Source organism: Panthera tigris, chromosome X (assembly GCF_018350195.1).
Source record: "Panthera tigris isolate Pti1 chromosome X, P.tigris_Pti1_mat1.1, whole genome shotgun sequence".
NCBI lineage: Eukaryota > Metazoa > Chordata > Mammalia > Carnivora > Felidae > Panthera > Panthera tigris.
In genome coordinates this window covers 97,710,073-97,850,647 of record NC_056677.1, presented here as the reverse complement: position 1 = coordinate 97,850,647, position 140,575 = coordinate 97,710,073, and the positions used below count along the sequence as shown (strand labels likewise).

The 140,575-nt window shown below is 47.5% G+C and overlaps 5 protein-coding genes, 1 long non-coding RNA gene and 1 other non-coding gene across 8 annotated transcripts; 5 read left to right on the top strand and 2 right to left on the bottom strand.

Moving 5' to 3' along the window:
* Window positions 1-2,411: 2,411 nt before the first annotated feature.
* NDUFA1 (NADH:ubiquinone oxidoreductase subunit A1) lies at window positions 2,412-6,306 on the bottom strand. The gene is made up of 3 exons (XM_042974990.1): window positions 6,086-6,306; window positions 5,033-5,122; window positions 2,412-2,544 (listed from the first exon to the last, which is right to left on the bottom strand). The coding sequence occupies exons 1-3, from the start codon at window positions 6,185-6,187 to the stop codon at window positions 2,524-2,526; spliced, it is 213 nt and encodes a 70-aa protein (XP_042830924.1). The 5' UTR covers window positions 6,188-6,306; the 3' UTR covers window positions 2,412-2,523.
* An 86-nt stretch (window positions 6,307-6,392) lies between these two features.
* Window positions 6,393-7,584, top strand: RNF113A (ring finger protein 113A). Its single transcript, XM_007091727.2, has one exon. It carries the CDS (start codon window positions 6,501-6,503, stop codon window positions 7,530-7,532), a length of 1,032 nt encoding a protein of 343 aa, XP_007091789.2. The 5' UTR covers window positions 6,393-6,500; the 3' UTR covers window positions 7,533-7,584.
* Window positions 7,585-20,281: 12,697 nt separating this feature from the next.
* On the top strand, window positions 20,282-36,133 carry UPF3B (UPF3B regulator of nonsense mediated mRNA decay). Of its 2 annotated transcripts, XM_007091728.3 has the most exons (11): window positions 20,282-20,637; window positions 21,586-21,692; window positions 21,858-21,964; window positions 25,624-25,722; window positions 27,464-27,574; window positions 28,580-28,623; window positions 29,119-29,301; window positions 29,706-29,744; window positions 31,621-31,781; window positions 32,119-32,431; window positions 35,102-36,133. In XM_007091728.3, the coding sequence occupies exons 1-11, from the start codon at window positions 20,482-20,484 to the stop codon at window positions 35,249-35,251; spliced, it is 1,470 nt and encodes a 489-aa protein (XP_007091790.2). In that variant the 5' UTR covers window positions 20,282-20,481; the 3' UTR covers window positions 35,252-36,133. The 2 variants fall into 2 exon arrangements, with proteins under 2 accessions (XP_007091790.2, XP_007091791.2); XM_007091729.3 differs by lacking the exon at window positions 29,706-29,744 and having other exon boundaries at window positions 20,285-20,637.
* Window positions 36,134-52,725: 16,592 nt separating this feature from the next.
* RPL39 (ribosomal protein L39) lies at window positions 52,726-56,510 on the top strand. Its single transcript, XM_042974151.1, has 3 exons — window positions 52,726-52,834; window positions 54,805-54,908; window positions 56,279-56,510. The coding sequence occupies exons 1-3, from the start codon at window positions 52,832-52,834 to the stop codon at window positions 56,325-56,327; spliced, it is 156 nt and encodes a 51-aa protein (XP_042830085.1). The 5' UTR covers window positions 52,726-52,831; the 3' UTR covers window positions 56,328-56,510.
* Window positions 55,748-55,879, top strand: LOC122235612. Its single transcript, XR_006213653.1, has one exon. It is a non-coding gene; the product is annotated as a small nucleolar RNA SNORA69 (small nucleolar RNA).
* Window positions 56,511-68,395: 11,885 nt separating the features above from the next.
* Window positions 68,396-84,758, top strand: LOC122235434. Its single transcript, XR_006213512.1, has 2 exons — window positions 68,396-68,555; window positions 84,519-84,758. It is a non-coding gene; the product is annotated as an uncharacterized LOC122235434 (long non-coding RNA).
* A 30-nt stretch (window positions 84,759-84,788) lies between these two features.
* SOWAHD (sosondowah ankyrin repeat domain family member D) lies at window positions 84,789-86,438 on the bottom strand. Its single transcript, XM_042974893.1, has one exon. The coding sequence runs from the start codon at window positions 86,372-86,374 to the stop codon at window positions 85,400-85,402; it is 975 nt and encodes a 324-aa protein (XP_042830827.1). The 5' UTR covers window positions 86,375-86,438; the 3' UTR covers window positions 84,789-85,399.
* Between the last annotated feature and the right edge of the window lie 54,137 nt (window positions 86,439-140,575).

Genomic DNA, 140,575 nt, shown 5'->3' with positions numbered 1-140,575 from the left:
GCGTTTACAGACGCGAACCCCCGAGAACAGATGAAAGCACGCTGGGTTGGGAGTGAGAACACCAGGAGTCTGCTCCCACTCGCGCCCCAGCTAAGTGATTGCTTCCCGCCCCTGAGCCTCTGTTTCCTCCTCTGAGGAACGGGAGTTTGGACGAAATGTCTAAGGGTCCTTAGAAATTGGGTTGCTGGGGCGCCTGGGTGGCTGTCGGCTAAGCGTCCTGAGCCGCGCATCCGGCTCTGCGCTGACAGCGCAAAGCCTGCTTGGGGTTCTCTCTCTGCCCCTCCCCTGCCCGCGCCTGCGCAGAGCTCTGTCTCAAAAAAAAAAAAAAGAAAAAGGAATTGGACTGCTGATTCTAGAAGGTTTTCTCATAAATGTTCCACTTAAAAATGCTTCCCAAAGGGCAGGATCATCCTCTTCCTCCCCTTCTGAACGTGTAGGACCTTTAACCTTTTTCAAAGTCTTTTCCTATCGACTGTTATTTGACCCTAGAAATAGCTACAGCAGCCTGGCAGACGTAATTTCAAGCAAGAACCATTCTTCCAAACAAGTGACGTAAAGGTAAACTGTGTGTCAGCTGTTACGCGCTTACCGACGTGTGTTTGTACGTATGCGCACACAGAGAGACCCTCCAGGGTGGTGTGTCGATGGGGAGGGGCTGGGCAGGGCGTTGGAACAAGTCTTTTCACTGAATACCTTATATTGTTAGATGTTTGAGCTGTGTGACTACAGTATTTAAAAAATTAAAGATAGTGAATAAAACCAAATGAATGGCGTCATTTCCCGAGCATCATTTCAACCTGAAGAGCAGGTGGCTATGGACCAGGGGTGGGAGAGGGGTCAGTGCCCTGACCACCTGTCAGAGCTGCTGGAAGAAAACACTTCTGGCTAATTGCACCTGCAAAGAATCGAGGGAGACGCAGGCTACCAAACGACTGTCATCTTCTAACTTCGGTGTTTTCACCTGGTTCACTCCCTGGCCGCAGACTATAATGATGAAGCGAAATTTCATTGGCAGGTGCCAGAAAAGAGGGAGGTGAAGGATTCAGACCCTCGTGCTGAACCTGACCGACTGATTTCTACCTGTCATTTTGTGGCCCTCCACTGAACATCAGCCCCGAATCCATCTAAGCAGATACCCTTAGTGGATGATCCCCACCTTGAGGCACAATAGACAGAACAGACCTAAAAATCCAGAGACTTAGCGATGGGTTTAGTAATGCTGTCAAGGCCTTCTACATCCCCATCCTTACTCCCTGCCTCTTCCGTCCCAGAGACGGTTTTCATGACAGTCAACAAAGTGAGGCCTGTGTGGTGCTAAATGCGGACTAGAGGTTGCATGAAGTGTGTCATCGGGGCCGTGGCTTTCCTTGAACAGTTTCTCATCCCCGGGCAGCACAACAGAGAATAACGCTCGAAGCATGAACGCCGCCACCTGCTTCCTCCGTAAGCCCTGCCCGGCGGCAGGGGTTCAATGGAAAGTGCACAGTGCGACAGCGGGACAGGTCACGTCAGACGTTAAGATGGAGAAGAGAACAGGTCCTGTGGCCGCCTTGGGGGTTGATCTACACACACATCTACACACACGGGGCAGCACCATGTCTCTAGGGGTTACAGCTTTTCAGATTATCTGCTTACCTTTAGTGCTGAACGTGCCAGTGTTTATTTCAAGCAGTCAGTGTACTCATTTTAATAGAATGACGAGTCTTGCCGCTGCTCCCCACTAAGACAACAATCGGCACTTGAGTGAATCCTATGTGTCAGATGCAGAGTGCATGGAAGTTCAGGGTGCAAGCTCAGCTTTAAAGACATCCTACCTGGGGGCGCCTGGCCGGCTCTGTAGGAAGAGCGTGCGACCCTTGATCTCAGGGTTCTGAGTTCAAGCCCCATGTCGGGTGTAGAGATCACTAAACACTTTAAACTTCATATAAAAGCATGCTACCTGGAACTTAACACAATAGGAATCACCCAGAAAAGGAACTAGAAAGGAACTATATTTTACTAGCAACCGCTGAAGGAATGAGGTCTTTGTTAATGTATTCCTATCTACTCCAATAGTAACAACTACCGTTTACGACACATTAGGCACTGACAGGTGCTTGGTGTACATTACATCTATCATTTTAAGCCTCAGCTGCCTTCTACTTTTTTAAGAGGAAAAGTCTTCTTTTTTTTTAAGTTTATTTTGAGAGAGAGAGAGACAGAGCGAGCAGAGGAGGGACAGAGAAAGAGAGAATCCCAAGCAGGCTCTGTGCTGTCAGCGCAGAGCCTGACGTGGGACTCAATCTCATGAACTGTGAGATCACGGACTGAGCCACCCAACGCCCCTAGTTTTTTTTAAAGTGATAAAGCTACACTGGGTAGATTGCTTCAGATTGTTTAGTACTATTAAAAAAAAAAGTAGAGAAAGCCTGTGATTTTGCTTTTTTGTTTTTATTATGTACTACATTGATAGACTGCATAACCTTCTAGAAAGGGCAGATGAGCATAACTGAGTTAATCTTCATCGGTCAGGAAAAGGCTTCTTTAATCAATATTTTCCAAACCCTGAAAAACAGTATAAAAAGGAAAATGTGAGAATTCTGTTCCCACGAAAGATGTGCATGTACTGGCATACATCAGAGATCTTGAAGGTTTGGTTCCGGACCACGTCAGTAAAGTCAGTCAAATAAATTTTTTGGTTGCCCGGTGCATATAAAAATTATGTTCACACTATACTGTAGTCTCTTAACTGTGCAATAGCATTAGGTCTAAAAACACAGTGTACAAACCTTAATTTTAAAGTACTTTAGTGCTAAAAAATGTTTTCTTAAAAATAAAAAGTACTTTAGTGCTAAAAAATGCAACCATCACCTGACTTTTCAGTGAGTCGTAAGCACTGACCACAGATCACTGTAACAAATATATTCATAATAAGTTTGAAATATTTCAAAAATTACCAACATGTGATACAGAGACACGAACTGAGCAGATGCTGTTGGAAAAATGGCGCTGACGGACTTGCTCGATGCAGGACCGCCCAACCCTTCAATTTGTAAAAAAGCACAGTACTGTATCGATAAGTGCAATAAAATGAGGTATGCCTGTACCCTTACTTCCAGTGTCCCCAAATGGCATTTTATTAAAGAAAGTACTTGCACATCCCTTATTTCTCTAACTGCAACAATAAAGTGAACTGAATTTTATAATCACTAAAGTAAAAAGAGCAAGCTATAAGGATGTCTAGTTTTCATTTTCTGACAGCAGCAAACATATCACTTTATATGAAAAGACCCCCCCCCCCCAAAGAACTAAAGTCAAGCAACTATTTACCATCTGGATCCTTCAGAGAGTCAGAGGACAGTAAGGTAAAACCATTAAAAAAAATAATAATAACAGCCAACGTGAGGAAAATACTGTCAACCTCATTCTACTTTTTTACACATGGACAAATGGAGACTGCTTAAAAGTCTCTTGCTTAAGTCAGTAAGAAAGTGGCAGAGCCAGAATTCAAGGTCAGGGACCCCCCACCTCCAGAACTCTTGCTCTGTAAGCAAGACACTGTTTATTCAGAAGACCCACTCTTTCTTACTTAGCTCACAACCAAAAACCTCAGAAACCATAGAGTAAAAGATTAATCAGCGATGACATTTCTTCCAAGTGTTAAAATAACACAGTCCAGGTATTTTGTTTACTATTGCGGGAAGAATCACCTTGCGAGAAATTAAAACTGCATGGCCCAGGGAGCCACCCTGTAGAAATTCTAATTAGGAATCTTCATTTTATCTCCCACGCCAACTGATCGTGATGGTTATTGGTCCGTGCTTTGAGAAATACCGCTTTAGTTGAGTAGAGATCGATCGTCACGTTCATTACATTAGATTCTCAAACAGCACTATACTGACAGGCTAGCTTGAGTCCTTAGAGTGTTATTTATAGTCACCGACCCTGTTTTCTCATCTATAAAATGAAACTCATATTAACCTAGGTTGACGGTGAAGAATAAACGAGCCAGGAGAGAATATTAAAAAGTAACTACAATTTTTTAAAAGAATAATGGGAGATGAACTCCTACAAGATGTAGGAATATACTATTAGGTTTATCAGATTAAAATGCTATTGCTTGGCCATTTTGTATCTACAAAAAACTGCAATTCCATAGGATTCAATCAAATTTAAAATTAGAGTAATTCTTTAACCTATGGCATTGGGGGCAGGAACTGGCAAACTAATGGAGTACGGAAAAGTGTATTTGTGAAACAGGACCATGTGTATATGGAAATTTAGTTTATTAGAATGGTATTTCAAATTAAAAAATGGACTGTTCAGGGCACCTGGGTGGCTCAGTCAGTTAAGCGTTTGACTTCAGCTCAGGTCATGATCTCACAGGTTTGTGAGTTCGAGCCCAGTATCTGGCTCTGTGCTGACAGCTCAGAGCCTGGAGCCTGTTTTGGATTCTGTGTCTCCCTCTCTCTCTCTGCCCCTCCCCTGCTCATGCTCTATCTCTCTGTCTCTCAAAAATAAATGTTAAAAAAAAAAAACGGACTGTTCTACAAATGGACAATTGTGACAACTGGCTATCCCTTGGAAAAAAGTACAGTTAAAATCTGATTTCACATTATACCCCCAAATGACCTGTAGATGGGTCAAAGCACTAAATGTAAATATATATACATATATTTTTTTTTTTTGGAGGAATTTTTAAAATATATAAATAATCTTGGGTAGGAGAATCATTTGTGAGCCAAAATCCAGAAAGACAAAATATGATAAACTGAACACCAAAATTAAAACCTATGTGATGAAAGACATCATAAAACGAAGAAGCCAGACTTGGGAAAAGATCTACCACATATGCAACAGACAAAAGATTAATAGTCATTACATGTAAATAACATATATGTGTAGGTGTGTGTATAAAAAGAACAAGCAAAGGGCACAGGCAGACAATCCACAGAATAAAAAACACAAAGGAAATTAGCACTGTAAGACATTTGGCAAAACATTACTAGAACCCATCTCAACGGACACATGGCTAGCATCAGAGCTATCTTACCTTTGACACATAGTGACGATTAACTCCAGAGATGCGCCTGTCTCTTTGCATCAAACTCCATTGATACCGATAATAGGCAACCCTTTTTTCCTACAATTAAAAGAAAGTATTATTGCACAATGTTTATGAAAATGAATGACCCAAGAGAGGGCTATCGGAACTTATAAGTGACATTCTAGAAAAGGAATCATCACTGAAACAAAAACCAAATCGATATTAAGACCGGATCCTAAATAAAATCGGATCATTAAACTTCATAATTAAGATGGTAACCATGAGTTCTTACCCTTTATATTTTAACCAGCATCTGGTTTTTTTCCCCTTTCCTCCTTCCCCTCGCCCCGCCCCCACCCCCTGTTTTTTGTTTTTTTTTTTTTTTAAAGACACCTGACTACTCGTTTCCTTTTGGGACCCTAATGAGAGGAAACAACAGCGGCAGATCACACGTGAAGAAAAGTCACAAAGCCAGAAAGCAAACACACTTATACCCTGCACTCTAGAAATAACGTGAACGAGTAGAAGGAGAAGAAAATTACAACTCTGATGTGAAAAGCAGGATCTTGCGGTAAATACCTAGAGGCTTGGGGGGGAGAGGTGGGGGATAAAAAAATGTCAGGGGAAAAACCTAACTACGGGTAGGGAGGTAAAAAACCGTGAAGCTACCAGGATGTGGATGCGAGAAACTAAAAAAAGCCAAAAAACAAAAAACCATCCAGCAAGAAAGATCAGAGATCCGAGGAAGTGGAGGCAAGAACTAGACTGACGCCCAGGAGTTCGGACCTACCTTCTAATCTACCTTTCCAGCCCCCCCGAACCCACCCTGCCCTCTAGCCCACTCTTCGCACGACAACTAGCTGCTTCTTGCTAGAGGAGGATGTGGTTTCCGTCGGGTTTCGTTCCGCAAGCCTCCGCTTGCAGGCGACACTAAGAAAGGGGAGGGCCGCCCCTGGTGTTCCCCAGCCCAGAGAGGCTCCGCGCCCCAACGGCCTCCCGCCGCCCGTTTCGTAACGCCAGTCCGCGGAGTCAGCCGTCGCGCCGGAGAGGCCGCCTTACCTTGCCCCCGTTACAGAACCTGTGGATGTGCGCAGTGGCTATGCCGGGGATGACCAAGCACACGGCCATGACGCCGAGGCCGGGCAGAATCTCGAACCACATCGCGCCGCGGCTGCCAGGACCGAGCCCCTCCTTCCCGGCCCCCGAAAGGTGACCCGGCCTCGGACCCTTCCCGGTAGGCTCCGCGGCAAGCTGCGAGCGGGGCGGGGCCGCACACGCCTCCGGAGGAAACGACGGAGGCCGACGGGGCTCAGGGGTGGCGCGCGCTCGCCCCGTCGCCCCCTAGCGCTCCCGCAGTCGGCTTTGGGCCGCCCGGTTGGCTCCGACTGGCGGCCGGGCGCGCGACGTACGATGACGTGAAGAGGCCCCGCGCCGCCGAGCACGCCATAGCCGTTCCGGAGCTCGGGACTCTAAAATGGCAGAGCACCTTTCGCCGGGAAAGACCACGGACCAGGTGTGCACCTTCCTCTTCAAAAAGCCCGGTGCACGAAAAGGGGCTGCGGGCCGCAGAAAGCGCCCGGTCTGCGACAAGGAGTCCGGAGACAGCAGCGGCAGCAGCGACGAAGGCAACACAGTGGTTCGCCCGGAAAAGAAGCGGGCGATCCACAACCCGATGATACAGAAGACTCGTGGCAGTGGTAAACAGAAGGAGGCTTACGGCGACTTGAGCAGCGAGGAGGAGGCGACCGAGCCCGAGAGCCTTGGCGTGGTGTACAAGTCCACCCGCTCGGCCAAGCCCGTGGGACCAGAGGATATGGGCGCGACTGCGGTCTACGAGCTAGACACAGAGAAGGAGCGTGACGCGCAAGCCATCTTTGAGCGCAGCCAGAAGATCCAGGAGGAGCTGAGGGGCAAGGAAGATGACAAGATCTATCGGGGGATCAATAATTATCAGAAATACATGAAGCCCAAGGATACGTCTATGGGCAATGCTTCCTCCGGGATGGTGAGGAAGGGCCCCATCCGAGCTCCCGAGCATCTACGCGCCACCGTGCGCTGGGATTACCAGCCCGACATTTGCAAAGACTACAAGGAGACTGGCTTTTGCGGCTTCGGAGACAGCTGCAAGTTCCTCCATGACCGTTCAGATTACAAGCATGGGTGGCAGATCGAACGTGAGCTTGATGAGGGTCGCTATGGCGTCTATGAGGATGAAAACTATGAAGTGGGAAGCGATGATGAGGAAATACCATTCAAGTGTTTCATCTGTCGCCAGACCTTCCAGAATCCAGTTGTCACCAAGTGCAGGCATTATTTCTGTGAGAGCTGTGCGCTGCAGCATTTCCGCACCACCCCTCGCTGCTATGTCTGTGACCAGCAGACCAATGGCGTCTTCAATCCAGCGAAAGAATTGATTGCTAAGTTGGAGAAGCACCGAGCTGCGGAAGTGGGTGGTGCTTCCGATTTCCCAGAAGACCCCGATGAGAGTCCAAACCCCATCACTTAGTTTTCCTATTATTCTCATACCTCAAAATAAATACTTTTGTTGTTTTGGAAAGCGTAATGCGCCGTGTCCTTCCTTTCTAGGGAAAGTGAGTGGAAGAGGCGGGTGGTGAAGTAGGTTCCTGGATGGATGGCTTGTAAAAGCCTCGAGGTAGGTACAATCTGGATTTTTGCCTGGTATAAATGCTGCCTGGGTGTAACATAACTTTTCAGAACCCTTTGGCATGAATTCCGGGGAGGGGAGAAGTTGGAAAGAAGAGCGAGAAGTTGCTAGAACTAATCAAAGCTGTGATGAAAGCAAGAACTGAACCTACCGTGTCACGTTTCTGTATCACTTAATAGTTTACAAAAGTACCTTCCGTGCATTATCTCTGTTGGGAGCCTGTACTGCTTCAAAACCTGCCCCAGTCAAGGTGTGTGTTCGGGGGGTGGGGGGTGAGTGGGAGGATCGGGTGGGCGAGCTGCTAGCTAGCAGCAGGGTGCGTGTCTGGGAAATGGTCCTTGCTCTCTTTAAAGCACCATAGGTGACCCTGCTTCCACGAACGATTGAAATGGCCTATGCTGCGCTGTCCAGTATGGTAGCCGCTAGCTTCATGTGGCAGCTGAGGACCTGAAGTGTGGCAAGTTAGCCACTATACTGGACACTGCAGCGCTAGACCCAACTTGTAAACCAAGTTCGCAGGGCAGAAACCCAGCATTTTATAATCCATTGTCTGAAACCGTGTCCTCACAGACTGTAACGGAGCCGATCACGGTCATCTACGTACCTGTCTTCCCAACCAGTCTGTGAGTCTTCAGGGACAAGCCCAGTGCTTGGCATGTAATAAACAATAAACCCAGAGACGCTTGAAAAGGGATACTGGGGCCAAAGCCTTGAATCCAGGCCAAGGAGCTTTGACCACATTCTGTAGGTAATGAGACAGCAGAGGTTTGGGGAAGGGAACACAATCAGACTTTTTTTTTTCCCCAATGTTTATTTTTGAGAGGGAGAGAGAGAGCAAGTAGGGGAGGGGCAGAGAGAGAGGGAGACACGGAACCCAGAGCAGGCTCCGGGCTCCGAGCTGCCAGCACAGAGCCCCGATGTGGGGCTTGAACTCATGAACTGCGAGATCACGACCTGAGCCAAAGTCGGAACCTTAACCAGCTGAGCCACCCAGGTGCCCCCAGGCTTTTTGTTTTTCTTTTAATGTTACTGGGGCCACAGGCTGTTGGATAGATTGCAGGAAGATGGAAGACACGAGGCAGGGAGGCCACTTAGACCAAATGATGAATACATTTTTACTGATTAGTATTTGTGCTGATCCCAGGAAAGAGATGCAATAATTAATTGTGGGTTAGAGTTTTTAAATTCACATTCATTAATCCATTTAAATATATTCTTTGAGGGGCGCCTGGGTGGCTCAGCCAGCTGAGCGTCCAACTTCAGCTCAGGTCATGATCTCATGGTCCATGAGTTCGAGCCCCTCGTCAGGCTCTGTGCTGACAGCTCAGAGCCTGGAGCCTGCTTCAGATTCTGTGTCTCCCTCTCTCTCTGCCCCTCCCCTGCTCATGCTCTGTCTCAAAAATAAATAAAAACATTAAAATGTTTTAATAAAATAAAAAATAAAAAAATAAATATATTCTTTGAGCGGCAACTGTGTGTCAGGCACTATGTTTGGCCTAGGGGATATTAGCAAACAAGATAGACACAGCCCCTGTCTTCACGGAGCTGGACATCAAACAGTGGCAGGTGTGATAAGCAGGAGGGAAAAAGTGCACTGGGTCGATCTCTCAGGATTAACCCAATCCCAGCCTCGGAGTTCAGAAGCATCGTTTTACTTTCTACAAAGTGATACATTCTATAAGAGAATGGATAAAGTCCAGTGGGGATACGTCATAACCTATTGGAAAAGGGTTTAAGAAAGGATGGCCAGAGGAAACAGCACTCAAGGGATGAGACAAAGAAGCAGCCAAACAGGAAACAGGACGCTGTGGGGACACAGATGGAGAAATAGAAGGAAACACTGTCGGGGTGCCTGGGTGGCTCAGTCGTTTGGGCATCTGGCTTCAGCTCAGGTCATGATCTCAGGGCCCATGGGTTCGAGCCCTGTGCTGACAGCTCAGAGCCTGGAGACTGCTTTAGATTCTCTGTGTCACTCTCTCTCTGCCCCTCCCCCGCTCAAGCTCTGTCTCGGTCTCTCTCAAAAATAAAAAAACATTTAAAAAAAAAACTAAAAAAAAAAAGCGAACACTGTCATGGAAGGCAAAGGAAGAGAGTGAAGTGTCGTGAAAGATACATGGTGATGAGGAGCAAAAGAATTATAAAAATGTTTCTTTCTTTTTTCTTTTTTTTTTTTTTTTTTTTTACCCTTCCTGAGAATTGATATTCAGGAAGTTAAGCTGATGGAAAGGGTCCAGGAGAAAAAGATGAAAGAGAAAGAATGCTGCCGAAGACTAAGCTCTAGAACTGACCAGGGATGAGATTGAAGGCACAGATCAAGTTAGTCTGAAACGGGAACCCTCTCGCACTGTTGCTGGGAATGCAAACCGGTGCAGCCACTCTGGAAAACAGAGTGGAGGGTCCTCAAAAAATTAAAAATAGATCTACCCTATGACCCAGCAATAGCACTGCTAGGAATTTACCCAAGGGATACAGGAGTGCTGACGCAGAGGGGCACGTGTACCCCAATGTTCATAGCAGCACTTTCAACAATAGCCGAATTATGGAAAGAGCCTAAATGTCCATCAACTGATGAATGGATAAAGAAATTGTGGTTTATATACACAATGGAGTACTATGTGGCAATGAGAAAGAATGAAATACGGCCTTTTGTAGCAATGTGGATGGAACTGGAGAGTGTGATGCTAAGTGAAATAAGCCATACAGAGAAAGACAGATACCATATGTTTTCACTCTTACGTGGATCCTGAGAAACTTAACAGAAGACCATGGGGGAGGGGAAGGGGAAAAAAAGGGAGGGAGCCAAACCATAAGAGACTCTTAAAAACTGAGAACAATCTGAGGGTTGATGGGGGGTGGGAGGGAGAGAAGGGTGGGTGATGGGCATGGAGGAGGGCACCTGTTGGGATGAGCACTGCGTGTTGCATGGAAACCAAGTTGACAAATTATATTAAAAAAAAAAAAGTCTTTTTTTTAATGTTTATTTATTTATTTTGAGAGAGAGGAAGACAGAGCATGTGAGTGGAGGACAGGCAGAGAGAGAGAGAGAGAGACTCCAAGCAGGCTTACCGCTGTCAGCACAGAGCCTGAAGCAACGTGGGGCTCCATCCTGCCAACCGTTGAGATTGTGACCCGAGCAGAAATCAAGAGTTAGACGCTCAACTGACTGAGTCACCCAGGCTCCCTAAGAAGTTGGTCTTAAAGTGCTGAGAGAAAGAATAGGAGAAAGACATTTGTCTACTACTCCACATATTGTTTAATACCTGCCTCTGAATCTTAAGAATATACAAGATACATGCAAATGAGCATTAATCTTAGGATCCACAACATCCAGCATTTTCTTAAAAGGGACCATAACCACAAAAGCACACGCATCAATAGTGTACTCAAAATATCTTTCATATTTACCAGTTTATGATTACATTTTAAAAGTCAGAACTAGTTTTTATCACCTTTAATTAAATGGTGCAACTTCATTTCATAGGTGGAAATTAAACATTTGTTCTTTCAAATATTTTTATTTATTTTTAATTTTCATTTTCATTTTTTTTAAATTTACATCCAAATTAGTCAGCATATAGTGCAACAATGATTTCAGGAGTAGATTCCTTAGTGCCCCTGACCCATTTAGCCCATCCCCCCCCCACACCCCCTCCAGCAACCCTCAGTTTGTTCTCCATATTTAAGAGTCTCTTCTGTTTTGTCCCCCTCCCTGTTTTTATATTATTTTTGTTTCCCTTCCCTTATATTCATCTTTTTTGTCTCTTAAAGTCCTCATATGAGTGAAGTCATATGGTTGTTGTCTTTCTCTGACTAATTTCACTTCGCATAATACCCTCCAGTTCCATCTACGTAGTTGCAAATGGCAAGGTTTCATTCTTTCTGATTGCTGAGTAATGCTCCATTGCATATTACATACCACATCTTCTTTATCCATTTATCCATCGATGGTCATTTGGGCTCTTTCCATACTTGGCTATTGTCGATAGCGCTGCTATAAACATGGGGGTGCATGCGCCCCTTCGAAACAGCACCCCTGTATCCCGTGGATAAATGCCTTGTAGTGCAATTGCTGGGTCGTAGGGTAGTTCTAGTTTTAGTTTTTTGAGGACCCTCCATACTGTTTTCCAGAGTGGCTGCACCAGTTTGCATTCCCACCAGCAATGCAACAGCATCCCTCTTTCTCCGCATCCTCGCCAACACCTGTTGTTGCCTGAGTTGCTAATGTTAGCCATTCTGACAGGGGTGAGATGGTATCGCATTGTGGTTTTGATTTATATTTCCCTGATTCTGAGTAATGCGGAGCATGTTTCCATGTGTCAGTTGGCCATCTGGATGTCTTCTTTGGAGAAGTGTCTATTCATGTCTTTTGCTCATTTCTTCACAGGATTCTTTGTATTTCTGGTGTTGAGTTGGATAAATTCTTTATAGATTTTGGATACTAACCCTTTATCTGATATGTTGTTTGCAAATATCTTCTCCCATTAGGTCGGTTGCCTTTTAGTTTTGCTGATCGTGCTTATTTTTTTTAACTTTTATTTATTTTTGAGGGAGAGACAGTGTGCACAGAGGGAGACAGAGAATCTGAAACAGGCTCCATGCTATCAGCACAGAGCCCGACGCGGGGCTCGAACCCACGAACTGTGAGATCATGACCAGAGCCAAAGTAGGACACTCAATCGACTGAGCCACCCAGGTGCCCCACAAATAGTTTTTTAAAGTATGTAGGGGGGGGAGGGGAAAGCAAGCATGTGAGCAGAGATAAGATTGCTCTAAAGAAGCTAACCTAGTCTGAGAGGTCAGAGGAGGCTGCCCTAGGAAATGACCCTCAAACTGAGACCTAAAAGGGGAGCGGGAAAGAGTATCCCAGGCAGAGGGATAAGTACACACTGAAGACCTGAAGTGAGCGACTGGCTTGGGCTAAGAATACAAAGCAGTCCAGCACGGCTGCAGGAAAGAGGTAATCAGGGGCCAAAGAGCAGACACCTTGCGAGGCACGTTAAGGACTCTGGACTTTATCTGAATGGCAAAGGGATGCCATCAAAGGGTTTTAAAAAAGAAAGTGAAGGGGCACCTGGGTGGCTCAGTCAGCTGAGTGTCCGACTCTTGATTTCGGCTCAGGTCAGGATCTAGCTCATGGTCGTGGGATCCAGCCTCCATGTCTGGCTCCGAGCTGAGCATGGAACCTGCTTGGGATTCTCTCTCCCTCTCTCTCTGCGCGTCCCCCACTTGTATGCATGTGCACGTGCTCTCTCAAAATAAATAAACATAAAAAAAAGAAAGTGAGATGATCAGATTTGAATTTTTTTGAGAGAGAGAGAGCATGAATGTGAGCAGGACAAAGTGAGAGAGATTTTTTTTTAACGTTTATTTTTGAGAGAGAAAGAGTGGAAATGGGGGAGAGCAGAGAGAAAGGGTGACAGAGGATCCCAAGCAGGTTCTGTGCTGACAGCAGAGAGCCTGATGTGGGGCTCGAACTCACGAACCGAACCGTGAGATCATTACCTGAGCTGAAGGCTTAACCAACTGAGCCACCCAGGCACCCCCCGATTTGAATTTTTAAAAAGAGAATTCTGCAGTGTGGAGAATGGATTCAAGGAACCAGACAGGAGACACGGAGACCACTTAGGAGGCTGGAGCACTAGTCCAGGTGACACGATGGTGGACTGGACTAGACTGGAGGCTGTGGACATGCATTTAATAAGTAGTTTTTGAGCATCCACTATATGCCAGGCATTGATTTAAGCAATAGAGACACAGCCATAACAAAAGTGCACAAGTCGGGGATGCGCCTCTTGATCTTGGGTTATGAGTTCGAGCCCCACGTTGTGTGTAGAGAATACTTTGAAAAAAAAAAAAAGTGGTGCTCAGTCGGTTAAGCGTCTGACTCTTGATCTCGGCTCAGGTCATGATCTCACAGTTTATGAGATCGAGCCCCGTGTCCAGCTCTGCACTGGCAGTGCGGAGCCTGCTTGGGATTCTATTTCTCCCTCTCTCTGCCCGCCCCCCCGCCACTGACTCTCTCTCAAAATAAATAAACTTTAAAAAAACTAAAAAAAAGAAAGATGCACATACAGAAAAGCACATAAAACACAACTTTGCAGAACAAGTAATTACATAGGAACACCCACATAACCACGACCCTGGTCAAGGAATACAAAACTGAGAACACTCAAGGAGCCTCGGTGCACCCTCTTCAGATCACACCCCTCCACCCATAGAGGTTACACAAAGGTAACCCCCTGTGCTGACTTTTACGGTAATCGGTCCTTTGCTTTTTTCCGTCGACCCAGCCTTCCTGTTTAGCTATTTCTCTCTCCTTCCCTCTCGCCAAACCAAGAAAAACCGCACACTCAATGTCCTTCCTTTCTCATCTCCCATTTATTCTTTCTTTGTAACAGCTTTGGTGAGATACAGCTCATATCTCAGTACGAATATATTCATAGTCACCATTTAAAAGCATATGCTCCAGGGGCACCTGGGTGGCTCAGTCGGTTAAGCAGCCGACTTCGGCTCAGGTCACGATCTCGCGGTCCGTGAGTTCGAGCCCCGCGTCGGGCTCTGTGCTGACCGCTCAGAGCCTGGAGCCCGTTTCAGATTCTGTGTCTCCCTCTCTCTGACCCTCCCCCGTTCATGCTCTGTCTCTCTCTGTCTCAAAAATAAATAAACGTTTAAAAAAAAATTTAAAAGTATATACTCCAGTGGCTTTTAGCATATTCACAAGGTTGCGCAACCATCCCCACTAATTCAAGAACACTTTTGTAACATACAGAATTGTTGGATCACTATATTGTACACCTGAAACTAATTGAACACTGTACATTAATTCTACTAGAATTTTTTTAGGGGAACATTTTCAACACCCCAAATAGAAACCCATAAACACCAGCGGTCGCTCTCCGCCATTCCCCCTCGTGCCCCACACCTCACTGGCAACCACTCAACTTTCTGTCTCTATACATTACCCCTTTCTGGACATTTCGTATCCATGGAATCATATAATATGTGGTATTGTGTTACTGCCTGCTTTCACTAAGCATGTTTTCAAAGTTGATCCATGCTGTAACACATATCAGTACTTTTCTCAATATGGCTGAATACTACTCCATTGTGTGGACATACTACATTTTGTGTATTCATTCATCAGTTGATGGGCACTTGGGCTCTTTCCACATTTTGGCTATTACGAATAATGGTGCCATGAACATTCATTTTTGTGTGGACACAGGTTTCCATTTCTCTGGAGGAGATACCTAGGAGTGGAAATGCTAAGTCATGTGGTAATTTTGTTTAAGCTTTTTTTTAATTGAAGTGAAATTCACATAAAATTAACCAGTTTACAGTGAACAATCCAGGAGCACCTGGGTGGCTCAGTCGGTTAAGTGTCCGACTTCGGCTCAGGTCATGATCTCGTGGTTTGTGAGTTCAAGCCCCATGTCGGGCTCTGTGCTGACAGCTAGGAGTCTGGAGCCTGCTTTGGATTCTGTGTCTCCCTCTCTCTCTGCCCCTCCCCCGCTTGCTCTCTCTCTCTCTCTCTCTCTCTCTCTCTTTCTCAAAAAACATTAACATTTTTTTTAACTTAATCTGAAATAATTAAGATAGGGGGCGCCTGGATGACTCCGTCAATTAAGCATCCGACTCTTGATTTTGACTCAGGTCATGATCTCACAGTTTGTGGGTTCGAGCCCGACATCTAGCTCTGCACTGGTGATGAACTTTTGGGGTGATTGGGGGGTTTGTGGGGTCTGGATCCAACGGCCAAGAAAGAATTCCTGAAGACGTCTTTGGTGTAAAAAGGTGATTTTGTTAAAGCACGGGGACAGGACCCATGGGCAGGCAGAGAGGCACTGTAAGTGTGTGTGTGTGGGGGGGGTGTTACTGGTTTATGGAGTGGGGGGAGAGGGAGTTTGCAAAGAGATTTTCACATGCTAAAGATTTACTGGAGGCCTAGCTATCGTCAAGCTAAAGTTGTCTTTCCCTCCAGCAAAGCACTCAACGTTAAGACATTTGGGAGTTCCTGGACTTCAGGCTATGATGGGACTGCCTTTTTCTGGTAAATTGGTGGAGGCTCTTATCAGTTTAACCATTTGTTTTTGTCCTTTCCTGTTTGGGGGTAGCCTGGAGTGTCCAAGGAATATCACACATGTCCCACCTGGGGGTGGGGGTGGGGGTGCTGTTAGCCTGCACTTTGTCCTCCGCTCGCCCCACGCTCCCTCGCGCCCTGAAACAAAAACATACACCTGAAAACTAAAAATACAACCCTAAATAGCCAATGAGTTCATGAGAAAATCTTCATGGAAATCATGAAAAAGTTAAACCTCAATGACAATAAAATACGTGTAAAAACATGTGACATGCGTCTAAAATGGAATCACGAAAACAGTGCATAGTGTTGAATGCGTTTTTTTTTTAAATATGCCAAATTAATGCATAAAGAGTTCCATTTTTATTTTATTGATTGATTGATTTTTAAGTAGGCTCCATGCCCAACGTGGGGCTTGAACTCACGACCCTGAGATCAAGAGTCACATGTTCTACAGGCTGAGCCAGCCCAGTGTCCCACGAGTTCCATTTATGAAGCTAAAAAAGGAGGAGGACAAACCTAAAAGGACAGTGGGAAAAAGTAATAGAGAAGAGCAGGAGTTAAAAAAAAAAAAAAAGCCCAACACAGATCTCACTGGACTAAAATTGAAGTACAGGCGGGACTGAGTTCCTTACTGGAGGCTCTAGGAGAGAATCTAGTTGTTTTTTTTTTTTTTTGTCATTTTCAGAGTTTTCTTTTAAGTTTATTTATTTTGAGAGAGAGTGAGAGTAAGCGGGGGAGGGGGAGAGAGAGAGGGAGAGAGAGAATCCCAAGCAGGCTCCCTGCCCCGACGCAGGGCTCAATCTCACAAACGGTGAGGTCATGACCTGAGCCAAGATCAAGAGTCAGATGCCTAACCGACTGAGCCACCCAGGTGCCCCATTTTCAGGGTGTTGAAGCTGCTGGGGGCTCATGGCCCCTTCCTCCATCTTCAGAGCCAGCAACATAGCATCTCTCTCTGACTCTGCTTCATCTACCTCTTTTTCACTCTCTCTTCTGCCTCCCCCTTCCACTTCGAAGACCCCTGTGATTATACTGGCCTGAATACTCCAAAATACTCTTCCTATGTTAATGTCAGGTAATTATCCGCCTTAATTCCCTTTGCCATAGAATTTGTGTTAAAAAACAAAAAAAATCAAGAGTCACACGCTCCACCAACTGAGCCAGCCAGGTGCCCCATACAATTATCTATTATCATTTTAGTGTGATTTCAGAATGTTGTGGAAATGAAAACATGTTTATTCTGCCATGTTTCCGACCTGTTCTATGTGGCTTTAATTTTAAATTGAATCCGGGGCGCCTGGGTGGTTCGGTCGGTTAAGCGTCCGACTTCGGCTCAGGTCATGATCTCACAGTCCGTGAGTTCGAGCCCCGCGTCGGGCTCTGTGCTGGCAGCTCAGAGCCTGGAGCCTGTTTCAGATTCTGTGTCTCCCTCTCTCTCTCTGCCCCTCCCCTGTTCATGCTCTGTCTCTCTCTGTCTCAAAAATAAATAAACGTTAAAAAAAATTTTTTTTAATTGAATCCATAGCTATATCTTTTTTTTCAATATTATTTATGTATACCTTTCATCATTTTAAATAGGTCAGTCTTCATAGAGGTATGCCTATTACATTAATTTCTTCCTAAGAACCAGCATTTGGTTTTATTGATCATTTCCAGTTTTTGTGTGTGTTTTTATTAAGTTTGTTTTGAGAGACAGAGAGAGAGAGAGAGAGCATGTGCGCACATGCAAGTAAGGGAGTGGCAAAGAGAGAGGGAGAGAATCCCAAGCAGGCTCTACACTGTCAGCACAATGCCCGATGCAGAGCTCAAACTCACCAACTGTGAGATCATGACCTGAGCCAAAATCAAGAGTCGCACACTTAACCGACTGAGCCACTCAGGTGCCCTGATATCCATGTTGGACTTTTAATTTACAGAACTGTAAGCCAATAAATGTGTGTTATTTTAACCCGCTAAATTCGTCGTAATTTGTTACAGCATCAATAGGAAACCAACACAGGGGTGCCTGGGTGGCTCAGTCGGTTAAGCATCCAACTTCAGCTCAGGTCATGATCTCATTGTTGGTGGGCTGGAGCCCTGTGTCGGGCTCTGTGCTGACAGCTTAGAGCCTGGAGCCTGCTTCGGATTCTGTGTCTCCCTCTCTCTCTGCCCCTCCCCTACTTGCTCTCTGTTTCTTTCTCTGTCTCAACAAGAAATAAACATTAATTAAAAAAATAGGAACTAATATAGTTGGTGTGGGGAAAGCTCAAGTGTTCAGTTTTGGATGTGTTCAGAGAATCTGAGCGTGTTAAAGATCTATGTAGAAGATACCAAATAGGCAGATGGATAAGAGTCTGGAATTCAGGGGAGAGGTATGGGATGCAGATAAAAATTTGGAGTTGTCAGTGAAGAGCAAAAAGCCAAAAGAATGGATAAGGTTAACAAAGGAGCAAGTGTAGATAGAGAAGAGGTCTAAGGAGTGAGCCCTGGAACACCCAAGTCTGACAGCTGACATCCAGCCGGTGGTTTCAAGGTAGCGAGCACTCCAAAACACAGGCACGCTCCAAGATGTAAATGCACAGCTAAGCAGTAGGTCAGAGGCAGATACTTAATACTCGGCTTGTAAGAACAGGCAGGTGCTGGAGACAGGAGTGAGTCACAGATCTCAAATACAGGGCAACAGTCTTGTCAAGAGGAAATAGGCATAGGCCTGGCAATAGAGGTTGAGAAAAACATAAGGACAGAGTCAGGGCAATATATTTTAGACGTTGGCAAAGATGGGACCTTGGCCCTGAACCAGCTTTCTGCCTTGGGCTTCTACTGCATCCTTAACTTGATTCCTGGCCCCTGTGGGTGTTTGTGTATCTTTCTAGCTTATCATTTTCCCTTCTCTCCCATTTCTCCTCCTTTTTCCTTAATTGCACATAACATACAAATAATAAATTCAATTGATTCTGACTTTTTTTTCACATTTTAACACCTCTGAAATCAGATGAATCGTGTCATAGTTTAATTGGCAGCATTTTTTTCCTTCTTGGTGTATAAAATAATGATGGTCTTGGGGGCGCCTGGGCGGCTCAGTCGGTTAAGCGTCCGACTTCAGCTCAGGTCACGATCTCACAGTTTGTGAGTTCGAGCCCCGCATCGGGCTTTGTGCTGACAGCTCGGAGCCTGGAGCCTGCTTCGGATTCTGTCTGTCTGTCTGTCTGTCTGTCTCTCTCTCTGCCCCTCCCCCACTTGTGTTCTGTCTCTGTCTCTCAAAAATAAATAAAAATGTAAAAAAAAAAAATAATGGTGGTCTTAGAGTCAATGGTATCTTTGGTTTCATGAAATACAATTGCTCTCTCATTTAGGGAGCATTTCAAATTTTTCAAATTTTGCATTTTTTTTCAAATTTTGCATTTTTTTCAAATTTTGCATTTTTTTTTTAAATTTGGAGGGGGCTGAACTTTATTGAAGTTTAACTTACTGAAAATAATATCCGCCAATTTTAAGTGTACAATTAAACGAGTTTACACAAATGCGTGCAGTCATGTAACCATCAGCACAATCATGATAAAGAGCATTTTCATCACTCCAAAATGTTTCCTGGGGTCTCTCTGTGGTCAATCCTTTCTCCCTACCCCAATCCCCAAGCAATCATTGATCTGCCATCTAGCACTATAGTTTTACCTTTCCTAAAATTTCCGATAAATGAGATTGTACAGCCTGTACTCTCTTTGCGTCTGGGTCTTTTCACTCAGCATAATCATTCTGCGATTCATTCATGTTGACAGACGTTATCAGTTCATTTTCACTGTTGAGTATTATTTCACTCTGTGGATGTGCCACATTTTGTTTGCTCGTTCGCCAGTTGGCAGACATTTGGATCGTCTCCAGTTTGGGGCTATTATAAAAAGCGAATAATTGACCTTCTTCAAAGCGGGAGAAAGCGTAATCCCACGTAAAGCAAGTGGGTTTTATTTTATTTTCTCCTCATGAAGCATGAGAGAATTCTTTTACTTAAAAAAGGATAAGGGAAACAAATCTCATACATTTTGGTCATATTAGTCCTTTAAATACCAGTGAACGGTGAGTGTTCATTAAGTATCTGTGAATCCTAATCAGGGTAAGGAAAGGAAATGCCAAAGTTGCTCAGAGTACACTTTAGAATGAATGATAGAAAATACAAGTCTAAAAAAAGAAAACACAAGTCGCTCCCCCAGTGAGATAAACTTTGGATAACATTGGGCTACTGGAGGAAAACGAAGCCTGCAGAACCTATCTTTTGACCTGAAAAACACTAAACTTTCGAGAGTCAAGATTCCACTTACTTACAGATAGGAATACTGACCCATCTGTGGCTCCAGACGCCTGGCTAGGAGGAGCTAGCTGCGTTGTATGCCGGGATTTGTAGTCCTCGAAAGAGTCGTTCTAGCCAAGATGGCGGAGTTGCTAATGACGTGCGAAGAGCGGCCCCGAGGGAGTCTGGGCCACCAGGGGATTGGGCTGTGCGGACCTTCCGCCGGCGGGAAGTTAAGACCAGGTGCTAAGACCTTTCTAGCAAAGGAAGCCTGGCGCCCTGAAGTCTCGCGAGATCCTGGCCGGGCCCAATGGAACGCGGGGCCTGGTTTATCACTAGGGGCGTTTGTTGGGGGCGGAGCTAGACGGGAGTGGGCCGGGCGTCGTAGGTGCCCGGCGTAGCGGCGTTTAGGCCGAGCTGCGGTTCTCAGGAGCGAAGCCGTGGCCATGAAGGAGGAGAAGGATCACAGGCCTAAAGAGAAACGAGTAACCCTGTTGACTCCCCCGGGGGCCACGGGCAGCAGCGGTGGAGCTTCGGGGGACAGCGCCAAAGGGGAAGATAAGCAGGATCGAAATAAGGAGAAGAAGGAGGCGCTGAGCAAGGTGCCTGGCCGGCTGTTGGCCCGGGAGAGGGCGGGACGGGTCCGCCACCCGCGAGGATGGTTGGGAGTGGGGCCGCCCTCTTTCCCCTCCCAGTCTGCCCCTCTGTTTCTTTACCTGAGTGAAAATCGCGTCACCTAGTCTTCATCCACTCGCCCGAGATCGAGGGAGCCCCTGTCGGCCAAGCCCCGGGGTACGAGTGAGGGAAAAGGGAGGGATTCCTAGATGAGAAGGTGGAAATCCGAGCTGTGAGAAGAGTGCAAGAGGGATCGATAGTAAAGAGAATGAGGAATTAGAAGGTTAATGGGGGTGGGGGTGGGGGGGTGGATTATTAAATAGTGAAGGGGCCATCGGGGGTGGGAGTAGTTTGTGACCAGAGTAGTAATGGAGGCGAGTTGAGCGGGAGTGGGGGGATTCATGGTCGGAGGGGGGGGGGGGCGGGGCGGGTTCATCTTATTTTGGGAGCAATAAGGAACTTTTGGTATTCCTTAGCGTTTTGAATTCTCTATGCTGAATGCGGAAGGATTCTGTTTTAGGATATGTTGGCTGCGGTAAGGGGATCATAAGTCAAATGTTCATGGTACCCACAAAAGACCAGGATTGGCCTATTAATTTCTTGTTACTACATCTGTCGAAAAATGGGTGATAGAAAATGATGCAAAAACCTGGTAAACGGCTGGGTTCTGTTTAACAGAACCTAAGATTTTCCTTGCTCTCTGCTGTTCTTATTTCTAAGAGTTTGTAAAAAAAAAAAAAAGAAACAAAAAAAAACAAAAACAAAACGTTACAATTAGTCTTGACTAATTCTGAACATTAGAATAATTTTCTACTGGGTTTTTAATATGTGAGCTCATCCTTTAAAGACCAACTTTTTTTCAGGGATGGTGATTCTTTCAGGTATGACAGGAAATGGATTTGTACTAATTTCATTTTCCTTGTTCGTTTCTTAAGGTGGTCATTCGGAGATTACCTCCCACTTTGACCAAGGAGCAGCTTCAGGAACATCTTCAGCCTATGCCGGAGCATGATTATTTTGAGTTTTTTTCTAATGATACTAGGTAAAATGAATAAATAAAAGAGGGCGGGGGTAAATGAAAATTTTTCTTTCATTCTTTTTTACCCTACTGTTTCCATTTGATTTTTGAGCCTGTCTCTTTAATATATGCATACTTGTAATTCAGACACCTGCAAGCACATTTACATAATTGCTTTCCTCTCTGCAGTCTGTATCCTCATATGTATGCCAGAGCATACATCAACTTTAAAAACCAAGAGGACATTATTTTGTTCAGGGATCGCTTTGATGGTTATGTATTCCTTGACAATAAAGGTGAGTCCTTGTAACTGAAGGGGAGTTTCTTTGTCATTTGTATGTTTAAGACAATGTGTGTATCACAGTGTTTTCTCAGTGCCTTCATAGCTTTTCTAAAACTCGGTGATAAAATGTGCAGCCTCTAAAGAGTTTTACACATTTACTAAGCTTATTGCAGTCTTATAAATAGATGTGTGACTTTTCACAGCCCTTGGATATTTTAATTAACCTGTTATTTCTGTAGTTTGACCGACTGAATGAAATTGCCACTGTTTTCTCTTCCTGTGGCCAATTTTTTTCGCCCTGGATTAGGCGATCTGTTGTTCTATTTACCAGCTTCAACAGCAATACTGATAAACGGCTCTTTAAACCTGTACAACAAATTTTAAATATTTACTTGTCATCTCACTTCAAGGACCAACATTGATTGATTTAGGTTAAATCCTTTAAGCCAGTAATTCCCAGTTGGGAACACTGTTCAACATTCCGATTCGTATTTGTGCTTAAAACATCCAACTTCACGATCTCCCACTTTGTATCCAGGATTCTATAGGGAAGAAAAACTTCTGCCTTAACTCTCTTTATTATCTGCCACTTGCAACATTGTAGCTAGAGGATATCCAAGCTGCTATTTCCCACTTCCTTTTTTGTCTTGTAACTGTTATAGGCAAGCAAAGTATCTTTTTGTTGGACTGTTTTTCAGTATTACTTCAGAGTTGGTAAAAATGAAATCTTTGTGAGGGAACAGGCCAGGAAAAGTTGAAGGATTTCCACTGTGTTTCACCAGGTTTTATTAATCCCCGTGCCCCCACAGACCCCTGAAACCACTTACTTCTCCACTCCCAACTTTATTCCACTAGATAGCAATGTTTTCCTGGAAACCTGAGTTATGTTTAACTTTTTTCCTCTCTTTTTTATCCCTTATATTTAAACAAGGGATGAATTTTTCCAGTTTATTTTTTAATGTCTCGTTCATCTACTCATTAGTACTTTTCACACTGTGTCCTTGCCTCCCAACGCTTAGACAACCCATTGTCTTTAAACTTACAGAATTTTCCTTTTTTTTCATTTCTGTATAAGTCAGTCTGTTACACTGCCATGAAATTAATGTTTTTGAAAATAGTGATTTAAGACAGCAGTTACGGGGGGCGGGGGGGGGGGGAGTCCAAATTCTATAGCCTGGTAGTCAGGGTCCTTCATAGGCTGGCCTCACTTCTGGGGTTTTTGTTTGTTTTTTTGATTTTTCAGCCTCTCTTCCACAATTCCTTCTGCTTTAGTCTGATTTATTTATTCCTTCTCAAATATATCAGTTAATAAACTAATCTGATTCTGTATTCAGTAGGGTTTCCAAAATCATGCTTCCTCCCTGACTTCTTTGTGATGCCCTCTGGTCATTTCTATTTATTCTATTCTGGCTTATGTCTACATGCCAATGATAGTATTTTATACCCTTTATGACATCATTCTATAACAGGGGTCTGGTGTATTTTCTTTTTCCAGCAGTCACTTGGGTATTTTTTTACTGAGATACAATTCACATACCATAAAATTCCATGGTTTTTAGTATATTCACAAAGTTGTACAACCATCACCACGATGTAATTCCAGAATGTTTTTATTACTCCAAAAAGAATCCTATAACCATTAGTCATCTCCCCTCCTTCCTCCTGTAGATATTTCCTAGAAACAGATTTATACAATATGTAGCCTTTGTGACTGCTTCTTTTACTTAACGTGTTTGCAAGGTTCATCCATGTTGTAGCCTATAATCATTACCTCATTCCTTTTTTTTCATACACATTTTTTAAAAATTGTGGTAAAATACACAAAATTTACCATCTTAACCATTTGAATTCTGCAGTTCAGTTGAGTACATTCACGCTGTGCAACCAATTCCTAGAACCTGTTTATCTTGCAGGACTGGAACTCTATACCCATTAAACAATAAATCCCCATTTCTTCCTCCCCCCAGCCTCTGGCAACTATCATTCTACCTCTATGAGCCATCATTCTGTCTCCATAAAGTTGGCCATTCTAGGTACCTCATATGAGTGGAACCACATAGTGTCTGACTTTCTGTGATTGGCTTGTTTATTTAGCATAATGTTCTCAAGGTTGAGCCATGTAGGGTGGGTCAGAAACTCCTTTTTAAGCCTAAGTAATATTCCATTGTATGTAAATACTACATTTTGCTTAACCATTTCTCCGTTGGAGGACATTTGGGTTGCTCCCACCTTTTGGCTATTGCGAATAATGCTCCCATGAACGTGGGTGTACAAATATCCACGCAAGTCTCTGCTTTCGCTTCTTTTGAATATATACCTGAAGGTGGAGTTGCTGGGTCATATGGTAATTCTAGTTTTAATTTTTTGGAGGAGCCACCATATTGTTTTCCATAACAACCGCACCATTTTGTGTTCCTACCAGTAATGCACGAGGGTTCTAATTTCCTCATGTCTTCGTCAACACTTGTTAGTCTCTGTGGTTTTTTTTTTTTTTTTCTTTAGTAGCTACCTTTCTAATGGGTGTGAGGTGATCGCTCATTGTGGTTTTGATTTGCATTTCCCTAATGATCAGTGAGGTAATGTTTTAATCTTTTCATATGCTTGTTAGCCATTTATATATCACCTCTGTAGAAATGTCTATTCAAGTCCTTTGAACATTTTTCAATTGGGTTTTTTGTTGCTGGGGAGTTGTAGGGGTTATTTATATATTTTGGATATATTGACCCCTTATCAGATGTATGATTTACAAATATTTTCTCCCATTCTGTGGGTTGCCTTTGTACTCTGTTAACTTGTCCCTTAGATAAACAAAAGTTTTTCATTTTGATGTAGTTCAATTATCGATTTTTCACTTTTATTGACTGTGCTTTTGGTGTCTCCTGGCATATTTTTTATAACAGCTTTATTGAGCTATAATTCATATGCCATAAAAGTCACCCTCTTAAAGTGTACAGTTCAGTGGGTTTTAGTATATTCACAGAGTTGTGCAGCCATCACCACAATCTGATCTTAGAATACATTTCGCTCTCCAAAGAGAAACCCCGTATTCATTAGCTCTCACTCTCCATTCTCCCCCAACTATGCCCCAGCTCTAGGTGGCCACTAATCTTCTTTGTATCTCTACAGATTTGCCTATTCTAGAGATTCCTGATGTATTTTAAAAAATATTTTTAAATGTTTCTTTTTTGAGAGAGCACGAGTGGGGAAGGAGCAGAATCCAAAGCAGGCTCCAGGCTCCAAGCTGTCGGCACAGAGCCCAATGCAGGGCCTGAACTCACGAACTGTGAGATCATGACCTGAGCCAAAGTCGGACACTGAACCGACTGAGCCACCCAGGCGCCCCTCTGATGTATGTTTTAAATGAACATTGATTTATAGATTTTTTCCCCCTCATATCAAAATATCACACTTTAAAAGTTGAAGTTAAATGATTATTTTACTTCCCTGCCATATCTTTTCGTTATGTTATCAGTGTGAAATTGGGGCTCCTTTGGTAACATACTGATTTTAGTTGTGCCCATGTGATTTGTGCCCTTGTGATTTATTCCCATTGAGGGGCCCTATTCAGTTGACTGCTGTCAAAGGAGGCCTAGAGAATGGTGGGTTGACTCTCTTGTATCCACTTTTGGCTTTTTTGTTGTTATAGCAAGTGTGGTATTTTTTTCTAAACAGGTCAGGAATATCCTGCCATAGTAGAATTTGCACCTTTTCAAAAAGCTGCAAAAAAGAAGACTAAGAAAAGAGATACCAAAGTTGGGACTATCGATGATGGTACAGTATAGCTCTAGTTATGTAATGCTGTCGCCCTGGGTTTTTTAAAAAAATGACTACCTTTGTGGGAATTAATTGGATTCCAGTCTTTTAAATAGGCAAACACACAGAATAAAGTTTGTGAGAAATGTAAGTCACTGGTGAAAGCTTTGCTTAATTGTCGGAATAGAAGTGGGTTTCCTGTAGAGTTCCCACTCTTTGGCTGGTGCCATCTCATTCCTTCACCATCAAGCGATATAGCATTGACTGTCGAGCGGTAAATTACCTTTGGTTTGTTGACTGGAAGACAATGGTGAAAAATCAGATGTATCAAAGTACAACTCTTGGAGGTCTCAATGTATTTTATGATGATGATTATTTATTTATTTATATATTTTTTTAACGTTTATTTTTGTTTTTGAGAGACAGAGAGAGACAGCATGAGTGGGAGAGGGGCAGAGAGGGACAGAGACCCAGAATCTGAAGCAGGCTCCAGGCTCTGAGCTGACAGCACAGAGCCCGACATGGGGCTCGAACCCACGAGCCGTGAGATCATGACCTGAGCCGAAGCCGGACGCTCAACCGACTGAGCCACCCAGGCGCCCCTTATTTATTTCTTTTGGTTTCCATTTTTATAGAGAGGGAAGGTTTATCATTGAGAGCTGGGATGGAAAGTTTTCTGTACTTGAGGAACATAACCTAAAGTAGTGGAAGTGGCTAGTCCTATTTTCCTAGGCTTTGAACATGCAGTTAACTGCACACATAGTAATTGCATTGAACTGGAATACGGGAACTGAAAAACTGGAATAATTGCCACGTAAGGTAAACTGGATCCAGATTTTGAGCTCTGTGTAATGTTATGTTGGATATGGACTTAGCTGTAGCATTTTATATCTGATATTTTGGAATCCTCTAGTTTGATTTCCATTACTTATTATTATAGTGGGTATTATAAAGAAAACACAGAAAAGGTTCAACACACAGCTAGTGACTGATTATATCATAGATTCGGATCTGGAAGACTAGATCAAGTGACATGCCCCACAGTGCACAGAAACTCCAAATACCAGCAATGGGATGACGCCAATGTGTTACCCTTTCTGATGTCAGATGCGTCGAGAAAACTCCAGGAATCATCAGCTCCAGTGCAACATCTAGGACATTCCCCCCTCAATATGTTGGGTTTACTTAATGTGTATTTATTTTTGAGAGACACAGAGCACGAGCAGGGAGGGGCAGAGACAGAGAGGGAGACAACAGAATCTGAAACAGGCTCCGAGCTGTCAGCACAGAGCCCGATGCGGGGCTCGAACTCGGGAACGGTGAGGTCGTGACCTGAGCTGAAGCCAGCCGCTTAACCGACTGAGCCACCCAGGCGCCCCGTGTTGGGTTTACTTAAAGTGAGGGATGCCCATACAGGAATTGCTTACGTGCCATCTGTAATACTGTGAAGGTCCCATAATGACAACTTGCAGTTCTCACGTAAGTGTGAGTCTGGATTAGGTGGACAGTGACTTTTAAAAGCAAACTACTTAACATGCCTGGAGGTTCTGTTACAACGTGTGGTGTCTGCTTATCCCTGACTTGATGTCGTACCAGGCTCCCTTAGTGAGCATAGGGAATAGGAGTTCCGAGAGTAATAGGCCAATAAAGCCCTAAACGGTCTAGTGGGTATGTTTAGGTTTATTTTTAATCTTCCATGATGTAGAAAGTTTTTTTTTAAAGTCTGCTATATTTTCTGTTTACCGAAACAATTATTTAGATCCAGAATATAGGAAATTTTTGGAAAGTTATGCTGCAGATAATGAGAAAATGACATCTACTCCAGAGACACTGCTAGAGGAAATAGAAGCAAAAAATAGAGAATTAATAGGTAAGTGGGCAACAGGAATTAAGGGCAACGGCTTTTTCATCAGAAGACCTGACTCCTACTTCTGTCACTTGCTAGCTGTGTGACCAGGGGGAAGGCCCTAACTTCTCTGAGCCTCTGTGCTATAAAGTGCAGACGATAATACCTGCCTCACAGGATTATGTAAATGCATTGATAAGATGGGGAAAATGCTCCGTGACCTATTTTAATGCCACATAAATATAAGCAGAAAAAGTTTGAAGACTCATGGGACGTTTTGACGTCGGCAGGCCTTTGAAGATCAATTGGTATTTTCTGGTAACAAGCAGCTCACATTCCCGAAAAACATGTGAACTGCAAATATCAAAAAATGAAGTCAGTTACTGCCAAATTGAGAACTCCTTGAGAAATTCTAGTTTGGACGTTGGCCCTAGCAGTAAATTGTCACTCCTCTCTCAGCTCCAAACATAAGCATAGCCCCTGACCCAGGATTTCCACTCCTAGGAATTTATCCAAAGGAAGTAGGCTTTCAAAAATGCTAACTACAAGGCTAGGTAGCATTGTTCAGGATATTGGAAATTAAATTATTTTTCTAAAATGGATCTTATTAATGGATGCAGAGTCTAAGCCCATCTCTGATAATTTCCTTAGAATAAATTCCTGGAAGTGGAATTATGGGGACAAAAAGATGAGATATTTTTAGCGCCTTCCCCCAGTTTCTTCCCAGTTGAACAAATTCATATTGCCGTCCGAAACAAGAGACTATCCTTTGCACTTAATTCTCACTGACACTGGGAATTAGTCTGTTAAAAAACTGCTTGAATTTGGATTTCTTCACTTTTGAAAAAAGTATTTCAAACCTTCAGAATTGAAGTAAACTACCGTAAAACTCTTTTCTGATAATGTACTCGTGAACTGTTTTAAGGGGTATAGTTTTCCCACCTTGGGTGGTTGGCAGGGAATGTCAGAAAATGGAATCCTTTCTAGGGGTTGATAAGTATTATTAATAATCTGTTTACATTTATGTAGCTAAAAAGACAACCCCACTTTTGAGCTTCCTGAAAAACAAGCAGGTAAACCTTTTGTTTTTATAGTTCTCTCGATACTTTATATTTTCACTCGTTCGTAGTCCATAAGCATACAAGCATTGAATTGGGATCCTAGTGGAGAAACAGCTACCTTTTCTACCGTGATTCTTTGAAAGATGCGGCTCATTGGCCTCACCCTCTGGCCCTCTCCTTCGTGTTGTTGGGCCAAGGATGCGCTCTGCAAACCCAGAGAGTCTTTAGCTTATTCCAGAGACACTCCCTTGGTTTTCTAAAAGCCTCTGGAAACACGGCATGTAGGCAACAGTGGGGAGACTCTGATACTGGCAGGCCCTGGTCTTTATTCTCAGATTCTCAGTGGGGTGGCGAGGGGGTTAAAGAGGTAGAAAGTAGGTAGCAGCCACTTTGTAGAAAGTAGGAAGGAAAGACAATCCCGTCTAGTGGGTGCCCGCCATAACTTGTGGATTAGGTTTTTGGTGATGATTACCTTGTTGGAAGGCTTATGTGGATGTTTCTTTCCAGAGAATGAGAGAAGAAAAAAGAGAAGAAAGAAGGAGGCGAGAAATAGAAAGAAAAAGGCAAAGAGAAGAAGAGAGGAGGAAGTGGAAGGAAGAAGAAAAACGAAAAAGGAAAGATATAGAAAAGCTAAAGAAGATAGACAGAGTTCCAGAAAGGGACAAATTAAAGGACGAACCAAAGATAAAGGTATGAAAATGATGTGAGCTGACTGCATGTTGCTAAAAATTGCATGTACTTCTTTAGATATGCATGCGTCTTGTGCTGTTGTAAACATAATTTTTTTTTAATTTGTTTTTGTCTTTGTGGGGGCGGGGGAGGAGGTGAACCAATAGAAATCCTTCCTATGATGCGAATGGTATTGTTTTTAAAAATTCAAGATAATCTAAAAGAATTAAGTAATTTACATGATATTTTTTCATGAAGATCTGTTATTTTTGTCACAGAAAATGTTCAATGTTTGGATTATTATTCTCAGTTCTTCATAAGTAAGGGCTTAGGGCTGGCTGGCATGAATTACGGGTTTTATTCAGCTTTTCCTTCATATTTGATACATGAAGTTGCCTCATCTGTTTGTTTTCCACTGTCTTCAGGTACACAGGTTTCTGTTACAAGCTGTGAATCAGAAAAATGTAAGGACCCAAGTACATGATACAGAGCACCTAGTATCATGTCACACACACAGGTCTTAGTTCATAATAAGTCCTTTTGGTGGTGGTGGTAGTGATACCTGTAGAAAACTCCTTCCAACTGACTTGAGTCTTCTTGAAATCTGAGCCATTTTCAATTCCTACCTTAGAAGGAAGCCCCAATGACTTCCTGCTGCTCCGCTGGGTACCCGGAAGCTTTAACAATCTACGGCTAGAGGACAACCATGCCTAAATCGCTCTTTCTTTCCATATGCCTCTCCTAACGGGCTGCCTTGTGGGAGTATTAGGGATAAATATAGCCTGTGTTACACGCTTCCCTTTCACATGATTCTCCCCGTTACCGTCTCTCATCTGCCTGGGGATCTGGGAGCAGCTGATTGTGATGAACGCATCGCACCTAGGAAGAGGCGAGCTTGTAGAAAGCTCCCAGCCTTACCGCTTCCCTTCTGAGGGCATGGCTGAGGCAGCTCTTGCTTCCAGCAAACTTCCTGGGGAAGTACTGCCTAGTCCTTCGGAGAAAGGGAAAATCTCACAGAGATGGTGGCAGGGTCTCCTCCTCTTACCTCCTCAAAATGAAGCAGTTTATGGCCAGAGCGTGTTCCCCCAAGTCTCTCCTGGGCTCATTACAGGCGATAAGGAGCTTGGGCAGCAGGGTGGGGAGATTCCCATCTTAATTCTTTCTAGCGATCTCTCTCTCTCTGTCTGCCGTGGCACAAGTGACCTGACTTGCTGTTCCTATCAGCAAGGCAGAAGGTTGAGCCAGCCATACTAGAAACTTTCACGATTGTTCTTAATAGAGTAATGAACATCCTGGCTTCTAACAAAGATGTTCATTAGAAAAAATAAGAACACTTCCAATGAAACCTGCACGTGGTATCCTCACTACATCGATGCTCCGTAGCGTCCAGTTTCGACTGGCCGTTTGCCGTGGCTACGTGCTGCAGGCCTTCATGCTCAAGTCTTTCTTGTGGTGCTTTGCCTCTTGCTTGCTGACTCGTGTGATGCCTTCACCCTGAGATGAACCTTTGTATGATGCCTTCGCTCTGAGACTCGAAATTCTTCTATTCTGCCTAAGAATCACTCTGAATATCCAACACTTGGGGATATTCTAGAGAGTTTTGTGGCAGCGATGGGAGAAAGAGACTGTTTTGTTAGCAATTTGGACTTCATAAGGCACGTTTATTTTAGAACTGCGTTTTGTCATATATATGCGTGTCATATATATGCATGTGTATGTATATATATGTGACATTGAGCAGAGTTCCTACTCCGTAGAGACGGAACCTCACCGTTCTGTGAGGCCTTTGGATTTTTAAATCAAATGATGAAAATTATGTTTGATCGTACCATCATAAGTGTGTTATTCTCAGGCTCAAGGCAGAATTATTCTTGCAATGGATCCCTCCTTTGGTGACAAAGGTATCGGTCACTCCAAGCACGACAGGCAAACGGCTGTCCAACATTACTGTCCAACAGTAATGATCTGCCCGGCATCTTCGATTTGTGGCCTATTTTCCCATCAAGTTACATCAGTATGCTAGCTGGCTGCAGAAGGCATACTTGGAAGTGTGCACTGTTTCACTAAAAGGTTGACCCATTTCAAGCCAAAGGAGTCTTGATCCTATTGCCACAAGTGATTAAACCACCTGGAGTGGATAACACTTTCCACGTTCATAGCATCCTTTTAGTCAATTACTGCTCTCCGTGCACTAGTTCTTAACCTGGAAGTTTAAGAGTAGCTGCAGAAAAAGGCCTCCTATAGCCTAAATTTAAAACACTTGGAATATTGTTTTCTCGGGTAGAATCAGAAGAGAATGTCCTACCCTTGAAAATAAGAATACATTTGTTCTCTTTAAAGCTACTCAAGAAGCCAGAAAAGGGAGATGAAAAAGAATTAGACAAAAGAGAAAAAGCCAAGAAACTAGACAAAGAGAATCTGAACGATGAAAGAGCCAGCGGGCAAAGTTGTACACTGCCCAAGCGCTCTGACGGCGAGCCTAAAGATGAAAAGCCTAAGAGGTCAGTGGCCGAGGGCTCCTTGGGACACTCCGTTTTCAGCCTGTTTCAACGTGCCAGTTTTACCGCTGTGTCCTGGCTGGTGCCCGAAGGGGGGCGGGAGTGCAGGGGATGAGGAGGAAAGGTTTCAGATATTCTAGCATCTTAGTCTGTCTGGGCGAACGAACCTTTGGGTTTTGTTACTGGTTTTCAAAGCGCTCGCGTTTTTTTCACCCTGCTCCAAAAGCACAAGGTCACCTGTCGTGGCCGCGTCCTAACCGGAGCGCCTCCGTGCACGGGAGCAGGCCACAGGGAGCAGGCGGCGTTTGGAGGTGCCATCTGAGATCTGTTCCCCACGCAGGCCCGAGGACGAGGGCAGCCGAGACTACCGGGACCGGGACCGGGAGCGGGAGCGGGAGCGGGACTACGAGCGGGACCAAGAGCGCCTCCTGCGGGAGAGGGAGAGGCTGAAGCGGCAGGAAGAGGAGCGCCGCAGGCAGAAGGAGCGTTATGAGAAGGAGAAGGCTTTTAAGAGGAAGGAAGAGGAAATGAAAAAGGAGAAAGAAGCGGTTCGGGACAAAGGAAAGAAGCCGGAAAGTACCGAATCCGTAGGCAGCTCCGAAAAAACTGAAAAGAAAGAGGAAGTGGTTAAGAGAGATCGCATAAGAAACAAGGTGGTGCTTTTTGTTCTGTTTGTTTCCATGAGGACTTTTGCTCTCCTCTCGCACGTGTAGAGGCGAGGGCCAGCTCGCTGTGTGTGGCAGACTTTTTACAGGGGATCTTTAACTGTCTGCAACCTTTTTTCGGTCTCGGTGCGGTCCTTTGATTAACTTCTTGTAGGCATTTCAGACACACACAAAAGTAGAACAGAGAAGAACAAGACACACGCTTCAGCAGTTACCGGCTCCCGGCCAGGCTTTCTTCTACTCTACCCCATCCCTGCCCCTACTGATGCTTGTCAAGCAGATCTTAGACACAGAATTTCTTCTTTAAATACGTCGATGTTAGAGACAGAGATTCTTTTTCTTCATAGAACCCCGGTAGCATTTTCACACCAACCCCACCCCCCCCAACACACACCAGTAAGTCCTCAGCGCCCTACCTACTGCGTTTTTCCCAATCGCCTCATTAGTAACTTCTTGATAGGCTCCAAGCAAGGTCCACCAATTGTATTGTATCCTTAGGTCTCTTTTAACCTAAACAATCCCCCCTCCTTCTGTTTTCCTGCCCTTTATTTGCTGCAGAAACCACTTTGTCCTGTGGAACTCTCAGCTCTAAATGGTCTATCTTCTACGTTTCCTTGAAAACTGGTAGTTCTATCTTGAAAAACAGGGGTCGGCCGATTTTTTTTCTGTAAAGGGCCAGATGGTAAGCACTGTAGGCCTTGTGGGCCATATGGTCTCTATCACAACCACTAAGCTCCGTAGGAAAGCAGGTATAGAGAATATGAAAAGAGTGAGTACGGCTGTGTGCCACACTCTGTTCATGAAAACAGGCGGCTCCTCACCCACAGGCCTGAATATATTCAGGCTCAATTTTTGGCGAGAACACTTCATAGATGGAGGGGCGCCTGGCTGGCTCGGTCGGTAGAGCACGTGACTCTTGATCTCGGGGTTGTGGGTTCGAGCCCCGTGTTGCATATAGAGGTTACTTAAAAATAAGATAATTTAAAAAAAAAAAAAAAGAATACTTCATAGACGGGTGTTGTGTACTTCCTATTGTATGATGTCAGGAAACATGTGATGCCCGGGCGCCCCATTAGTGTAATGCTATGATCAATCAATAGCAATTGCATTGTGGTTATGGAATAGGATGTCCTTGTTCTTAGGGTATACAAGCTGAAATATTTAGGGATGAAGGGTCATGATGTGTGCAACTTACTCTCAAATGGAAAACAATGCGTACTAGAGGCTGAAAAAGCACGTGACAAAACGTTCATAATTGTGAATCCAGGAGAAGGGTACTAGGTGTTCACTATGCAGGTTTTGCAACATTTCTATAGATTTAAAATTTCTCAGGGTGAAAAAATTGAACAAACAACCAATCAGTAGGTTCAGGTATTGTAAGCCTGACCCATGTATTCTAAACATTTTTGGCCTGAAATTCAGTTTATCCAGGAAAGGCAAGATAGACACTTGATCCTTTCCCTTTATGCACCGGCATTCAGAGTAATGAGTTGGGGTCCCAGCAACTTCTAGGTCATCCGTGAGTTTTGCCTTGTCATAAGAACTTGTGGATTTAGAAATATTTGACGGATTCCAACTTGCTTTTATCAGTTATCATCCTTGTTGACGTTTAAATTGTCCCATCTTTGCACAGCGGGAGCCCCATCATCCGTTTCTTCAAATACTGTGCAGGAGTCTTTATCTGTTTTAACATCTCATCTTATAAAAATATTGAGACATTTTGCTGGAATTATTCAGTTGAGACTAATGCTTTAAGGCTAGCTTTCAGACGCCAGGGAGAAAGGGTAAGGAAGGCTCATGTAATCTTTTTGTTGAGTTCTAAAAAGGACCTATACATCTAAGTTTTCCAGGATCACACTATCATAAACCACACGCATGACTTGAACCGAGAGGTACATGATGACTTTGTTGAGGCTTATTAGGAATTGGAGATCGAAAGAGCCACCTAGAGAGTCTCAAGCTGGGGTGTTAAACTGTCATACGTGAATTAAGAAATAGCCATGCTTTGTGGCAAGTTGCATGGGATATGAGCTCGTAATTTCAGGGGGGTCTTCACTAAGACTTTGCATTGTTTTTTTTAAGGTTTTTATTTATTTGAGAGAGAGAGAGAGAGAGAATCCCAAGCAGACTGTGTGCTGGTAGCCTGTCTACTGTGGGTCTAGAACTCACGAACTGTGAGATCAGGACCTGAGCCGAAATCCAGTCAGACACCTAACCGACTGAGCCACGCAGGCGCCCCAAGGCTTTGCCTTCTTCATTTTGGTTTTCCTCCTAAAACTTTGCTATGTGGTAGCGAATGTTAAAGTCCATTGACGGATGAGGAGGAGAGATAGGCAATGGCTGAGGTTTCTAAGCAAAGAAAATTCAAGCTAATTCAGCTCATCTTGAGATGGTTATAAAAATCAGACTTATCGGAAACTTACCCTCAGCGTACACAATAATACTTAATAAACGGTTGCTTTTCTTTGGAGAGAGGGGAAAGGAGGCGGGAGGTTAAAAGCAAGTTAACCATCAACACTGTCGTGTCCTGTGCCCTCACGTTTCTGGTCTCGTAGGGGTTGTTTCGGGGTACGTACCAACCTATAATTCGTGACTCCGAAGACCCCCTGGGAATGTCTGGCGGCGATGTCGTGACATTAACGTTTCATTTTACTTCAGGATCGCCCGGCAATGCAGCTTTACCAGCCAGGAGCTCGAAGCCGAAACCGACTCTGTCCGCCTGATGACGGCACCAAGTCTGGAGATGCGGCGCTAGAAAAGAAGCAGGAAAGTGGTATTAGCCATAGGAAAGAAGGAGGAGAGGAGTGATAAGTCCAAACGGCCTTAGGTGTCCTGACTGTCTAGGCAGCCAAAGAGCATGTATTAAGCAATCCAGAAGTGCCTTCAGGGCAAAGGAATAGAGACAGAGGAAGGGATCGCTGGGCTGGTGAGGTACACTGCAGAGGAGTATGTTCTTTTTTTTTTTTTTTTTTTCCTTTTTTTTTGCGTCCGAGCAGGAGCCCGGTTGCAGGTTCAGGTTGGAAATACAATTTCACTTTCTTATGCAGTTCCTACAAAGTCATTTTAAAGTGTCAAAGATGAGGGAGGGGCCACGCAGTGCAGTTTGCAGGCAGGAAATGTCCAGTGAGGAGTTAATTAGGTGCGACACGAGGAGAGTCAAAAAAGACAGCTCGTTCTGTAATCAAAGGTTTTGGTCAAACCCTGGATTGAACTTTTCTGAATCCGAGTGGAACAGAGTCACTGTGAAGTCTTGTTCAGATCTAATTACATTCATTGTTGGTGATAACTGTTGACCGTGTAGCGTAGACGCAACGAGCATGTAATTGTAGTACAAGGACAGTGAAGGGTATAACACGTTTGCGCCTGTGCAAAAACTTAATTATGTCGTGTCTATATCCTGGGTCCTGAAGTTTTGGGATTAGTTGTAGTTTTTTATTTGCTTATGTGAGCTTAGCGCCAAGAATATTTTTAAACCTCTCCTTTTTGCCTTTAGCGATTTTGATATTAATGAGTAAAATTTAACCTGTGTTCGGTTCTTGACAATCCAGTCTTTGTTTTATCTTAGGTCCGATGATCTGAGGGCAGACCCTCTCCAGGAAGGAAACTGCACCAATTTCTGTTCCTGTCAAATAGCTACTTTTAGTCCTAGCTTGTTTTGCATTGATGTCAATAAATACCAATATCACTCAAGTACGCAGCTAAGTGGGTTTTTTTTTTTATTACCTTTACTAACTAGCTATTAATTTGGAGAGATGAGGCTTTTGATACTGAACTCACCTCTCGGGAATTTTGAAGGGGGACGAGCGATATTCGCTTCTGCCTTCGCCAGCGTTAGGCCTTTGTTTTGCCCACCGAGATCAAGTCATGGTTCACTACTCTTGTTCCTCAAGGACCGGAATGTCCGGACGGCATCCTGCCAGCCTCCCCTAAGGTGGCGTCGCTCTGCCGTTACCGAAGTCACCGCTTCATGTTTTCCTCGGCTTTGAGAAAGCAGTTTCCCAAGAAGCAGGGAAAGAGGAGGAGCCATCAAAGGTTCCCGGAAGGGAATGCTCCTCAACTGGGAGACAGCACCCAAATACGGGCAGGGAGACCGTCAGAGAGAGTGGCTGCCGCTGTTCCGTGCCGCGTGGCGGTGATGGAAGTCAAGAAAGGTGCTCGTTGCGCTTGGCGGTATTGAGGTCACCGGTGAACTGATGGGGGCAGAAACCATGTTATAGTGAGGGGTGAGTGGCGTGTAGGAAATAGAGATGGGGGCAGCTGGATAAATGGACCTTGGAGCTCAGAGAAGAGATTTGGGCTGGAGATACAGGTTCGGAATTCATTTGTTTTGGTTTTTTTTAATTATTTTTTTTTAACATTTATTTATTTTTGAGACAGAGAGCATGAACAGGGGAGGGTCAGAGAAAGAGGGAGACACAGAATCCGAAACAGGCTCCACGCTCTGAGCGGTCAGCACAGAGCCCGACGTGGGGCTCGAACCCACGGACCGCGAGATCGTGACCTGAGCTGAAGTCGGACGCTTAACTGACTGAGCCACCCGGGGGCCCCGGAATTCATCTGTTTTTAGGTGATCGCTGAAGCCATGGGTCTAGATTTAGTCACTTAGGGTGAGACGGTAAAGAAAGAACAAGCGGACCTAGGGCCCAGCCTTGAAGAACGCGAAGGTGACAGGGAAGGAAAAGTATCTACATGGGGCGCCTGGGTGGCTCAGTCAGGGAAGCATCCGACTTCGGTTCAGGTCATGATCTCACGGTTTGTGGGTTCGAGCCCCGCTTCGGGCTCTGTGCTGACAGCTCGGAGCCTGGAGCCTGCTTCGGATTCTGTGTCTCCCTCGCTCTCTGCTCCTCCCCGGCTCGCTCCCAAAAATAAACAAACATTAAAAAAATGTTTAAGGAAAAAAAAAAAGTATCTACATGGGGCGTGGGTGGCTCACTCGGTTGAGCGTCGAACTTCGGCTCAGGCCAGGATCTCACAGTTTGTGAGTTCGGGCCCCGCGTTGGGCTCTCTGCTGTCAGTGCAGAGCCTGCTTGGGGTTCCCTGTGCCCCTCGCCAATCTCTGCCCCTCCCCCGTGCTCTCTCTCACACAAGTAGAAAATAAACATTAAAAATATCTACAAAGACAGAAAAGGAGTAGCCAGAGAGTAGGTGAAAAACCAGAAGACCCTGGTATTACCTAACCCAAGAGAAAAGAGTGAAGAAGGAGAGGGAAGTGGCCATTAGGGTTGGATGCTGCTGGAAGGTCAAGCGTGATGCCTGAAAAAAGGCCACGGGATTCAGTGACCCACGAATCACTGATGACCTGGAATTACAGGGAACGGAAGCCAGACTAGGTTGAGAATGGAAACCGCATAGAGGGAAGTTTGGCAGTGAAAAAATGGAGATGGGTAAATGGTGTGGATGAAGGGTTATCTTATTTTATTATTATTATTTTTAAGTAGGCTCTGATGCCCAGCGTGGAGCCCACCGCAGGGCTTGAGCTCACAACCCTGGGGTCCAGACCTAAGCTGGGATCAAGAGTCGGATGCTTAACCGCCTGAGTCACCCAGGCGCCCCAATGGAGGATTATTTTAAATATGAGAACTCCTAAAGCATGTTTAGAAGCCACAAGGAAAGCCCCGAGAAAGAGGATGAAGACCCAGGGGGGAGTGAACATCAATAGTGCAGGTTTCCTGAGAAAGCAGGTGAAAACGGGGCGGCAGTGGTACAGCTGGCTTTAGGAGGAGCGATGCTCCGCGGCCATCGGCCATCAGTCCTGAGTCCCATCGCTTGCCTCCTGACCCAGCCTGGGGCCTCTGGAGGCTGTTTTCACATCAGCACCTCCCTCTTTTGTTCCACTTGCCTTGCCAGTCCAACTTGGTAAACCACACTTCCCTACGCCCCTTAAATTTCTTCACATACGTAGTCATTTTTGCCAACATTTACTAATCACTGACTGTGTGCCGGGCCCCGGGGGTCAAGGACTCGAGTCCTTGTCCTTGAGAGACCACGGTCCAGTGGTAGGAGGAAACAGCTAGCAATGACCAGAGCACGGCTGCCGAGTGTTGCTGGAGAAAACCCCTAAACCAGATCAACAGGTGAGACGACAGGAGGGCCCTCCCTCCTGCCAATAATCTGCTTTTCAAATCCATCTTGACTTCCTTTTCCACAGCGCACCTCGCTTTCTCTAGTTGGCCCCCCTGCTCTCGTGTCAGGAGGAAGGAGGCGAGGACACTTCCTCCTAACTCATAATTTCATGTTCCTCGTGAAAACAAACTGCTGCAAGAAGAGAAAAGTAAGCACCCATTCCACTTTCGCCTACTTCCGACAAAGGTTTCGTTTGTTTGGAAATAACGACGGGATGGAGACAGCTCACACATCTAAACGTTCATTGAACACCTGCGGGCTTGCCACCAAGATGATGGCAGTGAACAAGGTCCCTGCCCTCATGATATTTACAGCCATTGGGAGTTTGCTGCTCTGGTGGAGAGAAGTGATACTAAGGGAAGTAGGCAGGAAAAATTGAAGGGGTGAGGGCGGTGGGAATAGGTATCTCCAGGGCAGTGACAAATGGGTGGCTTTGGGCATTCATGCCCTCGGAATCGGGAACCGCACCCCCCTTTCCCCAGCACGCATACACAAGGTAGTCCTGAGGTAGTAACTTAACTCTGCTCGTAAATGAAAATCTAACTCTCTGTGGTATTCACAGATGCTATCTTTAATTCCACAGGAGAAAGGTTAATAGGAGTTTTGTAGCCTTTTGTTGGTGTACAGAAACTCTGCTGGGGCGCCTGGGTGGCTCAGTCGGTTGAGCGTCGGACTTCGGCTCAGGTCATGATCTCACAGTTCGTGAGTTTGAGCCCCGCGTCGGGCTCTGTGCTGACGGCTCAGAGCCTGGAGCCCGCTACGGATCCTGTGTCTCTCTCTCTGTCCCTTCCCCCGCTCGCACTCAGTGTCTCTCTTTCTCAAAAATAAACATTAAAAAAAAAAAAAGTAAGTGACAAGTGGGGGCGCCTGGGTGGCTCAGTCGGTTAAGCATCTGACTCTTGATTTTGGCTCAGGTCATGATCTCACAGTTCGTGACTTTGAGCTTGAGCCCTGCATCTCTGGGATTCTCTCTCCTCCGTCTCTCTCTCTCTCTGCCCCTCTCTCTCTTCTCTGCCCCTCCCCCACTTGCTCACACGCTCTCTCTCAAACTTAAAAAAAATTACAGTTTCTTTAAAAAAAAAGTGACAGGTGCCTGACAGAAATAATACATCAGGGAAAGGTAATATGATGTTCACAGTTGGGGGTTGAAAGTCCTAAATGAGAAGGTGGCTTCTGAGTAGACTTGAGAAGGACACGAGGTAGAAGCCTCCAAAAGAAAAAGCATGTGAAAAGGCCCTGGGGCAGGAGCATGCCTGGCCTGCTCAGGAATGGCAAAGAGGCCCCATAATGGCTGGGGTAGAGTGAGCAAGGCGGGGGGCAGCCAAAACGGATGGAGTGAAGTCAGAGAGCTCACAGGGGCAAGATCTTACAGGTCATAGTTAGGACTTGGGCTTTTCTTCCAGATGTTATAGGAACCACCACACAGTTTTGAGCAGAGGTGTGATATAATCTGACTTACTATTTTAAAATAAAAGGATCACTCTGGCTGCTGTGTTGAAAACAGACCAAAACAGAGGAAAGAAGGGCAAAGAGACCTTAAGCTGTCGCAGTAATCTAGTAGAGAAATGACAGTTGCCTGGACCAGGATGGCAGCAGCAGTAGTCAGAAGTGATCACATTCTGAGCATATTTTGTAGGTAGAGCCCACAGAATTTGCTGACCGACCAAGTGTGGGGCGTGAGAGAGGCAAAGATTGTCTAAGCACCCGGGAGGATGAGGAAAGGATTGAGATGGAGAAAACTGCAGGAAAAAGTGTGTGTGTGTGTGTGCGCGTGTGTGTGTGCGTGTGTGTGTGCGGTGGTGCAGGGGGCTATCAGTTTCGGACGTGTGAAGCCATGGGATTAAGATCACCACGGGAGTAAGTATAGATGGAAGAGAAGAGATTCAAGGAGTGAAGTCTGGAGCCCTGAGGCATTTAGACACGCGACAAAGAACCAGAAAAAGAGGGTCTGAACGAGGAAGAAAACCAAGCAAGCGTACTGTCCTGGGAGCCAAGCGAACCGAGTATTTCAAGGAGGAGTCAACTCAGACAAATGTTGCTGATGGGTCAAATCAGGCCATACCAGAGACATTAACCTAGGATTTGGCAACAGAGAAGTCACGAGTGATCCTCAGAACAGGTGAAAACCTGATTGGAGGGGCGCCTGGGTGGCTCAGTCGGTCGAGCGTCCGACTCTTGATTTCAGCTTCACGCCCAGTCCTGATCTCACGGCTTCGTGGGTTTGAGCCAGGCATCGGGCTCTCTCTGCTGGCAGCGCAGAGTCTGCTTGGGATTCTCTCTCTTTCCCTCTCTCTCTCTCTCTCTCTCCCCCTCGCTCTCTGCTCCTCCCCCACTCGGTACAGTCTCTGTCAAAATAAAGAAACTACTCAAAAAAACAAAACCAGCATCACTCTGGCTGCTGTACCGAGAAGTGACTGGAGGGGGTAAGGTCAAAAGAAAGCAGAAGCGTTAGGAGGCTTTTGTCATGACTCAGGTGGGGGATGGTGGTATCTTGGGCCAGGCTGGGGGCCGCGGGGGCGCGTGGATTCTAGCTGGAGAAGAGAGCTGTTGAAGATGTTGTTCTAGATGTTGAGGAGAGCACGAACAGGGCTTGCTGGCAGATTAGAACAGAGGGGTAAGAGAAGAAGAGTCAAGGGTGGATCTCTATAGACCATGCCTTTTAAAAATGCAGAATTATCCTCCTCAAGAAGTTGCAGATTGCTGGCCTCCAGGATGAAGCTCAGACTCCCGGGCCTGCCCCGGGAAGCCCGGGACACCTGCTCGGGGTCTCTGCCCCTTTGCACCCACAGAGTTCCCCCTTCCTGGAAAGCCCTCCCTCCGTCCCCTTCTCTGCCCCGTCCTATTCCTTCATCAGGATTGCCCTCCAGCAGCCCCTTCTCTGAAGGCCTTTCCGTGGCCTTCCACTGCCCAGGCTGGGGGCACTCCCAGCATCCCACGCATCCCTCCCAGCACGTGGGCCACGCCCTGCCGCCAAGGACAGTGTCCTGGATCCCACTACAGCACACGGTGCCGGCCTTCGGCTTTATTCGCTTCCTCCACCGCGTTACTCCCTGCAGAGGGCTGGTGAGCCCCAGTCCCCCCCCCACTCCAACCCACCTGCTGTGCGCCCCGCCCATCTCCTTCTCTCCCCCCTCACTGGCTCTCTCTCCTACCTACCAGGCTGCTTTTGTCCTAGGAAGGCAGGGGTGGGGGTTATTCGAACAAATATATGAATATCTGAAATGATATGAAAGTGAAAATATTCAGATATTTCCCAAAGACACAATGGAAATTACCTATGGGGTAAACGTAGCCTAGGGAGTCGGGAGGGGGCGGGGGGCTCAAACTCCGCAACGGTGAGATCATGACCTGAGCCGAAGTTGGACGTTCAACCGACCGAGCCACCCAGCTGCCCCTCATTCATAGTTTTGTCTGTAGACCCATATAAATGTGTTTTTAACTTTACGCCGAAATATAACACCCATACAGAAAACCGTGTAATCCCGAAGGGTACAGCTAGATGCATTTTCACAAAGTGAACACACCCATACAAACAGCACCCAGATCCAGAAAAAGAGTATGATCAGCGTCCCCTGCCCCCAAAGATAGCCACTGTCCTGACTTCACATGGCACAGATTCCGTTCTCCTGGTTTTGGTCTTTACGTAAATGGAATCACACAGAAAGCGTGCTCTTGTCTGGCTTCGTTTGTACCACATTTTTGTGGATGTTGATGAGATCATCCTTGCCATGGTGGTTTTGTCGTAGTTTGTTTATTTCCACTGCTGGATAGGAGCAGTTGGCAAATGTTTTGGTCTTAAGCCTCCTTAAGACCACTTACCTCATGGACCTCTGTGTATGTAGATAGATACATACTGTATTAGAAAGTAAAACAGGAATTTTTTTTTAGAGAGAGAGAGAGAGAGGGCACAAGTGAGCAAGGGGCAGAGAGAGAGACAGAATCCCAGGAGGGGCAGAGAGAAGGAGAGAGAGAGAGAAGCAGGGCTCACCCAACGTGATGAGGGCCTCGCACTCACCCAAAGTTGGGCTCGAGCTCAGCAGATGTGGGACTTGAACTTACGAACTGTGAGATCGTGACCTGAGCTGAAGTCAGATGCTTAATGACTGAGCCACCCAGGTACCCTAAAACAGGAATATAAAAAACACACAAGCACACATTCTATTGTCTATCAGAGCAAGGAGGTCATTCTAGTTACATAGCCTCTTGAAAACTCCACACTACGCTCATGAGAGCACGAGAGTAAAAGAAGCAAGTGATGTCTTTGTATTATTAGAAAAGTCATGTTGAGGGGCACCTGGGTGGCTCAGTCAGTTAAGCGTCTGACTCTGGCTCAGGTCATGATCTCGCGGTTCGTGAGTTCCAGCCCCGCGTCGGGCTCTGTGCTGACAGCTCAGAGCCTGGAGCCTGCTTCCGATTCTGTGTCTCCCTCTGTCTCTGACCCTCCCCCCATTCATGCTCTGCCTCTGTCTCAAAAATAAATAAACGTTAAAAAAATTAAAAAAAAAAAAAAAGTCATGTTGACCTCGCAGATCCTCTGAAAGGGTCTAAATGACCTCCCCAGAGTTCCACGGATCACACTTTGAGAACTGCTGCTGTATTGCCGCCCTTGGGAAACACGCGGTGCATCTGCTCACGTGGCGATAGATTAGGACAGTTTCCAGCTTGGGGCTCTCATAAATAATTCTGCTACAAGCAATCTAGTACCTACCTCTGCAGGCACATTTGTTCCCCTTTCCGTCGGGGAAACGCCTAGGACAGGAAATGTAGGGTTAGATAGGAGGGAGCCACGTAAAATACTTACATAATTTAAAAACTAGGGGCGCCTGGGTGGCTCAGTCGGTTGAGCTTCCGACTTCGGCTCAGGTCACGATTTCACAGCTCAGGAGTTCGAGCCCCGCGTCGGGCTCTGTGCTGACAGCTTGGGACCCGGAGCCTGCTTCTGATTCTATGTCTCCCTCTCTCTCTGCCCCTAACCCACTCGCATTCTGTCTCTGTCTCTCTCAGAAATAAATAAGCATTAAAAAAAAAAAGAACTAAATTTACAAAAAACATTCTCTCTTCGTGTCTTTCTTGTCCGGGGAAGCTCCTCTCCTGATGCCCTTCGGCCTGCCCCCGCATGCCCGCCGAGCCCCCCACACTGTCCACTATACCTGCATCTCCGTGCATTGTTACTCTCTCTTCTTCCCACCTTCTTCTCCATGATCTACCAAAACCCACCAACTCTTGAGCTCACCACTCTCTCGCGCGGCCCTTCTTTGTCTCCTTCCCTTCACACCCAAATGTCCTCAGAGCATCTCCTCCCTTCAAGGCCTGCCCCACCTCACCACTCACCCACTCTATTCCCTTCTTGCCACCTTCCTCACGTCCCATCTATACTGCCCGACTTTCACGGGCACCAAGGAGCACCATGATGGCCAATCCCGGAGCCTCTTCACAGCCCCTGTCCTTTCGGACACCCGTGGGACCCAGCTCGGTGGCATTCTGGTCCCTGAAATGTGCCTCCGGCAAATCTGGCTCCGCCCAGTCAGAATGTACCGCACCTCGACTCTTGTCTCTTGTGGCTGGCGGCGTGCGGCTCCTTCTGGCTGGAAAGCCCTCCTCCCCGTCTCCCCATGTCCTGATCCCACCCGTATTAGTCTGCCAGGGCTGCCGTAACAGAATGCCAGACTGGGTGGCTCAAACGACAGAAATTTGTCACAGTTCCGGAGGCTAGAAGTCCAAGGTCACAATGATCAGGGCATCGGCGGGTTTGGTGTCTCCTGAGGCCTCTCTGGGGCACCTGGGGGGGGGGGGGCTCAGTCGGTTAAGCGTCCAACTCTTCTTGGTTTTCCGCTCAGGTCCTGATCTCACAGTTTGCGAGCTGACGCCCCGAGGGGGGCTCTGCACTGACAGGGCGGACCCTGCTTGGGATTCTTGTCTCTCCCTCTCTCTACCCCTCCCCCGCTCACGCTAGCCCTCTCTCAAAATAAATAAACTAAACAATTTTTTTTCTAAATCTCCTGAGGCCTCTGATTGGTTTGCAGTTGGCCGGCCAGCTTCCATCGTGTTCTCACATGGCCTTTGAGGGTCTCTGGTGTCTCTTGGTGTATCCCAAAGGACACCAGTCAGATTGCTTTAGGGCCCACACCAGCAAGCCTCGTTTTAAGTTAATCACCACCATAAAGGCCCTGCCTCCAAAGAGTCATGTTGTGAAATACTGGGGTTAGGGCTTCCACATGTTTATTTTTATCTGAGAGACAGAGACAAAGCGTGAGCAGGGGAGGGGCGGACGGAGAGGGAGACACAGAATCCAAAGCAGCTCCAGGCCCCGAGCTGTCAGCACAGAGCCCGACGCGGGGCTTGAACTCACAAACCGTGAGATCACGCCCTGAGCCGAAGTCGGACACCCAATCGACTGAGCCACCCAGGCGCCCCTCCCCTTCAATCTTCTTGTAACAGTTTATTTGCTTCCTAGCACTCTCTGCCCTGTTACCATACAAGGGAATGAAAGTAATAATGTCTGCTGTTCACTGAGCTCGGGGGCTATTATGTGCCAGGTAGACATTAACTCAGGCCTTACTGTGTGTGTAACGTGTTACCAGCGACTCTGAATCCTCACCGCGGCGCTGCGAGTTAAGCAATATTATTTACCCCCATTTTACAGAAGAGGGAACTGAGGCACAGACATGCCGAGTTACGTATCCAACGTCATGTAGCTAGTACGTTGCACTGGTGGGTGTCCAAACTCAGCTGGCCCTGGCTTCAGAGTCTGTCAGCACTGCACTTGGGGCCTTTTCGGTTCGACAGGTACCCAGGCCTACTCCGTGTCAGGCTTCGTTCTTGGCGCGGGGGGTACAGGAGGGAAGAGATGCGACCAAAAAACCCTGCCCTTGTGGAGGCTTGTGGTAATGGTACGGTTCTAGATTTTACTGCGGCGGTAGGTCCATGAAGTTACACATGTGATAAAGCTATATAGAACTACACGCACACACACACACACACACACACGCGCGCGCGCGCGCGAAGTTACACATGTGATAAAGCTATAGAACTGCACACACACAGATGAGTGCACATCTAGCGAGTGACATCTAAGCTCTTTGGATTGTTCCAATGTCAATTTCCTGGTTTTGATATTATAGCAATGCAAGACGATAATGCTAGAGGCTGAGTGAAGGGTGCACAGGATCTCTCTGTAGATTTTTGTGCGTTCTTGTGAATCCCTGAGTCTTTCAAAATAAAGAGTTAAAAAAAAAAATCTCCCTGCCCTCATTGAGCTTATGTGGAATTAGGACGATAAAGAAATACGTGCCGTGACATACTAGATGGTGATAAGTGTTATCATGAAAAGCGGGGAATGGGGATCCGGAGCGTTGGGGAATGAATGGTCTCTCGTGAGTGGAGACATTTGAGCCCTGACTTGCAGGAGGTGTGGAAAGCAGCCGTGGGGTACCTGGGGGAATGGAGTCCCAGGGCGGGAGAACACCTGGTGTAAGGCCATGAAGGGAACTGTGTCTGACGTGTTTAAGGAAGAGCAAGGAGGTCAGTGAGGCTTTAGCAAAGTAAGTGAGAGGGAGGACAGCACGAGGCTGGGTGAGAGAACTAATGTCCGACCAACTGGGTAGGGCCTTTGAGGCCACTGCAAATTCCTGTGCTTGCTTTCTTTTTTTTTTTTTTAATTGTTGTGTATTTATTTATTTTGAGAGAGAGAGAGAGAGAGAGAGAGAGGGCAAGGGTGGGGCAGAGAGAAGGAGAGACAGAATCCCAAGCAGGCCCAGTGCCATCAGCGCACAGCCCAACGCAGGGTTTGATCTCATGAACTGCGGGACCATGACCTGAGCTCAGATCAAGCGTTGGATGCTTAACCGACTGCGCCACCCAAGTGCCCCCGTACTTTCTTTTATGAGGAGAGGGATGGGGAGCCATTGGAGCGCGCTGAGCGGAGGAGCGCCATGATCTGCCTGAGGTCTTGAAAGGGTCGCTCCGGCTGCTGTAGGGAAGCCAGCAAGCGGGCAGAGCAGCGAGGAGCCTTAAATTAATCTAGGTGAGAGAGGGTGGCTCGGACCCGGGTAGAGGTGATGAGAAGTTCTCGGATTCTGGATAAATGTCAAAGTCAAGCGGACCAGATTTGCTGACAAACCAGATGCGGGATGCGAAAGGGACGGGTGGAAGATAGATTTTGGCCGAAGCGGCAGAAGAATGGAGTGCCATTTGCGGTGATGGGGAGGACTTTGAGTGAGCCAGTTAGGGGTGAAAAGGTCAGGAGTTCTGTTGGAGACGTACTAAGTTTAAGGCATCTATGAGACATCCAAGTGGATGCCGAGAAGGTGATCGGAGCTCAGGAGAGGTCCAGGCTGGAGATACATGTTTGGGTGTCATCACCCAAGAGAGTATTTAGAGCTATGATATTGGATGAAATCGCCAAAGGAGGGAGTGTATATAGAAAAGAGAAGAGGTCCAAGGGCGCCTGGGTGGCTCAGTCGGTTAGGTATCCGACTCTTGGTTTCAGCTCAGGTCACGGTCTCACGGGTTTGTGAGTTCGAGCCCCACAGGGGGCTCTGTGCTGACAGCGCGGAGCCTGCTTGGGATTCTGTCTCCCTCTCTTCTCTACCCTTCCCCTCCTCTTGCTGTCTCTCTCAAAGTAAATAAATAAACTTAAGAAAAAAATTAAAAAAAAAAAAAAAGAGGAGGAGGTCCAAAACCGAACCTCGGGGCTCTCCAATGTTAAAAAGGAATTGAGGTAAGGAAGAATCAGCAAAAGAAACTCAGAAGGGGTAGCGTGCGAGGAAGAATCAAAACCAGCTAGAACAAAGATTGCGCTCTAAAGCTGTTAAGAATTAAAAAGATGGTTGACCCCTCTCGGCACCTGCCCCCCGTGGCCCTGTGGGTGTGCAGGCCAGGGGCGGCCCCAAAGAGTAGGAGGCGGAGGGGGAGCAGGTGGGCAGGTCTGAGTGGCGATGGCACACTCCCCGGGAGAATCGGGATGGGCAGGAGACCGCAAGGATACGCCCAGGAGCTGTGGCATCCAAAGAGGAGCAAGCAGTAAAAAAAAAAAAAAATCTCAACATGGAAAATGCCAACCAAGAAAATAAAACAAAAGGATGCAATGGAGCAAGTTGCCAATAAAGGAGAGTCCTTGACTCTCCCTTTGGAAGCTGGTATATATCGTGTGCCTAGAGGAAACTGCAGGTGATTCCACGTTCGGCAGCCCATGCTGCAGTCTAGGTGGGGCACGATGGAGGCTTGCAGAGCCACAGGCAAGGGCGACAGAAGAGAATATGGCGGGGCGCCTGGGTGGCTCGGTCGGTTAAGTGTGGGACTCTTGGTTTCGGCTGAGGTCATGATCTCCCGGTTTTCTGGGTTCGAGCGCTGCCTTGGGCTCTGTGCTGACAGTGCAGAGCCTGCTTCGGATTCTCTGTCTCCCTCTCTCTCTCTGGCACCCCAGTTGATTTATTTTGAGAGAAAGAGAGTGAGCGAGTGGAGAAGGGGCAGAGAGAGAGAGAGAGGGAGAGACAGAATCCCAAGCAGGCTCCACACTGTCGGCGCACAGCCCAATGTGGGCCTTGAACTCACAAACTGTGAGATCATAACCTAAGCTGAAATCAAGAGCCCGATGCTTAACCAATTGAGCCACCCAGGTGCCCCACTGTCTCTGTCAAAATAAATAAATAAACTTAAAAAAAAAAGAGAGAATATGGAAAGGATTGGGGAGGAGGTGAGACAGCTGAGGGAAAAGCAATCCGGTCATGGTCTGAGGACGGTTAGCACTTGACCCTGCGGCCGTGACCATCAGGATGAGTTTTGCCTCACATCTTGAATCTTGTCTTCCCTGAAGTTAACAGGAAGACATACCTGCTTCCTCAACTTACATGTTCTCAATGTACCTTTGTTATAAACCTTTTGGTGTTCCATGTCTCTTGTGGGTCTCCTGTTACCAGCTTCTAACTGAATGTTATATTTTGACCCAATCTGTAGGATTGTGTCAGCAGGGGAGTTTTACCCTATTGTACAGCAAGATGCTCATCATACATTGTGAAGTTAATAAAGCAGTTTAAAGAGGCAAAAAAAAAAAAAAAAAAAAAAGATTTCTGTAAGCTCTCAGCACCGTGTCAATCGCACCCTCAACCTAGGGTAAATGGTAGCTATAATGATGATAATGATGGTGATTCAGCAACTAAAGGCTTATTTGCTGCTCCTCTGGGCCACCAAAAACAAAATACTGGCTCTCAAATAAATAATAAAAATCCAGGTTAAGAAGCCTGAGGTCTCACTTCAGTTAAACATAAAATTATCTGGATGAGGGTCTGAATTTAAAAACTGGATGGGATTAAAGTAACCAAAGTTTTGCTGTTAAAAAAAATGGTTATTAGGGGCACCTGGGTGGCTCAGTCGATTAAGTGGCTGACTCTTGATTTCGGCTCAGGGCATGATCTCACAGTCCGTGAGATCTATCCCTGCGCTGCATTGGGCTCCCCGCTGAACTTGGAGCCTGCTTGGGATTCTCTCTATCCTTCTCTCTGCGCCTCCCCTCCTCTCGTGTGTGTGTGTGTGTGTGTGTGTGTGTGTGTGTGTGTGTGTGTGTGCACTCTCAAAATAAAATGTTTATTTATTTTGAGAGAGAGCATGAATGGGAGAGGGGCAGAGAGAGAGAGAGAGAGAGAGAGAGAGAATGAGAATATGAAGCAGGCTGCAGGCTCTGAGCTGCCAGCACAGAGCCTGATGCAGGACTTGAACCCACAGACCTCAAGATCATGACCTAAGCTGAAATCGGTCGCCCAACCGAGCCACCCAGGTGCCCCAAAATAAATAAACATTTTAAAAAATGGTTATTAGGGGCGCCTGGGTGGCTCAGTCGGTTAAGCGTCCCACTTCAGCTCAGGTCACGATCTCACGGTCCGTCAGTTCGAGCCCCGCGTCGGGCTCTGGGCTGATGGCTCAGAGCCTGGAGCCTGCTTCCGATTCTGTGTCTCCCTCTCTCTCTGCCCCTCCCCCGTTCATGCTCTGTCTCTCTCTGTCTCAAAAATAAATAAAAATGTTAAAAAAAAATTAAAAAAATAAAAAAAAATTAAAAAATGGTTATTAAATTTGGCTCAAACTTCCTATTGTTTGCGTATTTCCTCTCTAGACCTAAGCCACCAGCATCCAGTTGCTCAAGACAGAAACCTGGACCAAGTCCTGTTAATGTCACAATCATCTCTTGATTTTATTTCTTCTTATTCAACATCCCCGGGGACTACTTTACTTTGGGCCATTTCTTTTTTTAAGATTTCATTTTTAAGTAATCTCCACACCCAATGTTGGGGCTCGAACTCACAACCCCAAGATCAAGAGTCACATGCTCTACGGACTGAGCCAGCCAGGCCCCCCCGGGCCAGTTTCTTGCCCAGACTATTTCCAAATTCTCTCCCACCTAGTTTGTTCTACCATCTGTCACTGTACTCCAATATAGGGATTCCTAACTATTTCTGTGCTGTGGAGTCCTTTGGCAGTCAGATGAAGTTTATTTTCAGAATGTTTTTAAATGCATAAGACAGAGTACATAGGATTACAAAGAAAAGCAACTACACTGTAATAGTTATCAAAATATTTTCTAAAAGAAATGTGTGCTGTAATAACATGAGCTTCTTTTTAATTGTTTGTTTGTTTATTTATTTATTTATTTATTGAGAGAGAGAGAGAGAGAGAGAGAGAGAGAGAGAGAGAGAACCATCGGCGTAAGGGCAGAGAGAGAGCAAGTGAGGGAATCCCAAGCAGGCTCCCCATTGTCTGCACAGAGCCCGACTCAGGACTAAATCCCACGAACCCCGAGATCATGACCTGAGCCAAAATCAAGAGTTGGATGCTTAAGTGACTTGAGTCACCCAGGCTCCCCATTTTTTAATAATTTTATTAAAAATTTTTTTTAATGTTTATTTTTGAGAGAGAGCATGCGCATGCACACACACACACACACACACACACACGCGCGCGCGCGCGGTGGGGAGGGGCAGAGAGAGAGAGAGAGGGAGACACAGAACTCAAAGCAGACTCCAGGCTCTATGCTGTCAGCCCTTAGCCCGACACAGGGCTTGAACTCACAAACTGTGAGATCATGACCTGAGCTGAAGTCGGATGCTTAACCGACTGGGCCACCCAGGTGCCCCTAAAGTTTATCTATTTATTTTGAAAGAAGGAGAGAGAGAGAGAGAGAGAATGAGCAGGGAAGGGGAAGAAAGAAAGAGAGAGAGAGAGAGAGAGAGAGAGAGAGAGAAAGAGAGAATCCCAGGCAGGCTCCGCAATGTCAGTGCAGAGCCTGATGCGGGGCTCAATCCCACCCTGAGCCAAGGTCAAGAGTCAGTGCTTAACCGACTGAGCCACCCAAGTGCCCCGGACATATAGGCTTCTTAACACAGTTCCACTTATGGGCCTAATAACTATAGTTTACCCTTGAACAACGCAGGAGTTAGGGGTGCTGACCCTATGCAGTGTAAAATCTACGTGTAACTTTTGACTCCCCAAAAACTTAATAGCCTACTGCTGACCAGAAGCCTTACTGATAACACAAACTGTTGATTTACACATATTCCATATGTTATATGTATTATATACTATATCCTTATGATAAAGTATGCTAGAAAAAAGTTTATTAAGAAAATCACCAAAGAAAATATTTATAGTACTGTATCCATCAAAAAAATCCACATATAAGTGGACCCAGGCAGTTCAAGTCCACGTTGTTGAAAGGCCAACTGTCCTATAATTCCAAACAAGTGATGAATGTGTAAATGGTATTTCAAGACATCTGCATCAAATGCAATGTGACATGAAACCATCTTTGATTTCTACTGGTGACAAAGTCATAGGTACTGTTGACGCGACTATAGTATGTTGCCTACCTTTGTAAAGAAAGTGCTAAATTTCAGACAGTTTGATAAAAACAAGTTGTGATTTTTTTTTCCCATCCAAGTTCATGTATACTGTGAACTCTATAAATGGACCGTTTGTGGACCCCAGGTTAAAAACCCTTACCTTAATCTTCTGGTGCAAAATGGCCTGAAGTGACTGCAAAGATACACAGAGGATTTTGTTTCTTTTTTATTTCATTTTAGAGAGACACAGAGAGCGCACAAGCAGCGGGGAGGGGGCAGAGGGAATCTTAAGCAGGTTCCACGCTCAGCGCACAGCCCAAGTGGGGCTCAATCCCACGACCTCGGGATCAGGACCTGAGGCTAAATTAAGAGTGTGACAGTCATCCGACTGAGCCACCCAGGCGTCCCAAAAGTTTGTTTTTATTTTTTTTAATGTTTTTTTTTTTTAATTTATTTTTGAGACAGAGAGACACAGAGCGTGAGTAGGGGAGGGGCAGAGAGAGAGGGAGACACAGAATCCGAAGCAGGCTCCAGGCTCTGAGCTGTCAGCACGGAGCCTGACGCGGGGCTCGAACTCAAGGACTGTGAGATCATGACCTGAGCTGAAGTCGGACGCTCAACCGACTGAGCCACCCAGGCGCCCCCAAAAGTTTGTTTTTAAATGTGGAGAAGAAAAACATGGAATCGGGGATCATCAACATCCAAAACGCATGTCATTAATTCCTATGCATTTTGCAAAGCGGGCTAAAAGTCCGTCTGGGATTCCTAGCAGCCAAGGAAAAGGTTATCTCGAAATTTCTCAGCTTAGACCTTGATTAGCAGCAACCTCTTGCCTAGACCTCCCGGACCCACCCAGTGCAGCCCTCGCCACCCTCCCTTGCTTTCTCCAACATCACCATCCCTTCCCGTCCAGCACGGCCCAGCCAGCCAGCTCGAAACCATGCTAGAGGTCGAGATAAGACCGAGATGCGCACCGCCAGGCCACCCCGGCGGAGGTTAACCCTCGGCGCTCCGCTTCCTAAACCCAGGACCGAAGTCCCTTGCACTCGGACGTGACGTATCCCCCACCCGCCCTTGGAGTTAGCCCCGCCCACTCTGCTCTTTCTGCCCTCGGAAGGGCTACCACTTCGGCTTTTACCACGGCCTGTGCGCCTCACCCACGAAGCAGGGTGCCCTGCTCCCGAGGGCCCCACTTACGGAAGTGGCGTAAAACGAATTCCATTTCGCACGGACAAGCGCGATTTGCCGAGTTCCCACGAGAGCGCGCACGCGCACGCGTGCGGGGCTGAGGCAGAAAGGGCGGCCAGAGACGACCATCGGCCAATGGCAGCAGCTTCCAAGCTCCGCCTCCGGCAACGTCTTCTAAATACGTCCTTCCGCCCGCTTCCTTCTTTTCCTTCTTCGCCATCCTTGCGTGCGCCGCTGGTCGTTTCTCGCCATGGTAAGTTTATCCGTAACCATCGGCCCCGGGGTGCTTTCGCGAGACTTGAGGCTTCCGCGATCTCGCAGGCACCGTACGCTGTATCGAGGTGCTGGGGCCTTTTAAAGGCTTTTTCTAGAGAAGGCCGAGTTTGGCCACGGCTCCAGCTACAGGCCTGGCGGGAAACTAGCAAGTGACGGAGAACCTAAGGTGGGGGGGGGGGGGGGGACGCTTTGTGCTCCAGGCCGCTGCCCAGGCTAGCAGGGGTTTCCCCTGCCCTTCGCCCTTCTGGAGCGAACTGTGATTCTGGGACAGAGAGAAGTCGGGGGGATCCACTCCAGAAACCGTGGCCCGACCTTGGGGCACGTGGGACGTGCCAGGCATCGAGAAGGGAATGTGGTCAGCTGGCTTAAGGAAACTTTTTAAGTTGGCTGCCGGCTGCATACCAAACTAGGCGCTTACAGGACTTTTAATTCTTTGTTCGAGGATTTAAGTATCTCCCCCGTGGAAGCACCTGGAAGAAGGGGTGCTCTAGTGTGAATCTATATGCCATTAGGGCGTTCAACCTAAAATGCCAACTGAGGACAATTATGGTCGTGGATTTTAACCTGTGATAGGTTTCTTAGAACATAAAATTGCCTTCTGCTTCTACGTGTGGAGAGAGAGGATTGGTAACTGGTTGTTTTAGTTGACAGAAAATCTACAACTGCTACCGTGAGCTGGGAGAGAGGAGTGTAGTCCTTGCCTTCTTTGTAATGGCCCCTGTTATTATGCAAGGGTGTGTTGGACCACGTTGGCCAGACTCGAGACTACCACTCCTGCCATTTCCAGATTGTTCTGCATTCTGAAGGGGGGGGGGGGTGGTTGGGGTTGGACTTAGATGACCCAAGTACTTAAAGCCAAAAACGCAATGAGAAATTGGGAAAGTCATCCTTGAAAATTATGTGTTAAGTACAGTTAGAATTAATACCAAAATGGTCAGTGGGTTAGAATAGATTTATTGACGGTCGAGGACTTTGTGTATATTTTAATTACTCTTGGCATGACCCTTGAAATTAGGTACCTGTTGTACATAGTGCACTGAGACTAGTTGGCTTGCAAGTGACAGATTGTTCTGGGTGACCAAAAGCTTGTGTCCTTGGGGCCCCTGGATAACTCAGTGGGTTGGGCGGCCAGCTACAGCTCGGGTCATGATCTCGTGGTCTGTGAGTTCGAGCCCCATGTCGGGCTCTGTGCTGAGAGCTGGGAGCCTGGAGCCTGCTTCCGATTCTGTGTCTCCCTCTCTCTCTGCCCCTTCCCTGCTTGTTCTCTGTCTCTCTCTCAAAAATAATAATAAACAATAAAAAATTTTTTTAAAAAAAGCTTGTGTTCTTTTGTGAAAACCAAGTTCCTCAGCCATCCCCAGTGGTCCTCTGGGTCCTGGGTGACAGCAGGGAAGAGTGGAAGGCACCCTAGCCTTGGAGCATAGATGACCTGAGCTTGAATCCCAGGTCTGCACATTAATACTCTGATTTGGGGTAGGTTACTTACTTTTCTGACTCTTGGTGGTTTTTATTTGAACAGTGGGAATTATATATCTGCCTCTAGAAATTGTAAGAAGCAGCACAAAGGGCGTGATGGGTGGGTTTAGCATTGAGAAGGTTGTTTTTGGTATAGATAAAGCATTCAAATGTTTGTGGATTAAGGGAGTTCCTGACTTTGAATCTTTTGAGCAAGCTCTGGTGTTGCTGTCTAAATCGATTACCTTTTTGGGGCGCCTGGGTGGCTCAGTCGGTTAAGTGTCTGACTTGACTTTGGCTCAGGTCATGATCTCGCCGTTCATATGAGTTTGAGCCCCGCATCAGGCTCTGTGCTGACAGCTCGGAACCTGGAGCCTGCTTCAGATTCTGTGTCTCTCTTTCTGTCTCCCCCTGCCATGCTCATGCTCTGCCTCTCTCAAAAATAAATAAAATATTTTGAAAAAATTTTAATTGGTTACCTTTTCTTCCCAGTCTTCTCACAAGACTTTCAGGATCAAGCGATTCCTGGCCAAGAAACAAAAGCAGAATCGTCCCATTCCCCAGTGGATTCGGATGAAAACTGGTAATAAAATCAGGTAAGGACCCCCCACACACACACACACCCCGCCCTGTAATCACCTGCGTCTTTTGTGGGGTTGTTGTTTTGTTTTAATGTGCTTCCTCTGTGTTTCTGGGCAGAAACCCAGCCCACCTCTGGGATTAAGGGCAGACACTCCAATATTTAATTTCCTGTTGTCTTTAGTCTGAGCCAGAACGTAAAGTGGAAGGCTGTCTTGTTGCTCGCCTAGTCCATCTTTGAGGTGTTTATCTTTTCTAAAAGATTGGAAGATTGCCCTCTACTGCAGAAGTAGTTGAATTGATGGTTTTGGAAAAAAGGTGGAATTGCTAGAATTTCGACAGAAGGCCTCTGGGGTCATCTAGGCTAACAGGCAAAGCAGGCTCCATGCTCTCAGTGCAGAGAGAGAGGGAGAGAGGGAATCCCAAGCAGGTTCGACACTGTCAGTGTGGAGCCCGATGTGGGGCTTGAACTCAGGAACCGGGAGATCATGACCTGAGCCAAAATCAAGAGTCACTTAACCAACTGAGCCACCCAGGCGCTGCCCTCATACAACACTGAGAAAAGAGCATTGAGCCTCTTGGCGAAGTGGTTACTTGGGCAGGTCAGCCCTTCTATAAGCTTGCTGCAGTTCCGTTGAGAACATTGGACATCCATAGTAAAGCCCTTTTTTAATGGATTGGCATGAACATCAGTTTCTCTGTCCTATCCCCACCTGGTGGTGGGGCCTGCTGTTACGGGTTATTGTGAGGAGTGAAAGAAATGTATATTTCAGAGTATACACTTGGCCCAGAGAAACTGGCACAATTGTAGGATTTTTCTCTTCCCTCAGCTGCCTTGCAACTTTTAAAGTGTGTTAAAGCAGGTTGCAATTACAGTGCTTCGTTTTGTGGAAGTACTGACATTATCCTGCTGAAAGAAAAACAGTGTTGATCATTTTTGATTTTGCCTCTCTAAGGGTAAAATCAGGACAGATTGACATGGACAATTCTGAGGAGCTTTCACTCTGCACGTCACTTGCTTTGATACTGAAATGATTGGGGGTGTTAATCTATTGGAAAGATTCTGCAGATGCTGTTTTGATGTTTTGAAAGACGGGAGGTTCGAAAATAAAGATGTCTGGGTCTCCCCAGGGATGTTGAATCACAAGTAGGTGTGCGTACTCTTGGCAGGGGAAAGAACTTCCCCACCAGTCCAGTCTCAAGAACCAGTGTGTTTTCTTGGCCTGGAATCCTTTGGAGAGGCAAAAATTTGATGTGACCAGTTCTTAAACATATCCAGCAAGTCACTTTTTACTCTCCAAAGAGCTCCAAACGTGTTAAGGGAAGGCAAACTGGGAGCCTGTTGAAGTCAGACTGCCTTTGTAACCCGCAGTTTCCTTCTGTGCAGATACAACTCCAAGAGGCGGCATTGGAGAAGAACGAAGCTGGGTCTGTAAGGGTTCGAACACGAGATGGCACACGTTTATGCCACCTGAAAGTCATCCGTTTCTATTCCATCACCTCCCTGCTGCCTGACCAGTAGATCTGTTTTATCAGGAAATTGACTTTTCTCTGTTACGATGCTTCTTCTGCTCCTGTAGGTTGGTTCAGTAATAAACATGTGAGACCTTTTGGTTGAACTGCTGCTGTGTTCTGATTTGTGAAGGACTGACTTCCTCCTCCTGTCAGATCTCCCATAGCGCTGTCCGGTAGAACTTTGTGCAGTGATAGAAATGTCCTTTGACTACTGAGTATTGGAAGACGTGTGGCTAGTTTGAGTGAAGAGCTGATTTTTTTTTTTTCAATGTGTAAATTGTTTTTGAGAGAGGGAGGGTGACAAGGAATGTGAAGCAGGCTCCAGGCTCCGAGCTGTCGGCACAGAGCCCGACGCGGGGCTCGAACCCACAGATCGCAAGACGGTGACCCGGCCTGAAGTCGGACGCTTCACCAACTGAGCTACCCAGGCGCCCCAGGAACTAATGTTTAAATTTTTATTTAATTGTAATTAAAAAACTCCATGTGGCTAATGGCTCTTACGCCTTATGGGAAGTGAATATTTGAGGTAGCACATTCTTTTTTTTAAGTAGGTTTCATGCCTGGCGCGGAGCCCAACACAGGGCCCAAACTCGGGACTCTCAGATCAAGAATGGAACTTGAACTGACTGAGCCACTCAGGTGCCCAAGCACATTCTTAAATAGCATCTTTATATACTATTCTCTAATGCCAGTCGTCAATACAAGTAGGAATCATCTGAACCAGGGGTTATCAGACTGGTCTGCCTGGTTTTGTTTGGCCTGTGAACTAAATTTCTGTATTTTTAAATTGTTGAACGAAATCAAAAGACTGTTTTGACACACTAAAATTCAGACTTACTGGGCCTTTATGTGCCAGGAACTGTTCTAGATACTTGGGGTCAGTTGATAGACAGGTGTGGGTGTAGGTTAGGCTACACCCTAGGGGCCAATATGGAAGCCAGAGCAAAGGTCTGGAAAACGTGGGAAGGAACAAAGGGTCCCTAATTACCTGTGGGATGTAGGTGAAACTACAGCGAGGGAAAGGGGAGTCAGGTTTGGTGGCGACCCCATATGGGGTTTGTAGGGACCCTGTGCTGGATATAGCAGAGAGCAAGTGGCCAGGGATGGCCTGGCACAGGGGTCCCTAACCCAGAACCACACTAAGAGGTTCAGATGGTCATAATCCTGAAGGACCACTGTTTATTGGAAATCAGAAGAGTGGGCTACAGAATACCAATTAACCAACCTAGGAACCTGGGAGCTGCTGCTGTGGGGACAACAGGGGGTTTGTTTTGTTTTTAAAATTTATTTTGAGAGAGAGAGCGTGTGAGCAGGAGAGCGGCAGAGAGAGCGGGAGACAATCCAAAGCAGGCCCTGCAAGGCACCGCGTGCACAGCCCGATGCAGGGCTCGAACCCCGGAAACCACGAGATCGTGACCCGAGCCGAAATCGAGAGTCAGACACTTAACGAAATGAGCCACCCAGGCACCCTGGTAGCAGTGGTAACCTAAAAAATGTTACACGGATCCAAAGCAGTGGGGCTCGATATAATTGGCAGTCCTGTGCCCGGAATTTTCAACTTGGAGTATTAAAAACACCTCAGCCTCGGGCCGGCCGGGTGGCTCCGTCTGTTAAGTGTCCGACTCTGGATGGAGCCCTGTGTTGGGCTCCATGCCGACAGCGCAGAGCCTGCTTGGGATTCTCTCTCCCTCTCTGTTCCTCCCCTGCTCACATACACACTCGAATATTAAAAAAAAAAAAAAACAACACACACACACACAAAAAACCTCAGCCTCACTGTTCAGAGTAGGTTGGGACACCTCGAAGGTGCCACTAATGGACCTTAAACAGGTGTCAGAAATGAAAGGTAGAATGACATGGGCACCAGGGATGATTGGTTGTACATAAGGGGTTAACTTTTTTCTTTCCCTAAGGAGTTACTTTTGAGCCTGGGAGTTGGGCACAGGTCCTGGTTCCATTGGCCCCTCACTAGCTCTGGCTCGTTCGGTTGCCAGTATTTGTTTGCCCATCTGTGAAGGACTAGATCAGTGCTTCCTGAAGGGGGAATTATGGGAGCTCTGAGACCTTCAAGATCTACATTTACAAACTCCCAGAAGTGTGGCATTAGAGGTCAGCTGTTGAAAGACATGGGGTCAACCCTGAGCTGACACTGCCCGCCCGTTGACGTCCTGCTGAGAAGCAGGCACTTGGGGGTGGGGGGGGGGGGAGTCTGCTGAGTTGGGATTCAAATCCCACTCTTCGTTTGCCAGCTGTAAGCCTCCGGGTCTTCATCTGTGAAGTGGGGCCAGTGGGAGCTCCCTCAGGGGGCTGTGAGGATCATGTACCTACAGCACTTGGTTTGGTGCCTGACCAGGAAAACAAGGAATGGGGAGTGAGCAGGAGTCGAGGGGTGTGGATCCCTCCCCAGCAGACATGACCTATGTGCTGGATAAAGCTAAGGACAGATAGTGGGGAGGGACAGGTCGTCCAGGGAGAGGTCAGGCACAGCTGTCAATGTTCGCGCTCAGTGTCAGCCTCTAGACAGATGTTGGTTCCCTTCCAATCCCGGGATTCTAATTGCGAGTGCCTTAACCACCTCGAGAGCTCGGAGAGGAGGCAGGGCAGTGTGAGAGTTAAAATCCTGGGCCTTGCAGTCAGGCGTCGGTTGAGTCCCAGCTCCATCCTGACCCAACTGTGGAAACTCGATCTTTAGGACTTTAGGAGACTCCCCCCCCCCCCCCCCCGCCCCAAGTCCTACCTACCTTGGGGTTTGTAAGGATCGATAATGTCTATAAAGGGTCGGTTCTACCGGGTGTTCCCCCATCGTACAGATTTTAAAAGGTTATACAACTCTTCTGCTAATAGCAACTGACATTTTGAGTGCTTACCATGCCAGGGAGCCGCCCTTAGGAATGGCCACGAGGACCCGACGGAACAGAGTGAAATATTAAGCATTCGCACTTCCCCCATCCTGTTCTGTTCCAGAGAAGTCAACATCAAACCACCGCCCAGGCAAAAACACTGGTGGGTGTTTGGGGCACCAGAGGCAAGCATAACCTGCAGGACTACTGCAGTCAAGACTATACGGGGCGCCTGGGGGGCTCAGTCGGTTAAGCGTCCGACTTTGGCTCAGGTCACGATCCCGCGATTCATGGGTTCGAGCCCCGCATCGGGCTCTGTGCTGACAGCTGTCAGGAAACAAGATGATCGACATCCCAGAAGCCCCTCCTTGGGCCCCCTTCCAGTCACTACTGCCCCCAGATGTAACCACTGTCCTAACGTCTAACAGCATAGATTAGTCTTGCCTATTTTTGCATTTTATAGGAATGGAATAATTAACTTTGCACTTACTGTGTCTAATTTCTTTTGTTCACTCACCATCATAGGAGATTTTGTTGTTATGTGCAGCTGTAGAGGATTCATTTTCATTGCTATGTAACGTATTGACCTTAAAACTGTCAGGGGCGCCCGGGTGGCTCTGTCGGTCAAGCGTCCGACTTCAGCTCAGGTCACGTCACGGTTTGTGAGTTTGGGCCCCGTGTCTTGCTCTGTGCTGACGGCTCAGAACCTGGAGCCTGCTTTGGATTCTGTGTCTCCATCTCTCTCTGCCCCTCCCCATTTCATGCTCTGTCTCTCTCTCCAAAGTAAACAAACATTAAAAAAATCTTTTTAAATAAATAAACACTAAAAAAATAAATAAATAAAACTGTCAGTGGGGCGTCTGGGTGTCTCAGTTGGTTAAGCGTCTGACTTTGGCTCAGGTCATGATCTCGTGGTTCACGATTTTGAGCCCTGCATCGGGCTCTGTGCTGACAGTTCAGACCCTGGAGCCTGCTTCACATTCTGCGTTTCCCTCTCTTTCTGACCCTCCCTCACTCACGCTCTCTCTGTCTCTCTGTCTCTCTCTCAAAAATAAATAAATAATAAATAAATAAATAAACAAATAAATAAATCTGTCAGTTGGGCATCTGGGTGGCTCGGTCGGCTAAACATCCGACTCTTGGTTTTGGCTCAGGTCATGATCTCATGGTTCATGGGTTCAGGCCCTGCCCTGGGCTCTGTGCTGACAATGCAGAGCCTGCTTGGGATTCTCTCTATCTCCCTCTCTCTATGCCCCTCCCCTGCTTATGTGCACGCTCTCTCTCTCTCAAAATAAATAAACTTAAAAATAAAATAAAATTAAACTGTCAGTTATTTAACCAGCAAAAATGCATTTTTTCAGGAATAGCGGAGAACTGCACCTCGGGACACGTGAACCGAGGCACAAAAGCAAACAAAGGAGGTGAAGGCTTTAGTTGGAAGGTGCTGTTACAAATAAAAAGTCCATGGGAGTAAACTGGGAGTTCGAAATATGGTGGCTTTTCATTGGCTGAGTTGTGGCCGTCACCGGGCTGTTATGAGGCAAGGAGAAAATCCTTCCTCCTCCTAGGGTAGTAAAGTATAGGCTTCTAACTGGGGTCTTTTCCTGTTGGGGTCTGCAATTGACCATGGATGGTAGGGCATGGGCGCTCCCCCTTCTGGCCTCCTGTCTCCGTTTTAAATGAGCTTTCCTTTTGATGAATTTTCACAAGCGTTCCAGTGTGTGAATAGACCACGGTTTATTTCCCCATTTTACTCTTGATAGGCATTTGGATAGTTTCAGGTTTGGGGCCTTTAGCGAACTGCTATGAACGTCTTTGTACATACCTTTCGTTGGACATGTGTATGCATCTCACTACAAGTGATTTAGTTTTCATTTTCTATTTCTCGGGATGTATAAACATAACAAAAATGGTTTTTTAAATTTTTTTAATGTCTATTTTTGAGAGAGAGAGAAAGCAGAGTGTGAGGAGGGGCAGGGAGGGGCAGAGAGAGGGAGACACAGAACTTGAAGCAGGCTCCAGGCTCTGAGCTGTCAGCACAGAGCCTGATGCGGGGCTGGAACCCACGAACCGTGAGATCGTGACCTGAGTCAAAGTCAGACACTTAACTGACTGAGCCACCCAGGTGCCCCAGAAAGCAAATTTTTTTTAAAGAACAGGAAAAGAAAACTTTTTCAGGGTTTAGAAGGGAACCACTCATATATGCTGCTTTTTTTTCTTTCAAGTGGGGACTTTAATATAATCCTTCAACGATGTCTCATGGAATCCAACGGCAGGAGACACCCAGGCTTCAAGAACCAGAACCAGGGTCTTAAAAGCCATTAAGAAGCCAGGCAGGCTGTTCTCCCTCTGGGGCCTTTCTTTCAGCTTCTTCCTGCCTGCCTGCCTTCCTTCCTTCCTTCCTTTTTTTAAGTTTATTTGTTTATTTTGAAAGAGTACAAGCGGAGGAGAGCCAGAGAGAGCGCGAATCCCAAGCAGGCTCCGAACTGACAAAGTGGAGCCCGACGTGGAGCTTGAACCCACGAACCGTGAGATCATGACCTGAGCCGAAACCAAGAGCCAGACGCTTAACCCACTGAGCCACCCAGGTGCCCCTCTCAGCTTCTTTCTGAACGTCACTGTACTCTCGTCCTTCTGGGCAGACCTGTTTCCTCTGCTTCTCTTCGAGCAAAGCCGAACCTGGCGTCCACTTGGTCCCAGAGAGAAATGGGTGGGAATCTCTGAATCCCCACAGCAAGATCATGAGATGGTGAGCCTGACTGGCCCAGTCAAGAATCAGTCGCCTAACGGGGCGCCTGGGTGGCTCAGTCGGTTAAGCGTCCGACTTCGGCTCAGGTCACGATCTCGCGGTCCGTGAGTTCGAGCCCCGCGTCGGGCTCTGGGCTGACGGCTCAGAGCCTGGAGCCTGCTTCCGATTCTGTGACTCCTTCTCTCTCTGCCCCTCCCCCGTTCATGCTCTGTCTCTCTCTGTCTCAAAAAAAATAAATAAATGTTAAAAAAAAAAAAAATTAAAAAAAAAAAAAGAATCAGTTGCCTATCGCTGGAGGGCAGGGTCCTGTGCAAGCATGACTGCCCTGTGGATGGACGAGTGCCCAGAAAGAACAGTGTGGACTGAGCTGACGCCTCCGAAGCGCACGGACTCCAGTGGAGCTCTAAGGTGGGAACGAGAGACCTGCACCCTAGGGCTGCTGTTGCTTCAAGGAACCTCTTACGTATCTGGGCCTTTGTCCTCTTCTGTTCGCTTCTTTTCATCCAGTGCTCTCTACAGTTCTTTATGTCGAGTCTTAAGTTTGCTTTTCTGCGGGTGTTTCCAGAAGCTTCCACGAACGTGGAGATGTGGGAAAGATGACGTGTCAAGTAAACAAGAGAGAATCCTGAAATAAACTAGACAAACTTACGAGCTGTGGGATTTGAAAAAGACATACCCTTTTGACCTTAGACCAAATTCGTGGTTTGGGCTACAAGGCCAGTTAGGCATTCAAGCTAGAAAAAAATGTTACTCCTCTTTAGAGACTGAGGAACGAGTCCCATGTTCTTTTTTTTTTTTTTTTTTTTTTACTGTTTATTAATTTTTAAGAGACAGAGAGAGAGTGGGGGAGGAGCAGAAAGAGAGGGAGGCTCTAGGCTGTCAGCACAGAGCCCGAGGCGGGGCTCGAACCCACAAACTGTGAGATCATGACCTGAACCGAGGTCAGCCGCTTAACAGACTGAGCCACCCAGGCGTTCCAAGCCCCGTGTTCTTATCTGGAGCTACTTGTTCTGGAGGAAGCCCTTGGAGCTGCCTACAGCCTGGCATGCGTCTGAGTTCTCCAAGACATGTATTTTGATGGGTTCCGAACAGCACATGATAGATGCAACTTGTTTGATTGCTATCAATTCATTATTGTGGTTGTGTTTGAAAACATTTTAAAAATCCAGTAACCATAGGGGAACTGTGTGCAGAGCACACAGGAACTCTCTGTGATAGTCTTGCAACTTTTCCGTAAATCTACAACTATTTGAAAATAAAACGAGTTTAAAAACAGAATGAAATAACCAACCAAACACCTAAACCTAAGGGTGAAATTAATTAACCATGCATTTTAGGGGTGCCTGGCTGGGTCAGTCAGTAGAGCAGGCGACTCCTGATCTCAGGGTTGTGAATTCGAGCCCCATGTTGGGTGTAGAGATTACTTTAGAAAAAAAATTTTTTTAAAGCACGCATTTTAAAATGTGGTGCTTACAGAAGTATGCCGATAGGAAAGTGAGCTCCTGGTATGTTTACAAATCACCAAAAGCTATTGAGTTCCACTGATGATGTGTACATCATAAACACCTATCTTTTTTTTTTTAAATATCTTTACATTTATTTATTTTTGAGGGAGGAAGAGAGAGAGAGATGCAGAGAGAGAGAGGGGGACAGAGAACCCGAAGCAGGTTCTGCACTGACAGCAGAGAGCCCGATGCAGGGCTTGAACTCACGAACCGTGAGATCACGACCTGAACCAAAGTTGGATTCTTAACCAACTGTAAGATCGTGACCTGAGCCCAAGTAGAATGCTTAACCAACTGAGCCACCCAGGCGCCCCTATAAGCACCTATCTTAAGGTTGTGTCTACACAGATTGGCTCCCCATTGGTTGACAGAGAAAATCTACTATTTGTAGCCTGTCCATTCTTAGTACAACCCTCTGTATAGGTGCTTTGGTTAATCGTGTGGGGGTAGCAGAAGAATACGGAAAGCTCATGGAGCTTTGGAGCTGGCCAGGTCTGGGTTTACATCGTTTACCATTCACTAACTAGCTGGGTGACTTTAGGGGAGTTACTTAACCTCCCTGGGTATGTGTGAAATGGGGGTTAATAATACTGTGCTACAACATGGATGGAACTGGAGAGTGTGATGCTAAGTGAAATAAGCCATACAGAGAAAGACAGATACCATATGGTTTCACTCTTATGTGGATCCTGAGAAACTTAACAGAAACCCATGGGGGAGGGGAAGGAAAAAAACCAAAAAAGGTTAGAGTGGAAGAGAGCCAAAGCATAAGAGACTCTTAAAAACTGAGAACAAACTGAGGATTGATGGGGGTGGGAGGGAGGGGAGGGTGGGGAATGGGTATTGAGGAGGGCACCTTTTGGGATGAGCCCTGGGTGTTGTATGGAAACCAATTTGACAATAAACTTCATATGTTGAAAAAAAAAAATACTGTGCTACAGACTTGCTGTGACAATTAAATGAGATGGTATATCAAAAATATCTGGTCAGGGGACGCCTGGGTGGCTCAGTTGGCTAAGCGTCCAACTCTTGGTTTCAGCTCAGGTCTTGATCTCACGGTTCGTGAGTTCAAGCCCACATCGGGCTCCACGCTGACAGCGTGGAGCCTGCTTGGGATTCTCTCACTCCCTCTCTCTCTGCCCCTCCCCTTCTTGCTCTCTCTGTCTCTCTCAAAATAAATAAATATACTTAAATTAAAAAAATATCTGGTCTATTGTTCAGACTTAGTAAATGGTAGCAATTCATCTTTAAGAGTTCCTAGAGTAAACCTGTAACATAGTTTTTCTTCTTTCTTTTCCTTCCCTTCCCTTCCCTTCCCTCAGCTTCCTTCCTTCCTTCCTTCCTTCCTTCCTTCCTTCCTTCCTTCCTTCCTTCCATCCCTCCCTCCTTCCCTCCCTCCTCCACTTCCTTCCTTTGCTTCCTTCTTTAGTTTTTGACTGGATTGGGGAGGGGATGAACAGCTTCTGTATCAGCAGGCAGTTAACAGAAAGCTCACACTGGTGTAGATATTTAGGTGCAAACTGAAAACTAAAATTTGAAAACGAATGGGTAATAAATAAACTGCTATAAGACTCCCTGCTTTACGGAGGGAGTAGAAGTCTGGAGCCCAGGATTGTTAGGAACCAGTAAAGGGTCCCAAGAAGATGAGGAGGTTCATCTCTGAATAGGAAATGTCAAGAATAACATTCATTCATTTAACAAATATTTATACAACATCTACATGTGTCAAACAATGGGCCGGCTGCTGGGGATATAGTGGTGAATAGGCTAAGCACGGACACCACACTGAGGGCTCTCACAGTGTAGTCCAATAGCCACACACACACACACACACACACACACACACACACACCTGCAAGTTTCTAGATATAATACTGGTTGTGTGCAACACATACTCATATTTTTATGTTATTCTATCTCATTAAAAATATATTTCAGGGGCGCCGGGGTGGCTCAGTTGGTTACATGTCCGACGGCTCAGGTCGTGATCTCACGGTTTGTGAGTTCGAGCCCCGCGTCTGTGCTGACAGCTCAGAGCCTGGAGCCTGTTTCGGATTCTGTGTCTCCCTCTCTCTCTGCCCCCCCACACACACTCATGCTCTGTCTCTCTCTCTCTGTCAAAAATAAATAAACATTAACAAAAATTAAAAATATATGTATATTTCAGGGCACCTGGGTGGCTCAGTCGGTTGAGCGTCCGACTTCGGCTCAGGTCATGATCTCGCAGTCTGTGAGTTCGAGCCCCACACCGGGCTCTGTGCTCACAGCTCAGAGCCTGGAGCCTGCTTTGGATTCTGTGTCTCCCTCTCTCTCTGCCCCTCCCCTGCTCATGCTCCGTCTCTCTCTGTCAAAAATAAATAAAACATTAAAAAAATTTTAAATAAAAAATACATATATTTCATAACCCATTAATAGGTTGCGTCCACAGTTTGAAAAGCATTGATCTAGTCAAGGAAACAGACACACAGACAATTAGTTATCATACGGTGTTATAAGTGCAATGACAGAGAAGTATTCCTAGGGGCCAAGGGAAGTATTCTGAACTCACATTTACCTTATTAAAATTTTTTTATTTATATTTGAGAGAGGGAGAGACAGAGCGTGAGTGGGGAGAGGCAGAGAGAGACTGAGACAGAATCCGAAGCAGGCTCCAGGCTCTGAGCTATCAGCACAGAGCCTGATGCAGGGCTCGAACCCATGAGCTGTGAGACCATGACCTAAGCTGAAGTCCAATGCCCAACCGACTGAGCCACCCAGGCGCCCCTCTTCCTGAGTCTTTTGGGCCTTGATTGCTTTCAGCTTGAACGAATCCGCATGTGTAAGTGGCACATCTTGGGGTGATTGTTGTGAACCCCGACGCTCACATGCTGAGCACCTTGGCGCTCCTCGGTCTGTTCCTCTGCACGTGGCATCTCATCCTCCAGGGCCTCTCCGTGTAGCCTGGGCTTCTCGCAGCATGGTGATCTCAGGGCAGCTGACTGCTTGCATGGCATCTGGCTTGACTGAACGTTCCAAGAAATAGGAACTGGAAGCCGCTGCCGGTTTCTTCCGACCTGAGCCCTGAAACTGGCATGTTCATGGGCACACAGACTGTGCAGTCACACGGGGCGCTGCTAAGTTCAAGGCCCTGCTTCTCTGCCATCTTGAAATTCTTTCAAAAAAATTTTTTTATTCTTTTTTAAAAATTTTTGATTTGTTTTTGTTTTTGAGAGAGAGATAGAGAGAGACAGAATGCGAGCAGGGGAGGGGCAGAGAGCGAGGGAGACAGAATCCGAAGCAGGTTCCCGGCTCCGGGCTGTCAGCACAGAGCCCGACACAGGGCCCGAACTCTCGAACCGGGAGATCATGACCTCAGCCGGAGTCAGAGGCTTGACCGACTGAGCCACCCAGGTGCCCCCAAAATATCCTATTTTTTAAAGTTTATTTCATTTTTTCAGCATTCTCTACACCCAACATGGGACTCGAACCCATGACTCTGAGATCAAGAGTCACATGCTCTATGAACTGAGTCACGTGGCCACCCCGCCGTCTTGAAATTCTTAATCAATGTTTAGAAGGGACCCTACGTTCTCAGTTTGGGCTCTGCCCAGAATATCTCTTTTGCTCTACTTTATTGGTCTGAGCAGTTGCAGAACCCACGTGGATTCAAGGGAAGGGGATACAGAGCTCACCATCAGGAAGAGTATCAAAGAACTCAGGGTCACCTTTAATCCGTCACCGCATGGTGTAAGAGAGGTGATAAGAGTACTAGAAGCGGGGCGCCTGGATGGCGCAGTCGGTTAAGCGTCCGACTTCAGCCAGGTCACGATCTCGCGGTCCGTGAGTTCGAGCCCCGCGTCAGGCTCTGGGCTGATGGCTCGGAGCCTGGAGCCTGTTTCCGATTCTGTGTCTCCCTCTCTCTCTGCCCCTCCCCCGTTCATGCTCTGTCTTTCTCTGTCCCAAAAATAAAAAAAAAAAAAAAAAAACAAAAAAAAAAAACGTTGAAAAAAAAAAAAAAAAGAGTACTAGAAGCAAGAAATCCGAGATCTAGGGGCACCCGGCTGGCTCAGTCAGAAAAGCACGTGACTCCTAGAGTCATGAGTCTGAACCCCACATTGGGTGTAGAGACTCCTAAATAAATAAACTGTTACAAAAAGAAGAAGAAGAAATTTGAGGTCTGGTCCCAGTTTTATCGCTACAATGGGCCTGCTGCGAACAATCACTTCAGCTTTGGGGACTTCGGTTTCCTTCCACTTAAAATGAGGAAACTGGTTCAAAAGTCATGAACTTCTAGTGACACATTTGTAACTCTCGACATATACATCTGATAGGGTATTCGTTAGAAAACAAAAATGTGGGGCGCCTGGGTGGCGCAGTCGGTTAAGCGTCCGACTTCAGCCAGGTCACGATCTCGCGGTCCGTGAGTTCGAGCCCCGCGTCAGGCTCTGGGCTGATGGCTCGGAGCCTGGAGCCTGTTTCCGATTCTGTGTCTCCCTCTCTCTCTGCCCCTCCCCCGTTCATGCTCTGTCTCTCTCTGTCCCAAAAATAAATAAAAAACGTTGAAAAAAAAAAATTAAAAAAAAAAAAAAAAAGAAAACAAAAATGTTTCCACGGGGCATGGGAACGGAAGGGCAATGAGCTACAAAAAAAAAAAAAAAAAAGATTATTGGTTTAATCAGTAGGGCTGTGGATCTAGGTTCAAGGTCACCTGCCTCCACCTTCCACTTGTTCCTCCCACAAACGCGCACCGCGGGCGATGAGGCAGACCCGCAGGGCTGGGTGCTGGGCTGCGGGGATGAGCCACATCCACAGACTCCAGTCTTCAGAGGCTCACGGCCTACGGTGCGGCAGGTGAATGTAGACAGTCGCAGCCTCTAATGTGGCCAGGAAGGCAGTAAGTCCTGCCCTGATGGGGGAGGGGCCGAGGAAGAGCCAGCTGAGCCCCGCGGGCTGCGGAGGACTCAGGGCCGGGGCACCGAGTGGGGCACGTTCCCGTCCTGGGCAGAGGCCTGCAAAAAGGCCCGGTCGGGGGAAAGCTGGGAGACTTGATGGAACGGAAAGTCACTCTGTGTGGAAGTAAGTGCAGAAAAGGGACGTGTTCGGTGGGTAGTGGCAGGAGAGGGTGCTGACGGAAGGGGTGATGGGGGAACGGGGCTGAAGGCGGAAGCTGGGGTCAGATCACCGGGAGCCTCTAAGCCTTGAGAGAGAGTTTGGATTCTACCCTGAGGCCCAGGCAAACATTGAAGGGTTCGAACTTGGACGGAGGGTCTCCGCTCTGGGTCGAAGGACTCTCACCGGGGTTGCTGTGTGGACTGCCGAGGTCAGACTGGTTGGAAGTAGGGCAGGGTAGGCTGGGAGCAGCCTGGTAGGAGGCTGTGGTTTGTGGTCTGGGTGAGCAATGATGGTGACGGCACGAAGGCAGAGGCAGGGCAGTGGAGATGGCGTGAAATGCACAGACGAGAGAGATTTAGTAGAAGCGAGACTTGTGACCGCGTGTAGAGCGGGGAGAAGAGGGCAAGGGTCATGCCCAAGTTCCTGGTCGGAGCAACAGGGTGGATGGTGGTGTCATTTACTGAGAGGGAAAGACCACGAGAACAGTTGTTTTTTGGAGGAGAAGCGGAGGGATCAAGGGTTCAGTTTGGTATATCCGGGGAAACCTTGGTTTGCGAGCATGATTCGGTCCGGAAACGTGACTGTCATCCAAAGCGCTTGTATCTCGGAGCAAATTTCAAGAACCATGGGCTCAGTTGCGATCATCGTCACGTACTACTCGCATTGCAAGACACCACTCGTTTGTCAAATTAAATTTGATTAGAAGTGTTTGCTCATCTTGGGGAACCCTCACCAAACAAGGTTTTACTGTATTTGGTTTGGGATGGCTGTGAGACTTCCAGGTGAAGGTATCCAACAGAGAGATCTTGTGGATATGCAAGTCAAAAGAGAACTGGAGGAGGCTGTGGGTTAGGGGAGGGGTTTTGTTTTGACCTAGGAGTGACGGCTTGTTTGCAAAATGACGTTGAAGAGCGCAGAAGAGAAGGAAAGGTAGGAAGACAGAGGGGGTCAATAGGAATAGCCAATGGATCGAAGCTCCTGGGGGCTGGGGAGGGACGGGTTAGCCCAGGACTAGGGGTTTGTCTTACAGAGGAGGAAAGCCTAGGAATTAAGAGTTCAGATGCTTGGGTAGGGGGATGGGTGAACTAGGTGAAGGGGACTAAGAACGCACTTATCTTTAAAAAAAAAAAAAAAAGTTAGGGGCGCCTGGGTGGCTCAGAAGGTTAAGCGTCCAACTTTGGCTCAGGTCATGATCTCACGTCAGCGCACAGCCTGCTTCAGATCCTCGATCTCCCTGCCTCTCTGCCCCTCCCCACCCACTCCACCCCCCGCCCCCGTTCTCTCAAAAAATAAGCAGTTTAAAAAAAGAAAGAAAATCATTTATATTAAAAAAGTACACTTATCCTGATGAACACTCAGTAACATATAGAACCGTTGAATCACTGTATTGTACACCTGAAACTAATATAGCACCGTATGTTAACTCTACTGGAATTTAAAAAAAAATAAAAAAAGAGTTCAGGGGCGACGGCTGGCTCAGTCGGTAGAGCACGTGACTCTTGATCTCGGGGTTGTGAGTTTGAGACCCACGTTGCAGGGCAAGATTAGGTAAAAAAAAGAAAAGAGTTCAGCCTCTGGAATCTGGGTCCTGTCGCCTTCTAGCTGTGAGACCTTGGGCAAGTCACTTACTTTCCTGAGTGTCAGTTTCCTCAACTTTAAAGTGGGAAAATGATGAGAACCTGCTAAGTTTGGCCTGATAATCACAGGCCATAGTGTGTGTAATAGGCTTACCACGGTGCTTGGCTCTTAGGTCGTGCCGCCTAAATGGGAGGTGTCATCGTTATAACAGGAGCACAGGAGGAAAAACAATGGATGCCCGCACAAGTCGGGTCATAGGTTTGGTTACAGGAAGCTGAACAAATTCTTTTTAGATATTTTATATCTTTTTGATGAAATAAAAGGTGAGGTTATCTAAAGGGGGCTATGTGCAAATGTCTCTGAGACTAGAAAAGCCACTTGTTTTGCATTGCCTAGGAGACAGGATAGTCACTGTCAACAAGGGTCAACAAATTGCCAGTCACTGAAATCGTCAAGATTTGCTTTTTGGGGTTTTTTTTTAATGTTTATTTATTTTTGAGAGAGATAGAGAGAGACAGAGCATGAGTGGGGGAGGGGCAGAGAGAGAGGGAGACACAGAATCCGAAGCAGGCTCCATCCAGGCTCTGAGCTGTCAGCACAGAGCCCGAGGCGGGGCTCGAACCCACGAACCGTGAGATCATGACCTGAGCCGAAGTCGGACGCTTAACCGACCGAGCCACCCAGGCGCCCCAAGATTTGCTTTTAAATTAAAGTGACTCCTGCTTTTGTAGCCTAGTACTGAAACTTGTACGCAGTACAAATCACAAGTATTTGTTCATCTGGTTTTTTCCTGATCTAGTTTCCTTTGTTTTTAAGAGTTTATTTTTTAAGTAATCTCTACATCCAACACGGGGCTCGAACTTACAAGCCCGAGATCAAGAGTCACGTGCTCCACCGACTGAGCCAGCCAGGTGCCCCTGATCTAGTTTCTTAATAGATTTTGTAAAGAACAATTATAGATATACCAAAAAGTTGAGAAGATAATACAGATAAAACTCATGATTTGTTTGGATTTTCTTAGTTTTTACTTAATATCTGTTTTCTGTTCCAGGATCCCATCCACTTTGCGTATAGTTGTTATATCCCCTTAGGCTCTTGTTGGCTGTGATGGTGTCTTGGATTTTCCTTTTTGATGACCTTGACAATTTTGAGAACTGGTCAAATTTTTGTAGGATGCCCCTTTATTGGATTGTTTGATGTTTTTGTCATGATTAGAATGAGGTTATAGGTTTGGAGGAGGAAGGTCACAGAGATAAAGTGCCATTCTTCTCAGATCATGTCAAGGGTCCATACCATTAACCTGATTTATCCCCCTTGATATTGACCTTGATCACCTGGCTAAAGTAGTGTGGCTCAGGCTTCACCATAAAGTTACTTTCCCTTCTTCCCAACCTTACTCTTTGGAAGGAAGTCACAATGTGCAGCACTCTCTTAAGGAGCAGAGAATTGTATTTTCCACACTTTAAGGGAGGAATGTCCCCATAAATTATTTGGAATTATTCTGCGTGGGACATGTGTCTCTTCTTTTCTATTTATTTGTTTATTTATTTAATAATTTATTTCTATCAAAATGGACTTATGGATATTTCTTTTATACTTTGTGTTATAATCCAGTACCTTCCCAGCCCTAGAATCAACTATTTTTCCAAAGAAGCAAGGAACCTTGGTTTCTTTTACTGGGAAATGGTATTAGAAACCAAGATCTGGGCATTAGGTATTTCCCATCCGAATAAACTTTAATCTGATCACAAACTATCATCTTGAAGTAACATAATTGGGTTTTTTTTTTAAGTGTATTTATTTCTTTTGAGGCAGAGAAGAGCACTGGGACAGCAGAGGAACAGAGAGAGGGAGAGAGAGAGAGAGAGAGAGAGAGAGAGAGAGAGAATCCCAAGCAGGCTCCGCACTGTCAGCTCAGAGCCCGATGCAGGGCTCAATCCCACGAACTGTGAGATCATGACCAAAACCAAGAGTCAGACGCTTAACAGGCTGAGCCACCCTGGTGCCCCATCATAGTTGCTTTTTGTATCAGTGTTCAACCAGAGAAGCAGGACCAGTAGGCAATATCTATTAAGAGATTTATCACAAGGAACTGACATCCATGATGGTGAGGTCTGACTAGGCAAATTGGGAATCCACAGGGCAGGCCTTCAGAAGGGCACAGTGTACCTCATGAGCTTGGGCTGTCCACAGGCAGAATTTCTTTTCTTGAGGGAGCTTCAACCCTGCTCTTAAGGCTCCTCAACTGATTAAATCAGTCCCACCCAGGTTATCCAGGATAACCTCCCTTACTTAAACTGAACTATGGATTTCATTACATCTGCAAAATACCCTGACTGCAATACCTAGATTAGTGTTTGAGTGAATGGGGACTGTAGCCTACCTAAGCAACACATCAAAAAGACCATCGTACCTTTAAAAGGCTCCAAATCCTGGAGCACCTCATCTACTGACTGTGTTCTATAAATGTACATTTTCTGGATTACTGAAGAGTACTCCCATATGAACTAAAGCTTTTAGACTGTTACATATTCAAAACAGAAGTTTTGTTTTGTTTTGTTTTTGTTTTTTTATTTTATTTTTTTAATTTTAGAGAGACAGCATGGGGGAGGGGGGAGAGGGAGAGAGAGAGAATCTTAAGCAGGGTCCACGCTGAGCATGGAGCCCAATGCAGGGCTGGATCCCATGACCCTGGGATCATGACCTGAGCTGAAGTCAAGAGTTGGACACTCAGCCAACTGAGCTACCCAGGTGCCCCGTGTTTGGTTGTTTTTGAGTACGCACTATGCCCAACGTAAGTCTTGAACTCAAGACCCCAAGATTAGGAGTTGTATACTCTATCAAATGAGCCAGCCAAGTGCCCCTAGACTGTTACATATTCAGGACGCACCATAAACTTCTCCGCCTTCTTCAACTGAACTACTAACTACTTTTATCTGGTCGGAATCACCCAGGGCCCCTCATATGAACATCATTTATCATACTGAGCTGAGCTCAGTTGGCTCTAGGTCATTTAGTTCCTGTGTCAACCGTCAGGTCTTTGTCCTGAGGTTGAGATCTAGTTCATGTCAAATGTGAAATAGATCGACCAAAAGCATCATGCAAAATGAATGCTCATATTTCTGTATTGGGCATGGGGGATACAAGAATAAGTAAGAGTTGATACTTTTCTTTTACTAGTGTGTGTGTGTGTGTGTGTGTGTGTGTGTTATGTACAAGGGAAAGCTTATAAGGCTAACAGCTGATCCTTTGGCAGAAAGTTTGCAGGCCAGGATGTGGCACGACACATTCACAGTGCTGAAAGGAAAAAAACCTACAACCAAGAATACTCTACCCAGCAAGGCTGCCATTCAGAATTAAAGGAGAGATAGAGTTTCTAAGACAGACAAAAGTTAAAGGAGTTCATCGCCACAAAACCAGCTTTCCAAGACATGTTAAAGGGACTCCTTTAAGTGGAAAAAAAAAGGGGACATAACTGGAAGTAAGAAAATTATGAAAAAATAATTTCACTGGTAAAGGTAACCATCACTTATGTATGAATGGTAAAAGACAAAAGTAATGCAATTAATTACATCTAAAAAATTAATTCAGGGAGGGGCGCCTGGGTGGCTCAGTCGGTGAAGCGTCCAACTCTTGATTTTGGCTCAGGTCATGATCTCACGGCTCATGGGTTCGAGCCCTGCATCGGGCTCTGTGCTGACAGTTCAGAGCCTGGAGCCTGCTTCAGATTCTGTGTATGTGTCTCTGTCTTTGCCCCTCCCCTGCTCATGCTCTGTGTCTCTCTGTCTCTCAAAAATAAATAAACGTTTAAAAAAAATTAAAAAAAAAAAGTAAATGGTCTAGGGTTGCCTGGGTGGCTCAGTCAGTTAAGCGTCTGACTTCCACTCAGGTCATGATCTCATGGTTCATGGGTTCGAGTCCCACATTGGGCTCTTTGCTGTCAGCAAAGCCTGCTTTGGATCTTCTGTCCTCCTCTCTCTCTCCTCTCTCTCTCTCAAAATGAATAAACATTAAAAAAAAAAAAAAGCAATTGGTCCACATGCACCAATCAAAAGACTAGGGTGACTGAATATATTAAAAAAAAAAAAAAAACCCAGACAACCAAACAAACGAAAACAAGACCCATCTATATGTTTCCTACAAGAGACTCACAACAGACTTAAAGACACACACAAACAAAAAGTGAATGAATGGAAAAATATGCTCCATGTAAATGGAAGCCAAAAAAAAAAAGCTGGGGTAGGCAATACTTGTATCAAACAAAATAGGGTTTAAAAGGGAGAGTGTAATAAGAGACAAAGAACAGCACTACATAATGATAAAGGGGTCAATCCAACAAGAGGATGTAACAATTGTGGGGGTTTTTTATTAAAAATTTTTTTTAATGTATATTAATTTTTGAGAGACAGAGAAAGACAGAGCGTGAGTGGGGGAGGGGCAGAGAGAGAAGGAGACACAGAATCCGAAGCAGGCTCCAGGTTCCAAGCTGCCAGCACAGAGCCCGATCCGGGGCTCGAACCCATGAACCACGGGATCATGACCTGAGCTGAAGTCGGCCGCTTAACCGACCTGGCCACCCAGGCGCCCCAAGGATATAACAATTATAAATATATATGCACCCAACAGGGGAGTGTCTAAATATGTAAAGAAATAGTGACAGACATAAGGGAGAAAGTGACAGTAATACAATAATAAGGCACTCTAACACCCATCCCCTTACATCAGTGGATAGATCATCCAGATAGAAAATCAATAAGGAGAGGCACCTGGGTGGGTAAAGCGAGTCTAGAAGGAAGACATCTCAGGGCGCCTGGGTGGCTCAGTCGGCTAAGCCTGTGACTTTAGTTCAGGTCATGACCTCATGCTTGTGAGTAGAGGGAACCTATCTCAACAGGAGAAAGGCCGTATATAACAAACCCACAACTAATATCATATTCAATGGTGAAAAGCTGAAAGCTTTTTCTCTCAGGTCAGGGACGAGACTAGGATGTCCATTCTTAGCACTTTTATTCAGCATAGCACTGCAAGTCTTAGCCGCAGCAATCAGACCAGAAAAAGAAGTAAAAGCCATCCAAATTGGTAAAGAAGAAGTAAAATGTTCCCTATTTGCAGATGACATGTTACTATGTAACATGGAAAGCATACATGGTATCTCCATTGGAAGGGAGAACTGAAAATGAACTCAATAAAGTTGCAGGATACAAAATTAATATACAGAAATCTGTTGTATTTCTATACGCTGATAATGAAGTGGCAGAAACAGAAATTAAGAAAACAATCCCATTTGTATTTCACCAAAAAGAATAAAATACTGAAAATACTGGGGCGCCTGGGTGGCTCAGTCGGTTCAGCGTCCGACTTCGGCTCAGGTCATGATCTTGCTGGTCCCGAGCTCGAGTCCCACACTGGGCTCTGTGCTGACAGCTCAGAGTCTGGAGGCTGTTTCAGATTCTGTGTCTCTGTCTCTCTCTCTCTCTGCCCCTTCCCCGCTCATGCTCTCTCTCTCTGTCTCTCTCTGTCTCTCTCTCTCAAAAATAAGTAAACATTAAAAAAAAACAACAATAAAATACCTAGGAACAAATTTAACCAAGGAAGTGAGAGGCCTGTATTCTAAAAACTATGAGACCTTGATGAACAAAATTGGAGATGACACAAATAAATGGAAAGACAGTCCATGCTCGTGGATGGGAAGAATTAATATTGTTAACATGTTCGTACCATCCAAAGCAATCTACAGATTCAATGCAATCCCAATAAAAATACCAATACTCTCTTTCACAGAACTACAACAAATAATCCTACAATTTGTATGGAACCACAAAAGACCCCAAATAACTAAAGCAATCTTAAGAAAGAAGAACAAAGTTGGAAGTATCACAATCCTAGATTTAAAACAATACTACAGGGGCGCCTGGGTGGCTCAGTCGGTTAAGCCTTGGACTTCAGCTCAGGTCATGAGCTCATGGTTTGTGGGTTCGAGCCCCACATCGGGCTCTGTGCTGACAGCTGGATCCCAGAGCCTGCTTCGGCTTCTGTGTCTCCCCCTCTCTCTGCCCCTCTCGTGCTCTGTCTCTGTCTCTCAATAATAAATAAACGTTAAAAATTTATAAAAATAAAATTAAAAAATAAAAAATAAAACAACACTACAAAGCTACAGTAATCAAAACAGTATGGTATTGGCACAAAAACAGACACACAGATGGCACCTGGCTGGCTCAGTGGGTTGGGCATCCAACTCTTGATTTCAGCTCAGGTCATGGACTCACAGTTCATGAGTTCAAGCTCCATGTGGGGCTCTGTGCTGACCATGCAGAGCCTGCTTGGGATTCTGTCTCCCACTCTCTCTGCCCCTCCTCCACTTGTTCTCTACTCTCTCTCTCAAAATAAATAAATAAATAAACATTAAAAAAAAAGACACATAAAACAATAGAATGGTATAGAAAACCCAGAAGTAAACCCATGCCTATATGGTCATTTAATCTATGACAATGGAGGCAAGAATCTACAATGGGCAAAAGACAGACTCTTCAATAAAAGGTGTTGGGAAAACTGGACGGCTACATGCAGAAGAATGAAACTGGACTACTTACACCATAAGTAAAAATACAGTTAAAATGGACTAAAGATCTAAATGTAAGACCTGAAACCATAAAACTCTTAAAAAAAAAAAAGCAGTAATCTCTTAGACATCAGCCTTAGCAATATTTTTCTGGATCTGTCTCCTCAGGCAAGGGAAACAAAAGCAAAAACAAGTAATTGCAACTACATCAAACTAAAAAGTTTCTGCACAGTGAAGGACACCATCAAGAAAACAAAAAGGCAACCTACTGAAATGCAAGAACATATTTGCAAATGATATATCTGATAAGGGATTAATATCCAAAATATATAAAGAACTCCTACAACTCAACACTAAAAAGCAAACCCCAAAACCCCCAAATAATCTGGGTAAAGAATTGCCAAAGGGCCTGGATAGGCATTTTTCCAAAGAAGACATCCAGATGGCCAACAGGCACATAAGATGCTCAACGTCACTCCTCATCAGGGAAATACAAATCAAAACCACACTGAGATACCACCTCACACCGGTAAGAGTGGCTAAAATGAACAAATCAGGAGACTATAGATGCTGGCGAGGACGTGGAGAAACGGGAACCCTCTTGCACTGTTGGTGGGAATGCAAACTGGTGCGGCCGCTCTGGAAAACGGTGTGGAGGTTCCTCAAAAAATTAATAACACACATATCATATGATCCAATCATTCCACTGCTGGTTATTTACCCGAAGAAAATGAAAACACTAATTCGAAACGATACATGCACACCTATGTTTATTGCAGCATTATTTATAATAGCCAAGATAGGTAAACAACTTAAGTGTCCATCAGTAGATGAATGGGTAAAGAGAATGTGGTATATATATATATATATATACACACACAATGGAGTCATAGCCATAAAAAAGAATGAAATCTTGCCATTCATGACAACATGGATGGACCTAGAGGGTATAATGCTACATGAAATAAGTCAGAGAAAGACAAATGCCCTATGATTTCACGTATATGTGGAATCTAAAAAACAAAAGAACAAACAAAAGAGAAATCGAGTCAGACTTATTTGTTTTTCATTTTTATTTTAAGTAGGATCCATGCCCAACATGGGGCTTGAACTCACAACCCTGAGCTCAAGAGTCGCGTGCTCTATGGACAAAGCCTGCCAGGTGTCCCAGAAACAGACTCATTAACAAACATACCAAAATGGTGGTCACCAGAGGAGAAGGGTGGAGGGACGGAGAGAATAGGTGAGGAGGATTAAGAGGTACAAACTTTCAGTCATAAAAGAAATAAATCATGGGGATGAAAAATACGGCCTAGGGAATACAGTCAATAATGTAATAATTTTGTACGGTTGGCCAGTGGTAACTACACTTACTATGATGAGCATTTTGTAATGTATGTAATTGTCAACTTACTACGATGTACACTTAAAACTAGTATAATATCGTACGTCAACTATACCTCAGTTGAAAAATAAAGTGTACAGGGGGCACCTGGGCTCAGTCGTGAAGCATCTGACTTTGGCTCAGGTCATGATCTCACAGTTCATAAGTTCGAGTCCCACATCGGGTGAGCTCCAGCCCTGTTTCGGGTGAGCCCTGCATCTCTCTCTCTCTCTCTCTCTTTTCTCTCTCTCTCAAAAAAACAAAGTGTACAGTTGAGTTTCTTTTAGTATATTTACAGATATGTGCTACCATTACCACAGCCAATTTTGGAATATTTTCATCACCTTAAAAGAAATTCCCTGCCCTTTACTATCACCTTCTAGCCCCCCATCCTTCTCAGCCCTAGGCAACCTTTATGTATATATATATACATATATATATATGTATATATATATTTTTTTAATTTTTTTAATGTTTATTTTTGAGAGAGAGAGAGAGAGAGAGACAGGGAGACAGAGCATGAGCGGGGGAGGAGCAGAGAGAGAGGGAGACAGAATCGAAAGCAGGCTCCAGGCTCCAAGCTGTCAGCACAGAGCCCGACACGGGGCTCAAACTCACAAACCGTGAGATCGTGACCTGAGCCAAAATCAAGAGTCAGATGCTCAACTGGCTGAATCACCGAGGCATCCCTATCATTACCTTCTCAAGGTTCATCCACTTTGTTGCATGTATTGGAACTTGATTCCTTTTTATGGCCAAACAACATTCTATTGTGTGGTGACGCCACATTTTGCTTATCCATTCACCTGTTGGTAGACATTAGGGTTATTTTTAGCTTTTGGCTATTATGAATGATGCTGCTATGAACATTCACGTAGAAATTTTTGTGTGGACATATGTTTTCATTTCTCTTAGGTAGATAACTTGATACCCAGGAGTGGAATTTCTGAGTCACAGAGCAAACAAGTTATGGTACCAATTCCCATGTGTGTATGGGCGGGGGGGTGGTGTTCCCCACACTAATAAGGATCAATTCTTTCGTGCCAGCTGGATACCCTACAACGTAACTCGATTTAGCTTCATTCTGACACTGTCCACCGGGAGACGGCACCAGATTCCACAGGTCGAGGACTGAGTCCTACAAGACTCACCCCCTCCCCTGACAACTTTAGATATCAGTCATAAACCCAGGTGTCACCGGTGCTTTTGGCTGACCAGCTGTAGATTGCAGGTTCCAAGGACCCTCTCCTTGGGTTCGATTAATTCGCTAGAGCACCTCATAGAAATCAGAGAAACGTTTCACTTATTAGATCCCTAGTTTATGACAAAAGGGTATAACTCAGGAAGAGACGCATGGAAGAAATGTTTAGGGCAAGGCATAGGGAAGGGTTCTCGGGGCTTCCATGCCCTCCAGGGTGCCACTCACCTAGCATCCCAGAAGCTCTTAGAATTCCTTCCTTTTGGCTCTTTATGGACGCTTCATTACCTAGCCATGGTTGATTAAATCATTGGCCTTTGGGGACTGACTCAACCTCAGGCCCTCTTCCCTCCCAGGAGGTTTGGGGGAGGTACGGAAAGTTCTGTTACTTTGGGTAATCCTGGGGTTGGTGGCCCTGGCAACCAGCCCTGTCTTAAGGGCTTTCCAAAAGACACCTGTTTAACATAACAAGACACCATTATCACTCTTATCAGGAAATTTGAAGGGTTGCTCTGAGCCTGGAACAAGGTCAAGGGCCAAATATATACATATATATTTTTTAAATTTCAGTTTATTTATTTATGTTGAGAGAGAATGAGAGAGCGAGTGTATGTGAGCGGGGGAGGGGGGAGAGAGAGAGAGAGAGAGAGAGAGAGAGAGAATCCCAAGCAGACTCCACACTGTCAGCGCGGAGCCGGATGTGGGGCTCAGTCCCATGAACCGTGACATCCTGACCTGAGCCGAAAACAAGAGTCGGACGCTGCACCGACTGAGCCACCCAGGCGCCTCCAAATATGTATTTACTATAAATCGCAATATCACATATGGTAACTGTACGTTCCAACTTTTTGAGGAGCTGCCAGACTGCTTTCCAAAGTGGCTGCACCAGTTTACATTCCCACCAGTGGAGAATGAGGGTTCTCATTTCTCTGCATCCTTGTCCAATGCTTGTTATAATCTGATCACAGCCATCCTCGTGGCTATAAAGTCGTATGTCATTCTGGGCTTCACGTGCATTTCCCTCATCACTGATGATGTCGAACATCTTTTCAGGCGCTTGTCGGCTATTTGCATATATCCCTTCTTCTCCGGAGAACCGCCCCGCCCGTTCCAGTCCTTTGCCCATTTCTTGAGGGCAGGTTGTTTATATTTTTGTCGTTGAGTTGTAGGATTCTTTATATACTCCAGATACTGGAGCCTTACAAGATATATGTTTGCAAATATCTTCTGTTCTGTGGGTCGTCTTTTTACTTTCCCAATCGTTTTCCTTTGAGGCCCCCAAGTCTTTAATTTCGGTGAAGTCCAATTTATCTCTTTCTCGTTTTGTCCCTTGTGGCTTTGAGTGCCAAGCTATGATTCCATGGCCAAATCCATATCTATTTATTAAGCACCCTCCATTCATCAGGAACTAGGGGTACTGTAGTGGGTAAGACAGACTTGGTCCCTGTCTTCATGGAATGTAAGTCTAGTGGTGGCAGGGGAGATTTTAATGTAATAACTGCTGGAATAATTTCCTCAGGTGTAATGAGGACTAGGGGCGCCTGGGTGGCTCAGTCGGGGGCAAGCATCCGACTTCCGCTCAGGTCATGATCTCACAGGTTGGTGAGTTCGAGCTCGGAGCCTGGAGCTTGCTTCGGATTCTCTGTCTTCCTCTTTCCCTGCCTCTCTCCCGCTCATGCTCTGTCTCTCAAAAATAAATAAATGCTAAAAAAAATTTTTGAAAAAAGTATAAGGAGGACTATGAAAAGGAGCAGAATGAGCCAAGTGCTAACCCAGCCCAAGGGGCAAGGAAGTCTTCCCCAAGGCAGTGACTAACATCTGCAGGATGAGTGGGAGTGGGCCAGGTGAAGGGGGCAAAGAACAGAGGGAAGAGTGTTTCTGGAGAGGGAACGGCATGTAGGAATTCCCAGAACTCGGAAGAACATGGCTCTTTCAAGGAACCTTGCTAGGAGGGCTGTGTGGCTGGCAGAGTGAGGAAGGGAGCAGGCAGGGGCGTGGGGCAGGGAGAAAAGGACTCGGGGAGAGAATGCAGAGTGAAAAGAAAGCTTTCTGACACTTCAAGTTGGGAAATGCCAGCAATCACAGCTGTAGGAGGTCATGGAAGACGAGGGAAGAGAGTTTCCAGGAGTAGGAAGTAGCCAACATGAGTCAGTGAGGCCAGGAAGCGAATGAAGATAAGGACTTGCACTGGGCAGCTGGGAGGTCATCGCTGGAGACGGCGTAGAAGCAATCGTGCTGGGATGATGGAGGTGGAAACCAGAATGCAGAGCGTCGAGGAGAGATTTAGAAATGAGGGGATGAGGGGCGCCTGGGGGGCTCAGTCGGTTAAGGATCCAGCTCTTGATTTTGGCTCAGGTCATGATCTCAGTTCGTGGGATCGAGGCCCGAGTCGGGCTCTGTGCTGACAGTGTGGAGCCTGCTGGGGATTCTCTCTCTCTCTCCTCTCTCTATGCCTCTCCCCATGCTGGCGTGCACTCTCTCTCTCTCAAAATAAACAAATAAACATTAAAAAAAAAGATGTGAGATGGAGACAGTGAGGGGAGGAGACCTCCCTTTGGAGAGGCTTGGCTGCCAAGAGGAGAGAGTCACAGATTTGGCCAGAAGGCTGGGGGAGACTTGAGCCCGTTTGTCCCCCCTCCCTTTTTTTTTTTTTTTTTTTTTTGAGAGAGAGAGTGCACGTGTGAGCCTGTGCACACCCACACAATCAGGGGAGTGGCAGAGAGAGAATCTCAGGCAGGCTCTGCTCAACAGCTCAGAGCCCAACTTGGGACTCGATCCCAGGAACTGTGAGATCATGACCTGAGCTGAAATCAAGAGTCCGACGCTCAACCGACTGAGCCCCCCAGGCGCCCCTCTCCTGGTCTCCGTGTGCCCTGCGGTGTGCTAGGCTGTTGCACATGCATCATCTGAAACCCTCGGAACCCTGCTGGGGAGGTTGTGTTGGTCCCATTTTGCTGATGAGGAAGCACAACTCAGAGGAGTGAGTGGCCTGCTTGCTCAAGGTCACTGATCGGTAGTCGGCATTCAAACCCAGGCTAGGCTAAGTGCTTTGCACACCAGTGGTTTTGAATTTTGCTGGGCGGGGGGGGGGGGGGGGGGTGTCGCTGTGTGCCACCGTCTGTCCATCTCCGTGTTCACCAGTTTTACACGTGGGGCTTCGAGGTCAGCTTCGTGAGAGCAAGTTCTATGGAGGAAAAAAAAGTTTGAAAGCCACTGCTCTCCACAGGGTTCTGTGAACTTCTGAGTTGAAGCATGACTTTTCTTCGTTTTTCCAGAAACGCTTTGCTTGTGTGATGTTCCACTGCGACCCCCCCCCCCGACTGTCTCCCTGGCACATCCATGCTTCATGTGACTGCCAGAGTGACTTTTCTAAAATCCCAGCAGGTTAGTCCTCTGCTTAGAAACCTTCTATGGCTCCTGGCTACCTTTAGGCCAAAATCCACGCTCCTCCATTAGCATGACCTATGAGACCCTTGGTGATCTGAACCCCCGCCCACTTCTCCAGCTTTGTCCTTAACTACTGCCCGGCTCCCGCCTTCCTGCCAAACCTGCCGACTTACATTTCCCGGTACTTGCTGTATTCTCCCAGACATACTCCGGTGGCTCTGCCAGGAGGCCCCTCCCCTCTTCCACTGACCAACGCCCCACGCACCCCTGGAGCCTCAGATCCGGCCTTACCTTCCTCCCTGGAAAGCTTTTCCTGCACCTTTCCCCTGGGTCAGGCCCCGCCCTTGGGTGGCAACCCACCTGAAACTCTCATGCTCACCTGTCACAGGCCTGCTTCTGTCACCTTTCCTCGTCCCCTGCTCCACCAGAATGCAGATTTGCATCATCTGTTTAGCTCCGTCTTGCTCCCCTGGAAAGCAGTTTCTCAGGGAATCTGTTCTTTCTCTTGGGGTAAGCATACCAGTCTTGCCTCAAAAAGCATACCAGAAATGCCAATGGCTTGATGTGAGGCATGGAGGCTTTTCAGCATGGGAGTTTGTCCCCTGCAGCCAAACCTCAATTTTACATGGAGGAGGTAGGCTAGGCAATATCCCATGATGAGGGAAATCTGCGCGGGAGAATAGCTGACTCCGGGAGAAACGATACAAAGTGCTTTCCAATCTTCCGGCTGACTTGGTTTTCATTTTGGAAGAAGCAGGGCAGATGCCTGTCTCAGGTGCTCAGATCTGCTGATAGTTCAGATGCTTAGGGGCAGACTTTTCCCACGAAGAGGGGACTGCTGTTCTAACGGTCCTTTGAACGCTGGGCCCCGGCGCAAGCCAACGTTCCCTCCAAGCCCGGGAGCCCGCAGCCCCAGCCGCTGGGCAGGAAGGCCCCGCCCCCACGGCCTTCACCCAGCCCCGCCCACCTTGGAAGCTGTCAAGGGAGAGACGGTGGAGCAGAGACCACAGCCCTGCATCAGGCACCCAATTTGCATCTACAGAATGGGCTTGGGGGTGGAGTGGGCCGTGCCAGCTGCTGATGGCAACTGCCAGGATCCAGGAAGTGTTCACCCTTTCAAACACCGAAGAAGTTCATGGAGAACAAAAAGTTATTGCTACGCCACACCGTGTCAATTTGTTTTGAGGCGTAGTTCCTAGACACATACCACAGGCCGAGAACGTTGACAGGGAGGGTTTGGATCATTTCATGGATGACAAGAACCCGGTGGGTTATTAAGGGAAGATCGTAACGTTTTGAGCCGGGAGGAGGTAACAGAGAGGGCCAAGCAGGCGGGCCAGGCGGAGACGGAAACCTGTGTGGATGAGCTCAGGGTGGCCTTTCTGTGTTCTGTGATGACCCAATTTCTCCCTGGTGTTCAAGGATGGGGATGGGAGGGCTGGGGACACAACAGTCCATTGCAAGGGCTGTCCAAGCTTCCAGGGATGCCGTGCTATTTTGAAAATGCACCGCTCTCTAAGGCAGCATGGATCCCTAGCCACCAACTGCTTTTCCTTCCCTTCGGCCAAAGTCAACCCTCCTGTATTCTACTGTCTTCATACACAATTTCTGAATGGGGGCAATTTTCCAAACTATAACTTATAGATTACATGTAATGAAAAAGCAATGCCGATGATTAAAGAAGCCCTATCTCCGAAAAAGTGCCAGTGGGTGTATCTCATGGGAGGGCAGAAGTCCAGGTAAATTACATGACTCACCACAAAATATCAGAAACGTACACTTGCACATTTCGCCCTTCTCCCACCCCTCTGCCCCCTACAGACGACTCCTCGAGGATGAGACTTGTGCCGGAAGCCAGACCTAGCGGCCAAAGAGCCCCGGGGGACAGGCAAACTGTGTGTCTCTACTCAGAGCCAAGGTGAAAGCAGCTCCTTCTAGTGCACGGCTTGGCCATCTGCTGTGGGAACGAGGTCCTGAGCCGCCCCGATCACTAGCTCGTGGCCAGCTGGTGAGCTCTTCCCTGCAAATGTAGGAAGCTTCCCGCACTCGGCGGTTAATGGACCAAAAAAAAAAAAAAAAAAAAAAAAAAAAAAAAAAAAAGTCACTCAAAGGACAGCTTTGTCATGTGAAAGGAAAACATACTCCGCTTTAATATGCTCAAGAAGTCATCCGTGATACATTAGAAAAAGTACCGGTAAAAGCCTGGAGGTGTCAGGAACAGGATGGGGGGAAGGGTGACTCTGCCCGCAGGAATAGCCGAGTCAAGCCTTCAGTCAGGTGTTTCCTCTGTTATCCGTGGTTTATAGTCTTAACTCGTTCTTCTAAGCGAGTGCTTCCTAATAAACCCAGAGCTTCTGCCTGCCCAGAAATGGCTCTTGGAAGCGTAAGTTTTCCTCTCCCACGTAGGACGGCACTCCCGCTCCTAACTCCGTAGTCCTGTAGTCTTGGGACTCGGCGTCAGGGCGGCTTGGTCTTTGCTGTCTCGGTGAGGGTACCCTGGTCCCCAGGTCTCCTGGCCGGTGGCCGTAGAAGACCTGGGACAGGTACCTGAGACAAAGCTGGAGGTGGTCCGCCGCTTGCAGGCACAGCGCGCTCGGCTTCGGCCCGAGCTGCCGCCCCTTCGGGCGGGGCCCGAGACAACCGGAGACCGAGGCCTCGACGCGGCGTCGCGGTCCCTCCGCGCTCTCCGGTCTCCGTCGCCCTCACCGGTCCTGGAAGAAGGGGAATATTTGGCGGAAAAGGCCCTGAATTTGCGCCACCCGGCTGCCCGCGTAGTCCTTCTCCTTTCGGGGCGTGTAGTTCTTCTCCACGGCGGTCGCGCCCACCGCGCTCGGGGTCCGTCGCAGCGTCCACGCGGCGGCGCAGCCGCTGCTGTTGTTGTTGGCGTTGTTCCGCCCTCTGCCGCCCGCCGTCTCCCAGTCCTCGGCCCCCGACAGCTCCCGCAGGCTCCGCGGCGCGTCGGGTCGCAGGTAGTGACAGGCCCGGTGGCCGCTGTAGTCGCGGCGCGTGGGGTCAGCCCCCAAGGCGCCCACCAGCACCTTGATGACCATGTCGTGGCCCTGCAGGGCCGCCAGGTGGAGGGGCGTGAGGCCGCCGCTGCCCGAGGCGCTCACGTCGAGCTGCAGCCCCCGGCGCTGGGCGAAGTCGTACACCAGGATGAGCTCCTCGTGGCACCCGTGCTTGGCCAGCCAGTGCAGCACCGTGTAGCCCGTGATCGGGTCGCACCGCAGCAGCAGCCCGGGCTCGGCTTCCAGCTGCTCCCACAGCACCTCAAGGCGGCCCTCGGCGGCCGCCAGTATCCACGCGTGCTCGTGGGGCTCCAGGCACAGCCCCCCGCCGCCGCCGCCGCCGCCGCCGCCGCCCCCCGGACCGTTCGGCCCGGCCGGGGACTGCTCCTCGGCGCGCTCCTCCGACAGCCAGCCGGCGGGGGCCGCCCCCTGCAGCCCCAGCAGCTCCCACAGCGCTCCGCGCCGGCGGCCGCTGCCCGTTCCCGAGAGCATCGGCGAGCCGTGCAAGTCCCGGGAGGCGGCGGCCGCGGCGGCGTGGTCCCGGTACCTGCCCAGGCTGCTGGGGTCCACTCTCGGGGGGCGGGGTGGCGCGGCGCTCCGCGAGCTCAGCGCGGTGGCGGCGAGGGAGGCCTTGCGCCCCGGGTTCGCGGCCCCTCGGGGCTCGGCCATGGTCCGGCCGCCGCCGCCGCGGCGTTTCCAGTGTCGAGCGTTCGCTGCCCTTCCCGGGCCCCTCCGGGAGAGGAACTGGCGCTGGCGTTGGGGAAGGAAGCGGCTTGAGCAATTGGGCTCGGAGGGAGGGAGCAAAGGAGGGGAGAGGGAGGGAGAGAGGCCGCGAGCCGAGAGAGGGCCCGGCGCGGGAGGTGGGGGGGTGGGAGGTGTGCTTGGGAGGGTGGGAGCTCGGGCGGGGTACGCAGGGCAAGCCCCTCTAGAGCCCCGTGGGTACCGCCGCTCCCTCCGCGTCCCCGGGTCGCGGGGGCTCCGCCCCAAACGGCCAGGTGAGCCGGGCAGCCCCGCCTCCCGCCCCGCGCGCTCCGGTGGGGCGGGCGCGAGCGGGCCCCGGCCGCCGCCCGCGCTCGCGAGCCGCCCGGCCGCCGCGGCCCGCGGGGCTTCTCGGCATCCCGGCAGCGGCTGGGGTGAAGAGGCTCTAGGGCGCCCCCTCCCCGGCGGGCTGAGCCCGGCTCTCGGCCAAGACCTCCGGGAGCGCGAGCCTCGAGCCCCGGGGCGCTGGCTCCCCGCCCCCTTCCTTCGCCTCTCCCTCTTATCTCCTCGGGAGTCTCCCTGCACTTTGTCCCCGAGCCGCCGTTGTCCCGCCTCTAGCACTCACGGAGGCGGCCCGGGACTCGGGCTCCCTTGCCTTGCCCTTCGTACGGCCTTGGCCCTCCCCGCGGAGCCCGGAGCGGCCCGGGATTCCCGCAGAGGAACCCGAGACGAGGGTCCAGGCGGAAACTCTTGCAGGGACCCGAAAAGGGGTGTTCCCCTCCTCCCCGCGGGTCCCTGCTCGGCTCTCCGCCCTCTCCTCCTCTTCAGCCGTTCCCGAGTTGGCTTGAAGAAGCAGGCACAGGTGAATCAGTCCGCTGCCGGGGCAACGCCCTGCCCTCTCCAGAGAGGTGTCGCTGTTGTCTCCCTGAGGATATTTTACCTTCCTTCCCTCGACCGAGTGGTAGTTCTTGCCTCCTGCCCCCGCCCCCGCCGTGTTAGGGAGTTCAGTTAGTGGGCCACAGGGAGCCGCATAGAACCTTCTTGAGTCAGAGAGGGGCACAGTCGTGCTTAAGGTGGTGTTTGGGAAGATGATTCGGGGAGAGGCAGAGGCAAGAAGCCGGGAGACCGTCCCGACAGTCTAGGCCAAAGGGGACCGGGGTTCAGGCCAGGCCAGCTCACTCCACTGGGCCCAACAATGATGGAAGCTATCCGAGGCTTTTCCTCCTTGACCCTCAAATATTTTGCCCTAAATATTTTGAGCTTTCCTTCGTGACAGCCTATACATGTGCAATCGATTTTTGAACATTTATTATGTGCCAGACGCTGGACTAGATGCTTTATATATATCAACTCTTTTAATCCTCCCAGTGACCTCAAAAGCTAAGTCTCATTGCTACCCCCAGTTTGCAGAGAGGTTAGGCCACTTGCTCAAGGTCAGCCAGCAGGAAAGTGGCAGAGCAGGTCTGTGTGACACCACAGTCTTTGTCCTGGCACAGAGGGACTGGCATTCAAGCCAGGCTTATCAGCTGCCAGTCACTCACACAGGCCCCAAATTTCAGCCCAATGGACGGACTTGTCCCAACCTGAGCGTATCTGACGGTTGCCCTCCTCCTCCCGAGCGTCCTCCCTCAGAGCTTCCGTCCGGGGAAGTTCTTCTCCCTGTCCTTTGACATTGGCCTCAGTGTCCACCTTCTCCAGCATGCCTCCTCCGATTCCCCAGCCCAGTGATGGCTCTCCCTCTCCCAACCAGCTGTTTGCCCTCCTCCCTTGGCACCCAGCGCTGACCGCCTTGTGGTGCTTCCCTCTCTGTGCTCTGACATGCCAAATACACTCTCAACTCTTCGATGGCTGTGTCATACTATCCCTGCTCTGGTTTGGCAGCCTGGGGGGGTGGGGGAGGGAATGTGACTGGGTGTATAGGCCGAGGGGGGCGGTGTGCGTTGGGGGGGTGCCCACTCCCACGTCCCTGCCTCGGACTGCCACCTGTAGGACACCAAAACCGACTCGTGGAGTTCGTCAGTTCGTAAAAAAAAATAAAGTAGCGGGGCGCCTGAGTGGCTCAGTCGGCTAAGCGTCCGACTTCAGCTCAGGTCATGATCTCGCGGTCCGTGGGTTCGAGCCCCGTGTCGGGCTCTGTGCTGACCGCCGGGAGCCTGGAGCCTGCTTCGGATTCTGTGTCTCCCTCTCTCTCTGACCCTCCCCCGTTCATGCTCTGTCTCTCTCTGTCTCAAAAATAAATAAACGTTAAGAAAAAATTAAAAAAAAATTAAAAAAATAAAAAATAAAATAAAGTAGCGATCAAGTAGCTGCTGCACCGAGCCCATCAGCCAAAGCCACCTCCTGGCCTTTGCTGACTCCTCAGAGACCAGGCCCAGGCCCAGAGCGGGGCCCCAAGCTTTCAGGCTTTCATTTTCAAAATGAACCCTGACTGACAAGCAGCTACTTCCGTTGCTCTGGAAACTCCCCTCCATAACCCCAAATTTGTAAACACCAAACCGCACACATGCACACACACTTCCAGAATATGCAAACAGCTGCAGCAATATATATTTTTTTAAATGAAAATGCCAGCATGGAGAATGCAGGATAGAAGAATGCTCGGGCTATTAATTTTCCTGGCCACTAAGCGGGCAATCCCCCTCCCCGTTGGCGCTAATGATATCTCTGGTTACAGTCCAAAGGCTGCAAAGGCGGTCACCTGACCGGCGCCGCACACCCATGACACCCGTGCCCTTGCTTAGTTGGCTCTTGTTGCCAGAAACCGAACCCACGGTGCCTCCCTGGCAGCTCATTCCACCTTTACTTAGCAAGTACTTCCTGCCCTAGGTCACCAGCCGCCTTCACGGTTCCCCAGAGCCACGCATGGCCTCTAGTTCAGGAGAGAGGGTCCCTGGAACTTCAGGGCTGGGAGTGGGGTAGCGGAGGCAGAACGCAGAAACAACAGGACTGACCCTCCTAAAATGAAGACGCCCGGCACCTGAGGTGACTGCTCACCCCCAGAGGGAGTGGAGCGACCCCCCTCAACCCCTTGGAAACAGTCTCCCCCCCCCCCCAAAGGTGCCTTCAGGGCGGGTGTTTGCATTTCAAATGGCGATGCCTTGTGTCTTTCTCCGGCCAGCCTCTCTGATAAAACAATAAAATACAATACATACTCCGGGTTTGTTTACAGATCCTGGACCATTTGAATTAGAACTTCCTATTTCGTTGGTCGTTTTTTTCATTTTTCAGCTGTGGTTGACCTGTCAGGAAGGATGGCAGGGGGCAGAGAACATTCTAGAAGTGCCAAATATAGAAGTGCCAAATATGTTTCCTTTCTTCCGCAGACCTGTGCTGATATCATCACATGATTCTCAGTGAAGGAGAGAAAGCTCCTTTCCCACTGAGCCAAAGAGTGTGTGGCTGTGTGCAAACGTGCGTGCACGAGTGTATGCTTGAGTGTGTGTTTGTGTGTGGGTGCACACTGCCAGGCCTGTCTCTGGTTGTCATTTCCCCCTTTCCACGTGTCAGGGCTTTACTTGAGGATACCCCTGTGAAAAGTTTAACATTCTGATTACCTTTTCCTTAGATGATAGAACAAATGACACTTTAAAAATTCTTTCCTACTACTTTGGAATTACTGCCCCCTGCCAGTCCTTCAGTAAAGTGGGGATATACATTTAAAAAATTGTTTTTAAATGCTTTTATTCATTTTTGAGAGACAGAGTGCGAGCAGGGGAAGGGCAGAGAGAGAGGGAGACACAGAATCCAAAGCAGGCTCCAGGCTCCGAGCTGCCAGCACAGAGCCCGATATGGGGCTCGAACTCACAAAGCCGGATCATGACCTGAGCTGAAGTCGAACGCCCAACCGACTGAGCCACCCAGGCGCCGCGGGATGTACATTTTGGGGGAAAAAAAGTTATGCTCTTACTCTGGGACCAGGGTAAACTTAGCGTAGGAGAAGGTGGTGAGACCAAGTTGATCTGTGAACAATGATGAGACCAAGGGTTTTTCAAAATGGCTGAGGAGGAAGGGGCATGCAGGGAGCAGAAAGAAATCTTTAGGCCCAGGCCCTATTGCAAATAGGAAACTTCCTAAGACTTGGGCTGCAATGGCTTAACTGAAGTCCACGTGTCAAGCATGGACCCTGAAGTGTGACGAGAGAAAAAAAAAAAAAATTTCCATTACACATATTGATACTGCTGTGAAAATGTCACATCCCGGACGTTTTCTCGAAGTATTACCACGCGGACACACACGAGGGCGCGCTAGCCAACTAGAGATGGAGAGAACCGGAAAGGTCGCACGGATTTCCACCGGGGAGGGGCGGGGAAGAGGCGTTGCAGGTCCTTTGTCGGTGTGGATTCAAGTTTTCACCCCGGTTTCTCACCCCTGGTCCCTAAGTAGATGCAGAGAAGGAAGCAGAAGCTTCAGGGGCTGTGATGAGAAGGCCAGGGTGTCATCTTGAAGAGAATGTGAGCAATCTGGAGAGAGAAGGAGGAGGGTGAACAGAATAAGGTGTTTCCTTACTTTATTCAAGAGGAGTAGGCTTCTGTAGTCTGTTATGCTTGGAATAATAATCCCTTGTGGTTTTCAAGGCGCTTTCATGTTTTTTCATTATTTCTTTGACCCAGGCAGCAAGCCTGGGAGGCACGTAGAAAAGACAGTATTTGTAACCAATTCACACGTACGGCCGAGAGAGGTTAAGTGACCTGCCCAGAGCCACACAGCTCAAACGTGGTGGAGCCGGTCTGCGGGTCAGCTGTCAGCAACGCTGTGCAGTAAGTGAATGTCCTCCGTGGTGCCTTCTGCCTTCTGTTTCTAATCCAGATGCCCTGTGCCTCAAATTACCCAATGTAGCACTCCCTAATGATAAGGATAACACCTACCTGCCGGTACTGAGCACTTGGGTGCCTGGCCGGCCCTGTGCCAGATATTAAACGTGCATAATCATACGTGAAAGCTCGGAGCAGTTCTATTCACAACAGCCAAAAGGTAGAAGTAATCCCCATGGCCAACAGATGCATGGATAAACAAAACAAGGCGTATCCATGCACTGGAATATTATTCGGTCACAAAAAGGATTTAGGGGTGCCTGCGTGGCTCAGCCGCTGGAGCGTCTGACTTCAGCTCGGGCTGTGATCTTGCGATTCTCGAGTTTGAGCCCCCCATCAGGCTCGCTGCTGTCAGTGCAGAGCCCGCTTGCGATCCTCTATTCTCCTCTCTCTGCCTGTCCCCACCTGGTGCTAAAAAAAAAAAAGACGTTAAATAATGACACATGCTACAACATGGAGGGACCTCGAAAACATTATGGTAAGTGAAAGGAGCCAGACACAAAAGACCACATATTGTCTGATTCCATTTATACGAAATATCCAGAAGAGGCAAATCCATAGAGACAGAAAGTAGGTTAGTGATGGCCTAGGCTGGGGGGGTGGAGTGGGGGCAGGAAAGGGCTATTGGAGAGCAACTGCTAATGGGTACAGGCTTCCTTTTGGGGTGTCAAAAATGTTCCAGAATTAGATAGTGGTGATAGTTGCATAATGCTAAAAATCACTCAGGGGTACACTTCATAATGAATTCCGGGGCGCCTGGGTGGCTCAGTCCGTTGAGCGACCGACTTCGGCTCAGGTCATGATCTCACAATCCGTGAGTTCGAGCCCCGCGTCGGGCTCTGTGCTGACAGCTCGGAGCCTGGAGCCCGCTTCGGATTCCGTGTCTCCCTCTCGCTCTCTGCCCCTCCCCCACTTGCACTCTCTCTCTCTCTCTCTCTCTCTCTCTCAAAAATAAACAACTAAACTAAAATAAAATGGTGAATTGTATGGTATGTGGATTATATTTCAATAAAGCTGTTTTCAATAAAGCTGTTACCAAAGAAGTGCATTCTCTCTAATCTTTACGTTAACTCTAAGAAATGGGGACTAATGAGAAATTGAGGCCCAGTGAAGATAATGTGGCCACGTTCACCGGGCTAGTGTCAGGGGAACCCACCCCATTTTGCCTGACTGCAAGGCTCGCGCCTTCGATCGAATTCTACACCCCCTCTCGTACATCTCTGATACAGAGGCTACCGTTACAGCCTGCACCAACTGGGGACTTATGTGCCAAGCACATTACATTCCTGATCTTGTTGGCGCTTCAGACAAGGTAGATACCATTAAAGCAGTGGTCTCCCGACTTTTTTGGTTGTACATCCCTCGAATGGAAGTGTTTTGAGCCAGTAGTCTCCACATTTGAGTGTTTTGTAATTTCAGAGTGATGTGCGTTACTCTTCTAATATATGATGTATATTATAAAGCATACACAAAAAGGACATTTTCTCTCTTTTTTTTAACTGTTTCTTCTTTTTTTAATTTAATTAATTTTTTAAAATTTACATCCAAATTAGCATATAGTGCAACAATGATTTCAGGAGTAGGTTCCTTAGTGCCCCTGACCCATTTAGCCCATCCCCCCTGCCTACACCCCCTCCAGCAACCCTCTGTTTGTTCTCCATATTTAAAAGTCTCTTCTGTTTTGTCCCCCTCCCTGTTTTTATATTATTTTTGCTTCCCTTCCCTTATGTTCATCTGTTTTGTCTCTTAAAGTCCTCATATGAGTGAAGTCATCTGATATTTGTCTTTCTCTGACTAATTTCGCTTAGCATAATACCCTCTAGTTGCATCCACGTAGTTGCAAATGGCAAGATTTCATTGTTTTTGATGGCCGAGTAATACTCCACTGTATGTATGTGTGTGTATATATATATATATATATATATATACCACATCTTCTTTATCCATTTATCCATCGATGGACATTTGGGCTCCTTCCATACTTCTGCTATTGTTGATAGTGTCTTTTTTTTTTAAGTTTATTTATTTTTGAGAGAGACAGGCAGAGAGCAAATGAGGGAGGGACAGGGAAAGAGAGGGAGACACAGAATCCGAAGCAGGCTCCAAGCTCTGAGCTGTCAGCACAGAGCCCGACGCAGGGCTCGAACCCACACACCGTGAGATCATGACCTGAGCCGAAGTCGGTTGCCCAACTGACTGAGCTGCCCAGGTGCCCCGCAAAGGACACTTTCATGGATGAGACAAGGATGAAATAAATGGATTTCAAACAGTTTAAACTTTTTATATTAGTTATAGTACAAAACCGATTTTGATTGTCACTACAATGTTCTCATTAATACATTTTTTCAGAAGAGAATGTGATTGCATATGCTTCATTAAATTTTTTTTTAACCTTTATTTTTGAGAGGGAGGGAGAGAGAGACAGCAGGAGCAGGGGAGAGGCAGAGAAGGGGACAGAGGATGTGAAGCGGGCTCTGTGCTGACAGCCTGATGCAGGCCTCATAAGGGGCTGGAACTCACGAACCGTGAGATCATGACCTGAGCTGAAGTCGGATGCTTAACTGACTGAGCCACCCAGGCGCCTCAACGTGTGCTTCATTTTTTAAAAACCTCAGGTTAACACTGTAATGTAGCTATGCAAAGGTGTGGTTCTTTTTTTAAGATTTATTTAAAAAAATTTTTAAATGTTTATTTATTTATTTATTTGTGTATTTAAATATGAAATTTATTGTCAAGTTGGTTTCCATACAACACCCAGTGCTCATCCCAACAGGTGCCCTCCTCCATGCCCAGCACCCACCCTCCCCTCCCTCCCACCCCCCATCAACCCTCAGATTGTTCTCAGTTTTTAAGAGTCTCTTATGTTCTGGCTCCCTCCCTCTCTAACCTCTTTTTTATTTTTTTCTTCCCCTCCCCCATGGTCTTCTGTTAAGTTTCTTAAGATCCACATAAGAGTGAAAAAATATGGTATCTGTCTTTCTCTGTATGACTAATTTCACTTAGCGTAACACTCTCCAGCCCCATCCACATTGCTACAAATGGCCATATTTCATTCCTTCTCATTGCCAAGTAGTATTCCATTGTATATATAAACCACAACTTCTTTATCCATTCATCAGTTGATAGACATTTAGGCTCTTTCCATGATTTGGCTATCATTGAAAGCTCTACTATAAACATTGGGGTACACTTGCCCCTTTGCATCGGCACTCCTGTATCCCTTGGGGAAATTCCTAGCAGTGGTATTGCTGGGTCATAGGGTAGATCTATTTTTAATTTTTTGAGGAACCTTCACACTATTTTCCAGAGCAGCTGCACCAGTTTGCATTCCCACCAACAGTGCAAGAGGGTTCCCGTTTCTCCACATCCTCTCCAGCATCTATAGTCTCCTGATTTGTTCATTTTGGCCACTCTGACTGGCGTGAGGTGATATCTGAGTGTGGTTTTGATTTGTATTTCCCTGATGAGGAGCGACGTTGAGCATCTTTTCATGTGCCTGTTGGCCATCTGGATGTCTTCTTTAGAGAAGTGTCTATTCATGTTTTCTGCCCATTTCTTCAAGCTAGGCTTCTCAAAAAGAAAAGGGAGATGACTCAAATAGATAAAATCATGAATGAAAATGGGATTATTACAACCAATCCCTCAGAAATACAAGCAATTATTAGGGAATACTATGAAAAATTATATGCCAACAAACTGGACAACCTGGAAGAAATGGACAAATTCCTAAACACCCACACACTTCCAAAACTCAAACAGGAAGAAATAGAAAGCTTGAACAGACCCATAACCAGCAAAGAAATTGAATCTGTTATCAAAAATCTCCCAACAAATAAGAGTCCAGGACCAGATGGCTTCCCTGGGGAATTCTACCAGACATTTAAAGCAGAGAGAATACCTATCTTTCTCAAGCTGTTCCAAAAAATAGAAAGGGAAGGAAAACTTCCAGACGTCTGCTAGAACTGATACATGAATTCAGCAAAGTCGCAGGATACAAAATCAATGTACAGAAATCAGTTGCATTCTTATACACTAACAGTGAAGCAACAGAAAGACAAATAAAGAAACTGATCCCATTCACAATTGCACCAAGAATCATAAAATACCTAGGAATAAACCTAACCAAAGATGTAAAAGATCTGTATGCTGAAAACTATAGAAAGCTTATGAAGGTAACTGAAGAAGATATAAAGAAATGGAAAGACATTCCCTGCTCATGGATTGGAAGAATACATATTGTTAAAATGTCAATACTCCCCAAAGCTATCTACACATTCAATGCAATCCCAATCAAAATTGCACCAGCATTCTTCTCGAAGCTGGAACAAGTAATCCTAAAATTTGTATGGAACCACAAAAGACCCCAAATAGCCAAAGTAATTTTGAAGAAGAAGACCAAAGCTGGAGGCATCACAATCCCAGACTTTAGCCTCTACTGCAAAGCTGTCATCATCAAGACAGCATGGTATTGGCACAAAAACAGACACATAGACCAATGGAATAGAATAGAAACCCCAGAATTGGACCCACAAACGTATGGCCAACTAATCTTTGACAAAGCAGGAAAGAATATCCAATGGAAAAAAGTCTCTTTAACAAATGGTGCTGGGAGAACTGGACAGCAACAGGCAGAAGGATGAAACTAGACCACTTTCTTACACCACTCACAGAAATAAACTCAAAATGGATAAAGGACCTGAATGTGAGACAGGAAACCATCAAAACCTTAGAGGAGAAAGCAGGAAAAAACCTCTCTGACCTCAGCCGCAGTAATTTCTTACTTGACACATCCCCAAAGGCAAGGGAATTAAAAGCAAAAATGAACTATTGGGACCTCATGAAGATAAAAAGCTTCTGCACTGCAAAGGAAACAATCAACAAAACTAAAAGGCAACCCACGGAATGAGAAAAGATATTTGCAAATGACATACCGGACAAAGGGCTAGTATCCAAAATCTATAAAGAACTCACCAAACTCCACACCTGAAAAACAAATAATCCAGTGAAGAAATGGGCAGAAAACATGTTTATTTATTTTTGAGACAGAGAGAGACAGAGTATGAATGGGGGAGGGTCAGAGAGGGAGACACAGAATCTGAAGCAGGCTCCAGGCTCTGAGCTGTCAGCACAGACCCCGATGCAGGGCTCGAACTCACAGACCATGAGATCATGACCTGAGCCAAAGTCGGGAGCTCAACTGACTGAGCCACCCAGGCGCCCCTAAGATTTATTTTTATTTTTATTTTATTATTATTTTTTTAAAGCAGGCTCCATGCCTAATGTGAAGCCCAATGTGGGGCTTGAACTCCCGACCCTAAGATCAAGACCTGAGATCAAGACCTGAGCTGAGATCAAGAGTCCAACACTTAACCAACTGAGACACACAGGCACCCCTTTATTATTTTTTTAAGTAATCTCCACACCCAACATGGGGTTTGAACGCATGACCCTGAGAGCAAGAGTCACTTGCTCTTCTGGCTGAGCCGGCCATGAGCCTCTGCAAAGATGTGGTTCTGAGCTTGGTTTATTTCAGCACTTGGTTTCAGGGGCTGTCATAGATGAGAATGATGTCTCAAAAAGACACACAGCCCTCAACAGAAGACAACTCCACTGGCTGGCTCACTACGTCATGATGCCATTTTTCAGTTCCACCCACCGATTACTCAATGGTTTTCGATGAAATTCACCTGGTGAACGGACACGTTTCCTGATGTCGATCGTTTGTTCTTACCAACCAATCAGCGCCCGTTGCACTTTTGTGTTTTTAACAAATGTCTTCCAAACCCACAAAAACTCTACATTTGGAAGATTTTAAGCCAGGGCAGAAAATGTCAGTCCTAGGTTTTTAAGTGTGCAGATATGAGAGGTTTTCTAGGTATGCAAGTCACATCATTTTTGGCAATAAAATGACATAACAGTGAAAACACATGTAGTTGTTTTCCAAATGTTCTCTCCATGTCCTGAGTTTCCTCCCAAAGCAGTCACTTTCTCACTCATTGTTAAAATATCAATTTAACCTTGACTAGCTAGATTGAGAGTGCTTATAATTGTTTTAAAGGTTCACTGACTGCTATAGGACACCATGGAAGAAGTCAGTAAATTTGAAACGCGTATCTTTGTGTGAAAGAAAAGCTTATCTTTTAGATTGAAAACTCGTTAAAGGACTTTGTCCCAAAATAAACAGCATCTGTGTGGTACCAGAGTGACAATGGGAGTGTCATTCTCTACCTATTATTACAAAATAGAGCACTGTGAAGATTTTACTGTATTTCAAAAGTCTAGTTTCTATACCATTCTGGATGAATCCTAAAACACTTTGCGTATCTCAGCCTTCAACATCTTAGCTGTAACAGCTTGCCAACTTTCTCAGTAAACTTACCTTGAAATCCACCCCCACCTTTGGAAAAGAATTCCCAACAAAGTGGCGCCTCGTTTGTGCAAAAAACTGTATTTCCAGTTTTTGTATAAGATTTTTTTGGTATTTTTTTCATCTTTATGTATTTTTGAGAGAAAGAGAGACAGAGCACCCCCAGGGGAGAGGCAGAGAGAGAGGGAGACACAGAATCCGAAGCAGGTTCCGGGCTCCGAGCTGTCAGCACAGAGCCCGATGCGGGGCTCGAAGCCATGAGCTGTGAGATCATGACCTCAGCCAAAGTCAGACGCTTAACTGGCTGAGCCACCCAGGTGCCCCTCTATAAGATATTTTTAAAAATTAGGGGGCACCTGACCAGCTCAGTCAGGAGAGCATGAGACTCTTGCTCTCAGGGTTATGAGTTTCAAGCCCCACATTGGGCGTGGAGCCTACTTAAAAAAAATGTTTTTTTAAATAATCAAATAAAAGAAGTAAAGTAGTCATTTTTTGGTTCAGACTACATCTTCCTCTTTATTTATATCTTTCTTTAACAGTGGCAAAAAAGTAATTCTTTGTGGATTTCATTGATGAAACAGAATCTAGCTGTAACAAAAGCGTAGTAAATACAAAGCTTCAAATGTTAGAAACATTTTATCCAGCTGTACAGCAAGCTCCCCACACTATCATTTATTCTAACACTTTGTTCAACTCTTCAGCAATGGCCTCTAGATGCCTTCCAATAGTATTTGCTGACAAAACAATGAATCTTAGTTTGTCACTGTGTTATTTCACATGGATTTGTTTTGACCAGTTCTTACCAGGACCGGAAAAACAAGTGTTTTCAAAACCAAAAGGATCTGCGAACTTTTGTCTCTCATTATTTAGCAAGAAACTCCAAACGCAGCTTCTAAACATGTATCTTTACATTTAGTGAGGCTTAACAGAGTGCTGTGTTGAAACTCACGTGATGTTAAACATTGCCGGAAAAGTAGTAGAGGTTTAACTTTGTTGTGGATGCCCAGTTTTTTAATGTAAACGGGAAACAAGTAGGACGTACAGCTTGACAAATTCACCGCCGGCAGCCAGATCAAGAAATTGATACTTTTGGCTGATTTCTTATCAGAACCAACGGGTTGTTGCTGTGACTTTGCGACGGGGCCGGATGAGAAGGTCACGCGAGGAGGGAAGATGAATTAGTTCTGCCATTTTCCTTTGCCCATTTGTACTTCTGTTCTTTATATTATCTTCATTCAGGCTGCGGTTTTGTAGGAATCTTTTCAAGCCACTTTTCCATTTGGGGAGGACCGGTTTAGTTAAAACCAGATGATATAATCTGTAAATTCACAGCCCGACACAGAAATTGCAGAACTTTGCAATAAGCTGAAAATAAAACGAAAGGGGGCCGGCGTCACCATCAGTGTTTCTGTGTCGCGGAATTCTTGTTCCTCCGTCAGGAGATCCATCAGGGACCATCTTACAAAGGGACCGGATGGTGGAGGGTGCCAGCGTCAACCCGTGTGGTGTGTACATTACACTTGAATTTCTCTTATGATTTTGTCACAAGATAAATTTAAACAGAAGTTCTGCTATTTTCTGCCCACACCTCAGTGAATCATCCTGTCCCACCCTGGAGACAACTGGTTCATCGCCTTGGTTCCATGTTACACGTGGGACAGCTGAGGTGCTGACGGCTCGAGCCACCGACTCAAGGAAACACAGCCAGTATGCCATGGAACCAGTATTCACGCGGGTCTGTTTGGCTCCAATGCCCATGCTCCCTCAATTACAACCAAAAGATTCTGGCTGATTCGGCGACGCATAGTTTCTGGTTTCAGATGCCAGAATGGTGACTGCCAAATCTTATTTTCTCAGCTGAGGGCACGTTTCCCTCCGGGTGGTCGATGGCAGAGCAGGGGTTAGGATTGGAGAGAGGATGTGGGCCGAATTGGAATCTAACTACCAGGCGTTGGGCACTGACCACGTGTAAGACGCGGAGCTGAGCGCTGAACCCTCCTCAGAGCCCTAGGGGGTAGGTCCGGGTGTCATTTCCATTTACAGGTGACAAATAGATCAGGTGGCCGTGCTGGCATTCCAAGCCAAACGTGCAATGACTCCTAAACCCGGGCTCTTGACCAGTATGTAGTCCCACTGCCCCATAGATGATATCGCTTTAGTGAGCACGCAGAGTCAGCAACATGCCGGTCACCGTAACAACTGCTTTCCATGTGTTACACCCCATTGAATTCCAACAACAGCCTCACAAGAGAGGTACTCGTTTTACAGATGCAGACACAGAGGCTCAGAGAGGCTAAGCGACTTGTTCAAGGTCACATGGCCGCTAGCGAGTGGTAGATCCACCGGGGCTGGCCTCCCTTCCATCATTGCTTTGGGCAGGGAACGGACACGATCGCAGCAGAGCCAGCCTTTCTTGGGGAGTCCGTTAAGCATGCCGTCAGCAACTCCTCACTGAGCAGATGGAATCCAGAGAGGCCTAGAATGGTGCGGTCTGTGGACTGACGCCAGTCCGACAGTGTAAGAACAGAAATTGAGAGCTTAGAAGCATTTACGGAAATCTGATATCACTGCGGCGTCTAAGCGCATGATTCATTTTTTTTTTTTTTTATTTTACAGAAGTATCCGCTTGTGACAGATTGGAAGTTAAAAAAAAAAAGATAAATAACTTATCTTTCACCACAGATCGTTTGAGAAGCACTGGTATAAACAAATCCTGTGCACCATCCATGCCCATGGGCTGTCATTTTGAGAGCGGATTATGGGAATGATGCGACGAATCAAGGTTCCCAAGTTGAACCTGATGCTGAGGGTTTGTGAAAGCCAATAAGGGCCTGACCCTGTTCCTTTTGGGGGTTCCCCAAAGAGAATGAGGCGGTTGGCTTTAGATGATAATGACGCTGCCTTTAAAGATCCAGTATCATTTTTATTTCAAAGGCTCGCTTGGTAGTGCTCTGAGGAACTGAGAACTTGAACTAGATTGTGAAGTGAGTTTTCCCCTCACGGAATCCTTGCAGTCTGGAACACGCAACACAATCTGCTACCATATAGCAGCCAAATGGTTCTCAGTGCCTTATGTCTCAATTTCCTACCTGGGTGAAAGGTCCCCAAAGCAAGCTTGGGGGGAAAGGCAGTGATTTAGCAGCCAGAACTGAAGCATGATGGACCCAAGGGGACTGCCCAGTTATCAGAGCCGAAGGCCGGAGTTAGGACTGGCCCAGCAGCAAGGGTGACCCCAGGCAGAGCCCCAGAGTGCTGAGCTGGGGCCACTGATGTCCCTCTGGCTTAGAGCCTGGGGCAGAGCTGAGCTCACAGCTGGAGGGTTGCATGATCCTCAGAAACTGTCCCCAGTCATGGGCTGGGGAGGACTAGGCTCTGGGAACCAGGCAGAACCTGAGACCGCATTGTTCCTTAGCCTGGCATTCAAGGCCCTTCCCAATCTGAGCCCGTCATGATGTTAACATCTAGCACTTCCCCTGTTCACATGTATTTGCTCATTGAATCCTCAAACTGACCTTCCCATTGTTGCCTCCATTCGACGTGTGAAAATTGAGGCGCAGAGAAGTGAAGAGGTTAAGCGACTCACCCAAGATTGCACAGCTAGTATGTGGTGGTGCTGGGACTCAAACCCGGGCAGTGTGGCTCAAGGGGCAGATGTTTAGCCAATAGCCTATATTCTGAAATATTTGCCATGTCAACACAAAGGACCTTCGGTGCCTTAACGTGAAGGAGCGGCTCTAATGGTGGAGATCTCAGACATGGGGGAGCCCAACAGGGGAGAGAAAAGGCCTCTTGGAGGCCTTTCCTGGAAGTACACTCAGCCCTACGTTCCATGGCGGCTCCTCTGGGAGACCACAGCTGCCTCTTATGTGAAGTAAACGAGGGACAATAGCTCCCTGCTTGGGCTCGTGGCATCTTCAAAAATGACTCAAGGGGGCACCTGGGTGGCTCAGTCGGTTAAGCGTCCGACTTCAGCTCAGGTCACGATCTCGCGTTCCGTGAGTTCGAGCCCCGCGTAGGGCTCTGGGCTGATGGCTCAGAGCCTGGAGCCTGCTTCGGATTCTGTGTCTCCCTCTCTCCCTGCCCCTCCCCCGTTCATGCTCTGTCTCTCTCTGTCTCAAGAATAAATAAACATTAAAAAAAAAAAAAAAGACTCAAGGCCTCCAAGTCTTGGCCTCAAATGTTTCAGTGGCCCCTGTGAGGGCTGAGTTCACTTGAACATTGTTCTGACTCAAGTGGGCAGAATCTGGTGAGATCTCAACATAAAGCAGTTTGGGGTGTATTATTCTTTTTTAAAGTTTACCCACTCATTTTGAGAGAGAGCAAGAGAGAGCACAAGCAGGTGAGGGGCAGAAAGAAAGAGAGAAAGAATCCCAAGCAGGCTCCGTGCCATCAGCGCAGAGCCCGATGTGGGGCTCAAACTCATGAACCGGGAGATCATGACTGGAGCCAAGACCAAGAGTCAGATGCTTAACCTACTGAGCCACCCAGGCGCCCCATAGTAGAGGCTGGAAGGGGCTATGGGCTCAAGGGATCATGTTGATTATTTTTTTAAGTTTATTTATTTTGAGAGAGAGAGAGAGAGAGAGAGAGAGAGAGAGAGAGAGAGAGAATCCTGAATATGCTCCACGCTTACAGTGCAGAGCCCGATGCAGGGCTCAATCTCACTAACCGTGAGATCATGACCTCAGCCGATACCAAGAGTCAGACGCTTAAACCAACCCAGGTGCCCCTGGGTTTATTTTGTATCATGCTTCGTTGTCATCTGTTCTGGCTCTTGAGATTAAGAAACAGGCTCTGTGCCTTTGGTGGCATGGAGACCGTGGCTCTCACCTGTGCATTCTGTGGCTCTTGAAGCAAACCACACTCTGTTTTCACCTATCGGTTAGGGCAGGTGTGGACAGTTTCTCACAATTGGTCCGCTTAGAGCATGATCTTTCTGTCTGATGCGCTGGGGTGTGGTTCGGGTTGGTAGAGGGGGCAAGGAGGGCCTCGAGCTCAGCACAGGCTCTTAAGACAAGACCCTGTCCCCGGGCCAGCTCCCCCAGTGAATGCCTAGCGGTGCCCACAAACAGCAAGGGAAGGGAGAGGGAGAGAGCTTTGCAGCTGGTCCCAGTGCCAGTGCTAATGGATTTGCAAGCCTACTTTGGCGTGCATGCCAGAGGTTGTCAACCCCTTGAAGGAAAACAACCCTGCCTGGCCCTGGCAGGACAGTGGAGGGTTCGGGGTCAAATGCCCGCTGGGTGCTCTAGGACCCGCAAGCCTACAGCTCAGTATGACCTATCCGGGGGTGCTTCCCATTCCTCGGGGAGTTTGGCTGCTTCCTTAAGGCACAAGAAAGAATGTGCCCCAACGTGGCCACTAGTTCCAGTTTGGCCAGCTGGCATCATCAGGGGTTGTGTTCCTAGGGTCCCCTGGCAGCCAGTTTGGCAAGAGCGGGCTGGGAAGAATAGTCACTTGGTTTGTTTCCTCCCTGCCAGACGCTCAGAGCTGCTGGAAATCCACACGGGAGGCAACAGCTCGACATGGTTTCATTCATCGAGATCCAGGGGGAGGACACACTCCTTCCAAAGACAGATAGGACCCACACGCCTAATGTAGCAAGTGGGTAGGGTCGGTTTCACACTTCACACATTTCAAAGTATAATTAAGTGTCGGGGCATCTCCTTCTGTGCTCATGTAACACTTGTTTTTCAGGGCTCCTGGGGACTGAAGATTTTGTAAAGGAACAAAACAGACCAAACACATATGCAAATTATTCCTATTTATGAGTGAAAAATGAGTAAGACACCAGATTGACGAGGCGTCGTTACCAAGGCAGGAATCTGATTCCAGGCTGCAGGAACAGCGGGACAGTAGCCACAGCAAAAGGGGTGGGGCAGAAGAAGGTTGCTCCACATGGAGCCGGCCAGACCCCACCTGGAATATTGTACTCAGATTTGGGAGACCATTAGTGGGAGTGGCCAGGAGTGAAGGGACTCCTGATGAGAAATGGTTGAAAGAAATTGAGAATGTTTGGCTGAAGGAGGAGAAGGCTCATGGGGGAACATGACAGCTGCCTTTAAAATACTGAAGGGCTGGTCCGTGGGAGAGATGGAGGAGGGAGTGGGCTTTGGACTCAGAACCCTCCCCTCCCCCCAGCTGAATCCACGGCTTTGCAACTTACCAAGCCTGCTCCCTTTGGTAAGTCACTGAATCTCCCTGAGCCTCGGTTTCCCCATTGGTGCGAGGAGGAGGCTAATACCTTCCTCACTGTGCTGTTGTGAGGATTCCGTGAGAGGCGGTCTATTAAAAGAGTGCTTGGAATCTGCAAAATTCGTGGCAATGTATATCACTGTGAGTGTCGGTGGCGCCGGATCACGGAGGGCGGGCCAGTGGGTGAAATTGACGGAGAGGCCGATTTTGGCGCAATACAATTCCGAAGAGCTACCTAACCGACAGAGGGGGCTTAACATGCAAATGGCTGCTTCGAGAAGGAGCCAGTTCATCATCACCGGAGACGTTCAAGCAGAGGCCAGACCAGGATTTTCTGGGAGGCTTCATGGGGGAATTCCTGCATACAGAAGAAAGCTGGAGTGCATCACTTCTCAGGTCTTTTCCAACCTTTAGGGTTAAAGATTCTATACTGAGTTTCCACGCAGTGCTGTTACCATAAGGGATTGTGCGTGTTCTCCTTCTGCACTGGATAGCAGTTGGCCCCTTGCTCCTGCATCATCAATTTTTCCTCCTCTCCTGGGTCTTTTCTATTTGCACACCAATAGGCTGTTTATTCTCTAAGTGAAGAAAAAAAGGATTTCCTCTAGCGATTACCTCGTTTCTCTCCCTCCCTTTTTCTAAACCATTCAAAAGAGCTGCCTGCATTTGCTGTCTTTCTCCCCAAACCCTCTCTTTTACATACTCCAATCTGGCCTTTGCCCCCACCACTCCACCAAGGTAGTTCTTCTTAAGATCACTGTGAATTTTTTTTTTTAATATTTTTAAAATTTTTGAGACAGAGTGTGAGTGAGGGAGGGGCAGAGAGCGGGGTGCAGAGGATCCAAAGGGAGCTCGATGTGGGGCTAGAACTCATGAGCTCAGCAAAGTCGGAAGCCCAACCGATTGAGCCACCCTGGTACGCTAAGATCCTTGGGAGTTAATAGACAAAATATATATTGGTCTCTGCCCCCAGTTCCTGGCACCGAACTCCTAAACCCTTGTGATTTCCTAATATAGGAGCATTAAGAGCATCTTTTGTGCTGTTGGAGTGACTCCGCATAGGGTCCTGCATGGCTCTTGGGTGGGGGCTGGTCACCAGAAAGCCCAAGCCGTGATTAGTAGCTTGGGATTTTCAGCTTCAACCCCATCCTCCAGAGCGGGCACAGGGGCTGGGAACGGAGCTAATAATTGGTCATCCCAGTCGTAGTACGTATCTTTCCATCTGGCTGTTCATCTGGATCCCTTATCATATCCTTCAATAAACTGGTAAACGTGTTTCCCTGAGTCCTGTTTGCTGCCCTAGCACATTAATCGAACCCAAGACGGGGGAGAGGTTATTGGAACTTCCAATCCATAGCCGGTAGGTCAGGAATACAGGGGATAGCCTGGGCTTGTGACTGGCACCTGAAGTTGGGGGGCAGTCTTCTGGGCCTACGCTGTTAACCTGTGGGATCTCATGCCATTTCTAGGTAAATACTATCAGAATTGAGTAGAAGTCTTGGACCCCCTGCTGGTGTCCTTGAATTGTGTGTGGGTGTGGGGAAAGGCATTTGGTGACCAGAAGTGTCAGAAGTGAAGTGTTGTCTGTGAAGCTACAGGAGGCACACGGGGGAGAACTGGGTTTTTCCCTACATAGGAAGGAAGAAAACCGAGGGTTTTTCCTGTGCAGTCATTGACAATTTACATGCCGCCAGACCCAAGGATCAGTTTTCCCCATCTTCCCTGACTTGTCCCCTCCTCATGATCAATAAAGTTGACCTCTCCTTCCCTCCAGGACACCACAGTCTCCTGGCTTTTCTTTTTTCTTTTTGTTTTTCAAAACTGTTTATTTATTCGTTGAGAGAGAGAGAGAATCCCAAGCAGGCTTTGCACCGTCAGCGCAGAGCCTGATACGGGGCTTGAACTCACAAACTGTGAGATCATGACCTAAGCCAAAACCAAGAGTCGGACGCTTAACCGACCGAGCCACCCAGGCACCCCAGATCTCTTTTCTTCCCTAGTGTTTCCTAGTGGTCGCATGCCGACCATGGCTTTAAATATATACTGGACAGCGGGGCGCCTGGGTGGCTCAGTTGGTTAAGCTACCGACTGCGTCTCGGGTCGTGATCTCGTAGTTTGTGAGTTCGAGCCCCGCGTCCGGCTCTGTGCTGACAGCTCAGAGCCTGGAGCCTGCTTCGGATTCTGTGTCTCTCCTTCTCTCTGCCCCTCCCCTGCTCATGCTCTGTGTCTCTCCATCTCTCAATAATAAACAAACGTTAAAAAATTAAAAAATATATATATATATATATATACTGGACAGGGCTCTTGCCTCTATTTACAGGACAGCCCCCATGTTCGCATCTCCAGCCGGGACCTCTGTCTTGAATTCCACACCTGTTCAATCAACCTTGACATCACCGCCTGGGTGTTTAACTGCCGCGTTTTATTCAGCAGGCTCAACACGGGACAAAGCCACTCCTCCCACTACCTTCCTCATTGCACAAAAGGCAACTCGGTGCTTTCAGTCACTCAGACTAAAAAATCTTGGGGTCATCTTGCACCTGTAGGGTGCAATTCATCCAATTCATCAGCAAATCCTGGCAGCTCTATCTTCCACATGTATCCAGAAGCCGGCTGCTTCTCACTTTCCGGTAACACATAAATCAGATCACATCATCTCTCTGCTCAGAACCGCCCAATGGCTCCATGTTACTAAAGCCAAAGCCGGAGTCCTCACCTCCCAACTATTCTCTCCATTTAACCTGCTCCGGGAATCAGCGGACCTCCTTGCTACTCCCTCCACTATGCCGGCCACGCTCCTGGCCTGGAATGCTCTTTTCTGCAGATATCTGGTCTGCTTGCTTGCTCACCCACCGCCTTGAGATCTTCTTGGTGACGCCTTTCCTGACCATCCTACTTAGAAATGCAGCCCCCTCTCCCCCCCTCCACCATCTCCTCCCTCCCCCTTTCCCTTCCCTGCTTTATTTTTTCCTTAGGACTCGTTACCACCCAGCACACGATATGTTTTATTCACTGAATATGATTATTATTGACCGTTAGAAAGGAAGCTCCAGGAGGGCAGGAATTTTTGTGTGGTGAGGTCTCTCCAGCTCCTATGACGGTGCCCGGCACAGGTAAGTGCTCAATAAATGTTTGGTAACCTCCCAGACGGACTGGTAAGTGACAAACGCAAGTTGCAGGGCAACAAGAATAGTGTGATCTAATTTATGTAAAAGAACACCCACTAGGCACCATTCTATTCTGCATATATGCATGCAAATGGATGCAAATGCACAGAGCCGTCTCCGAAGGATCACACCAAAGCCAAGGCAGCCGTGATAACTAGGGTTACTTCCCAGTGGGCGGGGGGATGGGGAAGGGGTGTCAAGGAAGACTTTAGTCATATCTGTAATGTTTGCCTTTTTTCCCCCAAGGAAACTGTATTCCTATATCACTTTTGTGGGATTTAAAAGAAATAAAAATGAAATCCATTAAAAATGATAATGTGGCAACGGCTTCCAGGAAGTAAACAGAAGAGGTTTGAAGGACTCAGCTAAGTGCCAAAAGCCATTGTTAGGGTTCCCATCTGCGGATGGCCTCCAGGACTGCGCCCCTTCCTGCTCCCACCCCTCCCCCAGCCCCGTGCACTTGACACATGATGTTTATGTAGCACCTACCCTTTGTTGGGTTGTTTTTATTGTTTGAGAGAGAGAGAGAGACAGACAGACAGACAGACAGAAAGAGCTGGAGAGAGGGGCAGAGGGAGAGAGACAGAGAGAAAGAATCCCAAGCAGGCTCCACACTCAGTGAGGAGCCCAACACTGGGCTCGATCCCATGACCCTGGGATCATGACCTGAACCGAAATCAAGAGTCAGATGCTTAACCGACTGAGACGCCAAAGCGCCCCTTGCTGGGTTGTTTTAAGAGCTGGGAATAGAGAAATAGAGCATTTTGCCTCACAGAGTTGACTTCTTATTGGGGGAGCCAAGGCCCCCCAGCTGCTCAGCCAGGCCTCTGTGGGATGGAAGGTGTGGACTCTCCAGCTATAGAAACGGCGTCCCTGTGGGCTGATATCCTGGGCAAGGCTGCCTTAGGCCTCCTAAGACTTGTCCTGGGAATCTGTCCTTGTAGACATGGAAGGAGCCACGTCCTTCTCACTTGGCTAAGGGATTGGAATAACACCATCACACAGATTGGAGTTAACAAATAGCAAACCTACACGGAGTCTTTCTCAAGCATTCTCGCCCACCCCCGCCCCAGGCCCAGCGTGGGGGAGGCTCCATTCTGCTGCCTGAAGACAACAGATCCGACAGGATGGGGCTTCTAGCCTCTGGCGACATGTCCCCCGCCTCTTGTTCTCATCAGTGGGGCAAGATCACTCAGGAGCAGGCCCCTTAGCTCTTTGTAACCGGGGCTCAGGAGTACGAGACCACCTGGCTCCGGGGGTCCCAAACAGACCAGGCTCCGCCGCTCCAAAATCCAAAGGCAGAGCAAGGAGTGGTGGGGAGACGAGAAAGGAATTTATTTCAGTGAGGCAAACACCTGGGTGACAGTGTCTCAAGGACTGTCTCCGAAGTGCTGAAAATCCTTCCAGGTTCATATAAGGAAAATGTGGGATGAAGGTCAGTGGGTATGTGCAGGTGGGCAAGAAAGGTCAGGTCGATCACCGTCTTGGGGTCAGTGACTGGTGGGGGTCTTGGTGGCTCGGGGCAGCCCTCGCTGCTTGAGGGGGTAGTTTCAGTTCCCATCAGGGGATGCTCTGCCCACGGGGTGGTTTGCCTGAGCTAAGGGATAAGCCGGAAAGAATTTAATCAGTTAAGGAGTACCGACTGAGGTCAAAATGGAGGTAGGTGACATCCTCTTGCAAATCTCCACTGTCAAAACACCGTTCCGTCTCTACAGAAGGAAAAGGGACTAGGGTTATTCCCTCTGTAGCTACTCCCCTCTGTCCCCCCAGCCCAACATCTTTTGTCTTTAACTGGAGTTATTTAAGGCGGTGGTTTAGGCCATTTGGGGGACTTACTCAGTCTTCCTGGGTCTCTCCCACGTACACAGGAGGGATACATGTTGTTAAACTTTTTCTTGTTTTGTCTTTTTATTACAGGGGCGTCTGAGCCATGTATGCAGAAGAGTAGAGGGAAAATTATTTTTCCTCCCTCCACGGTACGAAGGGAAAAACCCAGTTCTTCCCCTGCCTTGTGTTTCTTCCCTGTGAGTCTCCTTTGCTGCTGGCACAAAACACTTCCCTTCCGGTCACCAGATGTGTGGAGGTTTTCCTGCACATCGAGCAATTCTCTGTGACACCAGCTGGGGGTCCTACAATCTAATTCAATTCTGACACTATCTATCTGGAGATAGCGTCAGATCCCAGAGGTTAAGGGCTGGGTCCCACAAGGCCGCACCCCGTGCGCGCGCGCGCACGCGCACACACACACACACACACACACACACACAGTTCAGATGTCAGTCTGTGATGCAAGGTTGTTACCTGTGCTTCTGACCAACTGGCTATAGATCACAGGTAACAACGTCTTTGGGTTAGATTAATTTGCTACAGGAGCTCAGGGAAACATTTATGTTTACTAGTCTATGAAAGGATATGATGGAGGATATGGATTGCTCACAAGGAGACAGCAGGCCCCAAATGGAGTCACTCGTGCTAACCCCCATGTCAGCAAACCAAGACTTAATACCTGACCTAGTTACAGATTCAGTGTCTCCCAGGAACGTGACTTTGAACCAGTCCATCTGGAACTACCTGGTTAGCACTAGGGAGGTAATCTGCCACATAAATCCCTTCTGCCCCCCAAAGAAAGGCGAGGCAATCTGCCCTTTCCTGATCTCTTTCCCTTCCTGCCTGAAAAAGCCTTCCGTTTTGTACAGATCCTTGGAGCTCCTTTCTATCCTTCAGATGGGATGCTGCCTGATTCATGCATCACTGAAGAAACCCAATTTGATCTTTAAAGGTACTCTGTTGAAATTTTGTTGTTTAACAAGGTGAACAGCCAGATGGACAGAGATCCATAGGGGGAGAACTGGGAGGGTCCTGAGTACAGGAGCTTCTGTCCCCTTGAAGCTGGCTGGGATGTGTCACTCTACTGGTGTGGATGTGTTCACCACCAGGAAGCTCTCGAAACCCCCTACCACTGGGATTTCACGGAGGCTGCCTGGTGCGGGCATCATTAATTATTAACCCTGTTTCTCTCTGGAGGATGGGGGTGGGGTGGTAGTGGGCTGAAAATTCCAAGCTTCTAATTATGGCTTGGTCTTTCCGACCAGCCCCCATCCAGGAGCCATCCAGGAACCCTTGGGCTCTTTGCAAAAAACGGGCCCTCTGTCTCATGTTACACGAATGAGTTTCCCCATTTATAGAAGGAGGGTGATACCAGTGATAAAATCTACTTTCAAGGTGGTGGTGACTATCAAAGGAGTTCTTTTCTTGCCTGTAAAAGCGCTTAGGACAATGTCTGGCACATAGCAGGTGTTCAATGCAAGGAGGTGGTTATTCTTACTATTACTGATATCATAATTTATTGTATTTCATGCTTATAACAGCACTGTAGGTGGGTGGCATGGCAAGCCTCCAGTTAATGGGAGCCGGATTTGGTTTTGTTTTATGATCCCGGTTCAGCCCTGACCTCCCTGGCGGACCACGGGCTCCTCTGTCCTCTCCCTGGGGCTTGCTTTCTTCAGCTGTCATTCAGGGAGCAGGATCCAGCCCGCCCCTCTCCCCCTGCTTCCTGCCTGACGGGCTGTAACAGGTGCCCCGCACCTGGCCCTGTCCGTCGCCTGGCCCCCTGAAGCATCTGGGCCACGCAGCTCCTCCCGGGATGGGACTTCGGGGCTCCTGATCTTGACTTCGGTGACTGAACACTGAGTGCCAAGTCTATGTGTCACCAGGTTGGGACGGCACGAGTCTCGCCACCGTGCCCTACGGCCCCAGCTCCCGAGAGGGGAGGAGGCTGCGGTGGGAATCAGTATTGCGCCCCTTCGGCCATTTCCGGGCCCTAAAGTGACATTTTTCTGCTCAGTTCAATGTCAAAGAGGAAGGTTCACATGCTGTTTTCTCCAGAGCCTGGACTGCCCTCCTACCCACTCCTCCCACTCAGCTCGGCTTGTCACTTCCTTCCTTCAACCAGCACCTCGAACTGCCATCCTGATACAGCCTCAACTCAACGGCCGCTGCCCCCCAGGCACTCTTCCACTCCCCTCTTTGCCCACCCCTGCGCAGCGGCCCCGTGGAGGATTCTCGTGCTTCTCGAGGCAGCCCTCGCCTGTGCCCTCTGTCCCCCCGGAGCTTGCTGGACCCCGTGTGCCGACAGCGCCCTTCACAGGGGTCTTGACTCCAATCGGGTCCGCTCTGTGAGCCTGGCTGGCTGCCAGCTGGACGGCTCTGACGCCAACTCTAGGGAGGGAGTCCTGCCAAGGGCTGGCCTGGATCACTGCTGAGAGAGAAGCAGCCGCCAGTCCCCACAGAGACGTTGGTCTCCAAACTTGTGAGTGGACATGTCTCAGGAACTTGCTACCCACATTCCTCGTACTTCGAAGACTGGCTCAAAACGGGCAGCCGGGGAGAGAGGCTAAGAACTCCTTGTGATCGCAGCCCTAGGGCTGTCTGCCCGTCACCAGCTGTGTGACCTGGGGCGATTCCTTAACCTCTCGGAGCCTCTGTTTTCTCATCCCCAAAAAAATGGACACGAAAGGAACTATTTTTATTGCCTCATAGGCCTTTTGTGGGGCTCAGACGAGATCATGGACAGGAACGCTGTTGGTAAGCATTTTGGTGCCGTCCTGGTGCTGCTGTGTGGTGTGGATGCACCAATGCAAATAAGACACAAAAACACTGATTAAAACATGGTGTGTGTGTGTGTGTGAACAGACAAAACTTGCCACGGCTTCTCCTCTGAAGGATGTCGATCTTCAAAGTAAAACGGCTACCTTTTATACCAGTGAAATGAATGTATTTGGAAACAGAGTCACTACAACTCGGGCCTGCAAGGGGGGGGGGGTGCAAAACAGAGGCAAGTGAGGAGAGAGATCAAAGGAGAGGACGGGCGCCTGGCTGGCTCCGTCAGAGGAGCACGGGCCTCTTGATCTTGGGGTTGTGAGTTCAAGTCCCACAGTGGGTGTAGAGATTACTTAGGAATAAAATCTTTTAAAAGCGGGGGAGGGGAGGAATGTTACTTTATAGAGAAAAAGAGGAAGTCGGAAGGGGCTGCTTTGAACTAAAGTTATTGGAGGAAACTGAAAGTTCAGGGAGGTGGCGGTTTCTCATTGGCTGGGCTGTGCTACTTTCTTATTGGCTGAGCTTGTTGCCGGGCAAGGAGGCCAGGTACCCTTGATGGTGTTGTGTCTGCAGTTGATGAGGAGTGGTAGGGCATTAGAGCTCCCCCTTCTGGCCTCCCAACTCCATTCACTTTTTTATTATTATATTTACGTTTATTTATATTTATTTTGAGAGAGAGAGAGAGAGAGAAGGTAAGGGACAGAGAGAGAGAGAATCCCAAGCAGGCTCCCCGCTGTCAGCGCAGAGCCTGGTGGGGCTTGAACTCATGAATTGTGACATCATGTCCTGAGCCGAAACCGAGAGTCGGATGCTTTACCGACTAAGCCACCCAGGCACCCGTCCCCACTCCATTTTAAATAAGGTTTCCTGTGTTCAGTTTCACAAGTACTCAAGGACTTTGCTTCAGCAAGTGTCCCCTATTGTTCCTGCATTATTAACCCCTTCCCTGCAATGGAACGTTGCCATCCACATTCAAGTATACTGTAATGTTTCCTCGTGCTCTTTTTTTTGTTTTTTAATTTAAAAAAAGTTTATTAATTAAAAAAATTATGTTTTCAAATTTTTAATGTTTATTTATTTTTGAGAGAGACAGAGAGAGACAGAGCATGAGTGGGGGAGGAGCAGAGAGAGAGGGAGACACAGAACCCGAAGCAGGCCCCAGGCTCTGAGCTGTCAACACACACACAGCCCGACACGGGGCTGGAACACACAAACTGTGAGATCATGGCCCGAGCTGAAGTTGGATGCTTAACCGACTGAGCCATCCAGGCGCCCCCTGTTTCTTTTCTTTAAAACACCCACAACCTGGGGCGCCTCAGTGGGTTAAGTGTCCAATGTTTTAAAATTTTTATCTATTTTGAGAGAGACGGGGATAGAGAGCGAGCATGGGAGTGACAGAGAGAAGGAGAGAGAGAATCCCAAGCAGGCTCCGCACTGTCAGCGCAGAGCCCAGCGCGGGGCTCAAACCCACGAACTGTGAGATTGTGACCTGAGCTGAAACCCAGAGCCCGACGCTTAACCAACTGAGCCATCCGGCATTCTAAGCGTACAACTCTTGATCTCAGTTCAGGTCTTTATTTCAGGGTTGTGAGTTCAAGTCCTGCACTGGGCTTCACACTGGGTGTAAGCCTACTTAAACACACACACACACACACACACACACACACACACACACCTTCTTGACCCCATATCCCCATCCCCCCACCACCCCATTTCCATGCCCCCCTTTGCAGCAAGACTCTCTGGATTTTGAGTTGTCTTTTCTGGCAGTTTCTACTTCCTCACCTCCCATTGTTTCTTGAACACATTCCAGTAAACTTAACCAAGCCTCAGAATGCACATTTGCCAAGGCAGGGTGGGCTGCATAATTTGAAGGGTCCAGTGCAAAGTAAAAGCGTGGGGCCCCTTGTTCAAAAGTGTATTTGTTTCTTGGAGTTACTGTAACAAAGTACCGCAAACTGGGTGGCTTGAAACAACAGGAATTTATCCTCTCCTAGTCCTGGAGGCCGGAAGTGGGCAACCAGGGCGTCAGCAGGGAGGATTCCTTCTGGAGACTCTGAAAGAGACCCTGTTCCACGCCTCTCTCCTAGCTCCTGACGGTGTTCCATTCCTTGGCTTGTACATACATCACTCCAATCTTTGCCTCTATCCTTCCATCACCTTCTGTGGGTCTTTCCCCCACTTTTCTCTCTTGAGGACACCTGCTATTAAATTTGGGGCCCACATTAATTTGATCTCATCTCAACATCTTTACCTTAATTACATCTGCAAAGACCCTTTTCCCAAATAAGGTCGCATTTGGGGTGGACATATCTTTTAGGAGAGGGGCCATCATTCGACCCAGTACAAAAAGTTATTCAAGAACTTCAAGATGGTTGGGGCATCTGAGTGGCTCAGTCGGTTTAGGGTCTGATTCTTGACTTCGGCTCAGGTCAGGATCCCCGGGTTGTGGGATCGAGCCCTTTACCGGGCTCCACACTGAACATGGAGCCTGCTTGAATTCTCTCTCGCTCTCTCTCTTTCTCTCTCTCCCCCAAATAAATAAATAAAAGAATTTCAAGATGGTTGCAGAAAAGCGTTAAGGCAAGTGCAGGACCCTGCTGAGAACAGGACTCTGTCCAAGCGCATAGATCGCATGCCTATGAAGCAGGAGTGTGCCAGGGGCATCCATGGCCTCTTTTGCTGTCAAATCCAATGGCGAGTTTGAAGTCCCCATCTTACTGGCTTCTCGGTGGCATCTGACATAACTGATCGCTCTGTTCTTGCCACCCTCGCTTCCCTTGGCGTCTGGGACGCCCAGCTCTCCTGATTTGTCTCTGATCTCACCAGTCAGTCCTCGGTGCCTTCTGCCTTCTCCTCTTCCCTCCATCCTCTAGAGTCTGGAGGTTGGAGAGCCCTGGGGGTAGGGCCTTTGACTACCTCTCTGTACATTCACTTCCTCAAGCACCTCATCTGGTCTCAGGTCTTTAAACGTCCCCTCTGCAAGGACACCCGCTGCCCTGAACTTTCCTCTGGGTTCCAGACGGACAGATCCAGCTGCCTCTTCAACAAGCTCCCCTTGGAGATCTAACAGGCCCATCAAACCTACCACGTCCAGACTGAAGTCCTTCTGAGCTCCACCCACCCCCACCGTCTCCTCCTCACCCTTTAATGGCGTCTCCGTCCTTCTAGTTGCTTTGAGTGAAAACCTTTATGTCGTCCTAATGCCTCACTCTCTCACACCCCAACGTGCAGTCTCAGCGCACACGCCCATCCCACTTAGAGTGAGATCTCCACTCCTTGCCGTGTGCGGCCCACGAGGCCCTCCTCTACCTCCCCCATGCCATCTCCTACCAACACCACTCCCACCCCACCTGCTGTTCCTTGACCACGCCAAGCATGCTTCCACCCCAGGGCCTTTGCACCCGCAGTCCTCGCTGCCTGGTGTCTCTTTCCCCATCGATTCAGGAGGCTTGCCCCCTCCCTTCATTCAGTCCTGCTCAAATGTCACTCGGTCAGGGAGGCCTCCCGTGTCTAAAATAGCATCTTCTGCGGGGCGCCTGGGTGGCTCAGTCAGTTAAGCGTCCGACTCTTGATTTCGGCTCAGGCCGTGATCTCACGGTCTTGAGATCCAGCCCCGCCTTAGGCTCTGTGTTGGGCGTGGAGCCTGCTTGAGATTCTCTCCTCCTCTCTCTCTGCCCCTCTCCTGCTCTCTCTCTCTCTCTCTCTCAAAAATAAATGAATTAATAATTAATTAATTCATTTAAAAAATAGCTTCTTCTGGTCCCTCTGTAGACCCGCCCCCTCTTGATTTTTCTGCCTTTGCTCCACGTTGATCTCTCCAACTGGAATGTAAGCTCCACGAGTCTAAAGACTTGCTCTGTTCACTGCCGCGGTCCTCACCACCTGGCGTAGCACGCGGCACATATACTGAGTCGATGAATGAATCGTTCTGCTCATGCTGCTCTCCTAGCTTAAAATCCTGCGATGCTCCATTGCAACTCGCTGCCTTTGCTGCTACAGCTCCCTCTGCTCCGAAGGGCCTTCCTCCTCTCCATCTTCCCGGAAAACCCTTACTCGTCCTTCAAGACCCAACCCCACGGGCACCACCTTCGTGACGCTCCCGGGTCTCCAGGCAGTGACCCCACGGCATCCTGTGCGTGCCTCAATTAATGCCTGACTCCCAGGCAATTTGTCTTAATTTTCCAGGAAACCACGAGCTTCCCGAGGGCAAGCACTGTGTCTTTTCAGCCCTGTATGCCCAGGGCGTAGTCCTGCACAACCTTTAAGCATTTGGTAAAGGTTTGGCGACTGAATGAATGAATGAACTCCAAGAGGAGAGAGGAAGGGGGTAGAAAGGAGGGAAAGAGGGAACCATTTCTTTCCCCGGGTACGTGTCCTCAGGATGCCTGGAAGCCCCTCACTAGGGAAGTTCCTCTGTTTTCCGGACTGACCTCGATACCTTGCCCCTTATCCAAACTTTCTAGAAAGAGACACTAACCTCTCCCAGCCGCAATGCCTGTAATTTCCAAACTCCAAAATTAGTACCCCCTATCGGACAAATTTGATCACGGTTTTTAGAGACAACAAGACTGAATTTAAAAAATCTACCTGTTCAAAAAAAGCAAAAGCAAAAACAACAGACCCCGAATGGAGTCATTTGTGCTAAGCCCCACATCAGCCAGCTAAGACTCAATACCTAACGTACCTGTGCTTTCAGCCTGTCCCAGGAATGTAAACTTTAACCAGTCAATCTGGAATCATCTGGTCAGCGCTAGTGAGGTAATCCACTTGATAAACCCCTCCTGTCCCCCCACAGGAAGGTGACCTTGCCTCAAACGATCCTCTCTTTGCTAGAAATTTCCTTTTCCTGTCCCCTTCGGTCTATAAAATCCCTTCATTTTGTGTAGCTCTTCGGAGCTCCTTTCTATCGGCCAGGTGGGATTCTGCTCAATCCACGAATTGTTAATAAAGCCAATCAGGTCTTCAAGTTTGCTCAATTGAATTTTGCTTTTTAAACACATCACAGGTGGAAACTATGGCTGCTCAGGTTTGTTAGGGTGCATGCAATCAAGAGCCAGGGCTTTCGGATCTTGTGCCCATGTACTAGAGAGTATTTAGAAGATATGGGCGAGTGTAGAGAAAACCCATCCACAGTCCCCTATCGTAGATCCTAATATTTTGACGTAACTTCCCCTGGTGTGTAGGTAGGCACCAACACGTGCACATGGGTGTCTGTGAAACACTATATGCCTGTGTGTATATAAAAGACACGAATGAAGTCACACTGCACCTTCCACTTGGTAACAGTGGCATCGTCACATTACAGCAAGTTACCTGCCCGCCATCTTGATTCCATGGGGAGCGGACTAACGGTCTCAAGGAAGTCCTGTGGAAGACAGTTGGGTGTCTACACCAGACACCCTAGGAGGCCTGGCTTTGCCTGGACCCCTCCATGCACCCCCCCCCCATCCACAAGCAAGACCTCTAGAAGTGCCAAGGTGCCCAGCGGACCAGGGCCAGCTGCGGGTGAATAGGAACAACGGTGGGCAGAACCAGGAGCTGGCAGCCCTTCCATCTATCCCCCAGATCCTTCTCGTGGGGTCTGGGGACAGATGCAGGACCAGGACCAGCTTTCCTGGGAGCTGAGGCGGGGCAGGGGGGGGGGGTGTGTGTGGAAACTGGGAGCCCTACTTGGAGAAATCCTTTTTTTTTTTTTTTTTTTTTTAACGTTTATTTATTTTTGAGACAGAGAGAGACAGAGCATGAACGGGGGAGGGTCAGAGAGAGGGAGACACAGAATCTGAAACAGGCTCCAGGCTCTGAGCCGTCAGCACAGAGCCCGACGCGGGGCTCGAACTCACGGACCGCGAGATCATGCCCTGAGCTGAAGTCGGCCGCTTAACCGACTGAGCCACCCAGGTGCCCCCCTACTTGGAGAAATCCTGCAGTGGGGACGCTCTGCAGGCTGAACTGGTTGTCCGAACGTTCCCCTCCGCCAAGGTCAGCTGCTGTGTCGCTTTTTCCTTTGGGGAAACACGTGCCTGGCACACCAACCCTGTTGGTGGAAGAGGCACCAGTGTTTGTCTCCCCGCTCTGTATTTTTTAAATATTTATTTTTGCGAAAGAAAGAGAGCGCGCATGCGTGCGCGTGGGGGAGGGGAGGAGAGGCCGGACCAGAGATTGAGAAGCAGGCCCTGCCCCGTCAGTGCAGAGCCCCGTCTGTGGCTCAAACTTACGAAGTGGAGCTCAGGACCTGAGCCTAAGTCGGAAGTTTAACCGACTGAGCCACCCAGGCGCCCCTGCTCCTCTGTATTAAAAAATAAAAAATGTCAACCCCAATCATCTGTTTTCCTTGCCTGTCTCTCCCAGGGCAACACCTTTCCTAGAAGGAAATTATTGTCGTAGAAAAGACACTTTTTTTTTTTTTTTAATGGAGCCAAACCTGGAGGTAAGACCTTGATGAGTCACAAGGGGGCAGCAAAGTGTTCCTGCTCAGAGGAAGGCTAGGAAGCACCAGCCCCCAAGGAGATTGGGTCTGAAGCCACATAGCCCTCGAGGCTCAGTCCCTGAATTTAACAAACGACAGCCATCAATATGTGAAAAAGAAAGTTTTTTTTTTACGTTTATTTATTTTTGAGACAGAGAGAGACAGAGCATGAACGGGGGAGGGGCAGAGAGAGAGGGAGACACAGAATCTGAAACAGGCTCCGGGCTCTGAGCGGTCGGCACAGAGCCCGACGCGGGACTCGAACTCACGGACCGTGAGATCATGACCTGAGCAGAAGCGGGAGGCTTAACCGACTGAGCCACCCAGGCGCCCCAGAGAGAAACAGTTTAAATAGTTTCAGTCTCAGCATCACCACTTTGTATATGCCCTTGGGCCAGTCGCACTCTATTTTGACCCTCCGTTTCCTCATCTATATACTAGGGATAATTGCTCCCCGATATCACGCCTTCCTCATATATGAGGTGGTCTTAGTAATTAAGTGGGTACCTAAAGTAATAGGTAACATGCTCAGCGTATGGTAAGGGTTCATAGGGTAACAAAGAACGAAGGGAACTGTTATTGCGTACCTATTATGTACCGGATGCTTTGAAATCCTTCGTGGAATCAAGTGAGGACCGATGAGGAGTTAAGTGAGGAGCGCCCCCAGGGGGCTCAGTCGGTTAAGCGTCCGGCTCTTGATTTCAGCTCAGGCCATGATCTCGTGGTTTGTGAGTTCAAGCCCCGCACTGGGCTCTGCTCAGACAGTAGGGAGCTTGCTTGGGATTCTCTCTCTCTCTCCTCTCTCTGCCCCTACCCCACTCATGCATGCGCGCACGCTCTCCCTCTCTCAAAATACATCAATAAACTTTAAAAGAGAAGTTAAATGAGAGGATGAAAGACAGATGGGGGGGTTAACTGACACGGCCAAGGCCAATGAGCTAGCAACAATAATAGCAGCTAACACATAACAAGCACTAACTGTGCACCAGGCACTCGCTGGTCTAGGCACTTTGCATGAATGATCTCACTTCTTACAGCCATCCTATGGGGTGGGTACTGTTATTACACCCACTTGACAGAGAGGGAAACTGAGGCACAGCACGTAACTGGCCCACAGTCACACCGGGGAGTCTGAGTGTGGAGCTGGGGTTACAGCTAGCTGCGGGGCCTGACCTCTAACCTTCGTGCCATCTGGCAGAGATGAGATTTAAACCGAGGTCAAGTCCAAGCTCTTTCGACCATCTGCTGTTTCTTTCTTTCTGTTTTTAATTTTTTTATTTTTTAATGTTTATTTATTTTCGAGAGAGAGAGAGACAGACGTGAGCGGGGGAGGGTCAGAGAGAGAGGAAGACAGAATCCGAAGCAGGCTCCAGGCGCCGAGCTGTCAGCACAGAGCCTGATGCGGGACCCAGACCCACGAACTGTGAGTCATGACTTGAGCCGAAGTTGGACGCTCAACAGACTGAGCCACCCAGGTGCCCTTGTCCTCTGGTGTTTCTAAGCTAGTTTGCATCACAGTCAGCTCAAGACCCTCATGAAAAACAAAACAGACAATCCCTGCCTCGACCCCATGACACCCCTTCCCAGCCACTGCCATTTCTCTGTCCCCATCACAACCGCACTTCCTGGGTCGTCTATACCCGCTCCCTCCACTTCTTCCCCACTCACCCCTGCTTCCACCCGCACCAGTCCGCCACTCCACAGAAACAGCAATCTGCAAGGTCACTAAGGGTCTCCTTGTCACCAAGCCTGAAAGTCATTTTTCAGCCCTCTACTGAAAATACAGAATTTTCCGATTTTGACCTTGCTGATATCCGTGGCTTCTGTGGCACCACCGTCCCCTGGGCTTCCTCCCACCTCTCTGGCTGCTCCTTCTCTGTCTCCTTCGCAGGCTCAATCTTCTCTCCCTGGCCATTAAGCAGGTGGCACCCCAAGCCTCATTCCTGAGTGCTGTTTCTTCTTGCGTCTGTACTCTTCCCTCCTGACTCCTCTCTGTGCCCTTCCCAGTTTCAATACCATCTACGTGCCCATGACTCCCAAATTTATACGGCTGACCCAAACATGCCTCTGAACGCCAGACCAGGACTCCAGCTGCTTCTCGAACATCTCAGCCTGAATGTTTCAGAGGTCTCTGCCAGAGACCAGCCCCAGCAGGTCCAGGGGTTCCCGAAGGACGAACAGCGTCGGGAAACAAGTAAAACAAAAAACTAAACTAAAAAACTAAAACAAAAAATAAAAATGGACACAGACAAAAGCAGTGTGCTGAACTGGCCGATTTATTGTAGCAAACTTGGCATTATATTAGCTAGTGATTTCCTTGTAGCGTACGTCATCTATGTTTTCTGGCATCACCCAATTCTAAATTTGTTCCTTTGTATCATCGCCCAATAAGGAATAACGTGATTGGTTTTTTTGGTAACGTTCCCTCCTGCCCTTTGCTTATTGATTAATTTCTTTCATTGTTTTTATTACGTAGCTACGTTGGTCTATAATCTATAAAGTATTTGCTTTGCTGTTTTCACGAAAGTTCATTTATCTCTCAACGCCTCAAGTGGAACAGTTACAGGGACATGACCTCTTAGTTGTTTCCCTGAACCATTCGTGGTTTCGAAGAACAAAAGTGTTCGCCTCGGTCTGAGGTTCCAGGAGGGGGCCAAGAGGGCCTTAGAAACCCACGCCTTATACATTCTCAGAGAGACAATGCACCTAGGAACCAATGAGCATTCTGTACCTTAACCGACTAGGTTCAGTCATCATCTGGAATGCCTCCTGGGGGCCAAGTGGGCCTAGGGGTTGGAGTGATCTGTGCCCAGAGATACACTCCTTCGTTACCGGAGTGGGGCTTTCAAAACCATTTGTCTCTCCTTTGTCGGCCTCCTTTGCTGGCAAAGGCATGAGGCTATCCTTCCTCCATAGGGGATGGCAAGGGCTAAACGTAAGGCCGCACGATTTCTCGCGGAACCTTATTTTCTTTCCTAATGGGTTTTTTTCCAGGGGGTCTGTCGAGGGCAGTTCCCCAACAGACTTTTATTAAGGCCAAATTACCTAAAAGCGGGAGTACAAGAAGCTTCACGGTCGGTGAAGCAATCCGTCCACGGCCTGGGCCTTGCCATCAGGCTGGGATAGCTCGGCTTCCAGCAGGTCTCTCCAACTCAACGCGATTGCTCACCTCTAGACCTCTGGCCCTCTTGTCTTCTAGTGGGTTCCATACTTGCACTCTCTGCTCTCACCCCCTCTACTTAACCCACCACCAAGTTCTGTGGCTATGGATCTTCTTTGGGTCTCTGTCCCCACTCTCACCGGTGCACTCATCTTTCTGACTGGAATTCTGGACGGACGTCTAACTGGTTTCCCTGCTTCTACTCACCCCTGTCAAAAGTACTTCAATAGTTTCTCTTCCTGTCAAAATAAAGGTCACAATTCTTGGCATGGCCTCTGAGGCTCTGTGTAGTCTGGCTCTGCTTCTTCTCCAGCCCCATCATTCCCAAGGTCCCTCTTGCTCTCAGGACTCTAGTTTCACTGACACCTTTCAGTTCCTCGTGAATGCCCATCCACCTCCTACCACAGGGCCTTTGCACATATCACCCCCCCCCCTTTTTTTATGAAACAAATCTTCCCTCCACTCTGTCTAGTTAACACCTATTCATCCTTTGATCTTATGATTATTACCTCAGAAAAGGCCTGAGAATTCCTCCTATTATGGGTTCTCAGCAAATTCTCTTTCCTGGACCTGATTATGGTTATAATTTTACATGTCTTTATGTGATTTTTTAACAATATTTTTTAATGTTTATTTACTCTTCTCTGACAGAGAGACAGAGTGGGGGAGGGGCAGAGAGAGAGGGAGACACAGAAACCGAAGCAGGCTCCAGGCTCTGAGCTGGTCAGCACAGAGCCCAACTCGGGCCTCGAACCCATGAAGTGTGGGATCATGACCTGAGCCGAAGTCGGACGCTCAACTGCCTGAACCCCCCAGGCGCCCCAATTTTTTTTTTTTAATCTTAAACAGGCTCTGGGGCACCTGGGTGGCTCAGTCAGTTAAGCGTCCGGCTTCGGCCCAGGTCATGATCTCATGGCTTGTGAGTTCGAGCCCCGCGTGGGGCTGTCAGGGCAGAGCCTGCTTCAGATCCTCTGTCCCCTTCTCTCTCTGCCCCTCCCCCACTCGTGCTCACTCTCTTTCTCAAAAATAAATAAACGTTAAAAAAAATAAATTTTAAGTAGGCTCCATGCCCAACGTGGGACTTGAACTCACGACCCTGAAATTGAGTCACATGCTCTACCAACCGAGCCAGGCAGGCAGCCCTGTATGTGATTTTTTTTTTCCCTTGTATGAGATTCTTTTATTTTTTTTTAATTAGTTTTTTTTTTAATGTTTATTTATTTTTGAGAAAGAGAGAGACAGAGCGTGAGCAGGGGAGGGGCAGAGAGAGAGGGAGACACAGAATCTGAAGCAGGCTCCGGGTCCCGAGCTGTCAGCACAGAGCCAGACGTGGGGCTTGAACCCACGAACTGTGAGATCATGACCTGAGCTGAAGTCAGATGCTTAACCGACTGAGCCACTCAGGTGCCCCTTCTTGTATATGGTTCTTAACTGTTGACCTCTACCTAGACTGTGAGCTCCCATGGGGAATGGATGCTGTCCGTTTCTCCCTCTGCTGTGTCCCCAGTTCCTAGCACGGTGCTGAGTACAGAGCCCCCTCTTTTTATTTTTTTTTCAATTTTTTAATTTTTATTCATTTTTGAGAGATAGAGAGAGACAGAGCATGAGCGGGGAAGGGGCAGGGGTGGGGGGGGGACACAGAATCCGAAGCGGGCTCCAGGCTCTGAGCTGTCAGCACAGAGCCCAACGCGGGGCTCGAACCCACGAACCGTGAGATCATGACCTGAGCCGAAGTCGGACACTTAACTAACTGACTGAGCCACCCAGGCGGCCCAGAGGGTTGCACTTTTGAGAGGCACTCACATATCTGGGAGATTTTTGCCTCTATTAGAAACCAACGTCATGTACCCTGGCAAAAAGGCCTATATTGACTAATACCAGATTTATCTCGAAACCCACAGTGTGCAGTGGAGATGAACTCATAGCAGCAAAGAAAGCTCAGGGCTCCCTTACCCCCAGGGAACACCCCCACCTACCCGTCACAGGGCTGCCCCTCCCCTTCCTGGCCAGAGATGTCTGCAAGGAGCGAAGAAGTCTCCAGAAGGCAATTAAAATGGTTTCAGAGTGGAAGCTTTTATTTCGGAAATGATCTCTAGCCTACAGAAAAGTTGCAAGCTCTGTGCATTGAAACAGGAGAACTCCACTTTCAAAAGGTGTCGCTTCTCGGGGTGTCGCCAGCCTTTTCTGAGCCTGTCAGGCTGCCTTCCTCTTCCTCTCAGCTACCATGGACCCTGAGCAGCCAAGATCGTTGGGCGAGGGGACAGTAGCCAGCCCCACTCTGAAAGACGGCATAAAGATAGCGGATTCGGGGCGCCTGGGTGGCTCGGTTGGTTAAGCGTCTCTCTTGGTTTCCGCTCAGGTCATGATCTTACGGTTCATGAGTTCGAGCCCCGCATCGTGCTCTGTGCTGGCAGCTGGAGCCTAGAGCCTGCTTCGGGTTCTGTCTCCCTCTCTCTCTGCCCCTCTCCCATTTGCATTCTGTCTCAAAAATAAACATTAAAAAAAATTTTTTTAGGGACACCTGTGGCTCAGTCGGTTAAGCGTCCGACTTCGGCTCAGGTCATGATCTTATTGTCCGCGAGTTCGAGCCCCGCGTCGGGCTCTGTGCTGACAGCTCAGAGCCCGGAGCCCGCTTCAGGCTCTATGTCTCCCTCTCTCTCTGCCCCTCCCCCGCTCATGCTCTGACTCTCTGTCTCAAAGATAAAAATAAAACAGTAAAAAAAGATTTTTTTTTTAGTTTTTTAAAAAAAGACTTAAAAAAATAAATAAGCATGGTTTCCTGGGGGACTGTTATGGGCTCAACTGTGTCCCTCCAAAAAAAGATATGTTGAAGTCTTACCCCCCAGTGCATCAGAATGTGACCTTATTTGCAGAGAGAGTCTTTAACAGAGGTAATCAAGTTGAAATGAAGTCAACAGAGTGGGTCCTAATCCAATATGGCTGGGGTCCTCGAGGAAAGGGGGAACTTGAACACAGAGGCACGGCCAGAGCTAAGACCATGCGAGACACACAGGGGGGAAGGCATGTGAACCCGAAGGATTGGAGCCATGCACTTACGAGCCCAGAACACCCAAGATTGCCCGCAAATCACCGGAAGCTAGGAAGAGACAAGAAGGACTCCCCGCGCGGGTGTTAGAGGCAGTGTGGCCTGATGACTCCTTGATTTTGAACTTTTAGTCTCCAGACCTGCAACACAATACATTTCTGGAGTTTTAGTCACCTAGTCCGTGGTACTTTGTTACAGCAGCCCTAGGAAACCAATGCAGGGGCCATCCTGTGGATGGGTCAGAGAGGTTCCCAGAGCAGGAGAGGGACGGCTCCCGTACAGACACCCAAAAGTGACCGTTGTATATTGGTTTGATATGATTTCTTTTCTTGTCTTTCTTTCTTTCTTTTTAAGTAAGCTCTACGCCCAACGTGGGGCTTGAACTCACAGCCCTGAGGTCAGGAGTCACATGCTCTACCAAGCCGGGTGCCGTTGGTCCCTGGCAGTGTGCTCGAGCCACAGCGGACCTTTACTTCTGCACTGGCAGCTGGACGTCAGCTCTTGGTTGGCTCTGTGGTCTCTCCCGAGTACCACCTTGTATACGTTTGGACCTTTATTCCTCCCACTTCCCCTTGCCTGGAACACCGGTGTGACTAACCCACCATTGATTTGGAGTATGTTAATTCTTTTGAGAGCTCGGTTACCATTTCCCTTTCAAGACGGATAGAGACCCTGAGCTCCGAGTGCTAAGAACAGCCCTCTTCAGGTGCTGAGAATCGGCTCCACGAGGGACAATTTTGCAACCCCATTTCCGGAAGCCACGATTCAAGGGATTTGTCCTAGTGACGAGTGGATGTTCCTCTGACCTGAAGGCATGAAGGCTGTGAAAACGAGGCTCCGAGCAGTACGTATCCGCTCATCAGTGACACTGAAAGGGAAGGAGAGAACAGGCTCTTGGTCCCCCTGAACAGTGTTCCGCAGGATCGCAGTGGTTCGGCAGAGACTGGCCCCGGGATGTGATGAATGAGAACTGGAGAGACCTCCGAGGAAGACAGCAGTGAGCAAAGCCAGCGGGACGCAGCAGCCGATGAAAGACGCATCCACAGCCTTCGTTTCGACCCCTGCGGCTGAGGCTTGCCCAGCTCAGGGAAGAGCGGCAGAACTGAAGTGATGATGGGAGCACCGAGGAGTAAACACGTGACCGGGAACCTGGCTACTGCAGAGGTTCTGGAGAGCAGCCCGCACGGCCGCCCGGGGCAGGACTCAGAGGAACGCACGGGCTCCCTCTCTGCGCACGAGGCCAGCCCTTGTCCGGTACAAATGGGGATGTCATGGAGGGTAGGTAATTCCTGGATTTTCAGAGACTCAAGCCCTGGCTGTCCCTCCCCTGGGTGCCCTACTCACACTTCACTCTGGAGTATGTTATTTCTGATTGATTGATTGATTGATTGATTTTTGAGAGAGAGGAGAGCGTGAGCAGGGGAGGGGCAGAGAGAGAGAGAGAGAGAGAGAGAAAGAGAGAGAGAGAGAGAAAGAGAGAGAGAGAGAGAGAGAGAGAGAGAGAGAGACAGAATCCTCAGCAAGCTCCACGCTGGGCATGGAGCCCGTCGCGGGGCTCGATCTCACGAACTGTGAGATCATAACCTGAGCCGAAATCGACCGTTGGACGCTTAACCGACTGAGCCGCCCAGGCGCCCCCAGTGTCTGTTTTAGATACGCATCCTCTGCGATCACTCTCCTTGCGGAACTTGTCCGTCGGTCTTGGGGGCGGAACATCCCCAGCAAGGCGTCTCAAGTACACTCCCTAGACAGCTGCTGCTCCCAGAATTCCGTGGCCGCTTGAAATCTGCCAAGCGTTTATTTAGCACCCCCAGCTTCTCACTTCTGCCCTAGGCTTGCGGGTTGCTGACAAGGGAGTGTGGGTGTATGTGGGACACCGAGTTGAAGGTCAGGATTTAGAAGTGAAACACCAAGATTGCAAATACAAACTTGCCTGAAACTGGACCTACTTTTACATAAGGTTGGCCCTGCCTTCTTGATCTCTAAGTCCCGAGGATAGCCTTATCACATAAGCATCAACAAATATTTATTGTGGACCAACTATTTATAAGACACTGTGTTAAGCACAATAAAGACTTGCACTCTTGGGGCGCCTGGCTGCCTCCGCCGGTACAGCATGCAACTCTTGATCTCGGGGTTGTGAGTTCGAACCCCACGCTGGGCGTAGAGATTACTTAAAAATAAAATCTTAAGAAAAAAAGACTTATATTCTTATTGACGGACATAAAACGCCTGAGTATTTGGAGGGACACGCCATGTTCAGGAATAGGAAGACTCAATATCATGAACATGTTAGTTGGGGCATACAGAATTCATAGTTGTGAGATAATAGAAAATATATATTTGTCTCTGCCCCGGGGTTACCGGCACAGACCTCCTGAAACCCTTGCGATTTCAAGTGATAAGGGGACCAAGAGCATCATTTGTTCTGATATTTGGGCTTTAACCCCTGTTCCTGACACAGGGCTCCTGAGATTCTTGTAATTTCTTGGGTGACAGGAGTGCCTTTTGTTCTCACGAGGCGACTCTGGGTGGGCTCCTGGATGAAGGCTGGTCACCAGAAAGAACAAACCATGATTAGAAGCTTGGAAATTTCAGGGGAGCCTGGGTGACTCAGTCCGTTAAGCGTCCGACTTCGGCTCAGGTCATGATCTCGTGGTTCGCGAGTTCGAGTCCTGCATCGGGCTCTGTGCTGACAGCTCGGAGCCCGGAGCCTGCTTCAGATGCTGTGTCTCCCTGTCTCTCTGACCCTCCCCTGCTTCCACTCTGTCTCTGTCTCTCAAAAGTCAATGATAACAACAACAAAAAAAAATACATAAAAAAAAGAGGCTTGGAAATTTCAGCCCCACCCTCCATTCTTTTGAGAAGGGAAAAGGGCTGAAAATAGAATTAATGATCAATCATGCCTACATGATGAAGCCTCCATAAAATCCTCAAAGTATGGAGTTCAGAGAGCTTCTAGGTTGACGCACACATGGAGATTTGGGGAGAGTGGCGCTCCCGGAGAGGACATGGAAACTCTGTGCCCTTTTCCACACATCTTGCCCTATGCGTCTCTTCCTGGCTGTCCCTGACTTATATCTGGCTGTCCCTGACTTATATCGTTTTCTCATAAACTGGTAATATAGTAAGCAAAACATTTCTCTGAGTTCTGTGAGCCACTCTAGCAAATTAATCGAACCTGAGGGGCGGGTCATGGGAAGCTATGATTTGTAGCCAAATTGGACAAAAGTTGTAGGTAACCTGGGGACCTACTACTACTTGAGATTGGCATCTGAGGCAGGGTGGGAGCATTCTTGTGGGACTGAGCCCTTAACCTGGGGGATGTGACACTATCTCCAGGTAGATAACGTCAACATTGAGTTAAATTGTAGGACACCCGCAGGGTGCCTGGGCAGCTCAGTCGGTTTAAGCCTGTGACTTTGGCTCAGGTCATGATCTCACAGTTCGTGAGTTCAAGCCCAGCATCAGACTCTCCGCTGACAGCTCAGAGCCTGGAGCCTGCTTCAGATTCTGTGTCTCCCTCTCCCTACCCCTCCCCTGCTCATGTTCTGTCTCTGTCTCTGTCTCTCTCTCTCTCTCAAAAATAAACATTAAAAATTGTTTTTAAATTGTAGGACACCCAGCTGGGGTTGCAAAAAATTGCATATTGTGAGGGGAAAAAAACCACACATTTGGTGATCAGAAGTGAAGTGTTTTGCGAGTAATAAAGGTAGACTCATGGGAGAAAGATATAGGAAGAAAGAACTGGGGTTTTCCCTACACGGGTGGAAAATTGAGTTTTTCCATTACAGCTGGTGTCTAATCATTGCTTGTGGTGTTGGCAACCGCCCCCACCCTCACCCCGCCATTGGAATTTGTGTGCAGAACCGATTTTAGTTGATGTCAGCGAGGTGGAATTTGCTAGAGCAGCCATGTGACTTGGGGAGAGAAAGGATGAAAGGTGGAGGTGGGGTGGGAATGGTCGTGAGTTCAAGCCCTGCGTTGGGCTCCACGCTGGGCATGACGCCTACTTAAAAAAAAAAAAAAGTAAAGAAAGAAAAAACCTAAACATAGAATCCCTTGGTTATTGTTATCTATAATAGCTTGTGGAAGTCGATAAGAGGAAACCTTGTTTAGAATGGAGTCGGGAGACCAACAGGGGAAGCTGCCACACCCCACCACCAGTCATCAAGGGCAGACCCAACAGGAACACCTCCCAAGTTGATACTGAGGTAGCTACTTTACTCCCCGGGCAGGAGGAAGAAAGGTTTTTCTCCTCTCCTGGCAACAGCCCAGCCAATGAGAGACGTCACAGCTCAGCCAATGAAAAGGCACTGTACCTTGAAGTCCCATTTTAGTCCAATAAACTTTTTATTCATAAAAGCCCTCGCAACTACTCCCCTTTCCTCTATAAAAGAGCAGGCTTCTCCTTTGTCCTCTGGATTGGCCTGTGGTTCTGCACAGCCTTCTGGTCCTGGATTGCTATTCCAGAAAAAAAAAACGCATTGTTGCTGGTAAAATAACTGACAGTTTTATTTTTGGAGCTCAGATTTGGGTTGGTCAAAGCTTCAGTTACTAGCCTCAAAGCTACCCAGGAAAAGAACAATTCTGTAGGGGCCACAGAACGTATCTCTACGACCTCTGGTCACCAAGCAGGTAGTCAACAGGGGGGCAGGGCAAAAACCAAGAAACCATTGAAACCAGGGGGTTTCGTGTGAAGCAGTTGTTTGGTTTTGTGGTGAAGGGGAGCAGAGTTTACTGCCCCAAAATATGTCCCTTTGACGTGAGGATTCTTTTGAGCTAAAGGCAACCAAAACCCAGCAGGTTCAGGAAAAGCTCTTTACCTCCCCCTCAACTGCCTAAATTGGAGAGCTCTTGCCAGAGATACCTTTTCTGCTAAAAACTTCTCTGCCTAACAGGGCAACCTTTGTTTTCTTTTCTTTTTTTAAGTTTATTTATGTATTATGAGAGAGAGAGAGAGAGAGAGAGTATTCAGGAGACGGGCAGAGAGAGGAGAGAGAGAGAGAATTCCAGGCAGGTTCTGGTGCTGCCGGTGCAGAGCCCGGCTCGGGGCTTGAACTTACGAACAGTGAGATCATGACCTGAGCCAAAATCAAGAGTTAGACACTTAGCGGAATGAGCCATCAGGTGCCCCTAAGCTTCTTTCTTTTCTTTCTTTCTTTCTTTCTTTCTTTCTTTCTTTCTTTCTTTCTTTCTTTTTTCTTTCTTTCTTTCTTTTTCTTTTTCTTTCTTTCTTTCTTTCTTTCTTTCTTTCTTTCTTTCTTTCTTTCTTTCTTTCTTTCTTTCTTTCTCTTTCTTTCAATCTCTATCCAAAACGTGGGGCTCGAACTCATGATGCCAAGATCAAAAGTCACATGCTCTGCCGACTGAGCCAGCCAGACACCCCTGTCTTATGTCAATTTAATAATAGACCAGCCAAAAACTAAAAAAAATAAAAAACAAGGGGGAGAGCGCCGGGTGGCTCAGTCAGTTAAGCATGCGACTTCGGTTCAGGTGATGATCTCGCGGTTCAGGAGTTCGAGCCCCGCATCGGGCTCTGTGCCGACGGCTCAGAGCCTGGCGCCCGCTTCGGATTCTGTGTCTTCCTCTCTCTCTGCCCCTTCCCCCCCCCCAAAAAAAAAATAAGCCTTGGATTATGAGAGTGACTAATTTGGGAGGAGCGTCTTTGTTTTGGCTTCCTAAAAATAATTTTGTTTTATTTTTTCATCATGTTCAGTGTACTCTTTAATCCCCATCGCCTACCTCACCCATCCCCCACCCACCTCCCGTAGGGTAGCCATCAGCTTGTTCTCTAGAGGTAGGAGTCTGTTTCTTGGTTTGTCTCTGTCTCTCTCCCTTTTTTTTCTTTGCCCGTTTGCTCTGTTTCTTAAGTTCCACGTATGAGTGAAACCATATGGTATTTGTCTTCCTCTGACTGACCGACTTCACTTAGCATAACACTCTCTAGCTCCATCCATGTTGTTGCAAATGGCAAGACACCCCACATCTTCTTTATCCATTCATCTATTGATGGACACTTGGGCTGCTTCCATTGTTTGGCTATTGTAAACAGTGCTGCAGTAAACATAGGGTTGCCTGTATCCTTTTGAATTAGGGTTCTTTGTTTTTTGTCATTGGTTTTCAATGCTGCCGCGTGAAAGAGCACATGTGGGGTGATGCGGGACCCACAGCTCACTGCGACACGAGCACATATGCATACATGCGATGCAGACACACACAGGAGGTTATTCCTGCGGAAACAGCCAGCCTGGTGGATTGGGTAGAAGCCACTGTAAGATCTGTTCAGCCCAAGAAAGGGGGCTCTCGGTCTCCCCCTATAAATGCCAGTGGAACACCCCAGATGAAGCAGCTGGTGTGTTTCGTATGCAAGCTGCATGAGACTGGCCTTACAATGACCGTGATATTCACCCGCCAAATAATATAACACCTGCTTGTTATCCGGGTCACGGTATATGCTGTGCTTAAGGGGCCCTTTTCACACGAGCACACCGCGGAACCTTAGAGTTGCAAAACTGAAAAACAGTTCTGGAAGCCTTATGGAATTTTTTGCCTCAGCTTCCCCTGACGGTTCTTACAGAGGTTAATGAAAACAGTAGGGGAGGGGCACCTGGCTGGCTCAGTCAGTAGAGCATGGGACTCGTGGCCTCAGGGTAGTGACTTCAAGCCCCATATTGGGTGTAAAGATTACTCAAACATTAAAAAAAAAAATCTTTAACAAAACAAAACACCACCACCACCAACAACAACAACAACAACGACAAACCCCAGTAAGTTAATTAACAACAGAATGGGCAGAGGCTGAGGGCAGAGTTATGGGACTCTTACCCCGGAGGTGGAAATTTTTAATTACTATTTTTTTTAGTGTGTGTGTGTGTGTGTGTGTGTGTGTGTTTAAGCTCTACACCCAATGTGGGGCTTGAACTCATGACTCCGAGATCAAGAGTTGCAAGCTCTATGGACTGAGCCAGTCAGGCACCCCTAGGGTGAAAATTTTTAAATGATTAATAAAGAAAAGGGCAAAACTAAGAGGAAACAGGAAGGAAAGAGTCACCATACTCTCCCCGGCAGAGTGAAAGACTTCAGGCGGTTATTAAGAAGCGGGATGAGGGGCCCCTGGTGGCTCAGTTGGTTGAGCGTCCAACTCGTGATTTTGGCTCAGGTCATGATCTCAAGGTTCATGAGATGGACACCCGTGTCAGACTCTGCATAATAAGACCCTTGTCCTTCTCCCAAGGGAAGGTGATCTCGCCTGAAACAATCTTGGCTTTTCATTGCTTGCAGCTTTCTTGCCCCATCCTCCTTCCGACAACAACCCTTCCATTTTGTATTTCTGGGGGTGTCCCTCTACTTGCCAGATGCTGCGCTGCCCAGTTCACGAGTCGCTGAATAGAGTCAATTAGATCTTCAAATTTTGCTCAGCTGAATTTTGCTTTTGAACAGATTTAACCCTATTCAGGCCCATTTTATTCACCCATTTCTTTCTTTTTTTAAAAAAATTTTTAATGTTTATTTTTGAGAGACAGAGAGACAGAGTGGAAGCAGGGGAGGGTCAGAGAGAGAGGGAGACACAGAATCCGAAGCAGGCTCCGGGCTCTGAACTGTCAGCACAGAGCCGGACTCGGGGGCTGAACCCACGAACCGCGAGATCATGACCTGACCCAAAGCCAGACACTTAATCGACTGAGCCACCCAGGGGCCCTTAGGCATCAATATATTTTTTTAAATGTTTATTTATTTTTGAGATAGAGAGAGAGTGTGAGCCAGAGAGGGATAGAAAAAGAGGGAGAGAGAGAATCCCAAGCAGACTCCATGCTGTCAGTGCAGAGCCCCATGAGGGGCTTGATCTCATGAACCACAAAATCATGACCTGAGCCAAAGTCTGACACTCAACCAACGTAGCCACTCAGGCGCCCCTAAAGGTATTGTTTTTAAGGTTTATTTGTTTATTTTGAGAGAGAAAGAGATGACGCACGTGAGTGGGGGAGGAGCAGAGAGAGAGGGAAGGAGAATCCAAAGCAGGCTCTGTGCTCAGTTCAGAGCCCGACTCGGGGCTAGATCTCACGACTGTGAGATCATGACCCAAGCCAAAATCAAGAGTCAGTCGCTCAACCGACTGAGCCACCTAGGTGCCCCTAAGGTTTTAATCAGTATTACCAAAGGCTGTGTGGAGCAAAGGGAGTCCCTGTTGGTCCCCAACATTAAAGTGACACAAATAAGTCTACTCTATTTACCCCTGTTTGGTGTTAAAATTTTAAAAGCTGGATAGTAGAGGGGCACCTGGGTGGCTCACTCAGTTAAGTGTTTGACTCTTGGTTTCTGCTCAGGTCATGATCTCATGGTTCATGAGTTCAAGCCCCGCATCTGGCTCTGTGCTGACAGTGTGGAGCCTGCTTGGGATTCTCTGTCTCTCTCTTTCTCTGCCCTTTCCCCACTCATGCTCTGTCTCTGTCTCTGTCTCTCTCTCTTTCTCAAGAATAAACAAACATTAAAATAAAAGCTGGACAGTAGAGATTATTATGAGAAATCTGACCAACAGTAACTTGGGACAATGGTTAGGCAGATTAATCAAAGTAAAGATTGACAAAAGTCCAGGGTCCCCTGGCTTGGTCCCTTGCTGTGGACCCAAACCTTTTGCACAAGAGTGGGTAAAATGGTCAGGGGATGGAGAAGAGAAGTTTCCAAGACTCATAGGTATAGGATCCTCATATACTCTGGTACCAAAACATTGGTGAAACCATGATTCAGGCTATAAGTAGATTGAAAGAATTTTCAAATATAATGGTTGATAGGATAGTGAAAGCTGGAAAATGCAAACGGTATTATTATGTAAATAAGCTGTGTCTCCTGAATGTTTTATGAGTAAAGGGGAGCAGAACCGACCGCCTCAAAAAAGTCTCTTTGGCATAAGGATTATCCTGAGCTGGCTATTTTGAAGAAACCATAGACACAAAAGTCTGAAAACCAAGTACAAGTTACCCTTTTGTAAGGGACATTTACATTTATAAAGGAAATCTCCATTTGTAAGGGGGTCTCCTTCTGCGTACCAGGAAGAGAAGGAGGACTGAGAAATCTCTAGAAATTTTTATCAGTGGAGAAGGCAGGGACTTAAATCTGTAGAACAACCTTACCCTCTTTACTGTGCTTTGCCTGGGAACCTCCCATAACTGCTTCCTACACCCCCCCCCCCCCCGTCTTTTGTCTTTAGCTGGAGATATTTGAGGTGATGGCTTGGGCCATTTCTAGAAGTTAGTTTTCCCAGGTACCACCCATGTATACAGGAGGTATGCATGTCGTTAAACTTCCGTTTGTGTTTTTTTTCCCGTTAATCTGTCTTTTATTACAGGGAAGTCTCAGCCCTCCCCTACGTGGGAATGGGCATTAATTATGTCTGGCCCGGAAACACCTTCCCTCTCCAGATTGTAAAAGCAAAATATGATGATGAAGTCCTAATGGAGGCTACAGTTAGGAATGTAAGGGTTGATGGAATTAAGATAAAAGGTTATAGGAGCATTGATATGTTTGAACGGTCTTTATGTGAAATGATTGGGTCATTGCTTGATTGTATTTTGGAGAGAAACGTTATACCTGACTGGGGAATGTTTCCCCTACCTAGTATTTTAAAACAGAAAGCATGCAAATCAGCCTTTCAAGCAATGTGAAATTGGCATGCTAAATGGGGATCAGGAAGATTGACTGAGCCTGCACAATATTGGTAGGGACAATTTGTCTGGCCGCTAGCCCTGTGCGGACAGTGGACTAGGACTTATGGCAAAAGTCTGTGAGAACCTCCCAGCGATGACTACTGGCACTTTGGACTGGAGAATTTGATTTGAGGGGCGTTCACCATCTTGCTTTCAGACATTAATGGAAGCTACCCTGATGACCAAAAGCCATAAGATGTTTGTTTGTTTGTTTATTTTGAGAGAGACAGAGAGCACACAAGTGGGGAGGGACAGAGAGAGAGGAGAGAGAGAGAGAGAGAGAGAGAGAGAGAGAATTCCAAGCAGGCTGCATCCTCAGTGTAAAGCCCTACGTGGGGCTCAATCTCACGACTGTGCGATCGTGACCTGAGCCAAAATGAAGAGTTCATGCCTTAACCGACTGAGCCACCCAGGTGCCCCAGGACGTAAGATGTTCTTGAAAGCTGAAATCCCAAGCAGGCTCTGTGCCGTCGGGGCACAGCCCGATACAGGGCTCGACCTCCTGAAGTGTGAGGTCGTGACCTGAGCTGAGATCAAGAGTCAGACACTCAACCGACTGTGCCACCCAGGTGCCCCAAACCCCAATTTTTGACACAGGACTCCTGGACCCTTATAATCTCAGGGTGACAGGAGTGTCTTTGGGGTGACTGTTGGTGGGCTCTTGGATGACTCCAGGATGAGGACCGGTCACCAGAAAGACCAAGCCTTGATTCGAAGCTTGGAATTTTCAGCCCTGGCCCTTGTTTCCTTGAGAAGGGAGAAGGGCTGAGAGTGGAATTAATGACCAATCATGACTACGCGATGACCCCTCCATAAAGTCCCCCAAGTATGGGGTTCCGGGAGCTTCCGGGTTGGCGAACACACGGAGACTGGGGCGAGTGGCGCTCCCGGGGAGGTCATGGAAGCGCCGTGCCACTTGCCACACATCTTGCCCTCTGCGTCTCTTCCATCTGGCTGTTCATTTTCGTCCTCGTCATGCAATGAACTGGTAAACACGTTTCCCTGAGGTCTATGAGCCACTCTAGCCGATCAATTGAGCCTGAGGAGGGGGCTGTGGAAACATCTGGTTTATAGCCCTAACAACCCATACTTGTCATTAACATCTGAAGTGGAGGGGGGCGGGGGGGGGGGACGACGGTGGGGTGGGGGCGGGGGGAGGCGGCAATTCTTGGATATACTCGATACTGAGGATTCGACTCAATGGTATCCAAGAATTGCCGCCTCCCTCCCCGCACCACTACACATTGGAATTGGGTCCGGAACCAAAGTCACAGTTAATTAGAGTTAAAAAAAAAAAAAATGTGGTGTCAGATTGTAAATATCGCCTTGCAATGGTTTCTCATTTAACAATGTATCTCTGAGTTCACTCCGTGGCAGTGCTGGGTAGAGATATACACATAAAGTGCTTCCGAAGGTACATGTCAAACAGTGGTTACCTCTAGGGGAGCGATTAGGTTTGGAGATGTTTGACGAATGGGCACTTGGACATTTTTAAAACAAATATTTATTTATTTCAGTAGTTTCTACACCCAACGTGGGGCTCGAACTCATGACCCTTGAGATCAAGAGTCCCATGCTCCTGACCCAGCCAGCCAGATGCCCTGGGAACTTTGACTTTATTCTTTTGTTTTTGTTTTCTATTTTACGTATTTCATTTTATTTTATTTATTTTTTAGTTTTTATTTGAGAGAGAGAGAGAGTGCGCAGGTGGGGGGTGAGGGGCAGGGAGAGACAGAGAATCTTAAGCAGGCTCTGCGCTCATCGCGAGGCCCATGCAGGGCTTAGTCCACAACCCTGGGATCATGATCTGAGCCAAAATCAAGAGTTGGACACTCAACCGACTGAGCTACCCAGGTGCCCCTATTTAATATTTAAAAAAACTTTTTTTTTTTAAGTAATCTCTACACCCAATGCAGGGCTCGAACTTATAACCCGAGATCAAGAGTCGTGTGCTCCACTGACTGAGCCAGCCAGGTGCCCCTTGTTTTGTCTTTTATAAGATTGGATTCATGTATTATCTGTGCAATTAGTAATAAATTTGTATTTTGAGACTCGAACTCTAAAAAGTTGATTTATTCAATATCCCCACTGTGTTGTCTGTATGTTTCGAATCTGCTTTCGCTGAATTCATTCTTTCACTCAGTTATTACTGAGCACCTGCTATATGGTATATGAGAGATTTAAAATGTGACTTGGTGGGTGCCTGGGTGGCTCAATTGGTTGGGCATCAGACTTTGGCTCAGGTCATGATCTCATGGTCTGTGGGTTCGAGCCCCGTGTTGGATTCTGTGCTGACAGCTCAGAACCTGGAGCCTGCTTCAGATTCTGTGTCTCCCTCCCTCTCTGCCCCTCCCCAGCTCATGCTGTCTCTCTCTCTCTCTCTCTCTCCCTGTGTCTCTCAAAAAATCAATGTAAACAAAACATTAAAAAATGTTTGTAAAATACGATTTGGTTTCTGTTGATTAGCAGTTTTAAATCTGTGTAGGAGAATTGCAGGGCAATCCCTTCCTTGAAGTAATAAAATTAGCATATACTGGAGAAGATCAGACATTAAAAAAAATATACAAAAAATACTTTAAGGGCAAAATATTTCCCAGGCCCAAAGCAGAGAGAGTAAAAACTTGATTGTAAGTTAACAGAGAGTTAGAAGCTGAAGAGTGGATGTGTTGGTCAGAAGGGGAGTCGTGAAGGCTAGATACAGACACAGGAACTGGAAAATGAGTTGGCAGGGTCCACCCAGTGCCATCACGTCTGAGGGCCTCACTCAGCTTCTTGAAATGTCTGGGCCACTTGTCAGGTGCATGTCTGAATCCCTACACCCTGCCCCCACCCCAGGAGTGGGGCACGGAGAGGCAGGGCCCCTGCTGGGGCTGAGAAGCTAGAGAAGCTTAGTGGGGAGAGTCAAGGAACAAGTCCAGAGGGAAAGCCATCGGGGAGAGGCTGCAAATGAAGCCGCGGGGACCAAGGGCAAGTGCCAGAACAGAGGGTCAGACGCAGACCTCAAATGGATGCAAAGCTGAGCGGTAGAGCTGAGAGTTTCCTGTCCGTCTCTAGGACGGGTCAGGTGAGGCTAAGTCCTATACAGCAAGGAGGGTCCAGCACAACGGGATCAAACAATCTTGGGGTGGATTCTTGGGGCACGAGGTATGCGAGGCTGTTTCAAAGGCTGTGTATCCAGGGCAGTTTATCGCTGCAGCGGAGGTGAAGGTAGCAGAGCATGGAGCTTGCTGTCTTTGGACATGAAAGCCATCCAGCTAAGCCCCTGGCTCCGGTTCTACGGTCACTAAGCAACCTTCTCATTAAAATGTGGCCCCTCTCATGGATCTGCCCAGGGGGCCTAATGGGCTGGCTAGCTCGCACAACCAGTCCTTCTCTCTTGGCCTCGATTTCTCACCGTAATGCATTCCCCCCCCCCCATTATAATGTTTTTCCAAAACGAAATATATTTCATGATGTTCTCTTATGACAAAACTAATAGATGCTAATTATAGAAAATACAGACAAGCAAAAGAAAGGCATAAAGGTTACCCATAATCCCCCACAACCCAGAACAACCGCTGTTAGTCCTTTTGTAGTAATTATTATTTGGATCCTTTTAATATATGTGTTTATCTACCACAGATATGCATATGGTCATATATGGATATTTACCTGTGGCATTCTATCTTTATTTTTCTTTTTGGGATTTGAAACTTCGTCCATTATGTCAGTGATACATGAGTGGATTTTCGTAAAAGCTTTTAGCCAATATAGAACAATATAGAACAATATAGGATAAAATGTGCAAGACCCCAGAAGCAATTCATAGTAAATAGCTTCGCATTTATCCTGGCAGCTGTTTTTCTACGAATTTAGATTATCTATATTACATACCATTAAAATAGAAAACGTTGGATCCTTCCATCACACTTATTAGTAACTGCTTATTTGTACTAGCATGAACATCTTATCGTGTCAATAAATACAATTTAATGATTATTTTTAATGGCTTCACGGTACTCCGTTGTATGAGGGCACCATGAGTTATTGAACTAATATCCTATTGTTGAACATTTGGGTTGTTTTCAGCCTTCTCTTATTACACACCGTGCTTCTGTGAGCGTTCCCTGTGTATACCATTATGCACACGAGTGATTGTTTTCTTGGAATACATTTTCATGGGTAGAACTGTGGGGTCCATTTGAAGGTCTAAATTGCCCTCCACAAAGGACATAGCAATCTACACACCCAGCGCCCAGAGTAGGAGAGTGTTTGTTTTCCTTAATCCTTGCCTATGGTGTCTACTTTTAATCTTTTTAAACTTTGCCAACCTGTGGGCACAATAGGGTAGATCGCTGTTGGCTTTAATTAGCATTTAAAATTGTCCCCGAGGTTTATTTATTTAACAGATATAATTCAGGACCAACTGTGCGCCTAACTCCGTGTTAGGTACCAGAGATACAATGGTGAACAAAAATGGCCACAGATACGGATCTTAATGACACTTGCTGTTGAATGAAAGACACAGACATGAATCAAAGGATACCATAAATAAACATGACACTGCACCTGTCATAAGGGTCATGAAGAAGAAGTACAAAGAGGTTTGAGAACATACGATAGGCGACTTGGGGGGCGCCTGGGTGGCTCAGTCGACTAGGCATCCAACTCTTGATTTCGGCTCAGGTCATGGTCTCATGGTTTGTGGGTTCGAGCTCTGCATTGGGCTGTGGGCTGACAGTGCAGAGCCTGCTTGAAATTCTCCCTCCCTCTCTGTCTGCCCCTACCCTACTCATGCTGTCTCGCTCTCTCTCTCTCCCTCTCAAAATAAACTTAGGGGCCTAGCTGGTTGAGCGTCCGACTTCGGCTCAGGTCACGATCTTGTGGTCCATGTGAGTTCAAGCCCTGCGTTGTGCTCTGTGCTGACAGCCCAGAACCTGGAGCCTGCTTCGGATTCTGTGTCTCCCTCTCTCTCTGCCTACCCCCCTCGCTCGTGCTCTGTCTCTCTTTGTCTCAAAAATAAATAAACATTAAAAAATTTTTTAAAGTAAGTAAACTTAAAAAATTTAAAAAAAAAAATAGGGGACTTGGGCCATCAGGGAAGGCCTCCCCGAGAAAGTGATGGTTACGCTGGTAACTGAAGGGAGAGTTGGAGTCACCAAGTGAAGCAAGGAAGTATTCCATAGCGAAGACAACATGTGCAAAGGCCCTGTGGTAGGAGGGAACAAACACGGTGAGGCACTTACAAGCAGTCAGTGGACCCGGAGCACAAAGAGTGAAGGGCAAGTCAGAGAGATAGGCAGGGGTTAGGACATTCAGGCTGCTCAGGTGAGTTCAGGGTTTCTGTCTTTCCCTGAAGTGCAAAGGGAAATCATTGACGAGTTTAAAGCAGGAGGACGGCATGGTCAGATTTGCAGTGTGAAAAGGCCACTGTGGCTCCAGTGTAGAGAACAGATAGTCAGGGAACATGAGTGGACGCAGGTTGGCCACCCAAGAAGGCAGTGGTTAAGATGACTTATGATGGTAGCAGCTTGGAGCAGTGTGGTCGTTTTGTACACAAAGGGCAATGCACGGGTACAAACTCCGGTAGTGTCCCGACGATACCACGGAACAAAGAATCAAGCCAAAACCCGATCATCACCGAGTCCTGGCCTACCTCCATCTGGAATCTCTCTCTTGAATCTATTCCGTAAACCCTGTTCCAGCTCAGAACTCATCCTCTCCTGCCCCGGCCACGCACCAGTCACTTCTGTGGCCTCCAGTCTCACCGCCTCCGGTTTCTTTTCCGCACCTGTCACCGCAGAGATTTGTCTCAATAATGGCTTTATGGAGACATAATTCACATCAGACGATTCTCCTTTTTAAAAGCTACAATTCAGGGGCGTCTGGGTGGCTCAGCTGGTTAAGCTTCCGACTCCGGTTCAGGTCATGATCTCGCGGTTCGTCAGCTTGAGCCCCACATCAGGCTGCCTGCTGTCAGCACAGAGCCTGCTTCGGGTCCTCTGTCTCCCTCTCTCTCTCTCTCTGTCCTGCCCTGCCCACAAATAAATAAACATTAAAAAAAAAAAAAAACCTTAATCCCCTTAAAAAAAAAAAAAAAGTATAATTCAGGGCTGCCTGGGTGGCTCAGTTGGTTGAGCATCTGACTCTTGATTTCTGCTCAGGTCATGGGATCTAGCCCCACCCTGGGCTCTGTGCTGCGCGTGGAGCCTGCTTGAAATTCTCTCTCCCCTGCTCATGTGTGTGCACTCTTTCTAAACATTAAAATAATAAATAAGGAAAGAAAGAAAGAAAGAAAGAAAGAAAGAAAGAAAGAAAGAAAGAAAGACAATGGTACAATTCAGTGACCTGTAGCATTTCAGGGACATGGGCAAGCATTGTCACAATCTGGTTTTAGAACATTTTCTTCACCTCAAAAAGAAACCCCATAGCCATCGGCAGCCGCTCCCCATCCCCTCCCAGTCTTTTCAGCTCTAAGCAAATATGAATCTACTCTTTTGTCTCTATAGATTTCCCTATTCTGGACACTTTTTTTTATGAGAGAGAGAGAGAGAGAGAGAGAGAGAGAGATCAGAGGAGAGGGGCAGAGGGAGAGCAAGAAAATCTGAAGTACATTCCATGCTCAGTGTGGAGCCTGATTCGGGGCCCGATCCCACGGCCCTGGGATCATGACCTGA

Coding starts and splice junctions, on each gene's coding strand:
- NDUFA1 (XM_042974990.1), bottom strand. CDS start 6,187: ATGTGGTTCGAGATTCTGCCCGGCCTCGGCGTCATGGCCGTGTGCTTG. Junction 5,123..6,085: donor GGTTCTGTAACGGGGGCAAG/GTAAGGCGGCCT, acceptor TTTTAATTGTAG/GAAAAAAGGGTTGCCTATTA. Junction 2,545..5,032: donor ATCGTCACTATGTGTCAAAG/GTAAGATAGCTC, acceptor ACTGTTTTTCAG/GGTTTGGAAAATATTGATTA.
- RNF113A (XM_007091727.2), top strand. CDS start 6,501: ATGGCAGAGCACCTTTCGCCGGGAAAGACCACGGACCAGGTGTGCACC.
- UPF3B (XM_007091728.3), top strand. CDS start 20,482: ATGAAGGAGGAGAAGGATCACAGGCCTAAAGAGAAACGAGTAACCCTG. Junction 27,575..28,579: donor AAAAAATAGAGAATTAATAG/GTAAGTGGGCAA, acceptor ACATTTATGTAG/CTAAAAAGACAACCCCACTT. Junction 28,624..29,118: donor GCTTCCTGAAAAACAAGCAG/GTAAACCTTTTG, acceptor GTTTCTTTCCAG/AGAATGAGAGAAGAAAAAAG.
- RPL39 (XM_042974151.1), top strand. Junction 54,909..56,278: donor AAAACTGGTAATAAAATCAG/GTAAGGACCCCC, acceptor CCTTCTGTGCAG/ATACAACTCCAAGAGGCGGC.
- SOWAHD (XM_042974893.1), bottom strand. CDS start 86,374: ATGGCCGAGCCCCGAGGGGCCGCGAACCCGGGGCGCAAGGCCTCCCTC.